The 144,179-nt window shown below is 41.1% G+C and overlaps 2 protein-coding genes and 1 long non-coding RNA gene across 4 annotated transcripts; 2 read left to right on the top strand and 1 right to left on the bottom strand.

The window, feature by feature from the left end:
• Positions 1-7,840: 7,840 nt before the first annotated feature.
• LOC139537243 (uncharacterized) lies at positions 7,841-8,734 on the top strand. The gene is made up of 3 exons (XR_011667492.1): positions 7,841-7,999; positions 8,158-8,258; positions 8,363-8,734. It is a non-coding gene; the product is annotated as an uncharacterized lncRNA (long non-coding RNA).
• An 8,476-nt stretch (positions 8,735-17,210) lies between these two features.
• On the bottom strand, positions 17,211-25,610 carry LOC139537242 (tumor necrosis factor receptor superfamily member 19-like). Its single transcript, XM_071338343.1, has 9 exons — positions 25,471-25,610; positions 24,790-24,886; positions 21,919-22,097; positions 21,637-21,725; positions 21,113-21,277; positions 20,807-20,908; positions 19,099-19,706; positions 18,672-18,720; positions 17,211-17,939 (listed from the first exon to the last, which is right to left on the bottom strand). Exons 2-9 carry the CDS (start codon positions 24,871-24,873, stop codon positions 17,629-17,631), a joined length of 1,587 nt encoding a protein of 528 aa, XP_071194444.1. The 5' UTR covers positions 24,874-24,886; positions 25,471-25,610; the 3' UTR covers positions 17,211-17,628.
• Positions 25,611-65,049: 39,439 nt separating this feature from the next.
• LOC139537241 (androgen receptor-like) lies at positions 65,050-127,941 on the top strand. Of its 2 annotated transcripts, none has more exons than XM_071338341.1 (8): positions 65,050-67,173; positions 77,737-77,888; positions 90,278-90,394; positions 116,230-116,508; positions 116,720-116,864; positions 121,966-122,096; positions 122,345-122,496; positions 123,762-127,941. In XM_071338341.1, exons 1-8 carry the CDS (start codon positions 65,747-65,749, stop codon positions 123,918-123,920), a joined length of 2,562 nt encoding a protein of 853 aa, XP_071194442.1. In that variant the 5' UTR covers positions 65,050-65,746; the 3' UTR covers positions 123,921-127,941. The 2 variants fall into 2 exon arrangements, with proteins under 2 accessions (XP_071194442.1, XP_071194443.1); XM_071338342.1 differs by having other exon boundaries at positions 65,094-65,373.
• The last annotated feature ends 16,238 nt before the right edge of the window (positions 127,942-144,179 follow it).

Below are 144,179 nucleotides of genomic sequence, written 5' to 3'. Positions count from 1 at the left end.
GTCATTGACAGTAGCTAACGTGGTCAATTTGTTCCATCCCACTTGATTATATTTTGAGTAGAGTAAAAGCCTACACAAGAAATGACTTGTAATATTGGTAGTAAATAACCATCTGGATGTCCCTGTGATAGTCTACTGCTCAACGGGGAGAGTTTGCTGACATATGGAATTGCTTTAAGATGGCCATACTATGGATCATTTAGCTGTCTGATTTTGAATTTTAGGACCCCTTTGGTATCATTTTTTGAGGAATAAAATTTGGCCTTTACTTGTAAAGCCCAGATTTTTTATTTTATTTTTTACCTTTATTTAACTGGGCAAGTCAGTTAAGAACAAATTCTTATTTACAATGACGACCTACACCGGCCAAACCCGGACGACGCTGGACCAATTGTGCGCCGCCCAATCACAGCCGGTAATGATACAGCCTGGAAATGAACCAGGTTGTCTGTAGTGACGCCTCAAGCACTGAGATGCAGTGCCTTAGACCGCTGCGCCACTCTGAGTATTTGAGTAACACATTCATAAATGGCAAAACAGACAGTTAAAAAATAAATCATAAGAAACACAGTTTTGAAGTGTCTGTCCTATATTTAGGAGATATAGGAAATATAGGAATATATATATATATATAGGAAATATATACAGCTCTGGAAAAAATAAAGAGACCACTGCAAAATGATCCGTTTCTCTGGTTTGACTATTTATAGGTATGCTGAGTGAAATGAAAATGTTGGTTTTATTCTATAAACTACTGACAACATTTCTTCCAAATTCCCAATAAAAATATTGTCATTTAGAGCATTTTTTTGCAGAAAATCACAACTTGTCACGTTCTGACCATAGTTCTTATGTGTTTTGCTTGTTTTAGTGTTGGTCAGGACGTGAGCTGGGTGGGCATTCTATGTTGTGTGTCTTGTTTGTCCGTTTCTATGTTTGGCCTAATATGGTTCTCAATCAGAGGCAGATGTTTTGTGTTGTCTCTGATTGGGAATTATATATAGGTGGCTTGTTTTGTGTTGGGGATTGTGGGTGGTTGTTTCCTGTCTCTGTGTTTTCTCTGCACCAGATAGGGCTGTATCGCTTTGCCACATTTGTTATTTTGAAATTGTTGTAAGTGTTCACAGTATTTGTTTGTAATTAAACATGTTGAGCACTGGCTACGCTGCGTGTTGGTCCGATCCCTGTTACACCCTCTCTTCTCGTGAAGAGAGGGAAGGCTGCTGTTACAGAACCACCCACCAATTTCGGACCAAGCAGCGTAGCAACGGGCAGCAGCGGCAGCAGCAGCAGCAGCGGGACCAGGAGAAATGGACTTGGGAGGACGTGTTGGACGGAAAGGGTTGCTACACATGGGAGGAGATCCTGGCTGGTAAGGATCGCCTTCCATGGGAACAGGTGGAGGCAGCTAGGAGAGCGAAAGCAGCTGAGAAGGGGAACCGGTGTTATGAGGGAACACGGCTGGCCAGGAGGCCCGAGAAGAAACCCCAAAAATGTCTTGGGGGGGGGGGGAGGCTAAAGGGTAGTGTGGCGAGGTCAGGTAAAAAACCTGCGCCCACTTCCCATGCTTACCGTGGAGAGCGGGAGTACGGGCAGACACCGTGTTATGCGGAAGAGCGCACGGTGTCTCCTGTACGTGTGCTTAGCCCGGTGCGGTACATTCCAGCTCCACGTATCGGCCGGGCTAGAGTGAGCATTGAGCCAGGTGCCATGAAGCCGGCTCAACGCATCTGGTCTCCAGTGCGTCTCCCCGGGCCGGCATACATGGCACCAGCCTTACGCATAGTGTCCCCGGTTCGCCAGCACAGCCCAGTGCGGGTTATTCCACCTCCCCGCACTGGTCGGGCTACGGGGAGCACTCAACCAGGTAAGGTTGGGCAGGCTCGGTGCTCAAAGGAGCCAGTACGCCTGCACGGTCCGGTATATCCGGCGCCACCTTCCCGCCCCAGCCCAGTACCACCAGTGCCTACACCACGCACCAGGCTTCCTGTGCGTCTCCAGAACTCTGTTCCTCCTCCACGCACTCTCCCTATGGTGCGTGTCTCCAGCCCAGTACCTCCAGTTCCGGCACCACGCACCAAGCCTATAGTGCGCCTCGAGAGTCCAGTGTGCCCTGTTCCTGCTCCCCGCACTAGCCTTGAGGTGCGTGTCTCCAGTCCGGTACTACCAGTTCCGGCACCACGCACCAAGCCTATAGTGCGCCTCGAGAGTCCAGTGTGCCCTGTTCCTGCTCCCCGCACTAGCCTTGAGGTGCGTGTCTCCAGTTCAGTACTACCAGTTCCGGTACCACGCACCAGGCCTATAGTGCGCCTCGAGAGTCCAGTGTGCCCTGTTCCTGCTCCCCGCACTAGCCTTGAGGTGCGTGTCTCCAGTCCGGTACCACCAGTTCCGGCACCACGCACCAGGCCTACTGTGCGCCTCAGCAGGTCAGAGTCGGCTGCCTGCCCAGCGCCGTCTGAGCTGCCTGCCTGCCCAGCGCCGTCTGAGCTACCTGCCTGCCCAGCGCCGTCTGAGCTGCCCGCCTGCCCAGCGCCGTCTGAGCTGCCCGCCTGCCCAGCGCCGTCTGAGCCGCCCGCCTGTCCCGAGCCGTCAGAGCCGCCCGCCAGTCCGGGGCCGCCAGAGCCGCCCGCCAGTCCGGAGCCGCCAGAGCCGCCCGCCATTCCGGAGCCGCCAGAGCCGCCCGCCAGTCCGGAGCCGCCAGAGCCGCCCGCCAGTCCGGAGCCGCCAGAGCCGCCCGCCAGTCCGGAGCCGCCAGAGCCGCCCGCCAGTCCGGAGCCGCCAGAGCCGCCCGCCAGTCCGGAGCCGCCAGAGCCGCCCGCCAGTCCGGAGCTGCCAGAGCCGCCCGCCAGTCCGGAGCCGCCAGAGGCAGCTCATGACTGGAGGGCAGCTCATGACTGGAGGGCAGCTCATGACTGGAGGGCAGCTCATGACTGGCGGGCAGCTCCTGACTGGCGGGCGGCTCTGGCGGCTCCTGACTGGCGGGCGGCTCCTGACTGGCGGGCGGCTCTGGCGGCTCCTGACTGGCGGGCGGCTCCTGACTGGCGGGCGGCTCTGGCGGCTCCTGACTGGCGGGCGGCTCTGGCGGCTCCGGACTGGCGGGCGGCTCCTGACTGGCCCGCCAGTCCGGAGCCGCCAGAGCCGCCCGCCAGTCCGGAGCCGCCAGAGCCGCCCGCCAGTCAGGAGCCGCCCGCCAGTCCGGAGCCGCCAGAGCCGCCCGCCAGTCAGGAGCCGCCAGAGCCGCCCGCCAGTCAGGAGCCGCCCGCCAGTCAGGAGCCGCCAGAGCCGCCCGCCAGTCAGGAGCTGCCCGCCAGTCATGAGCTGCCCTCCAGTCATGAGCTGCCCTCCAGTCATGAGCTGCCCTCCAGTCATGAGCTGCCTTCCAGTCATGAGCTGCCCTCCAGTCATGAGCTGCCCTCCAGTCATGAGCTGCCCTCTAGTCATGAGCTGCCCTCCAGTCATGAGCTGCCCTCCAGTCATGAGCTGCCCTCCAGTCATGAGCTGCCCTCCAGTCATGAGCTGCCACTCTGTCCGGAGCTGCCACTCTGTCCGGAGCTGCCCTTCAGTCCTGAGCTACCTCTCTGTCCTGAGCTACCTCTCTGTCCTGAGCTACCTCTCTGTCCTGAGCTACCTCTCTGTCCTGAGCTGTCTCCTCAATCTAGGGGGGACCTTTGTGAAGGTTCCTAGGCCAAGGTCGGGGGCGAGGGTCGCCACTCAAAGGACGCTAAGGAGGGGGACAAAGACAATGGTGGAGTGGTGGCCTCGTCCTGCGCCGGAGCTGCCACCGCAGACAGATGCCCACCCAGACCCTCCCCTTGAGTTTTAGGGGGTGCGTTCGGAGTCCGCACCTCAGGAGGGGGGTACTGTCACGTTCTGACCATAGTTCTTATGTGTTTTGCTTGTTTTAGTGTTGGTCAGGACGTGAGCTGGGTGGGCATTCTATGTTGTGTGTCTTGTTTGTCCGTTTCTATGTTTGGTCTAATATGGTTCTCAATCAGAGGCAGATGTTTTGTGTTGTCTCTGATTGGGAATCATATATAGGTGGCTTGTTTTGTGTTGGGGATTGTGGGTGGTTGTTTCCTGTTTTCTCTGCACCAGATAGGGCTGTATCGCTTTGCCACATTTGTTATTTTGAAATTGTTGTAAGTGTTCACAGTATTTGTTTGTAATTAAACATGTTGAGCACTGGCTACGCTGCGTGTTGGTCCGATCCCTGTTACACCCTCTCTTCTCGTGAAGAGAGGGAAGGCTGCCGTTACACAACTGGTCAAAATAACAAAAAAGATGCAGTGTTGTCAGACCTAGAATAATGCAAAGAAAATAAGTTCATTTTCGGAAGTGTGACATAGGCTGATGCGGTAGATTGAGACGCATCCAATGAGAAAAAGATATCTCTAGCTTAAACTGACTGGTGCGTCAATCGACTCTAGTGGGTTATTGTAGTGATTTTCACCGAAAATGTACAACTACGGCATTAACGTCTACCAGTTTTATATAAAAGAAAATACTAACCATTACTGAATGGTTCTGAAAAGTTTCGCTTTAGTTTCTAGCCACAAGCATAAACAAACTACCTGGGGAGGGCTCATGAGAACGACTGACTGAACTGAATCCGTTCATCCCAACTCAACTCGACATACAAAATACATTTTTTGCCACCATGCGTGTCCATATAGCCTCTCCCTTCTCGTTATCATGCTAGCTAGCCCGACTGCGACATTCAAAATAATAGTGCTTGCACTAATAACAGCCAAGTTTCATCTTAGCGACTGTATTAAACAGTCCAAATAACATCTAGGTCTGTTAGAAGAACACAACATTTATTATGAAATTTACAGGCCAGTCATTACGGAATTCTAGTCTCTCAGCCTGTTTAATTGCCTTTGGTGCTCATGTTAGCATTGCTAGCTAGCTAAGTAGCTAAACCTGCTGCATCTGAAATAAAGTGTTTTCAATGATACCAGACAAATACAGCCTCGGCGACTGTCCAAGCAACCATCCAACAACATTGAAGGCCTATTGTAACTAATAAAAAGCATGACATTTACAAGCATTTCAATATGAAAATATAGGCTATTTGGGAAAGGACACAATTGCTGCCGGAGCTGCAACTGGATGGAATCATGGTAGTTTGATCCGTGAACAACAGAAAAATATTGGAGCAAGCTGGCTATAAATATCATAGGTTTAAAAATATACACATGTTATTAGACAAAGACAACCAGAGAAACATATAGCAGGGAGTTGATCAGAAAACTACAGACGGGTTATATAGTTAGCTGTATAGATGGGTTATATAGTTAGCTGTAAATTACATTTCTTGTTAGTCATCTCAGGGATCCTACTTGAAAATGTCACAGAGAAGCAATTTCTGGTTTTGCTCATCACTAAGCAGTCAATAGACATGAAATCCTAAAATTACACTAAAATGGTGTAGGACATCACTGAATAATTTATAACAACCCAAATGGTAAAAGTGGAGGCGTTGTCCTTTAAGTATTTACTTCAACCAAACAGTCAGTGTTTTAAGAGAGGGAAGTGAATGTTCTGAGGAAGTGTTTTTTCTTTGAGTTGTTAACTGACTGTTCGCACTCACACACCCTGTGAAATGAAGCTGTGAGTTTATTTATGTATCTCTGACACATTAAAACCTACAAATGTTCAGTTGTCATGGACGAAGCTGCTTAAAACGTTGGCCATTCATTTTTGCCATTTCGTAGACACGCCTCAAATAAGGGAATTATATAAGTTAAAAAGCAGGCAACTGAAAGATACTACAGTGGAAGCTGCTAACCTGTGCCTGACTACACATTAATTTTGACAGTTGTATGATTGCGGAATCATTGATTTAAAAAATCACCAGGATAATAAGCAGGGTAATTCTGTAGCTATTGTGGCCTTCTATGGCTCAATATACAGTGCATTCGGAAAGTAATTTTCACATTTTGTTACGCTACAACTTTATTCTAAAATGGATTTAGAAAATACACACAATACCCCCTAATTACAAAGCAAAAACAGGTTTTTAGACTTTTTTGCAAATGTATTAAAAATAAAATCTGAAATATTACATTTACATAAGTATTCAGGGGGCTCCCGAGTGGCGCAGAGGTCTAAGGCACTGCATCGCAGTGCTAGAGGTGCCACTGCAGACACCCTGGTTTGAATCCAGGCTGTATCACAACCGGCTGTGATTGGGAGTCCCATAGGGCGGCGCACAATTGGCCCAAAATCGTACGGATTTGGCCAGTGTAGGCGGTCATTGTAAATGAGAATTTGTTCTTAACTGACTTGCCTAGTTAAATAAAGGTTAAATATAAAATTCAGACCCTTTAGTCAATGGTGGTCACACCAGTTACTGACTGGTTTTCTGAACCACGCCACTAAAGGTATCCGTGACCAACAAATGCATATCTGTATTCCCAGTCATGTGAAATCCATAGATTAGGGCCTATTGAATGTATTTCAATTGACTGACTTCCTTATACGAACTGTAACTCAATAAAATCTTTAAAAATGTTGCATGTTGTGCTTATATTTTTGTTCAGTGTATATTATATTATTTGCATGAATGTCATGGTGCGGCCAGTTCCTTATGTACACCACCCCATTCACTCCTACAGACAGCGAGTCACGTGGCCGTGGCTTGCTATACGGTATACTGAACACAAATAATATAAAACGCAACATGCAACATATGCGACGATTTCTTCCCATGACTGGGCAGGGGTGAAGCCATGGGTGAGCTTTGGAGGGCAGGCTCACCCACTTGGGAGCCAGGCCCAGGCCCAGCCGATCAGAATCTGTTTTTCCGTGTAAAAGGCCTTTATTACAGAGAAATACTCCTCAGTTTCATCAGCTGTCTGGGTGGCTTGTCTCAGATGATCCCACAGGTGAAGAAGCCAGATGTGGAGGTCCTGGGCTGCCGTGGTTACATGTGGTCTGCGGATGTGAGGCCGGTTGGACGTACTGCCAAATTCTCTAAAAACACGTTGGAGGCAGCTTATGGTAGAGAAATTAACATTACTGCAGTTAGCATGCCAATTGCACGCTCCCTCAAAACTTGAGACATCTGTGGCATTGTGTTGTGTGGCAAAACTCCACATTTTAGAGTGGCCTTTTATTGTCCCCAGCACAAGGTGCACCTGTGTAATGATCACACTGTTCAATCAACTTCTTGATATGCCACACCTGTCAGGTGGAGGAATTATCTTGGCAAAAGAGAAATGCTCACTAACGGGGATGTAAACAAATTTGTGCACACAATTTGAGAGAAATAAGCTTCTTGAACATATGGAGCATTTCTGGGATCTTTTATTTCAGCTCATGAAACATGGGACCAACACTTTACGTGTTGTGTTCATATTTGTGTTTAGTATAATTAAGTACCAAGAAAATGACTTGTGTTGTTGAATCTGACATGGCTGACATGTTCACACAAACACGACCCACACTCTATCACCAGGGTATTGAGTCCCTGTAATGTTATTGCATTGCATTGACAAATAGTACTTCAATGACTGCAAACGAATAAGCAATCTATTGTTTGTCACAATAGCTGTGGACTGAACAGTGAACACAGGAGAATGAAAAACATAAACAGTGTGCTTTTACTTTCATCAAGTGATAAAATTCGCTTTCCACGCTATATGCATGGATCTCTGAAACTGAATTGACAAAGTGACTGAAATAATGGAATACTTTGTCAAACTATGCAATTGGCCTTAACTAAATTTCAAACTGCCAACTGAAGCGTTTCACAACCATGACATGTTGTCACTTTGGTTTCAGATATTTCCTGCTAGCTAGCCTTGACGCTATCTTCCTCATTTTAGCTTCCTCTTTGTGTCAAGGCTTAGTTATTAACGATCAGACGTGTTGTCAGATGCGCAGTATCATCAGCGTCTCTGTCCCTGTTTGGTCAAAGGAGAGAACTCGACGAAGGAATCATTGGGGCATGCACTAAACATCCACCTTTTCAACTAGAGGTCCGGTCACAAAGGTATGACATGATATTGTTTCATGGTTTTATTGATAATTCAGTCAATTGACATAACAAATCTGTACAACTTTGGAATACATTATACAGTATAATGTATTGATATTTCCAAATGTAATGGCTCTTTGGTTATTGTTTCTATTGGATTTGTGGTTTCACAGAAAATATCAATGGAACTGTTATCTACCCTAAACAAACATTTGATAGTGGGAGGTCCTGGATACTCCACTGGTTACAGTAAAGTACACCAAAACAAAAAAAGGTAATCAGGACAAAACATCACCTGGAGCCAAGAGGTAAATGTTTGGTCAGGGAATATTTTAATGTTTAAACATTACACAAATGTCCATTATTTCCTTACTACAGGCTCATCGTCTGCAACTGTGAGAGAAGGCCCCCCACTTAGTGTATTTGACAAGCTGAGTTGGACACTCAGTATGACAGGGTGTCAGTTTGTCAAATACCCCAAGTGAGGGGTCACTTGTCTGCTGAGCATCTCCCATCAGACTGACTTCAAAGAAGATCACTTCATAAACCTTCAAGTGACTTTCACTCTTACCCCGTTAGACTTTCTCAGGCAAAACATTTGATTGTGTGAAAATGTACTGTGATAGTGTACATGATCCTGCACTGTCACTAATGTCTCATGTATTCGTGTAAGTTTGTATGATGACACTTGGTACACTGTGTAACAAATGTGTTTTCCCTGTATTAAATACTGCATAAGTACTGGGTAAACTTGAGGTCCCTAGCATATGTAAAGACGATGTGTATAGACAAATACATAGAAATGGAATAGAGATTGCATTTCTATAGGTAACTTTTCATCAGGTTTCTAAGCACTTTTTGTATGCCTAAATTAAGTACATAAGGGTGACTGACCCACTACCGATGTCAAGTAATCACTGGGTGACAGACTGGCACGGTGAGTGATGGCACATTGCTCTACAATGCTCAGCACAAATTGGTTATCATGGAAGAAATTAAAGGAGAGTTTCTTCTCATATGAAACAAAACGTTGCTTTCAATAAGGGAGATATAGAGCAGTTGGAGATATATCACTTATTTATAGGGCGGCAGGTATCCTAGCGATTAGAGCCTTAGACCTGAGCCAACGAGGTGAAAAATCTGTCGACGTGCCCTTGAGCAAGGCACTTAACCCTAAATGCTCCAGGGCTGCCTCTGATAATGGCTGTGACCACACTGTGACCACACTCTAAGGGTGTTTCAGGGAGAGATGGTATATGCACATTTACAATTCACACATGCATATTAACGTGTGAAATTAATGTGTGAAATAGGACAAATATAAGCACACACCAAATTAATATTTAATTTGCAATCTATGCTTTTACAATGCCTATTATTATTATGTTCAATAACCTGCCTTTGGATACTTCTGTAAAATACCACCCTTTATCTGTCAGACCCACATGCCTTCCTGTGCTCACAAAGCCACATGCGCTTGAGTAAGAGCGGATGTCTGTACTGTCTTGTGATTAGATAGCAGTGTTTGACTCACATACTGCATAGCAACGGCAGTCAATAAATATGGATCGATTGACTGAAAAATAACACATTAAAGCAAAATTAACTTGTTTCCAACGTGGTCCCAGATGGAATATACAAAATGCAGATAAAACACATAAAACAATAGTAATCCCTACAGTACATGGAGCTATCTATCACCCATCATTATCATTTGTCATCAACACTGAATATCATTGTAATCTACCGACATGGTACCAAAACAACCCAGTATCACTACACTGTACACTGAGTGTACAAAACATTATGAACACCTGCTCTTTCTATGACAGACTGACCAAGTGAATCCAGGTGAATGCTATGATCCCCTATTGATGTGAATTTTTACATCCACTTCAATCAGTGTAGATGAAGGGTAGGAGACAGCTTGACGAAGGATTTTTAAGCCTTGAGACAATTGAGACTTGGATTGTGTATGTGTGCCATTCATAGGGTGAATGGGCAAGAAAAATGTAAGTGCCTTTGAGCAGGGTATGGTAGTAGATTCCAGGCTCACCGGATTGTGTCAAGAACTGTAATGCTACTGGGTTTTTCACACCCAACAGTTTCCCATGTGTATCAAGAATGGCCCACCACCCAAAGGACATCAAGCCAACTTTTGGAACGCTTTCAACACCTTGTAAAGTCCATTCCACGACTAATTGAGGCTGTTCTGAGGACTCCTGTGTGAACTAGGGCTTTACTACTCCTGTATGAGAGGACAAGAAATGTAACAAAACCAAATATGGGACTGAGTCACAAAATTCAACAACCAAGACTTTACTCATTATAGCTTATTCAGTCATTATCATAATTTCACTTTAATGGGAATAGTGTTGCTTGCCTGTCAGGACCCGGTGCGAGAAACAGTCACTAAATCGGCAGAACCCAGAAGATGAGGCAGACACAGCAGTACTAGAGATGGTGGTTTAATAAAAAAATAGATAACTTCCAAAATACAAAGAAAATCCACAAAGTGGTAAAAACAGCAAGGGAAAAAACAAACCTAAAAGACTAATACAAAATACAAAAGAACAAAACCAGAGAACCTCTGGAAAATCCAACAAGAGAAAAATATATGTTCACAACAAGGCTTGGGCTGGGGCTGGGTGCTAACATACAAACACTGAGCAAGGAACTAAGGAACACACAGGGATTAAATACTAACAAGGGAACGACATACAGGTGCAAACAATAATAGAGCAAGGGAAAAACAAAAGGTACAAAAAAGGTGCAATGGGGACATCTAGTGACAAAAAAACAGAACAGTCCTGGCCAAAACCTGACATTGCCACATTGTGATAAAGAAGCAGATGCATTCTGTCACATGTTTGTTTATTATTAATTTGTCAGTTGCTGATTTAGTGATTACTCTACTCAACACTCCTTTTATTCTGGTAAATTACCTCAGCTAAATAGAACATGTCACAGATATGGGCTATACCTGTTTATGACTGTTAGTTGTTTTTAAGTGCATCATTTCTGTACAGTCTTTAAAGCCACAGTCTGTATTTTTCTGTAATTATAAATAATTAAATAGATTTAGATTTTGCAGAGTTGGCTTTGACCTATAAAGACCTTATTAAGATTAGTAACCTACAACTGTCTTACCCTACCAAAATACCAAGGACCTAGAACCTCAACTTGTTCATATTTTTGTTGTCACTGGAGAATTTCTTCACACATATAGCATCAAGAAGTCCCTGTTACAGCTCTCAATTTGAGTCCCTGTTACAGCTCTCACTCTCTACTGTTACACTGGTGGCAGAGTCGGGATTTGTCCCGTCTTTCTCAGGCATCAGGGAAGTGTTCTCTGGTTCAAAGGTTGGGTTTTGTGCTTGAGGACTCTTCTCCAGAGAGGGGGAATACTGTAACAGGTGTACAGTATTTGAATGTTGTACTGCCTCACAGAGGTTCAGGTTTTTGTGGTAGACTGCAGACTGTTAGGCACTCATCTCTGCACCATAGGGGATACAGTTCAGTCCCACTTACAGCTTTCACTCTCTCCTGTTAAACTCTATCACCACTTGTATCTTTCTCATAGAGGTGATGAATTAGTCTTTGATTAAATGCAAATCAACTGCATAATGATCAGCATGACATCTGTGCCCTGGGGGTGTACGGCTACTGTGGCCAGATTATCTAATTGACTTATTATTAAAATATGTCTGTGCACTGTTGATTATGCAAGTTTGAACAAGTTTTTCATCGGATGATCATCCAAATTGGCATAATTGTAAGTGTTGGCTACCCCTTGTTTTATATATTTATAAGGAAGTGTTTACTTTATGAAAACTCGGATTGTTTTGTATTACTGTAACATATGTTCTGTTTTTCAGGCCAGATTTGTGAAAAGCACATGGGTCTTTGGGAAGACCATATGTCATGTCAGCCGATTCATGCAGTACTGCTCTGTCCATTTGTCAATGCTGTCCCTAGTGTCATTTGCCCTAGACAGACATCAAGTAACTAACTTACTGTACATGCTTACTTTCTTCCTTTACAAAAGAGCCACATGATTTTCACATGGAAAATCACTACCATGTCGGTAGATTACAATGATATTCAGTGTTGATGACAAATGATAATGATGGGTAATAGCTCCATGTACTGTAGGGATTACAATGTGTTTTTGGAACACTTCACGTGATAATATTTCACATGTGGATTTTGTGATCACAACCTTTCCCGTGTTAATTCAAATTTTCACGTGAATATTTTTCACGACATTTCACAGGTGATGCCCTGCAAACAAAAATTAGACATTAGGATACACACAGTGTTTTTTCAACTTGCATATTTGATACACATTGTGTATGTTTATTTATACAGTAATTATTATTCAGCATGTCCTCACCTACCAAAATCAACTATTGTGTACTTTAGCAGGGCTTCCCTTCCTCCTGGGATTTGAACTCACAACGGCATTCCGATCTTCCTGCTTCGCCACCATGTCTTTTTCGATGACCGATTTCACCTGTATTCCTACACTATGTACTTCAAAGTAGATGTCAGCTTTGTTAAAAACACACTCAAAACAAATGATTATATCATACTGATTCAGAAGTACCATTAAACCAAAAGAATAGGCCCAACCAACATTAGGCAACTATACTGAAAACCCTAACATTTCTGAAATAACTAAATGAAATCCATGAGAGAAAAGTCATAACAACAAAAATAGCAGTGCAGATGGCACTCTTTCTGCTAAGTGCAGTGATGTATTATACGTTATAAATGTGTGGAGGAATGCTATAGACTATGTGGCGCAGCAGAAAGAGCAGTATACCATAAATCCAGAAGAGTTCAAAACCCAGGTGGGGCTGTTTTAAAATGTTGGTACTAAGTGATCATATTGATTAAAGATTTGTACACTATTTTAGCTGAAAAGCGTACAAATTACTTTAAAATCCCCATACCATTTCATTCCCTCACAAAAAACACTTTAAAATCGCATTTTCACAGGTGAAATTGATTTCAATGATATAATGAGTGATAATGAGTGGAATGAGTGGAAAACAGTATATAAACTCAGCAAAAAAAGAAACGTCCTCTCACTGTCAACTGCGTTTATTTTCAGGAAACTTAACATGTCTAAATATTTGTATGAACATAACAAGATTCAACAACTGAGACATAAACTGAACAAGTTCCACAGACATGTGACTAACAGAAAGGGAATAATGTGTCCCTGAACAAAGGGGGGGGGTCAAATTCAAAAGTAACAGTCCGTATCTGGTGTGGCCACCAGCTGCGTTAAGTACTGCAGTGCATCTCCTCCTCATGGACTGCACCAGATTTGCCAGTTCTTGCTTTGAGATGTTACCCCACTCTTCCACCAAGGCACCTGCAAGTTCCCAGACATTTCTGGGGGGAATGGTCCTAGCCCTCACCCTCCGATTCAACAGGTCCCAGACGTGCTCAAAGGTAATTGAGTTCCCGGATCTTCGCTGGCCATGGCAGAACACTGACATTCCTGTCTTGCAGGAAATCACGCACAGAACGAGCAGTATGGCTGGTGCCATTGTCATGCTGGAGGGTCATGTCAGGATGAGCCTGCAGAAAGGGTACCACATGAGGGAGGAGGATGTCTTCCCTGTAACGCACAGCGTTGCGATTGCCTGCAATGACAACAAGCTCAGTCCAATGATGCTGTGACACACCGCTCCAGACCATGACGGACCCTCCACCTCCAAATCTATCCTGCTCCAGAGTACAGGCCTCGGTGTAACGCTCATTCCTTCGACGATAAACGCGAATTTGACCATCACCCCTGGTCAGACAAAACCGCGACTCGTCAGTGAAAAGCACTTTTTGCCAGTCCTGTCTGGTCCAGCTATGGTGGGTTTGTGCCCATAGGCGACGTTGTTGCCGGTGATGTCTGGTGAGGACCTGCCTTACAACAGGCCTACAAGCCCTCAGTCCAGCCTCTCTCAGCCTATTGCGGACAGTCTGAGCACTGATGGAAGGATTGTGCATTCCTGGTGTAACTCGGGCAGTTGTTGTTGCCATCCTGTACCTGTCCCGCAGGTGTGATGTTCGGATGAACCGATCCTGTGCAGGTGTTGTTACACATGTTCTGCCATTGCGAGGACGATCAGCTGTTTGTCCTGTCTCCCTGTAGTGCTGTCTTAGGCGTCTCACAGTACGGACATTGCAATTTATTAGTCACTTCACCCCCACCTACATGTACAGATTACCTCAACTAGCCTGTACCCCTGCACACTGACTCGGTACCGGTGCCCCCTGTATATAGCCTCATTATTGTTATTCTTATTGTGTTACTTTTTATTATTGCTTTTTATTTTAGCCTACTTGGTAAATATTTTCTTCTTCTTGAACTGCACTGTTGGTTAAGGGCTTGTAAGTAAGCATTTCACGTTAAAGTCGACACTTGTTGTATTCGGCGCATGTGACAAAGAAAGTTTGATTTGATTCATGTAGTTTGAGAAGTTTGATTAAGTGATAGTTAACTGCATTGTTAAAAAATGACAATCATATCAAAGTGCAATGAATATTGCATTTTGAAAAGCAGCTACTTAGCTTGAATATGTATCCAAATTGAAAGTGTGATTTGGTGCAGTGAACAAGTGACTTTGTGAATTTGTTTGTTCACGCTTAGAAAAAAGGGTTCTTCGGCTGTCCCCATAGGAACACCCTTTTTGGGTTCCAGATGGAACTAAAAGGGTTCGACATGGAACCAGAAAGGGTTCTTCAAAGGGACATCCGAATAACCATTTTACCTCCGAATAACCCTAGATAGCACCTTTTTTTCTAAGAGTGTTGTACTCAATTGAAAATGTGCTTAGAGTTTTGAAACATGAGACATATTGATGACTTTTGTGCTTAGATTTGTGAAAAATGTACCACATACTTGCACCAAATGGCACAAAATGCACCAAATGGCACAAAATTGATTGAGAAAAAAAACTGTAATATCTTTTCACCTCACATGTCAATTGTAGATAATTGATAAATACTTTCTGTGCATTTATTTATTTTCTATGGTCTGTGGTTCATTCTTTTTAACATCATCACAAACCACATCATGTCTCGATGTACTCAATTACTACATTGTAGGCGTACATTGTTTTTCTGATTGGTGATGAAAGGTCTAGGCCTACATGCACAAACCTACCTGACCAGGCTATGTAGGCTACAATACAGTAATAGCGTATATTTTATGAAGTGGTTTGTAATGATGGTAAAAGGAATGAATCCTGCCAAAAAGTGCTTATTTCCCATGTTATTTGATCAATAACAATATTTTCTTTGATGTGGATAGTAATTACTATTTGGATTGTTATCAAGTGAATGGAAAGAATCAGATTTTATGGATTTTTGGGGGGCGTGTGAATGTGAATGTATTTGCAGTTTTGAGGGTATTATATAGTTTTGCTGAAAGTATTTGCTGTTTTGAAAAGGCAACTACATTTTGAAAATGGATTTACTGTTTGCATTACACTGTTTAAAACATATACATTGTTCCAATACATGTTTTCAAGCAGCTGAGAAAAACTAATCTTACTCATGCCACCTGGTGCATAATATTGTGAACTACCTCACATTTGAATTTATCATATTTTTACCATGGTAGGGACCTTAAATCCTACTCCAGTCTCCTTTCACCTCATGTATTTACTTAACAAAAGGCACATCTCAATAGATGGTGTAGGTATGACATGGCACAAGTGTGGGGGGTGGACCTTTGCTCTTTTGTCCTCTTTTGTTCCCGCAAATAAGGGCGAAGGCCCATTTATTTTTATTTAACTAGGCAAGCCAGTTAAGAACAAATTCTTATTTACAATGACAGCCTACCCCAACCAAACCCTAACCCGGACAATAATGGGCCAATTGTGAACCGCCCTATGGGACTCCCAATCACAGCCGGTTGTGATACAGCCTGGAATCAAATCAGGGTCTGCAGTGACACTTCTAGCACTGAGATGCAGTGCCTTAGACCACTGCGCCACTGGAGAGCCAATGACATTTGACCAACTCTTTTAATGGCACTATCCATGAGATGTGCAGTTGTCTAAAAAACACAATTTTGCTTCCAATGAATATTTTTTTTTACCCTTAAATGTGTGTACATTACTGTATTTATACTTGAGATATTGGTTTTCAACAGCAAAAGGTTCCAACTCCAAAAATAGCTGGAGTGCGTCTTTCGGACCTCTTGGCGTAACGGTTAAGGTGTTAGCTTGACAGTCAGTGGACCCAGTCAGTACACGCGAAGGACTTGGTATAGAAAAGCTTGGGGCACATTCTCCCAAAAGAAGAGTAGTGACCTTAACGCAACCTCATCAAGAGGTTCGGACCTCTTGGTGTAATGGTAAGGTGTTGTCTTGACAGTCGGGTTAGCCCCAAAATTTGCTACAATATTATGAGTTAAAGAGACAGAATCATTTGAATATTTTCATTGGAGCACCAACTAGAAATGTCATATCACAAATTAAGACAGCCTTATTTTTTATCATATAGCATGTTTCTCAATCTCAAATTAGATGGTCTTACTTGGAAGTCAGCTTTGTAGTAGTTTACAATTTGTACTGTAACAAAAAACACAAGATACTTTATATATATATTAGCATGGTAAACAAATAATTATTTTGGTTGCAAATACAAATTGGTTGTCTCATTGACGTGTCTGAAAACATGATATTTAATGTAATGCAAATAGACAACATCAGAGAGCTGCATCAGCTTGTTTAGGACCATAATATAGCTGTATTTGACCAGACAGGAAATGCATAGTAACTATGTCATAAACATAATTTCAATTTAAAATAAATCAATATCCTGTCTCCTTCAGATGTACAATTATTGTACTTTTTCTTATTTTTGACTGTGGATTGTGATGTCTTCCGATCAATTTCTTGTAAATTGTATGCTATACTTGTTTTGAAAGTAAATTAACATTGCTGGGAAAAAACAATGTTTCATAACAAAAATATTTGATAATGTTACACAATGTAGATACCTTGCTAAAATTAGGCTTAGTAGAAATGTCAGTAGTGCGGCATTAGTCCTGCTTTTCAATTTTGCCTTGCAGAAATACAGCAACTGGCCCTGGTTTTTGTTGAAATGTGTCTATGACCATATTCTTTATTATGTACAGTAAATGCGATTACTTACTGAAATCATCTGCTCCTGACAAACTACATCATAACAAAATAACCATGAATCTGAATGTAATTTTTTATTTTGTTTATAAAAGTCCAAGACATGTATAAAAAGTAACACTAATATAACTTGATTCATTCAGTAGACAAATTAAGACTGTTTGTACAGTACTTAAGCATTTAAAATGTATCTTCTGACAAACTTTTCAAATATGAATGCATCATTTTCCTGCATAGCATTTGCTGCATGACAAAATAATTGAAACGTACAGTGGCTTATATCACATTAACATTCACATACACTACATGTGAAACCAGGTAAAAAATTAAATATAATCCATTCAGAATTATAAACAAATATTTACACATCCCCACCCGAGAGTTTGAGCAATTTCGTTGTTCCAGGTAAGTTCTAGTTCAGTAGTACGCATACTGATTGTGTCAGCCCTCTGGGCTGTATTGGCAGAAGTGTTGTTAGTATTAACAGTAAAATGTGCATCCTGTGACCTGGCGCTGAGTCTGGCTCTGCATGGCATATTCACACAGCAGGAGCAGAGTGTCGAGCCGCTGCAGCAGGTAGAACGTGTGGAGCAAGTCAGGTACTGTTAGCAGAGTGCAGGAGGAAAGGTACCGAAAGACATGATCAAACCCGCACAGGCCTTTGAGCAACTCGTGAGGTACGCCCATCTTCAGCGCCACCTGCTGGTAGTTCTGTACTCCTGGGAATGTTGGGTCCAGCTTCAAAGCCAGAGAATCCACCAAGGCCTGTGGCAGCCTGCCTAGATGGACACCTGGACAGAAGATACACAGGCCAATGGGGAAATTATGGCATTAAAAAAGCAGAGCTATGACACAGTACAGATCCCACTGCCCACCTACAACTGTTTAACCTCCCACCAGGGGTGAACTATTCTGTTATGCCGTTTCTACATTCAACATTTGAGAATGTCTCGTGGACAGTGACAGTGTGCAAAATGTATTCTACTATTCTAACTTGCAACAGTAGTTGAGACTCCGACTGAGTTCCAAAATAATTCATACAAATGTATCTGAGAGCCTTCAAAAGGGGTCAGTTGCCCATCCCTGCTATAAAGGGAAAAATGTTCTCTTCTTGAAAATTTGCCAGTGGTGCCAAGTATGCAGCTAAGTCTCTTGGTACAATGATAGTCTATTTTTCCATGTGGCCTGTAGAACAGTAAGACAATGTATATTGGACTATACCTCTTGGCCAAGACAAAGGAAAGTTTTAAAACTAGCCAGACTTAATGAAAAACAACTTTTAAAAACTACTCCTGTTAGAAATGGCTACATTAACTTTAAAATCCGGAACCATCCAGAACAAAATTGTGGTTCTGTGAATATGTATCTCTACTGAATCCCTAGCCACAACAACAACAGAACTTCACCTAATACAAATATGTGTATTGTGGTCTTTTGACAATCCCCAATGTTTCATTTAGTTTCTGTTGGATGTGCTCCAGCATTAAAATAGGCTTTAGATAGTCAACTGAAGAATATCCCACCTTGCATGATTCGGATACAGTTCTTCAGCAGGCTCAGTGTTTCTTCCATCTACACATAGAAATATTATGAATACATTGTTGCTTTGTTCAGGGAAACATCCTCTACTAAATGAGTGAAGCTGTAAACTTAATTTGGCACATCTAGCTAATTATGTGTGAAATGACAAGTGTGAAAAATATATTTAAAGGCATCCAGTATCTTGCCTATACTAAGAGGATATCACAACTCATATTTTATGAGATCAGTGTGCGTGCCACACCTTAAATAGTAAAATTAAAGGTGACATTTGCTTATAATATTTGCTGTATGAGCATAAAAGACAGCTAAGTCTAGTGACTGGTTACTCCAACTCTCTACTGCTGAGTAAAAGGTCCTCTGTGTGAGAGGAACAGGTGACACAGCCCTGTCTTTCCTAAGGGTAATTACCGCATTACTGCTGTAGCAGGGTTGATGATGGCTGCTCCAACAGCTGTCAGTTTGTTCCTCTGGGCAGGCAGATGGACTCCCCAGTTGTCTTCCTCCTGACCCATCTCCGGAGGGGCCATCCTTAATCTCGGATATCACAGTAATCCCCAGGCTCACAGAGCTACAGTCTGGGTCTGTGGCACTGTGGAGGGCTGCAGTGCTGTGGAAGTCTAGCTCAGTGCACTCCACTGGTACATGCTGATGGGGAGGGCTATCCTGCAGCTCAGAAGCATCGTAACCCTTACTGCTCTGCAGGGGCAGGAAAAAGGACCCTGCCTCAGACTCCCCAATGTCTACTGGACCCACAGGGGTCTCCATTGTGAGTGAGACATCACTGCTGATTGAGGATGGCTCAGAGGATATCTCAGAGGATATCTGAGAGACCAACCCAGAGGAGCAGTTACTGCAGGTGGAGTTACGCACCAGTGGCTGGGTCTCCAGCAGGTTGATGTGGCCCTGAGTTTTAAGGTCAGGGTTTCGTAGAACGAACCCCAGAGGGACAGTCATGTCCACATTGGACTGCAGTCTGGCCAACGTGTCTGCAGTGGTGGTAGAGTTATCACATGCACCTGTAAGAAGACACGTCATCAGATGGTTACATTAGTACCCCAACAAACCCCTAATGAACCATGGATTCGCAAATTTACTATAATATGAGTCAATTAGGGAATGTTTATCCCATTGTGCTAGTGGAAATTGGCCTATATGGATGAAATAATATGCCATTTAGCAGACGGTTTTATCCAAAGTGACTTACAGTCATGCGTGTATACATTTTACATATGGGTGGTCCCCAGAATCAGTGGTGTAAAGTACTTAAGTAAAGATACTTTAAAGTACTACTTAAGTAGTTTTTTTTTTTGGTATTTGTGCTTTACTTCACTAATTGGGTACTTTTTCCACCACTGCCCGGAATCAAACCCACTACCTTGGCGTTACAAGCACCATGCTCTACCAACTGAGCTACAAGGGACCCATAGAGGCAAATTGAAATGATTTGAACAGAATAACCCACACAGCGCTGTGAAGCGGAGAACCTGAGCTCTGACGTCATGTATAGCATGTTACTGTACAGCCACTGCATTCCAATTTAGGCGCTTATCAATGACAAAATCTGCCATATTCAACACATATACGGGATGACAGGGGCTGTGAGTGGAAAGGGTTAAAGCTCTTATTCATCATGTGTTATGTCTGTTGTAGTAATATATATACTATATACACAAAACATTAAGAACATCTGCTCTTTCCATGACATACAGTAGACTGACCAGGTGAAAGCTATGATCCCTTATTGATGTCACTTGTTAAATCTACTTTAATCAATGTAGCTGAAGGGGAGGAGACAAGTTGAAGAAGGATTTTTAAGCCTTGAGACAATTGAAACATGGATTGTTTATGTGTGCCATTCATAGGGTGAAAATATTGAAGTGCCATTAAACGGGGTATGGTAATAGGTGCCAGGCGCACTGGTTTGGGTCAAGAACTGCAACGCTGCTGGGTTTTTCCTGTTCAACAGTTTCCCGTGTGTATCAAGAATGGTCCACTACCCAAAGGACATCCAGCCAACTTGACACAACTGAAGGTATTCCTAATGTTTGGTATACTCAGTGTAAATAATGTGCTCTTCAATACATCATGGTGGGTGCTGTTCTACTCTTATAGTTACCCGAGTCCTGGCTTTGCTGCTCCAGATTCAGCGTGACCACGTTCACTGGGGATGCTGCACACTCCATGTCACTCTGACTTGTGCTTTGAGGAGCCAGGCATCCTTTCAGAGAGAGAATATCATTCATGAGCTAGACGAGGCACAGTTTGAGGAGGATTACCTGTACCCTGCATGTTACTATAAAAGCGATTCTAACAAACACATTGACAGAACCCACATTATTGCAGTTTCATCAGTAGTTGTGTGAACATCTCATGCAACAAACACTTCATTAAATGAGATATTTGTGTGCAGATCATGAGATACCTTTAAATATTTTCTTTAGTAAGGTATGTCTGAAGTATATAAACAAGGCAGCGGAGAGGAAGATTGTCATGGTAACCAGGGCAAAAGAAATGGTGGTGATGACAGCAGCATTTTGGGCTGGGCCTTCTGGGCTCCAGACTTTTCCCACATCAACTCTTCTGCTTCCTGCAAAATAGAATGATTGAGGTTGGTGCTACACAAGGCTGAGCACATGCTTACACACACAGCATTTATTTTATGTTTTACATTACTGACTTTGATACATTGGCAAATAATGACAGTAACACTATTCTATGAATAGAATATTACAACAGTGTTGTAATTCTTGAATATCTCGTAACCCAAACAATGCATTCTCTACGGCAACAAATCTCAAAATAAAAACATGGGTAATTATGTTTCCAGTACATGGAGGAAATTTGCGAATATAACAGTAGGCTACACAACTGACTCATACAATAATGAGTGGTTCTGAAGTGGTTTTCCTTTCTCAGAGTCCTGGGCCAAGCTTTTCAGAGACTTACGGCTGCACTGCTGCTCAGTGGTGGAGGAGGGACCACACGGCATGCACTCCAATTCCTGCAAGCCATCCATCCGTGTCTTACTGTAGAATCTGCAATTAGATCAAATTAAAGCAGGAAAAAAAGTTGGAAATAGTTGTATTTCAAGTAAACAAGCTAATAAAACTCCAAGTCCACATGTTCTGGATGGAGAGCTTTTATGACTTAAAAGCACAGCTACGTCTTAAGTAAAGATCTGTAGATACTATACGTAAGAATGCAATTAGATAGTGTACAGGTACAAACCCTGGCAAGCACTCCCCACAGATAGCATTGCTCTTAGAGGTGCACAGTGACTTCTGGTGCCTGTTTATGCGTTTACACGACTGGCAGAATTTGCAGTTGTGGTAACCTCGGCCCTCTTTATAAGTCTTGACACTACAGGGGATGCAAGAAGCCGACCATCCACTTCCATAACCACAGTCCTGGCGGGAAATAAGAATCAAAATATACAGTGCACATTAGACCTGTTTACAGCTAAGGATTTCACTGAAGTAAATTTGTTAAGATAGTTGCAAAACAGAAATATAAATTAATATGATAATTAGATGTCTAGATTACAAAGTACATGACAGTTTTCCCTTCCAATGACCACATGGGGTTATTTTAGGTCATGGGTAAACCTCCATTGGCAAGCTCTTCCCAGCTAGCAAATTTGGTTCCTTGGAAGTTGTGGGAACGTATGTTTTCAGTTTCACATTGGTTGAGGTAAAGTTAAATGTTTTTAAACGCCCTGAGAACAGAAGTGAACATTTAGCCTGTTCTGGGAATGTTTATTTTGAAGTTTTGAGAGTGTTTTACTCTGGTTCCTTGAACGTTTTATTAACGCTCTGAGAACAGAAATTCTAGGTTATTTTGAGTTTCAAAAAAAAAGTCCTTAAAACTTTTACTGAATGTTTCAATAAAACTTTTAATAACACTGCTATCTTATTTTGGGTACACTTTTTTTAACTGTAAGCACAGATAGGACACATGCAAATTAATTTCTTTAGGCATTAATCATGCAAACACGTTTCTTTTTTATTATGACAAGGCATCAGTGAGATTCAAACCTATAATCTTCTGTTCTCTATCCATGGAATTAGTCTTAGGCACCACCAGGATGGAGATAGCAAGACATGTTTTTTTACCCTTACAAAGCTGTTCATTTTAGTCTATTCAAACAGACCCCATTTCTGAGGAAACAAGCACTCATTATGATCAGGTGTGGCCAATTTGTGGGCGCGGCCAACACACCTTTACAATCTTAAAATAGAGGATAGAGAGAGTGTTGTTGATAATGTAAATGTTTTTAAATAACATTCTTAGAATGTTCTCTGAACAGTCTGTAATACCTACATGTTTCAAGCAGACCACCATAGTCCCTGTGCCCAAGAACACCAAGGTAACCTGTCTAAATTACTATTGCCCTGTAGCACTCACATCTGTAGCCATGAAATGCTTTGAAAGGCTGGTCATGGCTCACATTAACACTATCATCCCAGACACAATAGACCCACTCCAATTCGCATACCGCCCCAACAGATCCACAAATGACATAACCTCTATTACACTCCACACTACCCTTTCCCACCTGGACAAAAGGAACACCTACGTGAGAATGCTGTTCATTGACTACAGCTCAGCGTTCAACACCATAGCGCCCACAAAGCTCATCAATAAACTAAGGACTAAACACCTTCCTCTGCAACTAGATCCTGGTCTTCCCCAGGTGGGGAGGGTAGGCAACAATACATCCGCCACGCTGACCCTCAACACAGGGGCCCCTCAGTGTTGTGTGCTTAGTCCCCTCCTGTACTCTCTGTTCACCCACGACTGCGTGACCGCGCATGACTCCAACACCATCATTAAGTTTGCAGACGACACAACGGTGGATGGCCTTATCACCTACGATGATCAGACAGCCTATAGGAAGGAGGTCAGACAAAAACTTCTCCCTCAACGTCACCAGGACAAAGGAGCTAATCGTGGACTACAGGAAACGGAGGGCTGTGCATTCACATCAACAGGGCTGAAGTGTAGCAGGTCGAGAGCTTCAAGTTCCTCAGTGTCTACATCACTAAGGATCTATCATGGTCCAAACACAACAACATAGTCGCGAAGAGGGCACGACAACGCCTCTTCCCCCTCAGGAGGCTGAAAAGATTACTCCTTGTATATAGCCTCATCATTGTTGTTTTATTGTGTTACTGTTTTTTGTATTATTATTTTTGCTAATCTTTTCTTTCTTTTTAACTCTGCATTATTGAGAAAGGGCTCGTAAGTAAGCATTTCACGGTAAAGTCTACACCTGTTGTATTCGGTGCATGTGACAAATAAAAAACGATTTGAACATTGCTAAACTTTTTCTTGTGGTTTTTATAGAAAGTTTTCTTAACGTTCTTGAAACAATCTGAGAACATGACTTTAAATGGAACCGTGAGGAAATCTGTAAGAAATGTTACGCTAAAGTACTGCAATTCCCACAGAAGAACATTGTTTCGTAACTTTCTCTGAACTATGAGAACATTCCCAATGTCAAACCTGTTGGAGAACGTTACTAGAACATTAGCAAAATTTAAATTAAATGTAACCATGTTTGAACTTTTAGGAAACGTTCTGTTAAAGTAATGAAATACCAAGTAAATCTAGTTTTGTTGTCAAATTTCTTAATGTGCTGAGAATGTTCCAAAGCCAAGCAACTATCCTACACCATTACCAGAAAGTTGTGGGAAGATTGTATGCAAAAAAAAAACATAGTAGAACCACTTTCTCACCAAGCTCTAAGAAAAATATGGTTCTCAGAACGTCATCTTGTAGCTGGGTTAGTAGGCCTGCCAAGTGGACTCGTAAACTTGGAACAAAGTTCTCTCTGCCAGTGGGATTCTTTTAGAGTGAGAGATTGCCACAGACAAACCAAACTCTTTGTGGTTTCATAGTAACGTTAATTACAAATCCCAGTTCTGCAGTAATTTCTGTTGTTGCTCAGATGAGCTGATAGGCTACTAGACATGGCTGCAGTGGAAAGGAGATGAATCAGTGTCTGTGTAGCCAGCACCAGGCCTATCTATATTTTGGCCTTCGTAAAAATCCAGTAATTTCTCTTTCAATATTCCTGTATAGTTTTATAATACCCACCTCTGACAGCTCTTGTCCTGGTCCACATTGCAGACAAGGGTGGCAGTCCCCACTCAAGTAGTACTGGGTTTCAGAACAATCCATGACAGCAATGTAACTAAAATAAAAAATATGTATAATAGTTTATAGCTCAGTAGTTAGCCCATTTTGAAATCTTTATAATGAACAGTGATTAAAATGGAAACAAAATGCATAGGGTGCTGTTTCTTAGCCACTGCATAGAATATTGAATCAAATATATTGCTTGTGCACATGTTGAACCAATATCCTATCACTTGATGTCACTAAAGAACACAAAAAATGTAGACAACAAAACACAACAAGAGGATATACTGTTACAGGCAAAGGATTTCTAAATCTTAAATCAGATAGAGGATGGATGGAGCCTATGTGTTGTATTGAGGGGTAAAAACCTAAATAATAATATTGAGAAAAAATACATGCAGAGGTTTTAGCATAACTTGTCCTCTACTTTAACTTACAACACTGCTACTAATATTGACGAAGAATTACTAAACTGTTTTATGAAATACCACAAAGCAAAAAAACACTACGGTTGGACAACTCAGACATTAGCAACTGGAAAGATGATTCATGACCAGCAGTGCGCACCGCATTACGAGCCAATAATAATTTCCCACCCTGAGTATCACATCAAATGATTCAAAGTAATCGTTTTACCTCAATCCATAAAGTTGGCGAAGATACTTTAGGGCACCTTTTTCTATCGTTTTCACGAGTCTATACTTGTGCACGCTATCGATAGTCTATGCAGTCTCACTTCATCCGATCTGGACATGCCCTGACATGCCTCACGGGCTGCGCGTCTGGTGGCCAAAACCAGCATCAGTGCGCACTAATTAGGTAACTTCTGAAATTGTGCTTGCAATTATCGGATAGGGAATATGGCCCTGTACTTTTGTTACAGGTCCTGGATATTGGCTAATTACAGAGAATAAACACATGGTAGTAGACTGACTGTCTGTCTGCCTACAGTAGCATATCTTTCTCTGTAGCCTGCATGTCTATGCCTGCCTGTTATGTCTGTCTGTGTAATAGCAATGTAATAAACTGCAATGTAATAGGCCTATACTAATATGTGTAATAGATATGGATTGTATAGGATAGTAGTTTAATAGGTTGTCTCTGTGTAATCACTTATTTTACACCTGCTACTTTAGTTTACTGTGTATTTAAATAATCAAAAATAATTCAATTAAATTGTTTTTGTGACAACAATTAATACATTTCCATTTTTTATCTCTATTAGAGAATTATGGCAATTTTTTTATTTATTTAGATCTTGTTGACACAGTATGAAAACTAAACCTACAATTTTTAAGATGTACTTTTCAGTAGGATCAAAACTGTTGTGACATAATACCCTTTCCTCATACATTTACAACAAAACACACCAGCATGTAGGCCAATTTGGGACAAAGTGTTTTACCTTCATCCAGAGTAGCCTAAACCTCTGTCAATGTTTGATACTTCTCTCAGTAGTGTACTTTCAATTTGTGCCATCTCCATTGTTTACTACTAAATTCTTCCATGCTGTGCCAGGCTGACCTGATTACTGCTTGTAACATATTATCTTTTTCCAAGCAAAGCACTGTTCAGTCTACATACTTATCATCACAAAGGACAGGGAGTAATCAAACATTAGAGTGTGGGTTGATTCATATTACATCAGCTTTCACACAGTTTTCATAAATCCCTCAAACTAACCTTTGGGGTACAGAGAATGCATCAATATCCTCCTATTGTAAGAGGAAATCAAAATGCTCAATCCTCTCATTTTACCTGTAGACTAAATCCTTTATTTTAAAGGTGCCAGACAATGTTGAAATGACTCATATCACATACTGTAGCCCAGTTGATGTTTATCAGTTGTGGAGGGCGATGTGGAGAGGAGCCGAGCAGGTCAGAGTGGTAATGGAGGTGAACTGTGTTGGTGTAATGAGTAATCTTTACTTTAGACCTGAAGACTCCCATCATCTCCTTAGAGCAGCAACTAGGCAGAGCAGTCGGCTAACACAACATTATGTAAGTCAAGTAGATAACCTTCTTTAAATATTGGGGTCTGATTGTTGAATATGCCTTGCATAATCTTTAGTTTTTAGACATATCTTCTCAAGAATGTTATGGGAAGCAAGGTTTTGTTTGTTGCCAATATGTATGTTTTAGCTGTTGGACAGGTGTTGTTATGTTTTGTGAGAACTAGAGAATTCCATTGGACGAGGAAACAGAGGTCATGCACAGACAGTCCACCTCAGACTTAGATGTCATCGTTACAGTTACATTTACATTTACATTTTAAGTCATTTAGCAGACGCTCTTATCCAGAGCGACTTACAAATTGGAAAGTTCATACATATTCATCCTGGTCCCCCCGTGGTTGGAGCAGCCTTCTCTATTCTAGTAGACAGCAAGATAGTGAATTCACTCACATTCATAATCTCAACAATGTGCAGTGAATGTTGTGATGTTGATATTACACTTTCGTGCTCATTGCAACATCATTTTCCTGACATAACATTTTGTCTTTTAAGAATGCAACACACAAATGATGATACATATTCCTCATATGCTGATTGCAATTTAAGTGTGTGAATGTATGCAACTAGTTTGATTATGTAAGTGATGTTACTTTCTACCACTGTATCCTACCATGGAAAGCAGCTCTTACCACTGTTTCAGAGTGTCTGCAATGTCTCCCTTTAACCCAGCCGGGTGACTGGCTCATTCACTGTGCTTCTCCTATTCTGAAGAAGCATTCAGACCAGCTAATAAATGGAGTGGCAGACTTTGTATAGTGTGTGGAATGTTATTTTGTAGCTAATTAGTTTATTTTGGTTTTCAAATATTGCTGTTGTTAATAATAATACGCATTTTTCTTCCCAACTTCAACAATGTTTTAAATAATTTTACTCAAGATTTTAGTGGGGAAAACATTTTCTCAACACACAATGTTCTTTTGGTGTCAGGAAATACTTTAAGACATTATTTCTACAACCCAGACTGTCACCCAGTGCTCACCAACAGGTTTATGTCTAGTCTACTGTCATGTGGTGTTAAGAATGGATTATTTTACTTTGTTTTCCGCCAAAGGACAGGCATTATTTTTGAATATATAAGTAAGTCGATTTCAAAGGATCATTCAAACATGTAGCCATATTTTGCTAAGTCGAGGCTTCTCTATCCAACCATAAACATAAGCAATCAATCAATTGTGGCCATTTTAACGATGCATCATAATGTTGTCTTAGCCACTTGGGAAGGAATCTCGAGTGCTGACAGAAAGCAGCCAGTGGTCTTTCACCTAGTGCTGTGTACTTTAAGAACTGTTTTTTGTTCCAGTGGGAGCTGGCCCTCCGAAGGCCATGAATGACTGCCAAACACAGACAGACAGACACAGAAATGTGTAAGATAAGAACCCTGACTGAAACATTTAACATCTGCAGCCAAAGGGAAAAAGCTATGTTTTTTAAAGCACATTTTGTTGCTTGCCCAAGTAACCTCACCAGCTCCCCAGGTGACAGACTATCACTGGTTTATTCTCAGCTCCTCATCACCACAGGAACATCAGCCAATCAGATGGTATATGGGACAGGAAATAGGAATTTTCCAGTGTCCTGATAGTATTTTAACCTGCTAACATGTTTTGTCTTAAGTGGTTTCAAGGGTGTAAACAGATCATTACAGTAATCATCCCATATATTCCGAAGCCTAAACAACTTTCAGAAAATTACCCACAAAATGATTGCAGTTTATACAAGTAAGATAGGATGTGCTATTGTCTGATATACAGTATCAGTCAAAAGTTTGGACACACCTACTCATTCAAGGGTTTTTCTTTATTTTACTATTTTCTACATAGTAGAATAATAGTGAAGACTTCAAAACTATGAAATAACACATATGGAATCATGTAGTAACCAAAAAAGTGTTAAACAAATCAAAATATATTTTATATTTTTCAAAGTAGCCAGTCAGTTATGAACAAATTCTTATTTACAATGACGGCGTACACAGGCCAAACCCGGGCGACGCTGGGCCAATTGTGTGCTGCACTATGGGACTCCCAATCACGGCCGGTTGTGATACAGCCTGGAATCGAACCAGGGTGTCTGTAGTGACACCTCAAGCACTGAGATGCAGTGCCTTAGACCGCTGTGGCACTCGGGGGCTTCATGAAGTAGTCACCTGGAATGCATTTCTGTGCCTTGTTAAAAGTTAATTTGTGGAATTTCTTTCCTGCTTAATGCCTTTGAGACAATCAGTTGTGTTGTGACAAGGTAAGGGTGGTATACAGAAGATAGCCCTATTTGATAAAAGACCAAGTCCATATTATGGCAAGAACAGCTCAAATAAGCAAAGAGAAATGACAGTCCATCATTACTTTAAGACATGAAGGTCAGTCAATGCAGAAAATTTCAAGAACTTTGAAAGTTTCTTCAGGTGCAGTCGTAAAATCCATCAAGCGCAATGATGAAACTGTCTCTCGTGAGGACCGCCACAAGAAAGGAAGACCCAGAGTTACCTCTGCTGCAGAGGATAAGTTCATTAGAGTTACCAGCCTCAGAAATTGCAGCCCAAATAAATGCTTCACAGAGTTCAAGTAATAGACACATCTCAACATCAACTGTTCGGAGGAGACTGCGTGAATCAGGCCTTCATGGTCGAATTGCTGCAAAGAAACCACAACTAAAGGACACCAATAATAAGAAGAGACTTGCTTGGGCCAAGAAACACAAGCAATGGACATTAGACCAGTGGAAATCGGTTCCAACGGCCGTGTCTTTGTGAGAGTAGGTGAACAGATGATCTCCGCATGTGTGGTTCCCCACCAGGAAGGATGGAGTAGGAGGTGTGATGGTTTTGGGGTGTTTTGCTGGTGAAACTGTTGTTGATTTATTTAGAATTCAAGGCACAGTTAACCAGTATGGCTACCACAGCATTCTGCAGCGATACGCCATCCCATCTGGTTTGCGCTTAGTGGGTCTATCATTTGTTTTTCAACAGGACAATGACCCAATACACCTCCAGGCTGTGTAAGGGCTATTTGATCAAGAAGGAAAGTGAAGGAGTGCTGCATCAGATGAACTGGCCTCCACAATCATCCGACCTCAACCCAATTGAGATGGTTTCGGGATGAGTTGGACCGCAGAGCGAAGGAAAAGCAGCCAACAAGTGCTCAGCATATGTGCGAACTCCTTCAAGACTGTTGCAAATGCATTCCAGGTGAAGCTGGTTGAGAGAATGCCAAGTGTGCAAAGCTGTCATCAAGGCAAATGGTGGCTACTTTGAAGAATCTAAAATATATTTTGATTTGTTTAACACTTTTTTTGGTTACTACATGATTCCATATGTTTTATTTCATAGTTTTGATGCCTTCACTATTATTCTACAATGTAAACTAAATAAACAAAAACCCTTGAATGAGTAGGTATGTCCAAACTTTTGACTAGTACTGTACTTGTCCATCCTTATTACTTTAACAAAGAAAAGATGCCTATGTTGTCTTCGTTTTGGTCAAATTAAGGGCCTTTTAGTGTCTGGACTGTCAGGAGACAGTGCATAATAAAGGGCACAAGTGTCTTTGAAATGTACTATAACAAGACATACTGTACGGGAATTTAACGTTACCCCTGGGTGGATTTATACTCCTTTGTTGCAGCATGCCTGTCACTGCAGAGTTAGTGGTTAATGTTGTACAAATCCATTAAAGATATTGTCTACTTCATTTCTGCTTTTACCACATCAAATCTCTGAGATACTGTATGTGACATACTGTAGATCATCCACTGGCACAGTGAACACTGACCAGAAGCTGTTGATAAATTCTAGTGTTCCATCTGACTGCATCTCCTTTATTCTCATAGGCCCATTGCAGACAATGATTGGCACAAGTGTATTTACACAAAAGGTCCACAGTTCTTACAAACCAGGCATGTTTGATGTGGCTTGGCGGGAATAGCCAAAAGTTCAGTAGAATATCAGACTTCTTCTCTTTTGAAAGGAGTGGATGGTGGATGGCTACCGTACCGATGATGTTAATATTTAATCTGTGGGTAGCCTCAGAGTATGGCACAACACAACCACAGATTGACACCAGAAAATGCAGGGGGCCCCACTTGGAAAAATTATATTCCCAAGTTAATGTTGTGTGTTCATATTCAGTCAATTTTAGGTCCTGCAGGCTGTCTTGACACATAATAATGTCATGAAAGCACATTCTAATAGTGTAAGAGGTCCTTAGTTGACACTAAAATGTTGTATTCAATACCCATTTGAAGATTAAAAAAGGTGTTAATTTGTTTGATACAATTACAGATTTTCTCAGGTGACCCCATTTCAATTTCAAGCGACCCCATGTTTGGAAACCACTGCTTACAGGAAGGGTGGCAGTAAGCCACTGGTTACTAATAGCTCAATGCACTGCCCTTTAACATTTCACAAACACAAGTTACCTCTGTTGCTGGCGCTGGTGACCTGCAATACCAGAACCAAACTGAAGAGTTCTCAGTAGCCTCCATCATGGGTTGGTGGAGTATATTTTGCCTAAAATAATGGAATTACACTGTACCTGCTTATAACAGGCTGAACTGAGCAAAATCGTTGACTTTCAGCAGAATCCTGCTTATCTTTTAAGAAGTTTATGAAGCCAAGCTTTTAATGATATCAGACAACAAATCCCTTATGGTTCAAGAGTCCTAAAACAAGACGTCCCTTTGCCAAAAGCTACCTGCCAGGTGTTATGCAACATACAATCACAATCCTTTATGAGAGCAGTCACCAGAAATGTGCATTTGTTTATGAAAAGAAACAACAGAAGTTGAGTAGGAAATGACATGTGAGTAATGGTAAGTAAAGTGAATAGTTATGGGGGAAAAAAGAGTAAGGTATCTCAATATCATCAGCTAATAAACTGTAAATACTTGGTAATCTCTTACTAAAAATAGATTGATTAAAATGTTTATCCATATTCAAACATACTAGTGGCTTGTTGACGTTTTGTAAATATGTACAAAGCAGCATCACAGACAGATGTTGGCTTGGAAATTCTACCAAACAGTTGGAAAATCCCAAACTAGGTGGAGCTTATTAAAAAGGAGTAGAGTATGGAAGCCTCGTAGTCTTATTATTCACAAACATTAGAATAGAAACAGGGGAAGAAAATACATTTAACGTGAGCTTTCTTCTGTCCTCTTTTTCAATGGTTATGTCTAAATAGCCTACAGGCATTTGGCCAACATCCTCTGTGGATCAGGTTGGATAATGTGGAATGCTGTACATGTATTACAGTATAACTCTGGTTAACTCCAGTTAACTCTGAATATCTAGCTGTCACTTACTGAAGCCTGTTTGTTTAATCTTTGATATTTCATAATACGTGAAGCCCTGATATTTTCCAGTAAACCTATTTCAGTGGTACGACTGTATGGAAAAACAATTTATTACTCTGTTCTCTGTTTGTAACCTTGAATTTTGAAAATAAAAAAAGAGCGTAATGCTTTAGCCTTGGCATTTCTCCTCTTGGAAACCTTGCCTTTTTCCTCTCTCCCGCTCCCACACATTCACTCCTTTCCCTTCACCCCGTTTCAGCTGGCCAGCCTTACAATGGAGAACAAAAATCACTGACTTACATGAGCAAATACATTACTCTTTTTCCTGTCAGATACATCATACTGAGCTAAATTGAGAGAAGTGAGATGAATCCATAAATACATTTAAAGGGTACAGAGAGATGGAATTCCCGTTGACACACTGTTTTTGATTAAATGTGTGAATAACAATGTCTTTATAGCCTATTACTGTAGGGATCCACAGAAATCTAGATACTTCGCTGGAGCTGACATTCTAACCAGTGCATAAGAATGCCAGCGGAGCAAGACAAAATGCAATTTAAATTCACTTTTTTACTACAGACAGTAACATATTTTGGATTGGGGAATAGAAAAGCGGTCAGTCTCAATGAGCATTTTTAGAAAGGAGGAAACCAGAGTGCTGTCACCTTATCTTCAATGTGTGAATTGTGCTCCATAGTTCCCATGTTCCACTTGGATAGTTTCAAATATAAAACAACCACTGAAGCGGTGAAGTTTCTAGAAATGTATTTTGCCAATGAGAAAATGGTCTCATGAGGTAAAAAGCACCAGTGATTTCTTTATGGAAATTACCACATTCAGGTCCCTAAATACTATGATGTCAGAATTACCACATTCAGGTCCCTAAATACTATGATGTCAGAATTACCACATTCAGGTCCCTAAATACTATGATGTCAGAATTACCACATTCAGGTCCCTAAATACTTTGATGTCAGAATTACCACATTCAGGTCCCTAAATACTATTGTCATGCCCTGGCCATAGAGAGGCTTTTATTCTCTATTTTGGTTAGGCCAGGGTGTGACTAGGGTGGGCATTCTAGTTTCTTTATTTTTATGTTTTCTTTTCTATGTTTTGGCCAGGTATGGTTCTCAATCAGGGACAGCTGTCTATCGTTGTCTCTGATTGGGAATCATACTTAGGCAGCCTTTTTTCCTTTGGTGTTTCTGGATAGTTGTCTGTGTTAGTGGCCTGTATAGCCCTAGTCAGCTTCACGTTCGTTTTTTGTTGTTTCTTGTTTTGTTGGCGACATTTAAAAATAAAGGAAAATGTACGCTTACTACGCTGCACCTTGGTCCGGTCATTTCCACCCTGACGACGATCGTGACAACTATGATGTCAGAATTACCACATTCAGGTCCCTAAATACTATGATGTCAGAATTACCACATTCAGGTCCCTAAATACTTTGATGTCAGAATTACCACATTCAGGTCCCTAAATACTATGATGTCAGAATTACCACATTCAGGTCCCTAAATACTATTGTCATGCCCTGGCCATAGAGAGGCTTTTATTCTCTATTTTGGTTAGGCCAGGGTGTGACTAGGGTGGGCATTCTAGTTTCTTTATTTCTATGTTTTCTTTTCTATGTTTTGGCCAGGTATGGTTCTCAATCAGGGACAGCTGTCTATCGTTGTCTCTGATTGGGAATCATACTTAGGCAGCCTTTTTTCCTTTGGTGTTTCTGGATAGTTGTCTGTGTTAGTGGCCTGTATAGCCCTAGTCAGCTTCACGTTCGTTTTTTGTTGTTTCTTGTTTTGTTGGCGACATTTAAAAATACAGGAAAATGTACGCTTACTACGCTGCACCTTGGTCCGGTCATTTCCACCCTGACGACGATCGTGACAACTATGATGTCAGAATTACCACATTCAGGTCCCTAAATACTATGATGTCAGAATTACCACATTCAGGTCCCCCCCCTCACACACACAAACACTTTCAAACTCACCACATACGGTGCTACTAACTATTATCTATCCTGTTAACTAGTCACTTTACCATTACCTATCCAGTATGTATTGTACATACTGTACAGTGCCTTTAGAAAGTATTCTTACCCTTTGACTTATTCCACATTTTGTTGTGTCACAGCCTGAATTCAAAATGTATTAAAATACAGCAATGTGTCATTTACGTACACTACCGTTCAAAAGTTTGGAGTCACATAGAAATGTTCTTGTTTTTGAAAGAAAAGCAAATTTTTTGTTCATTAAAATAACATCAAATTGATCAGAAATACTGTGTAGACATTGTTAATGTTGTAAATTACTATTGTAGCTGGAAAAGGCAGATTTTTAATGGAATATCTACATAGGCGTACATAGGCGTAATCCAAGTTTATCATTTTAAAAGGCTAATTGATCCTTAGAAAACCCTTTTGCAATTATGTTAGAAAGAGCGGGAGGCCCCGGTGCATAACTGAGCAAGAGGACAAGTACATTAGAGTGTCTAGTTTGAGAAACAGAGAGTTCCTCTGTTCAGTGTCTGTGTTCTTTAAAAAATATATTTTTTTTAATCTTTTCTTTTTATTGGCCAGTCTGAGATATGGCTTTTTCTTTGCAACTCTGCCTAGAAGGCCAGCATCCCGGAGTCGCCTCTTCACTGTTGACGTTGAGAGTGGTGTTTTGCGGGTACTATTTCATGAATCTGCCAGTTGAGGACTTGTGAGGCGTCTGTTTCTCAAGCTAGACACTCTAATGTACTTGTCCTTTTGCTCAGTTATGCACCGGGGCCTGCCACTCCTCTTTCTATTCTGGTTAGCGCCAGTTTGCACTGTTCTGTGAAGGAAGTAGTACACAGCATTGTACGAGATCTTCAGTTTCTTGGCAATTTCTCACATGGAATAACCTTCATTAGCCTTCAACAAGAATAGACTGACAAGTTTCAGAAGAAAGTTCTTTGTTTCTGGACATTTTGAGCCTGTAATCGAACACACAAATGCTGATACTCCAGATACTCAACTAGTCTAAAGAAGGCCAGTTTTATTGCTTCTTTAATCAGGATGACAGTTTTCAACTGTGCTAACATAATTGCAAAAGGGTTTTCTAAGGATCAATTAGCCTTTTAAAATTATTAACTTGGATTAGTGTCACGACTTCCGCCGAAGTTGGCTCCCCTGCCTGTTCGGGCGGTGCTCGGCGGTCGTCGTCACCGGCCTACTAGCCGCCACCGATCCCTTTTTCGTTGTCTGTTGGTTGTGTCTTATTAGTTTCACCTCTGTCCTGTTGTATGTGTTTGATGAGCGTCCTTATTTATAGTATGTGTCCCCGCCCTTGTTTTGTGCGGGATTGTTTTGTGTTACATGTGTTGTTAAGGTAGAGGTGTTTATGTTCTGGACCTACACCCTGTGTTTTGGGTGGTCCAATTTATTTAACCGCACCCTGTGTTTGGGCTTGTGGTTTTTTGTGTGCCGTATTAAAGTGCACCTTTTTTCCCTGTGGAACTCTCTGCGCCTGATTCCTTCCTCACCCGCCTAGTCCCGCGTGACAATTAGCCAACACAACGTGCCATTGGAACACAGGAGTGATGGTTGCTGATAATGGGCCTCTGTACACCTATGTAGATATTCCATAAAATATCAGCCGTTTCCAGCTACAATAGTAATTTACAACATTAACAATGTCTACACTGTATTTCTGATCAATTTGATGTTATTTTAATGGACAAAAAATGTGCTTTTCTTTCAATAACAAGGACATTTCTAAGTGACCCCAAACTTTTGAACGGTCGTGTAAGTATTCACACCCCTGAGTCAATCATTTGTAGAAGCACCTTTGGCAGCGTCTTTCTAGGTAATTGTCTAAGAGAGTTCCATACCTGGATTGTGCAACATTTGCCAATTATTATTTTCAAAATTCTTCAAACTCTGTCAAATTGGTTGTTGATCATTGCTAGACAACCATTTTCAGTTTTTGTCATAGATTTTCAAGTAGGCAGAGCACAACTGTAAGTCGGACACTCAGGAACATTCACTGTCCTCTTGGTAAACAACGCCAGTGTAGATTTGGCCTTGTGTTTTAGTTTATTGTCCTGCTGAAAGGTGAATTCATCTCCCAGTGTCTGGTGGAAAGCAGACTGAACAAGGTTTTCCTCTAGGATTTTTCCTGTGCTTAGCTCTATTCCATTTATTTTTTATCTTGAAAAACTCTACAGCCCTTAACGATTACAACATACCCATAACATGATGCAGACACCACTATTCTTGAAAATATGGAGAGTGGTACTTAGTAATGTGTTGTATTGGATTTGCCCCAAACACAACACTTTGTATTCAGGACAAAACATTAACTGCTTTGCCAAATCTTTTGCAGTATTACTTTAGTGCCATGTTGCAAACAGGATGCATGCTTTGGAATATTTGTATTCTGTCCAAGCTTCCTTCTTTTCACGCTGTCAATTAAGTTAGTATTGTGGCGTACCTACAATGTTGTTGAGCCATCCTCAGCTTTCTCATATCACAGCCATTATACTCTCTAACTGTTTTAAAGTCACCATTGGCTTTATGGGGAAATACCTGTATTGACTGGGTGTATTGATACACCATCCAAAATGTAATTGATAACTTCAACAATGCTCAAAGGGATATTCAATGTCTACCAATATGTGCCCTTCTTTGCAAGGCATTGGAAAACCTCCCTGGTCTTTGTGGTTGAATCTGTGTTTCAAATTCACTACTCGACTGAGGGACCTTACAGATATTTGTATGTGTGGGATGCATAGATGAGGAAGTCATAACAAAATCATGTTAAACACTATTATTGAGAGTGCATGCAACTTATTATGTGACTTGTTAAGCAAATGTTTACTCTTGAACTTTTTTAGGCTTACCATAACATAAGGGGTTGAATACTTATTGACACAAGACATTTCAGCTTTTCATTTTGAATTCATTGGTAAACATTTCGAAAAACATTATTCCACTTTGACATTATGGGATATTGTGTGTAGGCCAGTGACAAAACAGTCTAAATGTAATACATTTTAAATTCAGGCTGTAACATAACAAAATGTAGAAAAAGTCCAGTCACTGTAGCTTCCTCAATTAACCATGTTATCTTTACTCTTTATTGTTGTCCGTTATTCACTGCGTATTTATTCCTCGTGTAACTATTTCTAGTTTTTTAAAATCTTTATCTTTAACTCTGCATTGTTGGAAAATGACCATAAAGTAAGCATTTCATTGTTAGTCTACACCTGTTATTTATGAAGCATGTGACAAATAACATTTTATTTGATATTAACTTAACTTCAATGGTCTGTTTCATCTGGGTACTTAAGGGTGAGTATTTGTGGTAAAGTAGCCTATTATAAGTGAATCAAGAAATGGATGAACACCTTTGTCTCCAGTTAAGAGCAATAAATAACAGTTCCCTCCAGAAAAAGGCATCCATTTAGGTGTTAGAGTGACTGAATATTTAGGAAAATAAAAGGTGTTCATTAGTAAGTCAAAATGAAAAGTACAATTTAAGTGAATGTGGGTGTCAAAATAGTGTCAAGTAGGTAGCTAGTGGGCCATTCCACAAATATAATGCTTTATGTGTAATTTCGTTAAAAATAAATGTATATTTATTTCACTTAATTTTTACATTTTGTCATGAAGAGCACATTGAACTTCACAAAAAAATACCTTTTCCTATTTCAAAAGGTTAAATGGAAGCTTGTTGAGTATAACAGTGAGGGGCGATTGAATGCAAGCTTCACAAAATGTTTTAATTGCTAAAACATTTCTGACCTATCTATCTATTGGTAACAGGATTGACGTGTTATGCTTGACCCGTTTAGTTTTCCACCACAAAACACCAGACAATGGCCAAAAATATTAGAAGTAGCTCACCTGCTTTTACCCTATAATTTGACTATTAGATGTTGAATGTTCCTTTTGAAAAAATTATTTAAAAAGGAATAGTTTCACCATATTAAAACGAGACTTCAGTTCATGTAACAGGGTAGACAAATGTAAATGAATCACTAATCCTCAGAAATGACTTTGCGAAGCAACAAAGTAACTAGGGCTTTACAATGATGGTGAAAACTTGAGGAAGTTGTTGGGTTAATGTTTAAAATCTTCCTACAAGTCGGAAAACACTCCCTAACACTTTATCGAGTCTTAATTCATATTAACCATCAGATGTATTGACTTTTCCATGTGGTCTATATTAAAGGGTACTTCCTTTCAATATAATAGGCTTTTAAAATTTGATATTTAGTAACACAATTTCATCTTAACATTTTAAAGGGACACAAAATACACTCTATTCGTGGAACAGCCCTAGTGTAAATCTGGGCATTTTGTTCCCTATTCTAAATTGGTAAAAACGAATGTACTAATGGTCTAAGTGTGTACTAAGTATAAATAGAAATAGCTTGATTAGCAACAGAACTTGTGGCTCTGGTGCTGCAATGATAGAATTACAGATATGTCAAACCAATGTCTGGCCAGCTGCTTCTTGATTGTACATCTTAGCCATTCACTCTTCAGCTGTGTGGTACAACAGGAAGACGGTTGTTGCCTCCAGAGGGTTCCCCTTTAAAAACAGAATTAAAAGTAAACATAATATATTATCCAGCATGCTACTGGCAGCCTAATGAGCACAGACCTCAGTCACACATATTTGTTAGGAAACTGGACTGTCCCCATAGAGATGTGGTCAGAGAGTAAATGGGAGGGGGTGGGGGGTGGGGTCCAAAATAGGGGAGGGTTGTCAAACTACTACACAAAAACATTCAAAGCTGCGTACATTTTTTATATGAATTGACAAGAACAAATAGGAATTGCTGATAGGCATTAGAGAGGACAGGAGCATCATTGCTCTTATGTAAGAACAGTTGTTTAGAGACAATACAAGTATCCTACATAGACTAGTCTACAACACCACAATGCAATGAATAATTGCATTATTGTTTTCAAGTGAGTACAACATTCTACTCTAGGCTGCTGTGAAAACAGAGGCGAAAGCCCAGTGATTTGAATGTTTCATCGATTTGGATCAGTTGTGGGTCTACTCTCGACAGTTTATAAGACCTAGGAAGGCACAGTAGCCTCTGATACCAAGCCTCTGATACCAAATGCGCTGTCTGTTGCAGATCATCATTCTCCCAAGTCGTGGTATAATAATGTGGCCACATATGCTCCTGACAGGCCCAGTTATGCAGGAAAGATTAACACATGCTCTGCCTCCTCTCCAATCCTAACGGCTATTCCTTGGGCACCTAGAATCGAACGCTTCAATATAGCCTAAATATTTATAATTTATCTAATTAATTACTTTTTATATGTGGCATAAACACAGTCACAATGTTTTAATCTGATTAGGCTACTTCAGTGCTTTACCTGGACCGAAAATAGGTTTTGGTACTCATTTTGGGTGCCAGTACTGTTTATATTTAGGAACAGGAGCTCCACAATACCTTTGAGCTAATATTCTATAAGAGGAACAAGAGCTCAAGCAGTAGAAGATTTGAGGTGCAGGTACTCAGCTCCAGTGAGCTCCTGCCCAAGTCAAGCACTGGTCTACTTCAAAAGTCTCCTGTAGTAATGCTCAATATTCATCCAAAAATATAATTCCAGCATCCTCAAATTGTCTTGACATTAACCAGGTTTCCCCTCCAACGTTTTTATGCGAGTAAAGTAGCCGACATGTCTGATAAAAAATGTCACCACATCATGGGAAAGCATGCAGTTCATTCAGCTACAGATGAAATAAGTTGTGCACAGTGATGAGGTTGATGCTCCTTTCAAACAATATCATTCAGCTACAGATGAAATAAGTTGTGTACAGTGATGAGGTTGATGCTCCTTTCAAACAATATCATTCAGCTACAGATGAAATAAGTTGTGCACAGTGATGAGGTTGATGCTCCTTTCAAACAATATCATTCAGCTACAGATGAAATAAGTTGTGCACAGTGATGAGGTTGATGCTCCTTTCAAACAATATCATTCAGCTACAGATGAAATAAGTTGTGCACAGTGATGAGGTTGATGCTCCTTTCAAACAATATCATTCAGCTACAGATGAAATAAGTTGTGCACAGTGATGAGGTTGATGCTCCTTTCAAACAATATCATTCAGCTACAGATGAAATAAGTTGTGCACAGTGATGAGGTTGATGCTCCTTTCGAACAATATCATTCAGCTACAGATGAAATAAGTTGTGCACAGTGATGAGGTTGATGCTCCTTTCAAACAATATCATTCAGCTACAGATGAAATAAGTTGTGCACAGTGATGAGGTTGATGCTCCTTTCAAACAATATCATTCAGCTACAGATGAAATAAGTTGTGCACAGTGATGAGGTTGATGCTCCTTTCAAACAATATCGAGTGTCTAATTCTGGTGACATGATGATCGGTGCTGGGCTGCCTTTTGACAAATAAAAATACTCTTGCAGTTTTGTCCATAATAATCTTGTCATGTAGTATCTGCAAGATGTTGGCTAGAGAGCACGTGGCAATACCAGAGTGGGCATATTCGCTATACCTATGCAAAAACAAATGTGACAAAACCATCAGTAGGCCTAGAGTTGAAAATGTGATGGAAACCCATTTAATTTATTTATTTTATTCGTTACATGGGAATGACCTGAAGTTAGTACACATAAAACTATGTATTTACGCACAGACTTTTATCTGCTACAAGTCAATTTGATGTAAATGACTCTGATGGGAAAACGTGCCATTGTTTCCCCTAGCTGGTAATTGCCGGGTATTTGGCTGATAATTTTATTTAAGGCAGTGAAATTAAATTATAGAGGGCCAAATTGTCCAGGAAAGGCTGTCTATCATAGCCCACACCCCAAATCTTCACTTCAGAACCATTCTCTCAAGTCTTGCATACAGGTGTGCCTTGCATGCAAGTGTGCCTGCTTAAAAGAGCAACAGAGGAGCCTTGGCCAAGGTTACCGTTGATTGCGATGATGGAGGCATTTTTCATTAAAGAAAAACAAAAGTTCGAGAAAAAGAGTATGCCTATAGTGAAAAGCCTGCAAGGGGAATTTAATATAAGTTTTCATATTGTAGTGGACTAAAATGAGAAGAATGCAGGCTACCTTATTTAGTTTAAGATACTGTAGGTGACAAGTAGGTCTGTCGAAAAATAAACAACATTAGCCTATTTCTGTCATTTGTTGGGTATGGTAGGCACTTGCCTTTGCTGGTAATTGCTGCAATATAGCCTGTACAAAACTTTTGTGAAGGTTTAAACCAGTTCATAACTGCTTTGTTTCATTCTGTTGAGCCATTTTCTTTGGCCAAATTAAGTTCCTGTGAGGACAGACGCTGGGAGATGAGAAAGAAGTACAGGGAGTGAATATTTAATAAATAACCGACATGAAACAAAACAAGGACAGCGTCTGGACAGGGGGAACAAAACGACATTAAATGCTAACACCGAGATCAAACTGAGGAATGGACAGATAAAGAGGAGGGAATTAATTAAGTGATGGAGTCCAGGTGAGTCCAATGAAGCGCTGATGCGCGTAACGACGGTGACAAGTGTGTGTAATGATGGGCAGGATGGCACCCTCGAGCGCCAGAGAGGGGGAGCAGGAGCAGGCGTGACAGTTCCAACTGTAATACTGTGTTTGCCTCCTCATATTTTCCCTATAAACAATGGTTTGACATACTTTTGATATTACTATTGTAAAGTGGTTGTTCCACTGGACATCATAAGGTGAATGCACCAACTTGTAAGTCGCTCTGGATAAGAGCGTCTGCTAAATGACTTAAATGTAAATGTAAATGTAAATTACCCTAATAACGTTTAGAAGGTTTGGTGTGGCTATTGTTAAGCCTTAGCTACTGCAAGCCGATGATATGAAGGTAGTGTGCACAGGTGCTCCAAGTGACTTCGACAGTTGAACTTGAGGTGAGGAAGAATGTTTCAGGAATAACAGAGTTACTCCTAAAATCTAACAATATAAAGCTAATCTTGACACAAATATTCTGACCGAAAATGTACGAGTTGGCCTCCAGTACATCTATATTTGTGTAGCAGACGCAATAGCCATCTGACAAAGAAATGCATGTTGTGTCGTAGCATGCTGCCAGCATATCTCACTCTCTCTACCTCTCTGGGGCTAGGCCTAAGCTTCTCTCCTTTCGTATAAGCTATATCCTTTTTTAAATATTAAAATCATACAGTAGACACCTAAGCCTATAGGCCTATGCATGATTTTCCCTGATGCATTTAGTGCTCAAATCTCAGACAGCTGAACCGTAAGGTAGACAATTATTGTTTTAGGAAAGTAGCCTAAAAACCAATAAAATAAAAAGACTATAAAGTTTTGCATATGCTACACATCAAAACACAAAGAATAGTATTTTTGTAGTTTGTTATTGGCTGTTTTTAAGGACAAATAAATGTGGCTAATTTTGCCAATATTCCTGCTTTATTAAAATCTTCCCGGTCATGTTGTCCTGCACCAACATTTTTTCTAAAGGAAGCCTTGAAATGTGCATATTGTTTTATGCAGATTCAAGAATATTTGCTTGAAAATCGGACGCCAATTGGATGGAGACCTATAGACACCCTAAAGACTCTGGCAAGTGTGCTAGTTCAGTGTCACTTTGATTATCATGGTTTACCATGGTTCACTAGAAGCCCCAAACATCTAAAGAATAAGCTACAGACTAGGGTTAAATATTTTCTCGGTTTTTACAAATGTTCCATCCCGAGAATAATCACTTTTCTCCCGGGTAACCCAGTATTTCCCACCCAAACTGGAAGTGTCATTCTAAAGCATATAAAGCATTTTATAAACTGGGTGGTTTGAGCCCTGAATTCTGATTGGCTGAAAGCCATATATATCAGACCGTATACCACGGGTATGACAAAACATGTAGTTTTACTGCTCTAACTACCTTGGGAACTAGATTATAATAGCAATAAGGCTCCTCTGAGGTTTGTGAAATATGGCCAATATATCACGGCTAATGGCTGTATCCATGAACTCCGCTTTGCGTCGTGCATAAGTACAGACCTTAGCCGTGGTTTATTGGCCATATAACACACCTCCTCTGGCCTTATTGCTTAAATCATATGTCTGGATTTGATTAGAGCTTTGATCGGCATTAAAATTAAAGTCTGACGCTACCAGAGCCCATGCTCAAAAAAGCCCAAATTATTGCACAGTTATCCAATACATAGCCTATGATATAGGTTATTTCACATTACGCATGACAGAAAAACATAAAAACCCATAGATGTAGCTCTGTAAAAAAAAAAAAAATAGATGACCCCCAAAAGCCAGATGGAGATGTGTAAATTAGACATGCATTCAGTCCTTATATTAGTATCATATGCTGATTTTTTTAAATCACCAAAACACTACTTAATTTAATTTCTTCACCATGACCCTTATTTGCATCCTGTAGGTAGGGGTAATGAACTTGTAAAAAAAAAAAAAAAAATTATATATAAACTCAGCAAAAAAAGAAACTTCCTCTCACTGTCAACTGCATTCATATTCAGCAAACTTAACATGTAAATATTTGTATGAAGAAGATTCAACAACTGCGACATAAACTGAACAAGTTCCACAGACATGTGACTAACAGAAATTGAATAATGTGTCCCTGAACAAAGGGGGGGGGGGGGGGGGGGGGGTCAAAACCAAACATAGCAGTCAGTATCTGGTGTGGCCACCAGCAGCATTAAGTACTGCACTGCATCTCCTCCTCATGGACTGCACCAGATTTGCCAGTTCTCGCTGTGAGATGTTACCCCACTCTTCCACCAAGGCATCTGCAAGTTCCCGGACATTTCTGGGGGGAATGGCCCTAGCCCTCACCCTCCGATCCAACAGGTCCCAGACGTGCTGAGATCCGGTCTCTTCGCTGGCCATGGCAGAACACTGACATTCCTGTCTTGCAGGAAATCACGCACAGAACGAGCAGTATGGCTGGTGGCATTGTCATGCTGGAGGGTCATGTCAGGATGAGCCTGCAGGAAGGGTACCACATGAGGGAGGAGGATGTCTTTCCTGTAACGCACAGCGTTGAGATTGCCTGCAATGACAACACGCTCAGTCCAATGATGCTGTGACACACCGCCCCAGACCATGACGTACCCTCCACCTCTAAATCAATCCCACTCCAGAGTACAGGCCTCGGTGTAACGCTCATTCCTTCAATGATGAACACAAATCTGACCATCACCCCTGGTGAGACAAAACCGCGACTCGTCAGTGAAGAGCACTTTTTGCCAGTCCTGTCTGGTCCAGCGATGGTGGGTTTGTGCCCATAGGCGACGCTGTTGCCGGTAGTGTCAGACAGCTGATAAAACAGTGGGTTTGCTCAACTGAAGAATTTCTGCATAAACTGTCAGAAACCGTCTCAGGGAAGCGCATCTGCGTGCTTGTCATTCTCACCAGGGTCTTGACCTGACGGCAGATCGGCATCGCAACCGACTTCAGTGGGCAAATGTTCACCTTCGATGGCTACTTGCAAGCTGGAGAAGTGTGATTTTCACAGATTAATCGTGGTTTCAACTGTACTGGGCAGATGGCAGTTTGCTGATGTCAACATTGTGAACAGAGTGCCCCATGGTGGAGGTGGGTTATGGTATTGGTAGGCAGAAGGTAAGGTCAACAATTACAATTGAATTTTATCGATGGCAATTTCAATGACAGAGATACTGTGACGAGATCCAGAGGCCCTTTGTCATGCCATTCACCATCACCTCGTGTTTCAGCATGATAATGCACAGCCCCATGTCGCAAGGATCTGTACACAATTCCTGAAAATGTCCCAGTTCTTCCATGGCCTGGATACTCACCAGACATGTCATCCATTGAGCATGTTTGGGATGCTCTGAATCGACGTGTACGAAAGTGTTCCAGTTCCCGCCAATATCCAGCAACTTCCCACAGCCATTGAAGAGGAGTGGGACACATTTCCACAGGCCACAATCAACAGCCTGATTAACTTTATGCGAAGGGGATGTGTCTCTCTGCATGAGGCAAATGGTGGTCAAATGGTGGACTGGTTTTCGATCCACACCCCTACCTTTTTTTAAAAGGTATCGGTGACCAACAGATACATATCTGTATTCCCAGTCATGTGAAATCGATAGAAATTTATTTATTTTGATAGACTGATTTCCTTATATGAACTGTAACTCAGCAAAATCTTAGAAATTATTGCATGTTGTGTTGTGTTTCAGTGTACATGATGCCACCTTTACACTTACAGGGTAGGTACGGTATGATGGGTGTAAAATGAAGCTGTTTCTTTTACTAGGTAAATACCAAATACTTTCAAGTTTATTGCAGTGCAATATAATAAAGTAATCTACTTTTTTTTTAAAGTGGAAACATTTCACAATTAAGACAAGCAGACAACTCAGAGAGAAGTATATTGAATGAAAATCAACCAGAGGTAAGTAAAAACACATTTGTATTCATGCACACTCATAATCATACAAGCTAGCACAACTGCATTATTTTATTTGGAAACCCAATTTCCTCGCTAAACACCGTTCATTTGAATGGATGGCTAATCCAATCATAAATAACGATATTCTAATTCTAGTAAAAGTAAAAATGCTGACTAAATGACAACATGTAAATGTTCATATCATGATAATCAATGTGTACTCACAAATGACTCTATAAAGAGAATGATGTCTATGGATTGTGGTGAGCTTGTACATCTTCAGCGAGTGTGTAATCCGCCTCTACCATCATTCATATTAGCAAACGTGCAATCATTGGATAATAAAATGGAGGAGCTCTGATCAAGACTATCCTACCAACGGGACATTAAAAACTGTAATATCTTATGTTTCACGGAGTCGTGGTTGAACGACAACATGGATAACATACAACTGCCTCCGCTAAGACAAGGGGTGGCGGTCTGTGTCTATTTGTAAATAACAGCTGGTGGACGAAATCTAATATTAAGGACGTCTCAAGGTTTTGCTCACCTGAGGTAGAGTATCTCATGATAAGCTGTAGACCACACGAATTACCAAGAGAGTTTTCATCTATAATATTTGTAGCTGTCTACATTCCACCAGAAACCATTGCTGGCACTAAGACCGCACACACTCAATGAGTTGTATACCGCCATAAGCAAACAAGAAAATGCTCATCCAGAGGCAGTGCTCCTAGTGGCCAGGGACTTTAATGCAGGGAAACTCAAATCCGTTTTACCTCATTTCTACCAGCATGTTATATGTGCAACCAGAAGAAAAAAAACTCTAGACCACCTTTACTCCACAAACCCAGATGTGTACAAAGCTCTCCCTCGCCCTCCATTTGGCAAATCTGACCATAACTCTATCCTCCTGATTCCTGCTTACAAGCAAAAACTAAAGCAGGAAGTACCAGTCACTCACTCAATACGGAAGTGGTCAGATGACGCAGATGCTAAGCTACAGAACTGTTTTGCTAGCACAGACTGAAATACACAGACTGAAATTTTCCCGATGACATTGATAAGTACACCACAGTCACAGGCTTCATCAATAAGTGCATCGATGACGTCGTCCCCACAGTGACCGTATGTACATACCCCTATCAGAAGCCATGGATTACAGGCAACATCCACACTGAGCTAAAGAGTAGAGCTACCGCTTTCAAGGAGCGGGATTCTAACCAATTTATATGTTTTTTAAATCTAAATGTCATACTACAGACACTTTTTTGCAATTTCACTTGGTTTTGAGAAATTTACCCCACTCGTGATACACTTCGACATTGCTCGTTCTGCAGTATGGGGGCTACAGATGAAGGACAGCCACGAGCTGCCCAGTGACTCAAGCCTACCAGACGAGCTAAATTCATTCTATGCTCCCTTCGAGGCAAACAACACTAAAGCATGCATGAGAACATCATCTGTTCCTGGACGACTGTGAGGTCCCGCTCTCCGTAGCCGATGTGAGCAAGACCTTTAAACAGGTCAACATTCACAAGGCCGCAGTGCCAGACGGATGGACATGTACTCCGAGCATGCTTTGACCAACTGGCAAGTGTTTTTAATGACATTTTCAACCTGTCCCTGACCCGAGTCTGTAATACCAACATGTTTCAAGCTGACCACCATAGTCCCGGTGCCCAAGAACACTAAGGTAACCTGCCTAAATGACTACCGACCCGAAGCACTCACGTCTGTTGCCATGAAGTGCATTGAAAGGCTGGTCATGGCTCAAATCAACACCATTATCCCAGAAACCCTAGACCCACTCCTTTTGCATACTGCCCCAACAGATCCACAGATGATCAAATCTCTATTGCACTCCACACTGCCCTTTCCCACCTGGACAAAAGGAACACCTATGTGAGAATGCTATTCATTGACTATAGCTCAGCGTTCAGCACCATAGCACCCACAAAGCTCATCACTAAGCTAAGTACCCTGGGACTAAACACCTCTCTCTGCAACTGGATCCTGGACTTCCTGACGGGCCACCCCCAGGTGGTAAGGGTAGGCAACAACACATCTGCCGCGCTGATCCTCAACACGGGGGACCCTCAGGGGTGCGTGTTCAGTCCCCTCCTGTACTCCCTGTTCACCCATGACTGCATGGTTAGGCACGTCGCCAACACCATCCTTAAGTTTGCCGACAACACAACAGTGGTAGGCCTGATCACCGACAACGATGATACAGCCTATAGGGACGAGGTCAGAGACCTGGCAGTGTGGTGCCAGAATAGCAACCTCTCCCTCAACATGACCAAGACAAAGGAGATGATTGTGGACTCCAGGAAAAAGAGAACCGAGCACGACCCCATTCTGATCGACGGGCGATAGTGAAGCAGGTTGAGAGCTTCAAGTTCCTTGATGTCCACCTCACCAACAAACTATCATAGTCCAACTACACCAAGACAGTTGTGAAGAGGGCACGACAATGCCTATTCCCCCTCAGGAGACTGAAAATATTTGGCATAGGTCCTAAAATCCTCAAAAAGTTCTACAGCTGCACCATCGAGAGCATCCTGACGCACTACCATCATTTTGACCGCAAGACACTACAGAGGGTAGTATGTACGGCCCTGTACATCACTGGGCCAAGCTTCCTGCCATTCAGGAACTCAATACCAGGCGGTGTCAAAGGAAGGCCCTAAAAATTGCCAAAGTCTCCAGCCACTCTAGTCATAGACTGCAAGCGGTACCGGAGTCTAGGTTCAAAAGGGTTCTTAGCAGCTTCTACTCCCAAAACCAAAAGAGCAGTATTCACGCTAACCTGTTCCAACTGGACAGGATTTAGAAAAGCGGGTGCCAACTAGACCGCAGTTAGGCAGACACACACACAGAGAGTCAGAGAGAGAGCGAAAGAGAGAGAAAGCGAAAGAGAGAGAGAGCAAAAGAGAGAGAGAGCGATAGAGTGAAAGAGAGAGAGAGAGAGAGAGAGAGAGAGAGAGAGAGAGAGAGAGAGAGAGAGAGACTGAGCCAATAAACTAACTGGCTAGTGTCTCCCATCAAACTAGATAATCTTCCAAAAACACTCCAAAAAGGCAAGTAACCGGAAACAGAGAAGGTTTTGTTTTCATAGATTCCAGCCACTCTAGTCATAGACTGCAAGCGGTACCGGAGCGCCAAGTCTAGGTCCAAAAGGGTTCTTAACAGCTTCTACTCCCAAGCCATAAGACTCCTGAACAGCTAATCAAATGGCTACCTGGACTATTTGCACCCCCCACCCCCCCCATTTTTACGCTGCTGCTACTCTGTTATTATCTATGCATTGTCACTTTACCTCAACCTACATAAAACATATTACCTTGACTAACCTGTACATTGACTCTGTACCGGTACCCTCTGTATATCGCCTCGCGACTGTTATTTTATCGTTGCTCTTTAATAATTTGTCATTTTTTTCTGTTTACATTTTACATATATATAATTTTTTTTCAGTGTATTTTAGTAAGTACTTAACACTTATTTTTCTAAAAACGGCATTGTTGGTTAAGGGCTTGTAAGTAAGCATTTCACTGTAAGGTGAAATTGTGACAAATTCCATGTCCTTGTTGGATAACAACACCCCTATCACAACATGATCAACATAGATGCATCTCTACCCCAATATAAACATGGTGTTTATTGGCTGTCTACCATACAAGTCCAAACAGCCACTTCTTTTCTATTTTTCTTTATCATATAATTTAAAAATATATATTTTATAATTTAGAAAATAAAGTAGCCACCTAAAAATCTGAATTTTTGAAAACAGAGGGAAAATCTCTTACATCCCAATAGGGCAAAACATGCAGTCAAAACAAAATGTGCGCCAGGTCTACTCACTGGTGAAACACAGAACACAAATATCTTATTGACTGCCCACCCTTGAAAGACAGTCCACCAACAAGTTATCGTTACCATGAACGTGTCTGATTTCAAGGGGAAACTCCTGCAATATAAGACTCCAGTGAAGGAGTCACCTATTTGTGGAGCTCGTATTTTGCAGGAAAATGAGAGGGTTATGAGCAGTATAGACCACTAGATGGGTAGAGACCCAACACATACACCTCAAAGTGCTATAGAGCCCAGATTAAAGAAAGCCTTTCTTTCTCGATGGTGGAGTAGTGTTTATGATAGGAGGCCAACTTCTTTGAAAAGTACCCCACTGGATGTTCGAGCACCAGCTCCTCTTGATACCATTTGAAAGGAAACACTTTGAGGTTTGTGGAAATGTGAAATTAATGTAGGCGAATAGAAAACATTAGATCTGGTAAAAGATAATACAAACAAAAAAACATGCGTTTTCTCAAAACAGATGTTTGCATCATTTTTGAAATGCAAGAGAAAGGCCAGACATTGATGTAGGATTCTAGATGTAATTTAGATGTTGTCCACAAGATGGCGGCAGTGTGTGCAAAGTTTCAGACTGATCCAGTGAAGAATTACATCACTACACAATATTTTGGATAAAATCTGCCAGGAGTTTGGTCAAATGTGCCGAATTGGTCAATTTATACGTTTTCAAGTACAAAACTATAAAGAACATACAAAAATGCTATGGTAATAAAACATTCAAGTTTACACTCTCCCAGGAATGTCATACATGATAGATCATTAGCTTTCCTACAGAACATACACTAACCATACACACAGCTAGATGGCCAGATGGGTTGGGTGAAGAGCCAGAGACAGCAGTGGGGTCAAACTGTAGAACCCAGTTCCTACATTTGAATATAAAAATGTATTTTATCAAACAAAACTAAGCTACATTTTATCTCTGGGACCCTCAGGATGACAAATCAGAGCAAGATTACTGAATGTAAGTACATTATTTACCTTCAGATGTGAATATATCAAACCAGTTGCCGTGATACGTGTTTTGTTGTTGTGCACTATTCTCAAACAATAGCATGGTATTTTTTCGCTGTAATAGCTAATTACTAGTAATAGTAAATTGGACACTGCAGTTACAATAATTTAAGCTTTCTGCCCATATAAGACATGCCTATGTCCCGGAAAATTGGCAGTTGTTTACAACGTCATTCTAGTCACATTATTGCATATTGAGCAACAGCTGTCCTGGTCATCTGTCCAATGTCATCTGTGTACTGTACAAAGAGAACGGACGATGGAAATTGATGCACCGGTGCGGAGACTAAGAGTCTTTGTCTTCTGCCTCTTGAAAGTCAGGGCTCCAACAGAAATAATTTTGGGACTGGTCAAATATGTAAGCAGGGCAACAACCTGGGCAAAGTTTTTGCAAAATGCCTAGTAGGGTGAATTGCCTTTGGAGGCCATCCCAAAGAATCGGTGCAGCTCCTGACGAGAAGTTGGCTCAAAAAGGTTATTGATGGCCTCCACTTTTGCCAGGACCGGTCTGACTTTTCCTTGCCTCCACACTTTCCGGAGATGCTTCAATGTTGCTTGGCCGATTTTACTAATTGACAAACAGACTCCTAATGTTCTGAAGATGTCCTTGCCAGGTGGCGCTAAATACCACCACATCGTCCAAATACGCGTGTAGACCGTGTAGTATGATCTGGCATTTCGTAAACCGAACGGAAGACGAAGGTAGGAAAACAAACCGTCAGGACTGACAAAAGCAGACAGCTCTTTGGCGTGCTCAGAGGGACCTGCCAATATCTCTTCAGCAGATCGAACTCGCTAATGTACTTAGCAGCACCAACATGGCTCACACAATCGGCAACCCTGGGCAAAGGGTACAAGTTTGACTTAGTGACGGCATCAAGTGTGCGAAAATCAGAACAAAATGCAAATACGCATCTGGCTTAGGTACTAATATACAGGGCAAACTCCACGGACTGTTGCCTTGTTGTGCAATGCCATGCTCAAGCATGAACTCGCAGAGTTTGCTCGATAGGCATGCTGTTCCCATGCGAATTCAAGATGGCTTTCTGATTCTTTCACAATTTGCAGAACTGTTGTCTGTATCCCTCTGGGCCCAAACCCGAAGGATAGCAGCTTTAACAGTGTCATAATCAGAATTCTGATCTGCTTTTTCTCATGAATACACTTTCTGAGCTTTTCCCACAAGAACAATTTGGAGGAAAAGTGACCAGATATTTTGCGGCAATTTTAGGGACGTGGCAATCCACTCAAACAGAGCAAAATACATGTCCACCTCCTTTTCATTGAAAGGCAGTACAAGCCGGCTTTTCGACCAAGGTCGAACTCTGTTGAGGGTGCATCATGGCCGGAGTGCTTCCAGTTCTTGTGCTGCTTTGGTGGCCTCCAATTTTTTCTGTTTTAAATTAAAATAATGGCCAGATCAAGCTCTAATTTATGTTGCTCCAATCTGTCCCCACACTCTTTCCTTATGCTTGAGTTGCAATTTATGTTATCATTTTGCATTTCGTTTTACCTCCCGCAGTTGCAGGTCTACGGGACTCACCCCACTGCCCGTAGCAACCTTTTCATCAGCCTCACTCTTTGACAGGATTCCCTTCTCCACCAAAAACAGCCTCAAGCTACTCTATTGCTTTTGACTGGGAAGGTGCTATACTGATGTCAAAATGCTTAACAATGTGGATGCCTTGGTACATCGGTCTAGTACTTCCCAATTGGGTTTTCCCTTAAATGCTTTCACTTCAAAGTCCATGGCTTTATTTACTCTGCAACTTTCCACTGCTTCGAAGTGACTTGAGCGACAAGCAAATGAGCCACTGACAACCAAAACATAACAGCTGGGGTTTTAAAATGGGTTATTAAAGGCATCCATGGAGGGGTTCTACTGAGTGCTGGCCAAGCAACTCCAGTTGGGTCTTAAAAGATCCACACCATGGATACCCACTGAATTTGCCTGATATCAGACAACATAAAAAAGCACACCAATTTAGGATAGGGAGTGAAAACAAAAGTGGAGAAATCTCAAACAAGGGAAAACACAAACGTAAAGGCTCTGTTCAACAACCTAAAACGGAAAAGCTAAACAGACGTGTACCTCTTTCAACATCTCTTTTTCCAACAGAAGCACAAGGCCAGCAGCCCTTAAATATCAGCTGTGCCAGCACAGGTGAAATACCTTCTGACTAACGAGGACAACGGGTGCAACACCTCCTGATCAACAAGGGTAATTCCAATCAATATGCCACACCCAAAGAGAACCAACCTTGAAATCAAACATGAATAACTTTTTAATTCTATGAGCAATACATTTGACCCCTATTTGTGCATCACGACATTGAAGACTTTTTAAGAGATTGGGTCTTTTCCTCGGCTCCTGCTTCACATTCTTAAAATAAAGTGGAGGTCCTAACTGACCTAAGACAGGGAATTTTTACTAGGATTAATGTCAGGAATTGTGAAAAACTGAGTTTAAATGTGTTTGGCTAAGGTGTATGTAAACTTCCGACTTCAACTGTACATACATCACTACTTTATTTTAAGAATGTGAAATGTCAGAATAATAGTAGAGATAATTATTTATTTCAGCTTTTATTTCTTTCATCACATTCCCAGTGAGTAAGAAGTTTACATACACTTAATTAGTATTTGGTAGCGTTGCCTTTAAATTGTTTAACTTGGGTCAAACGTTTCGGGTAGTCTTCCACAAGCTTCCACAATTTTGGCCCATTCCTCCTGAGAGAGCTGGTGTAACTGAGTCAGGTTTTTAGGCCTCCTTGCTCGCACACGCTTTTTCAGTTCTGCCCACAAAATTGAGGTAAGGGCTTTGTGATGGCCACTCCAACACCTTGACTTTGTTGTCCTTAAGCCATTTTGCCACAACTTTGTAAGTATGCTTGGGGTCATTGTCCATATGGAAGACCCATTTGCAATCCTGACTGATGTCTTGAGATGTTGCTTCAATATATCCACATAATTTCCCTACCTCATGATGCCATCTATTTTGTGATGTGCACCAATCCCTCCTGCAGCAAAGCAACCCCACAACATGATGCTGCCACCCCTGTGCTTCACGGTTGGGACGGTGTTCTTCAGCTTGCAAGCCTCCCTCTTTTTCCTCCAAACATAACGATGGTCATTATGGCCAAACAGTTCTGTTTTTGTTTCATCAGACCAGAGGACATTTCTCCAAAAAGTACCATCTTTGTCCCCATGTGCAGTTGCAAACCGTAATCTGTCTTTTTTTATAGCGGTAATGGAGCAGTGGCTTCTTCCTTGCTGAGCGGTTATGTAGGTTATGTCGATATATGACTTGTTTTACTGTGGATATAGATACTTTTGTACCTGTTTCCTATGCTGTTGTTCTGGGATTGATTTGCACTTTTCGCACCAAAGTACGTTCATCTTTAGGAGACAGAACATGTCTCCTTTCTGAGCGGTATGATGGCTGAGTGATCCCATGGTGTTTATACTTGCGTACTATTGTTTGTACAGATGAACGTGATACCTTCAGGCATTTGGAAATTGCTCCCAAGGATGAACCAGACTTGTTGAGGTCTCCATTTTTTCTGAGGTCTTGTTTGTTGACAAGAAATTTGTGGAGTGGTTGAAAAACGAGTTTTAATGACTCCAACCTAAGTGTATGTAAATTTCTGACTTCAACTGTAACTGCGGTGCGGTGTCCCCCACACATTGACACATTGACTCTGTACCGGTAATCCCTGTATATAGTTCCGGTATTGTAATTTAATGCTGCTCTTTAATTATTTGTTATTCTTATCTCTTACTTTTTCAGGGGATTTTCTTAAAATTGCATTGTTGGTTAAGGGCTTGTAAGTAAGCATTTCACTGTAAGGTGTGTTAAATTCAGCGCATGTGACAAATACAATTTGATTTGATTTGTTTTTTGGATGAAAATGTAATTGAATGGCCTGTAAAGACACACTTAGAAGCATCCCATACGATAAGTGGATTCGCTGAACCTATATTTTGCAAGAAAAAATTATTTTGTTTTTGTTAAGAATATACTGTCAGTCAATATCCAATATCCCCGTCCTCGTGAAAAATCTGTCATAGTTACACTATACGCTGATTGTCCGATCACATTTGATCTTCCATCAATACTTTAAAATTTTCAGCACAATAGAAAAAGATACCAGAAAATAATCGATCTGACTAGCTTTTTCTTTTTAAAATAATTTTCTTACCCCCTTTTCTCCCCAATTTCATGGTATCCAATTGGTAGTAACAGTCTTGTTTCATCACTGCAACTTTCATCCAGACTCGGGAGAGGCAAAGGTCGAGAGCCATGCGTCCTCTGAAACATAACACAACCAAGCCAAGCCGCAATGCTTCTTGACACAATGTACACTTAAGCCGGAAGCCAGCCACACCAATGTGTCGGAGGAAACACCGTACACCTGGCGACCGTGTCAGCGTGCACTACGCCCAGCCCACCACAGGAGTCGCTAGTGTGCAATAGGACAAGGATATCCCTGCCGGCCAAACCCTCACCTAACCCGGACGACACTGGGCTAATTGTGCATCGCCCCATGGGTCTCCCGGTCACGGCCAGCTGTGACAGAGCCTGGACTCGAACCCAGAATCTCTAGTGGCACCGCTAGCACTGCCATGCAGTGCCTTAGACCACTGTGCCACTTGGGAGGCCCTTGAAGTATATCTTACAAGGTCCGGGTTTTTAAGCGTTCATATATCAACTAGTTCCAATGTGTTCATAATATTTGCGATCATTTTGAGCACCTGAGGGTGATAGTTGGTAGTATGATTACCTTTACAGTCTATAGATGTACTTAATACTGTGTTGTAGTCCCCTACCATTACAATATAATTATTTCTATCCTGGAGACTAACACAATTATTACAAATATTTTCAAAGAAGTTTGAGTCGTCATTATTCGGTCCATATATTCAAGTAGTATATTCAAGATGGATTATCTTCCTGTGAGGATATATTTTAATTGATTGCACCTCAAGATCTAAATGCATTTTGATTAGGATGATGACACCATTTTAATTTCTTAACATTTTAAATGTATTACCATCTCACTCTTTTTCCCTGGCCACTTCGTCCTAAGAGAATGATTGAGTTTCCTATAGACAATAAATATGGTAATATTTCTCCTTTAGCCTTTGCTCTTCTTTTCATATTATCAGCCGAACCGTTTGAACTTTAGCTAGCTATACTCTATTCACCAATTACCATGATGCGCTATATTTTGAGATACCCACCACTATCAAATACCATTTTTATATAATTATCCATATTTACCAATACTTACCAGAATCAATACCATAATCCATGTGTACTTACTGGGTTAAATTGACAAAGAACATCAACCGTGTATATAGCCTTTTAGAACATAATACATGGAATGATACAGGAGCTAGAACGTGTTCTCAATTTGCCTACCTGGTTAAATAAAGGTGAAATAAATAAATAAATATATAGTATACTGTGCGTGGGATGGTATTTTTCAATGACTTGTGTGAGAATACCACAGTTGATTTGAATTATTCACAGTATATGAAAAGGGGACTTTTGTGAAAAGAGGACTTTTAAATGGAAAATAATGTACATGTACCGGCACAAAATTCAGAACATCTCATTAAACAAATACTACATATTGTCACGGCTGTTGAAGGAACTGGACCAAGGTGCAGCGGGGTGAGCGTACATTTTCTTTAATAAATCAAAATGACGCCGAACAAAACAATAAACATTACAAAAACAAACCGTGAAGCTCAAAGGCTATGTGCCCTAAACAAAGTCAACTTCCCACAAACACAGGTGGAAAAAAGAGCTACCTAAGTATGGTTCCCAATCAGAGACAACGATAGACAGCTGTCCCTGATTGAGAACCATACCCGGACAAAACATAGAAAATCATAGAAACACAAAACATAGAATGCCCACCCCAACTCACGCTCTGACCAAACCAAAATAGAGACATAAAAAGGATCTCTAAGGTCAGAGCGTGACACACATGGTGTCGGGACAAAGCTGTGGACATCATACAGCAGACATGATGAAATATAGTTATTTGAAGTCAATCACATAATTAATTACAAATTATAGTGCATGCATTGTAGCTGGTTATATTTTGTATGTTTCAGGGGGGTCTGGATAGTCCATGGACTCAGCTGGAGAAACAAAATATGATTATTTTAATAGTTTTTCAATCATATAATTGTAATTCATAGATGAAAGCTCTTCTTTATTCACTGATTTAATCAGTACTCCCTGTTGGGTTATTGCCTGCATATTTTATATTTTGCACATAATAGAACTCCCTGTTCTTACCTCTCAGGCAAGAAATTGTGGAGGACTATACATATTTGAACAGTCAGTTTAGGTATAAACTGGAGCAATATTATCTAATGACAGTTTTTCTTTCAATCACTTTTGCAAAATGTTCAGATGTAAATGATATATTTTCTAAACTCTAAGTCCAAAACTCTAAACTGATAACACATGTAATGTCCATGTTCAGAATCTTTTGATTGTGCATTCAAACATCTTTCACCCCTGAGTCATTCAGGCAAAATCAACCTTTACCTTGAAACACCATAAGAACATTTAGTTTAGCTCCCAATATTCAGATAATGATAGGCTCATCATTTAGGCATTTTAACTTCCATTTAATCCAATAGCAAAAACTACAAGATACACATTTCAAAACTGTTATTTTTGAATTGCTGAATAGAAAGAATTGTAGATAATAAATATAATTGTCCATAGAGTATTTGTCTATAACTTGACATGCCATTTAAAAATATATATAATTTGTATCCAATGGCTGGTTGTGAGCATGTTGAGAAATATGTTAGTTTAAGGTTTCATTATCCTTATACAGTACATACATAGGACAAATAATCAGAAAGATCATTAGAGATTTTGACCTAGCCTAGAATAGATGGGTGCATAGCTGCGGTAAGTAGGGGTGCTGAGGGTGCTGCAACACCCCCTGAAAAATCTGAAAATAAATAACAAATATTAATTTAAAAAAAAAGATAATACTGGGCCTTTAATAGTCCTGTATTAGCGAACCGATATAGCCATCTGCAGCGAAGCATGGGAAAAAAGATTTGTCCAGCCCTCCCCCTCCCCCTACCCCAAAATTACTTCCCGTGTCTATGGATGGGTGGGGTTGTGATGTTGTATAGAAAGTTAATGGAGTTGATAAATATGATGATACATATTTTAGTACTTGTTTAAATATTCAGAATTTCGACAATGAACTCAGTTTGCTATTTAAAAATACCCTATGTAGTGCATTGACCAGAGGGCTAAATTTCACATACTTGTCCACTTTGGGGTGGCAAAGTCTAATGATGGTTTTCATTAAGGTCCATGTCTGTGGATTATATTCTGGAATGATAGCCATTCCAAAATGTAATGCCGGGGCGGCAGGTAGCCTAGTGGTTAGAGCGTTGGACTAGTAACCGAAAAGTTGCAAGATTGAATCCTCGAGCTGACAAGGTAAAGACATCTGTCGTTCTGCCCCTGAACAAGGCAGTTAACCCACTGTTCCTTGGCTGTCATTGAAAATAAGAATTTGTTCTTAACTGACTTACCTAAAATTAAAAAATATATTTATCGGAGGTAGATAAATGTGGCTATGACTGCATTATATGTTATGACCCTGATGCGGTTAGTAGGGTCAACAGGATCAGGGTATGAAATGTAATTTTGTATTATCAGGGAACACTTTTCTCAAGCTAAGGCTATTTGATAAGTTAAGAACTTCATAATGCAACACAATAAGGTATGAAACAACTGGAATGGTAATGACATCTATGGGCCCACCTTGGGGTGTCAAAGGTCATACATGCATGCATTTTGGGGTATATCGCGCCATTGTGGGCAGTATTGGGATGTGCTCTATTATCACATGGTACCCTGTTAAATACACCAAATTTTACAGAACAAGGAGACCCATTTGGGAGACCCAAGAACTTTTAACTATATAGAGTCGTCATAGATTTTGTCAATAATCAGTCCCAACAACCTATTTTCAAGCCACCATTAATTTCAATGGGAAGGAACTGCATTGATTTTGCATGTCCATAACTGAATAAATAATTGGTGTAATAAGACCAATAATGGCTTAAAATGTGTATTACAACAAGGAAACCCAACCCAAAATTATGGCCTAAGTATGTCAGTTATACAATTGAAGTTGGCCAAATTAGCCAAATGCATTTAAACTCAGTTTTTCACAATTCCTGACATTTAATCGTAGTAAATATTCCCTGTCTTAGGTCAGTTAAGATCACCACTTTATTTTAAGAATGTGAAATGTCAGAATAATAGTAGAGAGAATGATTTATTTCAGCTTTTATTTCTTTCATCACATTCCCAGTCGGTCAGAAGTTTGCATACACTCAATTAGTATTTGGTAGCATTGCCTTTAAATTGTTTAACTTGGGTCAAACGTTCCAGGTAGCCTTCCACAAGCTTCCCACAATAAGTTGGGTGAATTTTGGCCCATTCCTCCTGACAGAGCTGGTGTAACTGAGTCAGGTTTGTAGGCCTCCTTGCTCGCACACGCTTTTTCAGTTCGGCCCAAAAATGTTTTAGAGGATTGAGGTCAGGGCTTTGTGATGGCCACTTGAATACCTTGACTTTGTTGTCCTTACGCCATTTTGCACCCCACAACATGATGCTGCGACCCCCGTTCTTCACGGTTGGGATGGTGTTCTTCAGCTTGCAAGCGTCCCCCTTTTCCTCCAAACATATCGATGGTCGTTATGGCCAAACAGTTCTATTTTTGTTTCATCAGACCAGAGGACATTTCTCTAAAAAGTACGATCTTTGTCACAATATGCAGTTGCAAACCGTAGTCAGGCTTTTTTATGGCGGTTTTGAAGCAGTGGCTTCTTCCTTGCTGAGCAGCCTTTCAGGTTATGTCGATATAGGACAAGTTTTACTGTAGATATAGATACTTTTGTACCTTTTTCCTCCAGCATTTTCACAAGGTCCTTTGCTATTGTTCTGGGATTGATTTGCACTTTTCGCACCAAAGTACGTTCATCTTTAGGAGACAGAACGCGTCTCCTTCTTGAGCGGAATGACGGCTGCGTGGTACCATGGTGTTTATACTTGCGTACTAATTTTTCCAACAATTGTTTACAGACAGATTATTTCACTTAATCACAATTCCAGTGGGTCAGAAGTTCACATACACCAAGTTGACTGTGCCTTTAAACAGCTTAGAAAATACAAGAAAATGATGTCATGAAGCTTTAGAAGCTTCTGATAGGCTAATTAACATAATTTGAGTCAGTTGGAGGTGTACCTGTGGATGTATATCAATGCTTACCTTCAAACTCAGTACCTCTTCGCTTTACATCATGCAAAAATCTAAATAATTCAGCCAATTACCTGAATAGGCCGCTCAGCAAGGAAGAAACCACTGCTCCTAAACCGTCATAAATAAGCCAGATTACGGTTTGCAACTGCACATGGGGACAAAGATCGTACTTTTTGGAGAAATATTCGCTGGTCTGATGAAACAAAAACAGAACTGTTTGGCCATAATGACCATCGTTATGTTTGGAGGAAAAATAGGGATGCTTGCAAGCCGAAGAACCATCCCAAACGTGAAGCACGGGGGTGGCAGCATCATGTTGTGGGGGTGCTTTGCTGTAGGAGGGACTGGTGCACTTCACAAAATAGATGGCATCATGAGGGAGGAAAATTATGTGGATATACTGAAGCAACATCTCAAGACATCAGTCAGGAAGTTAAAGCTTGGTCGCAAATGGGTCTTCCATATGGACAATGACCCCAAGCATACTTCCAAAGTTGTGGCAAAATGGCTTAATTAAGGACAACAAAGTCAAGGTATTGGAGTGGCCATCACAAAGCACTGACCTTAATCCCATTGAAAATTTGAGGGAAGAACTGAAAAAGTGTGCGCGAGCAAGGAGGCCTAAAATCCATACTCAGCTACACCAGCTCTGTCAGGAGGAATGGGCCAAAATTCACCCAACTTATTGTGGGAAGCTTGTGGAAGGCTACCCAAAACGTTTGACCCAAGTAAACAATTTAAAGGCAATGCTACCAAATACAAAATGTTGTGTATGTAAACTTCTGACCCATTGGGAATGCGATGAAAGAAATCATTCTCTCTACTATTATTCTGACATTTCACATTCTTAAAATAAAGTGGTGATCCTAACTGACCTAAGACATGGAATTTTTACTAGGGTTAAATGTCAGTAATTGAAAAACTGAGTTTAAATGCATTTGGCTAAGGTGTATGTAAACTTCTGACTTCAACTGTATATCACGCCAGTGTAAATTGCTAAATTGTAATTACTTCGCCACTATTGGCCTATTTATTGCCTTACCTCCTTACATCATTTGCACACACTGTATACAGATTTTCTATTGTGTCAATGACTGTACGTTTGTTTATCCCATGTGTAACTGTGTTGTTGCTTTTGTCGCACTGCTTTTCTTTATCTTGGCCAGGTCGCAGTTGTGAATGAGAACTTGCTCTCAACTGGCCTACCTGGTTAAATAAAGGTGAAATAAAAATAAATAAAAATACAAGTGGCATCCATCATTCTTAAATGGAAGAAGTTTGGAACGAACAAGACTCTTCCTAGAGCTGGCCGCACAGCCAAACTGAGTAATCGGGGGAGAAGGGCCTTGGTCAGGGAGGTGACCAAGAACCCGATGGTCACTCTGACAGATCTCCAGAGTTCTTCTGAGGAGATGGAAGAACCTCTCCCAGGGACTGGGAGACTAGTCAGGATCGAGGGAAAGATGAACGGAGCAAAGTACAGAGAGATCCTTGATGAAAACCTGCTCCAGAGCGCTCAGGACCTCAGACTAGGGCGAAGGTTCACCTTCCAACAGGACAACAACCCTAAGCACACAGCCAAGACAACGCAGGAGTGGCTTTGGGACAAGTCTCAATGTCCTTAAGTGGCCCAGCCAGAGCCCGGACGTGAAACTGATCTAACATCTCTGGAGAGATGTGAAAATAGCTGTGCAGCGACGCTCCCCAGCCAACCTGACAGAGTTTGAGAGGATCTGCAGAGTACAGGTGTGCCAAGCTTGTAGTGTCATACCCAAGAAGGCTCGAGACTGTAATCATTGCCAAAGGTGTTCAACAAAGTACTGAGTAAAGGGTCTGAATACTTTTGTAAATGTAATATTTCTTTTTTTTTGTTGTCATTATGGGGTATTGTGTGTAGATTTATGAGAATAAAAAAAAATCAATTTTAGAATAAGGCTGTAACGTAACAAAATGTGTAAAAAGTCAAGGGGTCTGAATCCTTTACGAATGCACTGTAGGGCCTACTGTATACGGTGGCTTCAGAAAGTATTCACACCCCTTGAATGTTTCCACATTTTGTTGAGTTACAGCCTGAATTTAAAATTGATTAAAATTAGATTGTTTGTCACTGGTCTACACACAATACCCCAGAATGTCGAAGTGGATTTTTTTCTCTCTAAATGTTTACAAATGAATTAAAAACTGAAATGTCAATAAGTATTCAACCCCTTTGTTATGGCAAGCCTAAATAAGTTTAGAAGTAAACATGTGCTTAACAAGTCACATAATAAGTTGCATGGACTTACTGTGTGCAACAATAGTGTTTAACATGATTTTTGAATGATCGTACTTCATCTCTGTATCCCACACATACAATTATCTTTAAGGTCTCTCAGTCGAGCAGTGAATTTCAAACACAGATTCAACCACAAAGACCAGGGAGGTTTTCGAATGCCTCACAAAGAAGGGCACCTATTTGTAGATGGGTAAAATAAAAAAAAGCAGACATTGAATATCCCTTTGAGCATAGTGAAGTTATTAATTATACTTTGGATGGTCACCCAGTCACTACAAAGTCACCCAGTCACTACAAAGATACAGGCGTCCTTCCTAACGCAGTTGCCAGAGAGGAAGGAAACCGCTCAGAGATGTCACCATGAGGCCAATGGGGATTTTGAAACAGATACAGAGTTTAATGGCTGTGATAGGAGAAAACGGAGGATGGATCAACAACATTGTAGTTACTCCACAATACTACTAATTGACAGAGTGAAAAGAAGGATGCCTGTTCAGAATAAAAATATTCCAAAACCTGCATCCTGTTTACAATAAGACACTAAAGTAAATCTGCAAAAATCTGTCCTGAATATAAAGCATTCTGTTTGGGGCAAATCCAAAACAACAACACATCACTGCGTAACACTATTTGCAAGCGTGGTGGTGGCTGCATCATGTTATGGGTATGTTTGTCATCAGCAAGGACCAGGGATTTTTTTTATGATAAAAATAAACCAAATACAGCTAAGAACAGTGAAAATCCTAGAGGAAAACCTGGTTCAGTCTGCTTTCCAACAGACACTGTTAGACAAATTCACCTTTCAGCAAGACATTTACCTAAAATATAAGGCGAAATAGGAGTTGCTTACCAAGACGACATTGAATGTTCCTGTGTGGCCCAGTTACGATTTTGACTTAAATCATCTTGAACATCTATAGCAAGACTTGAAAATAGCTGTTTAGCAATGCTCAACAACCAACTTGACAGAGCTTGAAATATTTTTTAAATAATAATGTACAAATATTTTACAATTCAGGTTTGCAAAGCTCTTAGAGACGTACCCAGAAAGACTCACAGCTGTAATCGCTGCCAAAGGTGATTCTAACATGTATTCAATCAGGGGTCTGAATACTTACCTAATAAAGATATATTATTGTTTTATTAGATTATAAATATTTTTTTTTACATATGTTATAATTTTTCTTCCACTATGACATTAGAGCGTATTTTAGAGCGTATTTTTTTAATCCCACTTTGTAACACAAAAATATTTAGAAAAAGTAAAGGGTTGTGTATACTTTCTTAAGGAACTGCATGTATTGGTTAGTGGCGGCTGACGGTTGTCGAGGGCATAAGCAATGGTCCAATTGCTAAAAGGCAGGATTTTTTTCTAGCCACCAATTGCATCATTTTTATTACATTTGTCTACCAACCACTGAACTAATGGCTACAAGATATATTTAATCAAATAATCATTTTAAAATCATGATGGTCAGGGACGGAAGAGATTATAATCACCAATATTCCTTTTTGGAGGTAATTTGTGTTTACCTAAATCTTTGTGTTAAATTGCTGGGACAACTCAACAAATGACAGAGCACTTTCCTCTTAGCATGCTGAGTATTGCTACAGAACAGACTATTACAGGTGGAACCTATCAAACCAATATGCTACCAGATTTGTATTTTCTTTGACTTGTATTATTTCCCAGTATGACCAATTTCCGTAAAACACATATGCAGTTCTGCTATTTGTAACATTCTTGTTTCAATGATGAGTCAGTTCAGGTAAATAATTAGATCTGATGGCAAAAAATAACCAAATCCCATGGTTTTTAACATGAGGTCCACCCAATAGAATGTTTCATTGTTGTTTGATACAGTCATTTTCAATGAGCATGTGAACATTCCAACTTGTCTCAACATTCCTTTATCAGCCTGCGAACATTCTATTGCATAGACTCCCATACAACAAACAAAAAATGCTATTCTTTTGGAGTGGCTATCATATATCATATTTGATCAGGAGCTTGTGGGCAATAATTTAATACCATCAAACCTTTGTCATCACAAAGTGGCCAAATATTTCTGCTGGCCCATGAACTAATGTGGTATATCATTATTTGTGTTCTATGGGCTTAATAGAATTATTTACTCCCAAACCATCCTTGCCTGGAGGTGCTGAATTGTGTATCTATTAGGCCTACACTATCAATGAAATGAACCTGTGCAAGAATGTTATTTTAATATTTGTTGTGTGTGTGCTCATTTTCTCTTTACATGTGTTTTTTTTGACACATTAGATTAAATGTACATAGTTATTACATTACATAATCAAAGGGTGTTCATATAGGTAAGTCATTATGATGTTTGATAAGGAATTATTAAATGTTTTGTTATACAACAATCTATGTTTTGGGAAAGACATATATTGGCCCATGCACTCTGCATTTAGGAAAAACCTTTTGAGGGAGCATGTTGGACCAGTTATGTTCCAGTTGGATGGATTCTTATCCCAGGTGGCACTAATGCTGTTGCTCTTGTTGCTCTTGTGAGTGAAACTTCACCTGCTACTGCCTAAGGAGAGTGGTTGAAAGTTGTTTTGGATAACTGTGTCAGCGATGTAAGCCTGTGGTGGTGGCTGTTGTAAACGCCATGTATTTTTAGTAGCTACAAGCATTGCATGATGAGCAGTGATGTATCATCATGCATAATAGCAAAATTAGACCTGTGCTCTGCCACTGCATGTCCACTACACTGACTCAGCCAACTCCAACCTTTTTATTATAGGCTACGTGGGTTGGTCCCGATTTCAACCCTATCTAAGTAAGTAATTGCATGATTTTCATATTTAATATTCACATTGACTGTCTAGCCTACTCCTATCGATATATTTTGAATGACTTTATGTATGCCTACTGGCCTTAATCCAAGGAATGTATTATTTCGTCACTAGGGAATGTTGCCAAACTCACAGGCTGACGGCAAAAAGGAACTCAAGGACTTTGGAAGCGAACTTCGTCCATACACAAACTTGCAGCAAACCAAACATTCTTAAAACCAAGCATTCAACTGTTCTATCGGGGTGTTCAGTTGTTTGATGACTTTTGTTGGTGCTTCACTCGTTTGTAGGCTATAACCTTTAAATTAATATTAACGTTAGGATAGGCCAACTAGAGGAGTTTCATAGGTGAAACAGGCAGCGCTTCTCTCCGGCAACGCATTTGCCATATTGGACACAGACAATTTTTATCATTGCACACTCTCTCAAGAGGAAGAAAAAACACGATTATAGTCCATCGACAGAACTCCTTTTCGCCTTCATGAATGGTGAGCGCAAATCTGTCATGAAGGATATTTCTGCTGACTATATGTCAAAATGTATGGATCCGTGAGCAAAATGTTAATCAAATGTTTTATTTATGAAATAACGACATATTCGTTTTCATAAACGTTTTTATATAAACTGGGTATATAATGTGTGGTTTAGGCTACAAACTTCTGACAAAAGACTGTTAAATTACGCAATAGGGCAATCCTCCTATTTTTTAGGCTCAGTCCTATTATTGCCTCACTGTTTTGTTAACTGGAATAGGGCTATGACTTTAAATTCTTATTAATGTGGCCTATTTGATAAATTCCGTTTTCTTAAACATTTTTTCAACTCTGACGGCCTATCAGCGTAAACGCCGTTTTTTGGACTATGGAGATTCCAGTTGGATTAGGAGGAGTTTGTGACTCCCCAAACATAGTTTTTCGCGGACCTTTCCAAAACGTTTTCCACAACGTGAAAGCTACACTGCCTAGTAACACTACTGTCACCGAAACCTTGGACTTTTCTAGTTCGTACAGTTTCATGCAGAATAAACACCCCTGGGAGATGCGCCAAACTAACCGGCAATCACCCCGAAAAGAAATATCGTCAGGGACGGCTCGCAATTCTGACATTGAAGTGAGGGAAGATGACAGCATTAGTTTTTCCAGAACACTCGAATCGGATGCAAGTCGTATCCATTTTGCCAAAAGCTCAACAGGAAACAAAACCGGGTTTTCCTCTGTGAACGAATTAGACTATCCAAACCCGAATGGATACGGATCCTGTCGCTCTGGACCATTAGCCTGCAACACTAAACAACAGTGCTGTCAACCAGCTGTGCCCCATCACGGAGTGGAGTTAAGTCCTAACAGTTACGCCCGTGTGGCGAACAGTTGTTCCAATTCTGCCTGCACCACCATATCAGAAACGGCGAGGGAGCTCTGCAACGCTGTCTCTGTGTCGCTGGGATTGACCATGGACTTGAATGAGATGAATGACCTGGGACCAAATTACGCACCATCCAGTGCAAATGACCAAAGTCAAGGCAACTATTTGTTTCAGGTGCCTCTATTGAATTGTTCTGGAGCTGAAGAAAACGTCTCCATTACAGAATACAAATGCCCTAGTGAGCGCAATGCCAGGCCACTACAAAGTGATAAACGAGTTGAGATGTTTAAAAGTTCCCCAGCAAATGACCTTACAGAAGAAGTGGCGACCATGGAGCACCTTAGCTCCAGACATCCATCCACAGATGAACAGGACTTTAGACTGAATGAAAAGAGTGATGACCCGACTTCAAAAGAAACAGAGCATTCTTTGAATACAAGAGCACGCTCTGCATCTTGTCATTTTGACCCACTGTTGCCAGCACACTTGGCACACTTCAGTCAAACTGACCCAGACAGATTCTCGTCTCATGTCATCCCAGCACATGTCTGTGAAACTGGAGAAACAATGGAGGACAAATATGCTGACTACTTACAACAACAGTACAGTGTCAAGATAAAATATGAGGCCATTAGTAATGAACCTGCCGGAACGTCATGGGGCTATCAGTACAACAGGTATAATGACAATGACAACACACAATATGGACCGAGGCAGGGTATGAATCCATACAGTGCGGGACCAGACTCCGCGTTCATTTGTAACCCTTATGAATATGAGCGGGGTGGTGGTCTGGTGCGCAGAGAGCGGCCAACTTCTGAGCAGTGGTACCCGGGCGGGATGCTAGGGAGGATGCCCTATCCCAACTCCCCGTACTTAAAGAATGAGGTCGGGGACTGGCTGGATGTCTCTTACACAGATGCCAGGTAAGAAGGTTATTAAAACTCACAAATTCACAAACACTTTACATTACAGTGCCCTTATTAAGGGGTAAATAACCTACATGTTTAAATGTAGTGTAACAAAGCAATCTTTCACCTGTCACGTTTTACAGTGTTATGGGCTGCATAATTCTTCATTCCCTCTTCCAACAGACTATCACAATGTACTTACTCTATAGTAGACTACTGTTATATTTATGATGTATTTGATCAAAAACAAAATCAACAACCCCATTGTCAAATGGTTATATTGCAAATGATATAGTGCTGTATTGTATTATCTTCATGAATGTACTACATCTGGAGTAACAATGACTTCTGCATGAGTTAGACCACTATTGATTCTGAAAAGGATAGCTGTGAACAGTGTTGAAGGAACAGAAAAAACACCACATTTTACCAGTTCAGATTTTTTAAACATAGAGGATTTGCAAAGTTTCACCTCAATATCTTCATGATCACACTCCAGTCAGCTTTGGGGTTTCCCATTGATGCACATGTCTTTCTCCCAGGGACTTTGCAGACAAGGCAAACAAGGTGACTTGTTAGGCACTTGCTCATTGTCATTACAGCAAATAAAGATGTTATCAGCCTACTTTGTAGCCTACTTTGAGCATCTATAGTTATAAGCTCTGAATAGTGTATGCCCAGAGTGCTTGTCAGTTTAGCTTTTTTAAACAGGACGTTCTAGGCTTCATGTGTGTATATCTTTTTCCTCTGATTTAATTGGACACAAAGCCACAAGCCACATGATTTAAGTATTTGTTGTGTACAGCTCCATAGAACAATTCTCAACAGTAAAATAATTCATTTGTTAGGCTACTTTGAAAATGAACTGTTTCCAACATAAATTTGGTCAACCTGCATGTAGAATGTGCAACTAATATCATGCAAAATCTCTGCAAAGCAAGCATTGCATTTGTAGTGTCTATATTACACTGAGTACGGTCCTTGAGCACATGTTAGTTGTCTTAATGTTTTACTCACAGTGGTTTGGTGCTTGGTGTAGTTGTAGTAGGATGGATAAAATGACGTGCAAGAGAGCCCTTAATGGACCAAGCATAATCTGAAGTTCCGTGATCAGGATCATTGCGCAATACTAGAATCCCATTGTTTACTATTCAATATCTGGTTTTACATATTGTTTACGTTTGAGAAGCAGGAATCTCAAATTACCAGAAAACAGGAATTTTACTTCCTTTCTGAGCAAATTCTTTAGCAAATATCTGAGCAAATGTTCATGTTGCTCTCACCTGGAGGTTGACACACTCATTTAACGTCCTGCTCTTTATTTCTGAGGAAAGGTTGCTAAATGAGAGCTGTAACTGTATAGTGTAATGTATATGGTGTACATCATTTTCATTCAACAGTACTGTATGTGCTCAGAAATTTGCCCAGAGAGGTAGTAAAAACAATCTCAACTTTAAAGGGGAACTGTAATGTTTCAAGAACTTATCATGTAGCCTACAGAGTAAGAGGAAGACATTATATACAAACTAGATGCTCTGTGAAGATTGACTTCTAAGGTTCAGTAACAATTCAATGAACAGACTTTCTTCTCTTACACACAAGACATCACATACCCTAACACTGAATGGAGGGAGAATCTGTTATCGGTCCGGTCATAATGTTTTTTATTTCACTCCAAAAAAAGCTACCGATGTTCGTAACTCCCATATATTCAGAACAAGAAATGCTATAAAATCATGTTTACAGTATAAACTGTTTACTAACATGATCATATGAGACGTGGACCTCTATTCATTTAAATTCAGGAAATATCTAAAACAAATTTCTTCCTTCCTGCCCTGTGAGAAATCTTTCTCTAAATCAGACTGATTTGCAGTTCAAATGTGGTTACACAATATACAGTAATCACATAATAATACAGTTGGACACATCCATTCCTTCTGTAAAGCTTGTTAAAGTAAAATACTAATTGTATGTACCATTTTTAAGCATGAGAAATGATCATGAAGATATTAAGAAATCATTTTTAGATGTGGGTTGAGAGACATGTCTCTGTCTGCAACTTGAAACTCAGCAATACAGCAATTATGTTCAACCAGAAGACAAAGAAGCATCTCTATAATATCTGTTAAAGGGAGAATTATTTCTCAATTTCAGGATAATAGTGCATATTTGGTGGCCTTACGTGTTGATTAATTTTGCCCTGTAGTTTTCTAATTTGCTATTTGCATTTACAAGATGTTTCTAAGATATTGAAGTGTTATTGAAATTATAATCAAACAATTGCATGTATTGTAATGGGTAGCAATAGCATCAGATTTGCAGGTTTGCGTGTATTCCTCATTTCCACATTGTCAGAAATATGTACATTTAGGACTACTTTGATTAATGTCATGAGATAGAGATAGTTCTATATAAGGTAACTATGGTGACGTACTTTACTGTCCGTTTGACAGCAGCCCAACATTATTCATACACATGGCCTTATTTTAGAATCCCTTTGTCTTTCTTGGAGAGCTCATTTGTATACATTTTAACATGGTCGAATAGGCCCATTATAGCTCATCCCTAGCTTGAGTTCCCATGTGAATTTCATTGTTTATTGAATTACCCCCCATAGACAAAATAGTATTGTCTCTGTCAGAAAATGCTTCACAGTGTGGCATTGACACGTACATTGTTCTGGGCTGCAGTATAACAGCAGTAACTACAATTCAACCAAACATAGACCTAATACATCACATTGAGTGCTTTTAAGAGTGGTATTTTTGTCCATATAAACAGTAACCCCCAACAACAAAACAAGATGTAAAAATCTGCCATTCTGTCCATGAGCGAGGCAGTTAACCCCCAACAACAACTGCTGCCCGGGCGCCAATGATGTCGATTAAGGCAGCCCCCGCATCTTTCTGATTCAGAGGGGTTGGGTTAAATGCAGAAGACACATTTCGGTTGAATGCATTCAGTTGCGCAACTGACTTGGTATCCCCCTTTCCTCATTGTAATAGCTTCCTCGGTTGGATAATTTTATAAGAAATGTACTGTATGATCCAAGGGTATATATTCTTTTAATAGACTAGAACTACACTATATTTACAAAAGTATGTGGACACCCCTTCAAATTAGTGGATTCGGCTATTTCAGTCACACCCGTTGCTGACAGGTGTATAAAATCGAGCACATAGCCATGCAATCTCCATAGACAAACATTGGCAGTAGAATGGCCTTACTGAAGAGCTCAGTGACTTTCAACTTGTCATCGTCATAGGATGCCACCTTTCCAACAAGTCAGTTTGTCAAGTTTCTGCCCTGCTAGATCTGCCCCGGTCAAATGTAAAAGTTGTTATTGTGAAGTGGAAACGTCTAGGAGCAACAACGGCTCAGCCGCAAAGTGGTAGTCCACACAAACTCACAGAAAGGGACGGCCGAGTGCTGAATTGCACAGCGCGTTAAAAAACCTGTCTGTCCTCAGTTGCAATACTCACTAACGAGCTACAAACTGCCTCTGGAAGCACGGTCAGCACAAAAACTGTTCGTCGGGAGCTTCATTTAATGGGTTTCCATTGCCGAGCAGCCGCATACAAGCCTAAGATCACCATGCGCAATGCCAAGCATCGGCTAGAGTGGCGTAAAGCTCCCCGGAGCAGTGGAAACATGTTGTCTGGAGTGATGAATCACACTTCACCATCTGGCAGTCCGAATCTGTGTTTGGCGGATGCCAGGAGAACGCTACCTGCCCCAATGCGTAGTGTCAACTGTAAAGTTTGGTGGAGGAGGAATAATGGTCTGGGGCTGTTTTTCATGGTTCGGGCTAAACCCCTTAGTTCCAGTGAAGGGAAATCTTAATGCTACAGCATACAATGACATTCTAGACGATTCTGTGCTTCCAACTTTGTGGCAACAGTTTGGGGAAGGCCCTTTCCAGTTTCAGCATGACAATGCCCCTGTGCACAAAGCGAGGTCCATACAGAAATTATTTGTCGAGATCGGTGTGGAAGAACTTGACTGGCCTGCAAAGAGCCCTGACCTCAACTCCATTGAACACCTTTGGGATGAATTGGAATGTCGACTGTGGGCCAGGCCTAATCGCCAAACATCCGTGCCCCGACCTCAGTAATGCTCTTGTGGCTAAATGGAATCAAGTCCCCGCAGTAATGTTCCAACATCTAGTAGAAAGCCTTCCCAGAAGAGTCGGGGCTGTTATAGCTGCAAAGGTCCGAACAACTCCATATTAATGCCCATCATTTTGAAATGAGATGTTCCACGAGCAGGTGTCCACATACTTTTGGTCAAGTAGTGTTTCACCAACCATGTTACATAGATGTTACAGAGGGTAAAGGGTACAGTGCCTATAGAAAGTCTACACCCCTCTTGGATTTCTTCACATTTTGTTACAAAGTAGGATTAAAATTGATTTAATTGTCATTTTTTTGTCAACGTTCTACACAAAATAAACTAATGTCAAAGTGGAAGAAACGTACAAAAATGTGTTTAAGATTAATTAAAAACTAAACACTAATATACCTTGATTACAGCTTTGAGTCTTCATCAGTAAGTCTCATAGAGCTTTGCATACCCGTATTGTGCAATATTTGCCCATTATTCTTTTCCCAATTTTTCAAGCTCTGTCAGGGTTTTGGGGATAATGACTAGACTGCAATTTACAAGTCTTGCAATATATTTTCAAGCAGATTTTAGTCTAAACTGTAACTTGGCCACTCAAGAACATTCACTCTCTTCTTGGTAAGCAACTCCAGTGTCGATTTGGCTTTGTGTTGTAGGTTATTATCAAATCACATCAAATCAACCATCCAGTTGGCCATCCGGTTGGCCATTTTGATTAATTGTTCAGCAGTCTTATGGCTTGGGGGTCAGTCTATGACTTTGGTGACTGGAATCTTTGACAATTTTTGGGCCTTCCTCTGACACCGCCTAGTATATAGGTCCTGGATGTCAGGAAGCTTGGCCCTAGTGATGTACTGGGCCGTACGCATTACCCTCTATAGCGCCTTACGGTCAGATGCCGAGCAGTTGCCATACCAGGCAGTGATGCAACCGGTCAGGATGCTCTCGACGGTGCAGCTGTAGAACTTTTTGAGGATCTGGGGACTCATGCCAAGTCTTTTCAGTCTCCTGAGGGGGAAAAGGTGTTGTCGTGCCCTCTTCACAACTGTCTTGGTGTGTTTGGACCATGATAGTTTGTTGGTGATGTGGACACCAAGGAACTTAAAACTCTCGACCCGCTCCACTTCAGCCCCGTAGATGTTAATTGGGGCCTGTTCGGCCCTCCTTTCCCTATAGTCCACAATCAGCTCCTGCAGAAATTCCTATTTCATCCTGCTGAAAGAGGAAGTCCTCTCCCAGTGTCTGGTGTAAAGCAGACTGAATCAGGTTAGGATTCCTCTAGGATTTTGCCTGTACTTAGCTCCAGCCCGTTTCTTTTCATCCTGAAAAACTCCCCAGTCTTTGCAGATGTCAAGCATACCATTACCATGATGGAGCCACCACCATGCTGAAAATAAGGAGGCAGTTACTCAGTGATGTGTTGTGTTGGATTTGCCCCAAACATAAGGCTTTGCATTTAAGCCAAAAAGTGTATTTCTTTGCCGTGTTTTTTGTTTGTTGCAATATTAGTTTAGTGCCTTGTTGCATACATATGCATGTCTTGGAATTTTTTTATTCTGTATATTTGTGTTCTTCTTTTCACTCTGTCATTTTGGCCATTATTGTGGAGTCACGACAATGTTGTTGATCCACCCATCACAGCCATTGAACTCTGTCGCCGTTTTAAAATCACCAATGGCCTCATGGTGACATCCCTAAGCAGTTTCCTTCCTGTCCTTTAGCTCAGTTCTGAAGGAAGACTGCATCTCGGATGTGTCTGGGTGGTTTGATACATCGTCCATCCATATACATCCTCCACAGCATAATTCTTTACTTGACCATGCTTAAAGAGATATTCAATGTCTGATTTGTTATTTTTACCCATCTACCAATCACTGTCCGTCCTTCTTTATGAGGCTTTAAAAAGCTCCCTGGTCTTTAGTTGAATCTGTGCTTGAAATTCAATACTTGACTGAGGGACCTTACAGATATTTTATGTACAGTATGTGGAACAGAGGAAGGGGCAGTCATTCAATATAACTTGATATATAACAAAATATAATTTGTTAAGCCACATTTGACTTCTGAACTCTTTTAGGCTTGCCTCAACAAAGGGGATGAATAGTTATGCAGCGACTCTATGGTAGTTATTTAATTAGTATACATTTTTTTTCACTTTGACATTATGGAGTATTTTGTGTGGATCAATGACACAAAAATTACAATTAAATATATTTCAATCCCACTTTGTAACACAACAAAATATGAAAAAAGTTAAAGATATAGACTTTCTATAGGCACTGTAAATGTTACAATTGGCCAGCAATAATATATATCATGTATATTCTCAATTAAGAATATATACTGTAGTTTCAAAAAGGTCAGTACAGTGAGTAAATATGAACATGGAAGTGTTGAAAAACAAGATAGACCTCAAAAGGGCTTGTTAGGCAAAGGGTCAATTAAGTTGTCCATTTCTGTTGCAGCAATTATGCTCTGTTTGGTGTGAAAATTGATTTTTGCCTTACTCAGCAGTCACTGGCACCTAACACTTGTATTTTTGGGCTGCTACTTACCTGTGTCTGTCATCACCATGCCTATTTGCATATTTTTCACTATTAATGAAGATGCAGTTGTTCTACATTTTTCACATTATCGCAGCCAACCGCGTTTCCACCCAATATCACACAGGCGGTATAGTTCTTTACACTGTAAATTTCAGGTTTAAAATAACAATACAAATAGTTACCACCACATTACATTGACCATATTTACTTAACATTTCAGGGTGAGGGTTTGAGTTTGTAGTTACATTGAAAAATAACTACAACACCTGTTCTTTCCATGACATAGACTGACCAGGTGAGTCCAGGTGAAGCTATGATCCCTTATTTATGTCACTTGTTAAATCCACTTCAATCAATATAGATGAAGGGGAGGAGACAGGTTAAAAAATGATTTTAAAGCCTTGAGACAATTGAGACATGGATTGAGTAAGTGTGCCAGTCAAGACAAGAGATTTAAGCGCCTTTGAACGGGGTATGGTAGTAGGTGTCAGGCACACCGGTTTGTGTCAAGAACTGCAACGCTACTGGGTTTTTCATGCTCAACAGTTTGCCATGTGTATCAAGAATGGTCCACCACCCAAAGGACATCCAGCTAACTTGACACAACTGTGGGAATCATTGGAGTCAACAACGCTTTTGACACCTTGTAGAGTCCATGCCCTGACGAATTGAGGCTGTTCTGAGGGCAAAATGGGGGGTGCAACTCAATATTAGGAAGGTGTTCCTAATGTTTGGTATACTCAGTGTATATGCCACTGACTTAGAAGGGGCAAAATTAGACTTAACACAACTCAATATTAGGAAGGTGTTCTTAATGTTTTATTCACTCAATAATTCCTACATTCACTATTCAAAACTAAGAACAAAACTATTCAAAATCATTATGGCATTGTTTTTATACACTCCAATACAAGCGAGTGGCGGCATGTGCGCACTTGTGCTCTTTTTGAGAACAAAGGGCTGGATGCACTAATGGTCAGTAGGCCACTGCTGATGTTGATGACCTAACCATCTGATCCACTCATGGTGAATTTACCTGAGATTCTAAATTACTCTCCAAATTGCACCTTAAGCGTGCAAGTGCTGTGCTAATGACAATTCACATGTCAAAGTCACACACCACTCCCAGTGTATTATCTGGATTCCACAGTCTGAAATGTCTAAGTGTTATGATGCAAGATTTATATCAGATCTGGAACTTACAAACCATATGGCTATTACAGTAGCTCCAATTGGCTTATGGGCTACATTCTTCATATCAGCCCTCCTCTACTCCAGCCAATAAGCTTACATAAAATACAGAATATCTTATTTTGCTCATATTGAGTAGTCATTCACCTAGGCTACATTTCATCGGGGGAAATGTTAGATGTCTGGGTTAGATGGGGTGGGTACAAAGAACATCTGCAAAATGCTGTGGGTACATGGCAGGTCTGTGACAGAGTGAACGGTCATTTCTGAAGGAATACAATACAATATAAAAGTTGGACTTTTTGTTTGGTTTCTTGTTTGTTATCCTCAATGATTTTAACAATACAATTTATATGTGGAGATTTTTCTGTGTTGTCAAAATTGTCAGAACCAGTCTGGGTGAAAGGAATTCCACTTTTCTAACCTTTTCCGTTTCCCCCCTGCTTTGCCATGCCATGCCCCAGTTTACATTCATATTCTTACGCCATGTTGACATCCACAGGATATGCCATCAACATATTAATGTTCAGAAGTATTATCATCATCACATATCCTCATTTTGGATTTCCAATAATTCCAATAAATTCCTTAAAGGTTTATAGCTAAAGTGGATAAGAGCAGCATAGAGTAACATTTATATCCTTGCATTGATTACATTAATAATTTCATCACACATTTGAAGTACCTACATTTATTACTGATTTATGATTAACCAGATCAGTCACTCTCAATATCTATGGATTAATTAACCAGTATTTCCCCTTGTCATGCAATCCTATGCATTTTGCTGTGGCTAATTCTGTGTTGGTATGCTCAAATAGTATAACAAAACCATTCGGGACCCCAATCAGGGCCCCTGGGCATGTGCCCTGTGTTCCCCGTCAGTAATCCAGCCATGACAAAAATACTCTTAAATACATTATTTTTAGAATGTTCAATTCTCCCTCAGTGTCTTGCTTTTATTTGGGTGATTTCTAGTTCTCAAAGATTATATTATTTTAAAATATATAGTTTAATTATCTTTTCTACATACTTCCTGTCTGGCTTTAGGAACAATTTAGTGGTGCGCTGCTGCTTAGTGAATATATGGGAAACACTGAATTACTTCAATCTTCCAGTAACATCAGACCAGGTCATCAGAACAGAATTATACTCATCATATTAAGGCACTGAAACTGAGCTTTGTGCTTTATTCTCTAACAGCTGGCTTTTCTGGCTCTAGATTCTGACCAAGAGCCAGTGGGCATTTAGCCTACTGCTGATACTGTAGAGAGGACTGTTTTGCTGCTTGGTTATAAGCTTTGTCCTTGTGTTTTTTACATAGAGCCTTGACACCTAACGCTATACGTCATTGAGGTATAGTTATGTCTGTACACACTGTCCAATCTCTTCCTGTGCTGACAGCTGCAGTAGAGCACCCCTCTTGCCCCCCTTGGCCCTGGCACTGCTGTTCACACCTTTCCCACACTCTCAAGTCATCACACCCTCTGCCCAGCTCTAATTAGAGATCAGATAAATTCTTACCCAGTCTGGTTCACCCGATGAGGATCTCACTCAGAAACTGTGAATCTGAGGGAGAAAAGTGAAAATGCTTAAATAATCTGGAACTGTGAATCAAATGAACTTTTCACAAATTCTAAAGAACCACACAAATAAGGTATACACTTGATGGCAGTAGTATTGGACATAAGGCCTCAATGTGAGGAGTCGTATAGAATGCCAGCCAGAGGCAATCACGTTTAATTTTGATCAGGGACCATGGTCCAGATTGGGTGTCAGCTTTTGTGTGGGGTGTTAAGTGTCAGTGGCGTATACACTGAGATACCAAACATTAGGAACACCGTCCTAATATTGAGTTGCACCCCCCCCCCCCCCTTTGCCCTCAGAACAGCCTCAATTTGTTGGGGCATGGACTTTACAAGGTGTCAAAAGCGTTCCATAGGGATGCTGGCCCATGTTGATTCCAATGCTTCCCACAGTTGTGTCAAGTTTGCTGGATGTCCTTTGGGTGGTGGACCATTCTTGATACACATGAGAAACTGTTGAGTGTGAATCAATCAAACCTGTGCGCTTGGCACCTACTACCATACCCAGTTCAAAGACGCTTCAATATTTTGTTTTGCCCATTCACCCTCTGAATGGCACACACATATACAATCCATGTCTCAATTGTCTCAAGGCTTAAAATCCTTCTTTAACCTGTCTCCTCCCCTTCATCTACACTGATTGAAGTGGATTTAACAAGTGACATAAATAAGGGATCATAGCTTTCACCTGTATTCACCTAGTCAATCTATGTCATTGAATGTATGTGTTTTGTATAGTCAGTGTATATCACCATGTTTATTTTTTAGCAAAATAACAACTTGCTTAAGCGACGTGCCTTTCATAATGTTAGCAATTGTTCTGTGCTTGTAAATTTGTCATATAATGACAATCAAGCTCTGCTGTTACACTATTGTAGTTTTGATTAATTTGAATATTCCATTAGTCCATTCTCAATGGTTTCACCCCTGAAGGAAAAATTGCAGGCCTCAAGCATTAGGTTATGGTCACTTCTGTTAAAATGTCAGGAAACAACTTATCAGAGTGGCAAAAGAGAAAGGCAGAGGGTAATAGGAACACATGTGCTCATTGAATGATGCTGTTGAGTAATTCTGTACTGTTTGTGTGTTTGTTTGTGATATTTCTAAAAGCCTTTAATATGTTCCTAAAGGTTTGAGGGTGGCAGAGACCACATGTTCCCCATGGAGTTCTTCTTCCCGCCCCAGAGGACCTGTCTGATCTGTGCAGATGAAGCATCTGGCTGCCACTATGGAGCGCTAACCTGTGGCAGCTGCAAAGTGTTCTTCAAGAGAGCTGCAGAAGGTAAGACTTGATAAAGTAATATGCCATTGCACCTCTCCACACAGAAGAAAGAGCAGAGCATCAATGGTGGAAATGGGATCCATAAACCAGATCCACCTCTCATGCTTTTTGGAAATAATGTATTAGATATAATGATGCCATAAGAAAAATTGTTGTTAATCTCTATGTATTTCAGAGGAAAATACCCAAGGTCCATAGTATTGACATGGTTTATTTGGAATATGTCAAAACCAATCTATGTAAATTTTTTACAAAATTGCCAGAAGTTACATTCATCCTAGTCTAACCATCTGGGAAATCCTCATATGGAAAGTCATTACATTTTTTCAGTGAATCAACCTGTGAGTCATATGACATATGAAATCCTGTTTCTGAGAAAAAGCTCATGATTATGAGCAGGGATGGGCACAGCTAATCGAATATCCAGATATCTGCCCTGACATCGGTATGCTACTTTTCCAACTTCAAATAGCAATTACAGTCACGAACCTAACAGAGTTTCTACAAGATCTGACACAAATCAATAAAAAACTATCACCAGAAACTCCCAGCGCATAAACAGGTTAGTTGTTTAGCAACAAATCCGACATTTGCGCAACTATGGGGCAAAACAGACAGTGTTGGCTTAGATTGTTGACAACATGTAAACTACACTGAACAAAAATATGAACGCAAAGTGTAAATGTAAAGTGTTGGTCCCATGTTCCATGAGCTGAAATAAAAGATCCCAGAAATGTTCAATACGCACAAAAAGCTTATTTCTCTCAAATTTTGTGCACAAATTTGTTTACATCCCTTTTAGTGAGCATTTCTCCATTGCCAAAATAATCCATCCACCTGACAGGTGTGGCATATCAAGAAGCTGATTAAATAGCATGATCATTACTAGGGTTGCACATTTTGGGGAATATTCAGAGGTGGAAACTTTCAGTGGGAATATATGGGAATTAATGGAAATATATGTACATTTATATGAATACCATTTAAATGTAGATGTTTTATGCATTGGATATATTTACCATATCACATGGAGACAGAAACATAAACCTTTTACCTTATCATAAGTAGACATAATTGCAAATTATTAAATCCTTCCAATAGAAATCAAAAAATCTATTTAGTTACGAATTGAACTTTAATTAAATGAGTTGATTCTTCACATGGGATGATTTCACTGAACAACAAAAGAAAGGGAATATTGAATGATCTCCAATGATCTATCGCATCTCCCAAAAACGTTCAACATACGTAAACTGATAGTCTAGAAACTGAAGCTTTGGTTGTCTTTCTCTCAGGCTTCCATGTCTTCTCCCTGGACCTCCTTAATGTCCACTTCTTGAACATTAGACTCTGAGGCCTCATCTTCACTGTCACTTTCCAACCTTGTTGAGGATGGGTCGTTGTCAGGCTCAAAAAGCGATCCACAAAGTCCCTTCCACCAGGTGGCTGATGAGATACAGTGGGGAGAACAAGTATTTGATACACTGACAATTTTGCAGGTTTTCCTACTTACAAAGCATGTAGAGGTCTGTAATTTGTATCATAGGTACACTTCAACTGTGAGAGACGGAATCTAAAACAAAAATCCAGAAAATCACATTGTATGATTTTTAAGTAATTAATTTGCATTTTATTGCATGACATAAGTATTTGATACATCAGAAAAGCAGAACTGAATATTTGGTACAGAAACCTTAGTTTGCAATTACAGAGATCATACGTTTCCTGTAGTTCTTGACCAGGTTTGCACACACTGCAGCAGGGATTTTGGCCCACTCCTCCATACAGACCTTCTCCAGATCCTTCAGGTTTCGGGGCTGTCGCTGGGCAATACGGACTTTCGGCTCCCTCCAAAGATTTTCTATTGGGTTCAGGTCTGGAGACTGGCTAGGCCACTCCAGGACCTTGAGATGCTTCTTACGGAGCCACTCCTTAGTTGCCCTGGCTGTGTGTTTCGGGTCGTTGTCATGCTGGAAGACCCAGCCACGACCCATCTTCAATGCTCTTACTGAGGGAAGGAGGTTGCTGGTCAAGATCTCGCGATACATGGCCCCATCCATCCTCCCCTCAATACGGTGCAGTCGTCCTGTCCCCTTTGCAGAAAAGCATCCCCAAAGAATGATGTTTCCACCTCCATGCTTCACGGTTGGGATGGTGTTCTTGGGGTTGTACTCATCCTTCTATTCCTCCAAACACGGCGAGTGGAGTTTAGAGCAAAAAGCTCTATTTTTGTCTCATCAGACCACATGACCTTCTCCCATTCCTCCTCTGGATCATCCAGATGGTCATTGGCAAACTTCAGACGGGCCTGGACATGCGCTGGCTTGAGCAGGGGGACCTTGCGTGCGCTGCAGGATTTTAATCCATGACGGCGTAGTGTGTTACTAATGGTTTTCTTTGAGACTGTGGTCCCAGCTCTCTTCAGGTCATTGACCAGGTCCTGCCGTGTAGTTCTGGGCTGATCCCTCACATTCCTCATGATCATTGATGCCCCACGAGGTGAGATCTTGCATGGAGCCCCAGACCGAGGATGATTGACCGTCATCTTGAACTTCTTCCATTTTCTAATAATTGTGCCAACAGTTGTTGCCTTCTCACCAAGCTGCTTGGCTATTGTCCTGTAGCCCATCCCAGCCTTGTACAGGTCTACAATTTATCCCTGATGTCCTTACACAGCTCTCTGGTCTTGGCCATTGTGGAGAGGTTGGAGTCTGTTTGATTGAGTGTGTGGACAGGTGTCTTTTATACAGGTAACGAGTTCAAACAGTTGCAGTTAATACAGGTAATGAGTGGAGAACAGGAGGGCTTCTTAAAGAAAAACTAACAGGTCTGTGAGAGCCGGAATTCTTACTGGTTGGTAGGTGATCAAATACTTATGTCATGCAATAAAATGCAAATTAATTACTTAAAAATCATACAATGTGATTTTCAGGATTTTTGTTTTAGATTCCGTCTCTCACAGTTGAAGTGTACCTATGATAAAAATTACAGACCTCTACATGCTTTGTAAGTAGGAAAACCTGCAAAATCGGCAGTGTATCAAATACTTGTTCTCCCCACTGTATGTTGGCACGACTGCCATATTGCATCTCCATCCCAAAGCCCTTGCTTGGAAGTGTACTTCACCAGACTGCCAAGAACCTTGCCCTCATCCAGGCCAAGGTGACGAGACACAGTAGTGATGACACCATAGGCCTTGTTGACCTCTGCACCAGACAGGATGCTCTTGCCAGCAAACTTGGGGTCCAACATGTACGCTGTGGCGTGTATGGGCTTCAGGCAGAAGTCTTCATGCTTTTTAAAGTATTTCAGAACTGCAGTTTCCTCTGCTTGGCGCAACAGTGAAGTGGACAGGGCAGTACGGATTTCTTCTCATACATCTGCAAGCAGAGTCTGAACACCAGACAGGATGGCATTGTATCCCTCAATCCGTGCAATAGCTACTGCTATAGGTTTCAGGAGTTTCAGGCTGCTTACCACTCTCTCCCAAAATACATCATCCAGGAGGATCCTCATGATGGGGCTGTCTATATCGGCAGACTGTGATATGGCCATTTCTTGGAGAGACTCCTTCCCCTCCAGGAGACTGTCAAACATGATGACAACACCACCCCAACCGGTGTTGCTGGGCAGCTTCAGTGTGGTGCTCTTATTCTTCTCACTTTGCTTGGTGAGGTAGAGTTCTGCTATAACTTGATGACCCTTCACATACCTAACCATTTCCTTGGCTCTCTTGTAGAGTATATCCATTGTTTTCAGTGCCATGATGTCATTGAGGAGCAGATTCATTGCATGAGCAGCACAGCCAATGGGTGTGATGTGAGGGTAGGACTCCTCCACTTTAGACCAAGCAGCCTTCATGTTCGCAGCATTGTCTGTCATCAGTGCAAATACCGTCTGTGGTCCAAGGTCATTGATGACTGCCTTCAGCTTATCTGCAATGTAGAGACCGATGTGTCTGTTGTCCCTTGTGTCTGTGCTCTTGTAGAATACTGGTTGAGGGGTTGAGATGTAGTTAATTATTCCTTGCCCACGAACATTCGACCACCCATCAGAGATGATTGCAATACAGTCTGCTTTCTCTATGATTTGCTTGACCTTCACTTGAACTCTGTTGAACTCTGCATCCAGCAAATTAGTAGATTAAGCATGTCTGGTTGGAGGGGTGTATGCTGGGTGAAGAACATTCAGAAATGTCTTCCAATACATATTGCCTGTGAGCATCAGAGGTGAACCAGTTGCATACAGAGCTCAAGCAAGACATTCATCAGCATTTCTCTGACTACGTTCCTCCATTGAGTAAAACAACTTCTGATTCCAGGAGGAACATGAGCTGTTACTATCGATAAGGTGTCTGATTCATAATTCTCACCTCGAATAGAAGTAGAGGGACTTTTGTCAGAGGTTGCTTGTTGTGAGCTCGGAGGGAACTTTGTGCACTTGGCCAGATGATTCTACATCTTTGTTGCATTCTTCACATATGATTTGGCACAGTATTTGCAAATGTACACAGCTTTTCCTTCTACATTAGCTGCAGGGAAATGTCTCCACACATCAGATAGTGCCCGTGGCATTTTCCTGTAAAGATTAGGAAAAAATTAGTAAAAATAAATACAATTCCATGTACAGATAAATAGTTAAGCAGTTAGATTAAACAACTCCTTTGTAAGGTAAATGTTATAAAAGGAAACATGCATGGAAACAGGTGAATTAACACTCTTCAGTTAGCAGGCTCAAGCAAGCTAAAACCCACATGGTAACAAAAACTAACTAGCAGAATTTGTTAACAAGTTAGAAATGATTTAAACACACTTTGCTGTAGGCTACTATTTACTAGTTAACAAAAAATAATGTATGTCAGATAAAATATATTCACCCCACCCAGTATTTTAATCAAAACTTACCAGAAAGCATGTAGTCCTTGGCTCAGACAGTGTGGGCTCAATAGCATCTCATTAGTGTGCAAGATCTTGAGAATCAGCTGTACTGTACATGTGATGGAAGAGTGCACTTCACATGTGATGGAAGAATGCACTGAGCATGCAGAGGGTTGCAATTCCATTGAATTGGGGATAGTTTAAACAAAATATGCACATCGTGCACCGCTCCCGAGTATACTACTCGCCAATGTCCAGTCTCTTGACAACAAGGTAGACGAAATCAGAGCAAGGGTTGCCTTCCAGAGAGACATCAGAGATTGTAACGTTCTTTGTGTCACGGATACATGGCTCACTCGGGATACGTCATCAGAGTCGGTACAGCCACCTGGCTTCTTCACGCATCGCGCAGACAGAAACAAACACCTCTCTGGTAAGAAGAAGGGTGGGGGTGTATGCCTTATGATTAACGAGACGTGGTGTGATCATAACAACATACAGGAACTCAAGTCCTTTTGTTCACCTGACCTAGAATTCCTTACAATCAAATGCCGACCACATTATCTACCAAGAGAATTCTCTTCGATCATAATCACAGTAGTGTATATCCCGTCCCAAGCAGACACATCGATGGCCCTGAAATAACTTAATTTGACTCTATGTAAACTGGAAACCACATATCCTGAGGCTGCATTTATTGTACCTGGGGATTTTAACAAGGCTAATCTGAAAACAAGGCTCCCTAAATTTTATCAGCATATCGAATGCGCGACCCGGGCTGGAAAAACCCTGGATCATTATTATTCTAACTTCCGCGACGCATATAAAGCCCTCCCCCACCCCCCTTTCGGGAAAGCTGACCACGACTCCATTTTGTTGCTCCCAGCCTATAGACAGAAACTAAAACAGGAAGCGCCTGTGCTCAGATCTGTTCAATGCTGGTCCGACCAATCGGATTCCACGCTTCAAGATTGCTTCGATCATGTGGACTGGGATATGTTCCGCATAGCGTCGGACAATAACATTGATGAATACGTTGATTCGGTGAGTGAGTTTATTAGCAAGTGCATCAGTGATGTTGTACCCACAGCGTCTATTAAAACATTCCCCAACCAGAAACCGTGGATTGATTGCAGCATTTGCGCAAAACTGAAAGCGAGAACCACTGCTTTTAATCAGGGCAAGGTGACCGGAAACATGACCGAAAAAAAACAGTGTAGCTATTCCCTCCGCAAGGCAATCAAACAAGCTAAGCATCAGTGTAGAGACAAAGTAGAGTCACAATTCAATTGTTCAGACACGAGAGGTATGTGGCAGGGTCTACAGTCAATCACGGACTACAAAAGGAAAACCAGCCCCGTCGCGGACCATGATGTCTTGCTCCCAGACAAACTAAACAACTTCCTTGCTCGCTTTGAGGACAACACAGTGCCACTGACATGGCCCGCTACCAAAACCTGCGGGCTCTCCTTCACTGCAGCCAACGTGAGTAAAACATAAACGTGTTAACCCTCGCAAGGCTGCCGGCCCAGACGGCATCCCCGGCCGTGTCCTCAGAGCATGCGCAGACCAGCTGGCTGGTGTGTTTACGAACATATTCAATCAATCCTTATCCCAGTCTGCTGTTCCCACATGCTTCAAGAGGGCCACCATTGTTCCTGTTCCCAAGAAAGCGAAGGTAACTGAGCTAAATGACTATCGCCCCGTATCACTCAGTTCCGTCATCGTGAAGTGCTTTGAGAGACTAGTCAAGGACCATATCACCTCCACCCTACCTGACACCCTAGACCCACTCCAATTTGCTAACCGCCCCAATAGGTCCACAACGACACAATCACAATCGCAGTCACACTGCACACTGCCGTAACCCATCTGGACAAGAGGAATACCTATGTAAGAATGCTGTTCATCGACTACAGCTCAGCATTTAAAACCATAGCACCCTCCAAACTCGTCATTAAGCTCGAGACCCTGGGTCTTCACCCCGCCCTGTGCAACTCGGTCCTGGACTTCCTTACGGGCCGCCCCCAGGTGGTGAGGGTAGGTAACAACATCTCCATCCCGCTGATCCTCAACACTGGGGCCCCACAAGGGTGTGTTCTCAGCCCTCTCCTGTACTCCCTGTTCACCCATGACTGCGTGGCCATGCACACCTCCAACTCAATCATCAACTATGCAGACGACACTACAGTGGTAGGCTTGATTACCAACAATGACGAGACGGCCTACAGGGAGGAGGTAAGGGCCCTCAGAGTGTGGTGTCAGGAAAATAACCTCACACTCAATATCAACAAAACAAAGGAGATGATCGTGGACTTCAGGAAACAGCAGAGGGAGCAGCCCCCTATCCACATCGACGGGACAGTAGTGGAGAAGGTGGAAAGTTTTTAAGTTTCTTGGCGTACACATCAAGGACAAACTGAAATGGTCCACCCACACAGACAGCGTGGTGAAGAAGGCGCAGCAGCGCCTCTTCAACCTCAAGAGGCTGAAGAAATTTGGCTTCTTACCAAAAACACTCACAAACTTTTACAGATGCACAATCGAGAGCATCCTGTCGGGCTGTATGACCGCCTGGTACAGCAACTGCTCCGCCCACAACCGTAAGGCTCTCCAGAGGGTAGTGAGGTCTGCACAACACATCACCGGGGGAAAACTACCTGCCCTCCAGGACACCTACACCACCCGGTGTCACAGGAAGGCCAAAAAGATCATCAAGGACAACAACCACCCGAGCCACTGCCTGTTCACCCCGCTATCATCCAGAAGGCGAGGTCAGTACAGGTGCATCAAAGCGGGGACAGAGAAGCTGTTTTTCAGTCTCTATCTCAAGGCCATCAGACTGTTAAACAGCCATCACTAACATTGAGTGGCTGCTGCCAACATACTGACTCATCTCTACATACCCTACATTACTCATCTCATATGTATATACTGTACTCTATACCATCTGCTGCATCTTGCCTATGCCGTTTGGCCATCGCTCATTCATATATTTTTATGTACATATTCTTATTCATTCCTTTACACTTGTGTGTATAAGGTAGTTGTTGTGAAATTGTTAGGTTAGATTACTTGTTAGATATTACTGCATGGTCGGAACTAGAAGCACAAGCATTTCGCTACACTCGCATTAACATCTGCTAACCATGTGTATGTGACAAATAAAATTCGATTTGATTTAAAGACCTAGAATTGCCTTATGTGTATCCCACAAAAAAGGTTCACTGTTATAAGCTAACTTTTTTGATGAATTCAATCAAAATGCCCCCAAATTTTCCCATGAAAATTTCAGAAAAATACAAAAAAGCTCCCGACCCTTTGCAACCCTAATCATTACACAGGGACACCTTGTTCTGGGGACAATAAAAGGCCACTCTAAAATGTTTGGTCACACAACACAACACAATGCCACAGTGTGCAGTTGGCATGCTGACTGCAGGAATGTCCACCAGAGCTGTTGCCAGATAATTAAATGTTAATTTCTCTACTGTAAGCCTCCTCCAATGTTATTTTAGAAATGGCAGTACGTCCAACCGGCCTCACAACCGCAGACCACGTGTTTGGCGTCGTGTGTGTATGGCATCGCAGACCACGACGATGGCAAATTGTCGATGGCAATTTGAAATCGCAGAGATACTGTGACAAGATCCTGAGGCCCATTGTCATGCCATTCATCCGCCACCATCACCTCATGTTTCAGCATGATAATGCACGGCCGCATGTCACAATGATCTATACACAATTCCTGGAAGCTGAAAATGTCCCAGCTCACCAGACATGTCACACATTGAGCATGTTTGGGATGCTCTGGATTGATGTGTACAACAGCGTGTTCCAATTCCCGCCAATATCCAGTAACTTCGCACAGCCATTGAGGAGGAGTGGTACATGATTACACAGGCCATAATCAACAGCCTTATCATTTGCGAAGGTGATTAACTCAGCTCACTGGTCACCATAGCAACACCCACCCGTAGCACGCGCTACAGCCGGTATATTTCACTGGTCATCCCCAAAGCCAACACTTCCTTTGGCCGCCCTTCCTTCCAATTGCAAAAATCACTGAAGCTAGAGTCTTATATCTATCTACATTTTTTTAAGGTATCTGTGACCAACAGATGCATATCTGTATTCCAAGTCATGTGAAATCCATAGATGAGGGCCTAATTAATATATTTCTATTGACTGATTTTCTTATATGAACCTTAACTATTTGAAATTGTTGCATGTTGCATTCATATTTTTGTTCAGTATATAGTTTCCAAATGATTATTGAAAACATCTGTAGCGGTCCTATGTGTAGCTGGTGTAGGGAGTCAGGCGCAGGACAGCAGATATGAGTAATAAAGTACTTTACTCAAAAAATACAAATATACAAGGCAACAATGATAGCCCACAAACACGGACCGAATTACAATAAACAATCACTCACGAACACAACATGGGGAACAGAGGGTTAAATAATAAACAAGTAATTGGTTGAGTGAAGCCAGTTGTGATAAGACAAAGACAGAACAAATGGAAAATGAAAAGTGGATCGGCGGTGGCTAGAAGGCCGGTGACATCGAACGCCGCCCGAACAAGGAGAGGGACCGACTTCGGCGGAAGTCGTGACAACATCAATACATTTGCACAATGAGCACTGGTTTTCTCTCAAATACATCGTTAAAGTTATTGGTTAAATAGCTAGTGAATTTTTGCCATATTAGCATTGACATGAAATCGGTCAAAACACCTCAAAACAAGACATGGTATCAAGAACAAGATAAAACTATCTGAAACGAGCCACCTATGATTCCTCACATGGCAGCTTCTTGTTGCTAGCTATCTGACCGTTCAGAATCTGGCCACAAAGTACGGCTTCCGACGTTGTCAGCCAACCCGTCTAATAGCATTGGCTTAATCGGCTTAATCACCAATCAATCATCTCCAACAACATCTCCCCCCTAACCCTTCCCGTACGTGTCTTGTGTACCTCTGTTTACGGAGCCACACCGCGCAGTTGTGTGATTCGCTAAAATTAAAGATGACGAATATAGAATTCTATGGTCACTCCCACTAAGGCCAACTTTTAATTGTTGATAACCAAGACTTATATGTGCGGTGCGCAATAGCCTGAAGACGAGGTTAACACACACATTACGAGCTACCAAGGCAAGCTAATCAGGCCTTTACTGACAATTAGATCTCATTAAAACCTCTTAAACTGATGCCCTCTGCTGGCATTTTCTAAACGATGCATAATATTGAATACTACATTTTGGTTTCGAAAAACTATAACTCCTACGAACACATGCTTAGTACTGTTAGAAAGGTAAGAACTGTGACCGAGATACAACAGGCCAAAAAACCCTGAAATATGTTTTTTTAGTTTTTGTCCCCCAGTGGGGACAATTGGGACATAACACATTTGAATATCCAGGTTTTAAATAAAATATGTCACCAATTACAGTTAAATGGATAAAATGATTTTTTTTAAATGACACATTTTTTCCCCAGATCTTTTACCTAATGGTGGCGCTCTAAACATGTGCAAATTCCCATAGGAACACAGCCATTTTAAAAGCGCACGGCTTGTGCTACTTGTCATGCCTTCATTTTTCATCTTACAGGAATTATGTAAAGTACATATGAGGAGAAAGCAGAAGTCTCTTACTATCCATTAATGTAAATATATTTCCTGTCTGATTTCGAGTTTGTCCACTACATAGTATTAGGACGTATTTTGACCACTTAAAACAAGTTACGTCTGGTTTGGGTAGTGAGTCACTGTGCCAAAATGGCTAAATGCCCTAAGAAATCAGAGCTTTCAAGTTATGTTTTGTATTTTTTTGTAAGACAGACTGGGTGGAGTGGGGGGGAAGTACCGGGTCCAAAACAACCACTCAGTAATTAACCAACAGGTTAATTACTATTTCAAAATGATTTTGATGTCACACTGATTCAGATGCAATATATTTTCTCTTTAATTGACCATAATCTGTAATGAAAATAACAGAAAACACCATCTATAAATTCTGCCTTCCAACTCCTACTCTAGGTATTAATTTGTTTGGTTCAGTATTTTCCTTTCACTATTGAAATGTGAGCGGAAGCCCCATAAATGCCATCAAACCATGCCCTGTAAAATTACAGATTTGATTTATTCAATGTGCTACTCAAAGAGCATATCAATTGACTCTTCAACGAAATAGCTTTTATAGTCCAAGCTCCTGCTTTTTATGATCACCACACTGGACATGACAAAACATATGACTGTTCCGGTCAGGGGTTGGAACCATAATTATTTTCCAATCGTTTCGTTCTGAACAGAATTTTTTCCCCCACTGTTCCGACCAGCAAAATAAAGTTCTGAACCGATTCGAACCCCAAAAAAGTACCAATATTATTATTGATTTCCATTCCTTTTCATGCCTCTGAAATATATATATTTTTAAACATTTAGCTCTACATTAAATTACTTCACAAATCAGTGTGGATAGAGGAGCTTGCTGTTGAGTGGGTAAGCGATTTAATCTGTATAGGAAAGTAATTAAGAGAAAATTGTATTTAGCCGTAACAGCATGGATGAATCATAATGAAAGAAACACACACACCTTGCTGCCAGTCACAGTGTAGGGCACAAGATGCAACTGAAATGTTGAGGGCGAGGAGAGAGCGAGAGAGGATGGAGGAAGCTTGCCTTGAAGTGCTGGGCATCTTGTTATGACATCCATTATCTGAATTAGGCCCACAGAATTGGAGGACCTTTGAATGTCTTTGAACTTCCGAGTTGGTTTAGCATTGGACCAGAGAAAACATTACCTAGCTAGCTAGTTAAAAAGCTTCTGTATGCAGAGCTGCACTAGAATTAAAAGTACGTCTTACCTTTTTGTTAGTATCATTACCTAGCATTGAAAAAGTCAATCCAGTCTTCTCTAATTAAACATCTAATTTCGGGAATTACGCTTGTAACGTTGTCAGTAGGCTACAGTAACCTATGCTTCATAGGGGGAGGGGCAGGTAGCACGCACGCCCGCACGCACGCACGCACACACACACACACACACACACACACACACACACACACACACACACACACACACACACACACACACACACACACACACACACACACACACACACACACTGTAAAAGATTTCCAGGTGGCAGGCAGATGCTGGAATAACTTCCTGAGCGACAGAGTGAGGGCTTTGCATAGGCGCTTTGTTGTGGGACTGGAAAAAAATGCCCGGAACGTAAAAGAACGTTATTAACCGGTTCCCATGCTTTTAAAATAACAGTTCCGGAACAGTATAGATCACTTTCGTTTTTGGTTCGGGTTCTGATCCTCAATTTTTTTTGTTATTTTCCGGTTTTCGGTTCTGTTTCCTGAACCGGTTCCAACCATTGGTTTCTGTGGTAATCATTTATGACTTACAACCATGTTACAACCATGATGTAACTTTCCTCCTCATTCAAAATAGAATTTCGTATTCTCTTATTCTTATCTCTGTTTGTCTTTGTTAGGTAAACAGAAATACCTGTGTGCCAGCAGAAACGACTGCACCATCGATAAGCTGAGACGGAAGAACTGCCCATCATGTCGACTGAGGAAGTGTTTTGAAGCTGGGATGACCCTCGGAGGTAAATACAACTATCATGTCAATTATTAAGTCAATGAGAAATATAAAGTACTTAGCGATCCATCCGCCCACCCACTGATCGATTATCATGGACAAAGGTTTGTGTATGTGAAAAACATTAAGAATACCTTCCTAATATTGAGTTGCAACTAGGGCTGTTCCGGTGACTGTACTACCGCCACACCGGCAGTCACGAGTAATAACCGCAGTCAAATTCCATCTGACCGTTTAGTAACGGTAACTAGGCTTCTCCAAGCTCTGATGCTGCTGATGGTCATTAGTAGCCTACCAAACTTGCTAACTGCCTGGTAGTCAGGACTTTGTCCCTCTAATCACTCTGACATCAATGCAAATGTAATCAAAAATCAAATCAAACACTTCATGAGAGCCCATGAGCTCATGTTGCACAACATTTCTATAGGCTATGCAATTGTGTGAGAAAACAGAGTTTTGATGACCTCTTTTAAAAAGAGGAGGATCCAATCAGCTTTCTATAGGCTAGGCCTACTATATTTATTTCTCAACTTTCCTAATATTAAGCACATTGCTTCGCTTTACAACAGGAGTAAAGCCTACCTGGCTGGCATGAAAATGAACCATGGGAAAAGTGTCCTCCATTCGCTATAAAAGTGCATAAAAAGTACATAATTTTTTTCCCCTGCCCACGTTCTGAGACAGGTGCATGATAATGGTCCATTCTAAATCAAAACTAATTTCACACATATATTATTTAGTATATGTAAATACAATATTAAATCAAGAATAGTCTGATGGGTAACAATATTAGCCTATCACCTGTGAATGATATTTCACTTGAATGATGCCCAGCTTGTGTGCAATAGAGCAAGAAACAGTGCATGCTTAATTTCTGCAACTTTTTTCAAATCATAGTCCCACACCTCATGTAGCCTAGCCCATAGGCCTATATGTTTTGATAAGGTTTGTATCACAACTAAAGTGTCCAAATAACTTCTTAAAATTAAGCACATTAATCTGCTTTACAACCGGTGTAGAGCCTAACTGGCGTGTGAGTTTCAAGTATGGGGAAGATAATTTTCACCATAAAAATGCACTTTTATAATAAAGCATTACATGAATAATTGCATTTGTGGTCACTTTTGAGAATGGTGTTTTCCCGCTAATTGATTGCATTTTGGAACATTCATGCTTATAGCCTATGGCCGTGTGTATATTGCTGTGCTTACAATGTGAAGAAATAGCCTAATAGTTTATCAACATTTTAAGATAAACGTTCTGATCTGTTGCATCAGCCTCATTGCTTAAAAGAAAGTAAACATTTTTTTTGCAAAAATAAAGAATTCCACTTTTTCTCTGGATACCATCTTGTCTCATCGCTGCAACTCCTCAACGGGCTCGGGAGAGGCGAAGGTCGAGTCATGCGTCCTCCAAAACATGACCTGCCAAGCCGCACTTCTTAACACCCGCTCGCTTAATCCGGAAGCCAGCTGTACCAATGTGTTGGAGGAAACACCATTCCACTGATGACCGTTGTCAGCCTGCAGATGCCCGGCCCGCCACAAGGAGTCGCTAGAGCGCGATGAGCCAAGTAAACCCCCCCCGACCAAACCCGGACAGCGCTGGGCCAATTGTGTGCCGCCATATTAGACTCCCGGTCACGGCTGGTTGTGACACAGATTGGAATCAAACCCCAGGCTGTAGTGATGCCACAACACTGCAATGCAGTGGTTTAGACCGCTGCGCCACTCGGGAGGCCCAGCCTCATTACTTTTTAAAGGTTATTTGATGCGAGTGGTTGTATTAATTTAGGATCTATCACATCCCACAACTTATTTATCGCACAGAAGGACAAGGTGACCAATAGAATAGGTCAACTTTTGTACTATGGGGGATAGTAGATTGACATAGGCTAGTGCTTCTTCTGTTCGTTAAGCCTACTCATCTTGTTGGCTGACAAAAAGTAAATGTGGACAGTTCTTATAACATCTTAAATATGCGCCTCGGATTTCGATAAGAAGGACGTGCGCAGTTGAGTCCCCGATGTATCTGTCTTTACTTGTAGCCTTCTTCAGAGCTGAGATAGATGCCTCTGAGAAGAACCCAATCACATGACGGGCATTGGCTAATAAGAATTGCGATATCTGAGAGAGGCATGTGAGTGAGAGGTGCTTCGGAACACACAGCTGGGAGAAGGGAATTATAATTATTGTAATCAGCCCAAGGGCACAATGGCCACTGGCTGCAAAAGGCATGGATTCTAGGGGGATGCCGCCGGGAAATTCGAGGCTTTTATCAAGTGGTGGTCAAATTGTGAATGAGAGACTGATGAAGTGTGTGCAGCCTGTGCAAGAAACAAAGCAGAGCTCATGCCTTTCGTGCAACTTTTTTCAAATCATCATTAGTCGCATCATACAGCATCATGTTTGTATCACAACTAAAGTTGCATAAATAACTCTAAATTAAGCATATAGCAAGGCCTGTTTCTTTGTTAACCACTCAACACAGAATAGCCGCATGTGCGCACTCCCTCAGAAATTGTTTGGAGAAAACATCCTTTCTATTTCATTCAGCTATGTTAAATTTAATAGTTCATATTATAAAATAATATAAAATAATGCCACAGAATTCTAAGCAAATCTTGTCTGCTAAATTAACTAGTATAGCCCATATCCATATGGCATAGCCAGATCAGGGCCTAACAAAAGGACAGCTCAGAGTATGCTATTCTGTTCTTCTGAAATATACTACATTTTCTTCATATCATGTTTCTTTAGACTTGTCTAAAAGAAATAATGGACTTATTGTGATGGTGTAGGCTATATTAAATGGATTTATTAGACTTAAAAATGTAGATGTTCCAAAGGTCTGCATCAGTGGCTTGTAGACTATGCGTGGAAGCCAGGAGATGCTAAATGTGTTTATGTTAATTAATGGTCAATTACCGTGAGACCGGCAGTTATTTGCTTGACCATCATGGGCTGACAAAATTTCATGACTGCCACAGCCCTAGTACCCTCAGAACTGCCTCAATTTGTTGGGGCATAGACTCTACAAGGTGTCAAAAGCGTTCCACAGGGATGCTGGCCCATGTTGACTCCAATGTGTCCCACAGTTGTGTCAAGTTGGCTGGATGTCCTTTGGGTGGTGGACCATTCTTGATACACATGGGAAACTGTTGAGCGTGAAAAACACAGCAGCAGTGCAATTCTTGACACACTCAAACTGGTGTGCCTGGCACCTTCTACCATACCCCGTTAAAATGTACTTAAATATGTTGTCTTGCCCATTCACCCTCTGAATGGCACACATTCACAATCCATGTCTCAATTGTCTCAAGGCTTAAAAATGAGTCTTTAACCTGTCTCCTCCCCTTCATCTACACTGATTGAAGTGGATTTACCAAGTGACATTAATAAGGGATCATAGCTTTCACCTGAATTCACCTGTTCAGTCTATGTCATGGAAAGAGCAGGTGTCCTTAATGTGTTGTACACTCGGTGTATATACAGCATGAGCACATTTCTCATTTTAGGGCATACAACTGAACTACAGGGTTAAACTCAGCATGGATGATTTTTCTGCAATGCTCCCTTTCAGTCTAAGTACCTGATTTCTTGTGAATGTTGCAACCAGTACTACACATCTTAGCCAGCTCTCTTGAATCGCTGCATCACAAAGGGAAATACTACTGCTAATCAAGCCTCTGACTGTGCCACCAGGCAATTTAGACCTATTTCATTCACTTTCCCTTACAGTCACCCAGAGCTGTTTGTCGTATTAGGTCTCAAAGATGGACATGTGCTGGACAAATTTCCGTTCTTGTGTTCAATTTTCACTCCCTTCCATTTTCTCATTCTGTTAACGGTGAAAATTGCACAGAGAAGCACAAAGCTGACATGAGACATGTGAATTAAAGGAGCAGAAATGCTGGTAATTTAGCCACCAGACGCTGACAAGCCCATGGGGGAAAATGCGATGTGATGCTGTGATTGTCAGGGAAAGGCACCTCTATTCCAGTTGCAGTTAGAAAGTGCCTTCCTTCCCCTCAAGCGCTCCTCTCATAGATTTTTTATGTGCACAGGTAAGTTTGTGACAGTAATTTGAAAGCTCAGACGAAGGCTTCAAATGTGAAAGATTCTTCTCTGATTACGGACTAACGCATTGGTTGAATTTGTTTTACTGCAAAATGGAAGAGACTAGTTAAGTATCATTGCATGGAGGTTTTCTTTTGGAATGCAGAATTCCATATTACGTAATTACTCTCAAAACTGTAATTACTTCTCCAAATAGAACATTGATATGGCAGTTAATTTTACAGATCCACTGAAGCTATTTAATTTAGCAGAGGTATATTGAAAGAGATAAAGCATTGAAAATATAATCTGGGTGTCATTTTCCTGCTCCTAACCTTCCCATTTGCAGCTAAAAAAATATGTATATGGTTACAGGATAGACTTTCTATGTCGGCTGAGGCCTAGTAATCAACCCTGGGATTAAATGTGTTGTGTCTAGTAGGGTACAGTAACAGTTGAAGGCAATTACACCAACTCCTGGAATATTAGAGGTGCTTCCTGTTTCCCGATTCCCACCCTCCATTCTCTTGCTAAAAAAAAGAATGATGATTTGAGACTTGAACCTTTTCCCAAATTCCATTTGAGCTTTAAACGTCCTCTCTGCATTTGCCTTTGTGCAGTGCAAATCCCATGATTAATTACATGTTTTTGAGGAGTTCGTTCAGTGCATTCGGAAAGTATTCAGACCCTTTAACTTTTTCAACATTTTGTTATGTTACAGCCTTATTCTAAAATTGATTACATTTTTTAAAGTATCATCAATCTACACACAATACCCCATAATGACAAAGCGAAAAAGTTCTTTAGAATTTTTTTAAAAGAAAATATTTATTTACATAAGTATTCAGACCCTTTGCTATGAGACTCTAAATTGAGCTCAGGTGCATCCTGTTTCCATTGACCCTCCATGAGATGTTTCTACAACTTGATTGGACACCTGTGGTAAATTCAATTGATTTGACCTTATTTGGAAAGGCACACACCTGTCTATATAAGGTCCCACAGTTGACGGTGCATGTCAGAGGAGCCATGAGCTCGTAGGAATTGTCCATAGAGCTCAGAGACAGGATTGTGTTGGGGCACAGATCTGGGGAATGGTACCAAAAAATGTCTGCAGCGTTGAAGGTCCCCAAGAACACAGTGGCCTCCGTCATTCTTAAATGGAAGAAGTTTGGAACCACCAAGACTCTTCCTAGAGTTAGCCGGTCACTCTGACAGAACTCTAGAGTTCCTCTGTGGAGATGGGAGAACCTTTCAGAAGGACAACCATCTCTGCAGCACTCCACCAATCAGGCGTTTATGGTATGGCCAGGCAGAAGCCACTCCTCTGTGAAAGGCACATGACAGCCCGCTTGGAGTTTGCTAAAAGGCACCTAAAGGACTCTTAGACCATGAGAAACAAGATTCTCTGGTCTGATGAAACCAAGATTTAATTATTTGGCCTGAATGCCAAGCGTCACGTCTGGAGAGACCTGAAAATAGCTGTGCAGCAACGCTCCCCATCCAACCTGACAGAGCTTGAAAGGATCTGCAGAGAAGAATGGGAGAAAGTCCCCAAATACAGGTGTGCCAAGCTTGTAGCAACATACCCAAGAAGACTCGAGGTTGTAATTGCTTCCAAAGGTTCTTCAAACAAGTACTGATAAAGCGTCTGAATACTTATGTAAATGTGATATTTCAGTTTTTATTTTTAATACCTTTTCACACATTTCTAAAAAACTGTTTTAGCTTTGTCATTATGGGGTATTATGTGTAGATTGATTAAGGAAAAAATCAATTTAATACATTTTAGAATACGCCTGTAAAGTAACAAAATGTGGGAAAAGTCAAGGGGTTTGAATACTTTCTGAATGCACCGTATACCCACTCTCTGACAAAACTTTGTGCAGGAAAGTAACAAGCAAGTGCAAAAGATTTTAACTATCTGCTAGCATATAATAGTTCCCCATTATCTTCATGAAAATGTGTAAAGATATAAAATGTACTGTTAGACAATTCAGATCATTGTCACGTTCTGACCCTAGTTCTTTTGTATTTTCTTTGTTTTAGTTGGTCATGGCGTGAGTTGGGTGGGTTCTATGTGTTGTGTTTCTATGTGGGGTTTTCGTTTGGCCTGATATGGTTCTCAATCAGAGGCAGGTGTTTGTCATTGTCTCCGATTGGGAGCCATATTTAGGTAGCCTGTTTTGTAGTGTGTTTTGGTGGGTGATTGTTCCTGTTATGTTGTTCATGTTCGTGTGTTCACTATTTCGGGACTGTAGCGTCTTCGTTTATTTCGTTTGTTTATTGTTTTGTTCTTTCTTAAAAGTATTCTAAATAAATATGAATACTCACCACGCTGCATCTTGGTCTGACATTTCCTACTCCTCAGATGAGGAGGACCAAGACTACCATTACAATCATAGTAATGTTAAGACATGAAACCCGAACAATAACTACTTGCTAGCATGCCTAAACATAAGCCATTCCAGTTGTTAGTTACTCAAGTTTGTTTATGATATATTTAGTTTTATCGGGATCAATTCCATCTAAATTATCTTATTTTATGCATAATGTAGTAATATTTTGTGTTATGTAACATTGTTATATTTAATTCACGTACACTTGTTGGCCAAGCACAAGTTGTACTCTGTGGAAACAGATGAATATACTGCAACCACCATAGAATAAATGATTCAAACCTCATTCAAACCAGGAAGAGCTCAATTTGACTATTTTTTGCTATACCTACAAATCAGAAATAATTCCAAATACCATGTGTACATATCTTAATTAATAGATATCCTCTGCTCGTCTGAGTCATTCCGTAAAGATTTCGGAAATCAGTATACTGTATATTTTTATCTTTCCTCTAAATTAGGACTAAGTTATTTGCAGAGAAAATTAACTAATGTCATGTCTTGTATGGATGCCTCTGTTTGTATTGGCATCAGTTTGAAGGGGGCGTGGATCTTAAGGGCAGCTCAACCTGACCTACTTACTATTGTATGTGTTATCCAAAGATCAGTGCCAAGATACCACAATTTTTAATATATTTGGGAATGTTTTAATTATTTATCTTTATCTAAATTACAGGAAGGTTTACTTATTACATCTGAAATAGAATGTCATGATTTACCATCGTATTAAGATTCAGCTACTGAGGCACTGTTCATTACTCAGATTGAGAAATAAATTAACAATAATACTGGGATCCAAGGGTGAACTGATTGTTCACTCTACATTTCCTTGAGCTAATTCTATTTAGGAAATAGTATTATTGAATGTCCACCACCAAATGTATTGCCACTTTAATTTGTAGTCCCCTCTGCACGATGCATTGTTGTCACGTAGCACTATGAAAAGCACTTTGAAAGCATGCATAGTGCATGGGACCATAATTAATTTGTGGTCATGATAAGCTAGCTATAAAGATGAAGTCACTGGGCCACTCTGCACTGACAGGTATTCTATTTTGGTCAAAGTTCTGCAGTCCTGTCCATAATAAGGTACATCTGTGCACCTGTTCTAGAAGAGATCATTGGTGACCCCATAATTCAGGTGATCCATTCTGCACCATCAGGACTTTACTTCCAGGTTACCTGGATGTTAATTGCATACACCTGTATGGTTTCCATTTAGATAATAATGACTGTATCTCTGTAAAGCCAGATGGAACTTTTCAACATAATGATCTTACCAAAAGGAAAGTTAAAAAAAGAAAAAAAAATATATACACTACCGGTAAAAAGTTTTTGAACACTTACTGATTCAAGGGTATTTCTTTCTTTTACTATTTTCTACATTGCAGAATAATAGTGAAGACATCAAAACGATGAAATAACACATATGGAATCATGTGGTAACCAAAAAAGTGTTAAACAAATCAACATACAGTAAAATTTATATCTGAGATTCTTCAAATAGCCAACCTTTGCCTTGATGACAGCTTTGCACCCTCTTGGCATTCTCTCAACCAGCTTCACCTGGAATGCTTTTCCAGCAGTCTTGAAGGAGTTCCCACATATGCCGAGCACTTGTTGGCTGCTTTTCCTTCACTCTGTGATCCGACTCATCCCAAACCATCTCAATTTGATTGAGGTCAGGGGATTGTGGAGGCCAAGTCATCTGATGCAGCACTCCATCATTGTCCTTCTTGATAAAATAGCCCTTACACAGCCTGGAGGTGTGTTGGGTCATTGTCCTGTTGAAAAAACAATGATAGTCCCACTAAGCCCAAACCAGATGGGATGGTGTATCGCTGCAGAATGCTGTGGTAGCCTTGCTGGTTAAGTGTGCCTTGAATTCTAAATGAATCACAGACAGTGTCACGAGAAAAGCACCCCCACACCATCACACCTCCTCCTCCATGCTTTTACGGTGGGAAATACACATGCGGAGATCATCCGTTTACCAACACCGCGTCTCAGAAAGACACGGAGGTTGGAACCATAAATCTACAATTTGGACTCCAGACCAAATGACAAATTCCCACTGGTCTAATGTCCATTGCTTGTGTTTCTTGGCCCAAACAAGTATTTTCTTCTTAATTGGTGTCCTTTAGTAATGGCAGATGTGTCTGTTACTTGAACTCTGTGAAGGATTTATTTGGGCTGCAATTTCTGAGGCTGGTAACTGTAATGAACTTATCCTTTGCAGCAGAGGTAACTCTGGGTCTTCCTTTCCTGTAGCGGTCCTCATGAGAGCCAGTTTCATCATAGCACTTGATGATTTTTGCGACTGCACTTGAAGAAACTTTCAAAGTTCTTGAAATTTTCCGGATTGACGGACCTTCTTAAAGTAATGATAGGCTGTATTTTCTCTTTGCTTATTTGAGCTGTTCTTGCCATAATATGGACTTGGTCTTTTACCAAATAGGGATATCTTCTGTATACCACCCCTACCTTGTCACAACACAACTGATTGGCTCAAATACATTAAGAAGGAAAGAAATTCCACAAAATAATTTTTAGGAAGGCACACCTGTTAATTGAAATGCATTCCAGGTGACTACCTCATGAAGCTGTCATCAAGGAAAAGGGTAGCTATTTGAATTTGGAATTTCAAATATAAAATATATATATTGATTTGTTTAACACGTTTTTGGTTATTACATGATCCCATATGTGTTATTTCATAGTTTTGATGTCTTCACTATTATTCTGCAATGTAGAAAATAGTAAAGAAAGAAATACCCTTGAATGAGTAGGTGTTCTAAAACTTTTGACTGGTAGTGTATATGGTTTTTTGTCACATACAGGAGTTGCAGTGTGCAGGAAATGCTTCCACTCACCATTTAGAATTTTAAATGTTGATTTTCCTCTTTGCGCTATACCCCCGGTAAACGACTTTTCCAAAAACAGCATAACACATTACAAAGTAAACTATAGCAATCCTCACGCTAAAACATTGAAATCATTTTTTGCTGTGTTGAAGTACATCCATACTAATACTGTAACAATACAGTAAATGATTGCTACATTTGTAAGCTGCTAATATTGTCATCAAGGTGTATCCCTGTGACATGGTGTGTCCACTGTCTCTGCCTGACCTTCCCAAATGGCCTGCTCTGCCCACTGTTGCCATGGTCATTGATTCGCTAGCCAAGGTTCCAGCCTCCCTCTCACATTGCTCACCTAGTTACAGTTGAAGTTTGCATACACCTTAGCCAAATACATTTAAACTCATTGCCTTTTAAATTGTTTAACTTGGGTCAAAAGTTTCGGGTAGCCTTTCTCACAAGCTTCCCACAATAAGTTGGGTGAATTTTGGCCCATTCCTCCCGACAGAGCTGGTGTAACTGAGTCAGGTTTGTAGGCCTCCTTGCTCGCACACGCTTTTTCAGTTCTGCCCACAAATTTTCTATAGGATTGAGGTCAGGGCTTTGTGATGGCCACTCCAATACCTTGACTTTGTTGTCCTTAAGCCATTTTGCAACAACTTTGTAAGTATGCTTGGGGTCATTGTCCATTTGGAAGACCCATTGGCGACCAAGCTTTAACTTCCTGACTGATGTCTTGAGATGTTGCTTCAATATATCCACATAATTTTCAATTTTCCTCCCTCATGATGCCATCTATTTTGTGAAGTGCACCAGTCCCTCTTGCTGCAAAGCACCCCCACAACATGATGCTGCCACCTCCGTGCTTCACGGTTGGGATGGTATTCTTCGGCTTGCAAGCATCCCCCTTTTTCCCCCAAACATAACGATGGTCATTATGGCCAAACAGTTCTATTTTTGTTTCATCAGGCCAGAGGACATTTCTCCATGTGCAGTTGCAAACCGTTTTGGAGCAGTGGCTTCTTCCTTGCTGAGTGGCTTTTCAGGTTATGTCAATATAGGACTTGTTTTACTGTGGATATAGATACTTTTATACCTGTTTCCTTCAGCATCTTCACAAGGTTCTTTGCTGTTGTTCTGGGATTGATTTGCACTTTTCGCACCAAAGTACGTTCAGCTCTAGGAGACAGAACGCTTCTCCTTGAGCGGTATGACGGCTGCGTGGTCCCATGGTGTTTATACTTGCGTACTATTGTTTGTACAGATGAACGTGGTACCTTCAGGCATTTGGAAATTGCTCCCAAGGATGAACCAGACTTGTGGAGGTCTACAATTTTGTTTCTGAGGTCTTGGCTGATTTCTTTTGATTTTCCCATGATGTCAAGTAAAGAGACACTGAGTTTGAAGGTAGGCCTTGAAATACATCCACAGGTACACGTCCAATTGACTCAAATGATGTCAATTAGCCTATCAGAAGCTTCTAAAGCCATGACATCATTTTCTGTAATTTTCCAAGCTGTTTAAAGGCACAGTCAACTTAGTGTATGTAAACTTCTGACCCACTGGAAATGTGATACAGTGAATTATAAGTGAACTAATCTGTCTGTAAACAATTGTTGGAAAAATGACTTGTGTCATGCACAAAGTAGATGTCCTAACCGACTTGCCAAAACTATAGTTTGTTAACAAGACATTTGTGGAGTGGTTGAAAAACGAGTTTTAATGACTCCAACTTAAGTGTATCTAAACTTCCAACTTCAACTGTATCTTCCACAACTGGTATGTTTTTTTTATTGGTGGAACATTTGGCTCTAATTGCATCCATGTGTCATCTTTTAAGCATTTGGAACAATTATTGTAATATTCAAGATACATTTCTTCCTGTCCTGTGGCTGGGTTTCTATGCATGGCTTGGCTAAATTATGATTAAACATTGCTCAAGTATTGGCAGTACATGATATGTTTTGGGGATCAATATGCCATGATTTCTCCACCATGCTTCCAATAATGTATTTAACGCGAATAAGCTCTGAGAAGGTTTTAAACAGGTGTTCACATGTATATCATTACTGGATGGGTCTATTCTGGGCCTGGGCTCATAAAAGCGATATGCCAAGCTAGAACTGAAATTGTTCTCAGAGCCTTGACCCAGTGGTGATAATGATGGCTAAGCCCGTTGAGGCACACACTAAGCAATATTATAATTGTTGCTAATTTATTCTAATTCATGACACATGTGTCTAATACTGTTATTATTATTACTGTGCACGTTTTAAGCATAACGCCCTTCGTTAATGCCACAAATACAAAGCCTGAGAAGATGAAGCCTCAAGTTCTCATGATTGTATCCAGGTTAGAGCTACTATGCATGCGCCACATGTTGAGGGACATCAATAGTCCTTCCTTCAGGGGCTTCTTAAGCCTGGGATCTGTGGAGAAGCAGAGTGAAGATCCCATTTATAAGCAAATCCCTTATCCTGAACTAAACTTCTGACCTGAGAAGTAACTATGCACAGGAAAACTATTCTCACCTTAGACTTCAACAAAACTTTGTAAAAGCAGCGAGAATGTATCCTACCATTCAGTTAGAGTATTTGAAATGCCTATAGGTTATTGATCAGATAGTTAGGAAGCAACTATTTGCATTTCTCTGTCACTCACACTCCTACACAGGTGCCAAGCATATAGAGGCAGCTGAAATAACAGTGTGAACCTAGAGCTCAGCAACTTCAGAGTGTTGGTGTTATCTGGCAGAAATAATTAGATTGAGTGAATGGTGGGTTATATACTTGTCTAGTCTGTGACTATAGTTATACAATTGTTGGTTAGGGCACAGATTGTTTGTGATAATTATTTCACTCGGATTGACTGAGTTAGGGCAGGAGATGTATCACGTCAGTAGGCTACAATTCAAAGGCATGGATAAGACTTGTTCAGTTTCTCAGTGGAGGGTGTCAACAGTCAAACATCTGCCAGAAGCTGAAAGGAAAGCCTCCCATCTCCATCCTCCCTGGGATATAAAGTTGTAGTTGTATTGTTAGTTAAGAAATAATATTTAGAGACGTTGCCTAACCCATCTGTATCTTTAGCAGTTCACTTCGGATTGTATCCAAATGACTCACAGTTTAGGTGCTTGTTGTTGATTGTGGGTACACTACTGTACCGTATGCTTACACAAATTATTGCGCCAATTAAAGCAGAGTTCTGTACATCAGAGAGAGGTCTTCTTTTTATTCAACATGATTTAGGGCAAGAACATAACATGATTAGATTTTGATGAGTAAGAGATACACTGGCCTTTCATTTATCCCATGCTTCTCTACCAGATGAGGCCCATCTGGTCAAATGTATTTTTAATGGGATTTTATTTTGGCAGTACCTATTAGAAGACCACGCTGTTCTAGCCTGTTAGTCTCTTACTCTATTCCTGTTGTATTGCACAAAATGATTGCAAAACTGGAATTGTTGTTTACATGGAAACATTCTCCACTTCCATAGTAACCTGAAATGAGATTAGATAATGGCAGACGTTTAAGATCAGAATGTGGAACGTAAACAACTAATAATCCAGACTTTAATTTTCACATTTCAGAAAAGAATGCTGTTTTGCCACAGAACCTTCCTGATACTAGCTTTGTTGGATCAAGGCCCTGAATTGAAATGGACCATAACCCCATCGCAGCTGCAGTACCATAGTACCATACGATAACGTCACTCACATTTAAGGAATTCTAAGCTCTCTTATATCATAATTAAACTAAAAAGTAGGCTTTTCACTATAGCTTACAGTGTAACATATCTTATTACAGTCTCCCCTGTCAAGAGTATGCTCTCCCTTGGTACGTCGTACTTAATTATGTTTAAACTTGAATTATTCTCATGTTTTCCCTTCCTCTACCACAGGTGATTCTTGAACCTGAATGTCTTTAAAGTTCAAATCCGCATTAGGGGACACAGGGCCTCTGTTCGCCTCCAGCGTCTTTGGTATTGTTTTGTTTTGTTGATGAAACGGAGAGGAGCCTCCAGCAGTGTGGTAAAATACGTTCTATACGGAAGAGTATTAGGGCTAAGCAGAAAATAAATAAATGCTGATGCACTTAGATTATTCTTTTTTTGTATGGATACTATAATACTTGAAAATATCAACATTTCAAGAATCAAGTCGAAATTGTGAGAATAAAATTGCAGTAATATTTCAAGATTAAAGTAGGAGATTTGGTTTATTGCATGCTTCCCTGGCTCCCTGTTGCTGTGTGCCACCATTGAGTTAGATGACCTGGTGAAACTATATTTTAGAATTGGCTTTAGTAACAAGGAAATCCTTGCTCTTTTAACACACAATTACCATATTCTTATAAGTATTAGGATCTTGAAGATGTTGTGCTGCACATTGGGTCTGTTCAGAAGCAGGAACCACACGGATTTGGATGAGGTATTGGCCAAAGTGAAATCAACAGAATTGAACAGATACATATTAGGAATTGCATCATTCCTCCTCCTCAGACCTGACCCCTCACCTAGTCAAGTTTTAACCCTGCAATAGTCAAGTGTCACCCCTGCTCCTCTTCAACCCTCACCCCTCCCCTAGTCAAATATCAATCCTGCACTAGTCAAGTGTCACCCCTCGACCTCAACTCTCACCCCTCCATTCAGGGCCAGCTCTAGCCTTTTCGGGCCCCTAGGTGAGATTTGGTTGGAACCCAAAACGAATTGTTTTAAAGTTAATTTCCTGCAATTCTACACATTTTGTCATGGGGCGGAGAGAACATTTAGCAGTTTTAAAGCACATTTCCTGCAATTCTACACATTTTGCCATGGGGTGGAGAGAAATTGTTGAAGTTTTAAAGCTAGCGGCCGCTTATGTCGCTTATGCCTGGAGCTGGCCCTACCTCCCCTAGTCAAGTATCAATCCTGCACCCTCTTCCTCAACCCTCACCCCTGCATTTGTCAGGTATCACCCCTCTGCGTCATCTCTCTCATCTGTGCATCAGTCCGTTCTCACCCTTGCATTACACCACATTCTTTATTTCTTTTTAAGTTATACTGAACAAAAATATAAATGCAACATGTAATGTGTTGGTCCCATGTTTCATGAGCTGAAAAAAAAGATCCAGAGATGTTTCATACGGACAAAAAGCTTATTTCTCTAAAATGTTGTGCATAACATGATCATTACACAGGTGCACCGTGTGCAGGGGACAATAAAAGGCCACTCTAAAATGTGCAGTTTTGTCATACAACGCAATGCCACAGATGTCTCAAGTTTTGAAAGAGCGTGCAATTGGCATGCTGACTGCAGGAATGTCCACCAGAGCTGTTGCCAGAGAATTTCATGTTAATTTCTCTACCATAACCCTCCTACAACGTCGTTTTAGAGAATTTGGCAGTATGTCCAACCGGCCTCACAACCTTAGACCACTTGTAACCACGCCAGCCCAGGACCTCCACGTCCGGCTTCTTCAACTACGGGATCGTCTGAGACCAGCCACCCAGACAGCTGATGAAACTAAGGAGTACTTCTGTCTGTAATAAAGCCCCTTTGTGGGAAAAAAAATAATTCTGATTGGCTGGGGCTGGCTCCCCAGTGGGTGGGCCTATGCACTCCCAGGCCCACCCATGACTGCACCCCTGCCCAGTCATGTGCAATCTATAGATAAGGGCCTACTGAATTTATTTTCAATTGACTGACTCCCTTATAAGGGAAAGGGAAAGGGGGTATCTAGTCAGTTGTACAACTGAATGCATTCAACTGAAGTGTGTCTTCCGCATTTAACCCAAACCCTCTGAATCATAGAGGTGCCTTAATTGACATTTATATGAACTGTAACTCAGTAAAATCGTTGACATTGTTACATGTTGTGTTTATATTTTTGTTCAGTGTACAATGAGCATGTCTATTTGCCAAAATACATGTCAAGTCAAGCAATTACAAATCAAATCAAATGTTATTGGTCACATAAACATATTTAGCAGATTTTATTGCGGGTGTAGCGACAATATCTTAGGAAAATTATATATTTACATATAAAAACTAGAGGACCTCACTTGCTAGCTAGCTATGTTATTTTATTTACAGGCTAGCTAGCACGTAAATTAGATGGGGTAGGTCTAGTTACAAAGCAGGATCAATGAGTTATAGCCAATTAATTTGCTTACATTTAGGAAATATGTTTGAAATGGTCATGGATACCTTTAAATTATTAAACCAACCAATGTTATTTAGTGATATTAAGCTATGGTGGTGTACCACAATTCTAAGATTGTAATAGGTTGGCCCAGATCCAGAAAGGGGAGTTGTTGTGTTTACATGCAGCCACTCAAGAACATTTACTGGCTTCTTGGTAAGCAACTCCAGTGTAGATTTGGCCTGCTGAAGTGTAGGTTATTGGCCTGCTGAAAGGTGAATTGCTCTCCCAGTGTCTATTATAAAGCAGACTGAAGCAGGTTTTTCTCTAGGATTTTGCGTGTGCTTAGCTCCATCTGGTTTCTTTTTATCCTGAAAAAACTCCCCAGTATTTGTCGATGTCAAGCATACCCATACCATGATGCAGCCACCACCATGCTTGAAAATAAGGAGGCGTTACTCAGTGATGTGTTGGATTTGCCCCAAACAATAGGCCAAACATTTTATTCCTTTGCCATGTTTTTTTTGCAGTATTACTTTAGTGCCTTGTTGCATACAAGATGCATGGTTTTTATTTTGTATATTTGTATTTTTCTTTTCACTGTCATTTAAGTCATTTTTGTGTAGTCAATACAATGTTGTTGATCCATCCTCAGTTTTCTCCCATCACTGCATTTGAACTCTGTAACTATTTTACAGGTAAGATCCCTGAGCAGTTTCATTCCTGTCCTGCAGCTCAGTTCAGAAGGACAACTGTATCTTTGACGCATCTGGGTGGTTTACAACATAATCCAAAGCATACTTTTTAGAGATATTTAATGTCTGATCACTGCCCTTCTTTATGAGGCTTTCGAAAAGCTCGCTGGTCTTTGTAGTTTAATTTGTGCTTGAAATGCAATACTGACTGAGGGACCTTAAAGATGTTGTACATGACACAGACAGCTCAATAGGTATGCTTAGATATGCAGAAAAATAGTTGGTTTAAATGTCATCTGTCACTTTATGATAATATCATGATATTTGTGTATTAATTATGATGGCATTATACAGTATGTGCCTGTATTGATAGTGTGTGTTATGATCCCATGTACTGTGCTGTAATTTGAATGTCATATCCTAGGCATGTTAGCTTGTTGATTTAAAACAGTCAGAATGACACCCTCTGGAATGTGTAGAATAGAATTAAGCATAATGATTATGGCTCTAGCAGTGTATATATTTTTATTTATTTCATCTTTACAATAATTGTAATACTTTTCTGATTTAATCTCTTCAGTTTGTGTTGGAAAGAGAAGGGTTAATACTGAATAGAAAAAAGTATCCAATCAGAATTGTCTTAGGTGGTCTCTGGGTAGAAAAATCTAGCTAGCTCAGCCAGCCATTGGCTAGGCCTTCAGCGCCATGGAGTGCACAGGTATTACGGTTGCTGTCCTTTCAGCACCATGAGCCTGTCACCTTGGATGTGACAATGTTGTTGAAGCTATTGGTGATAGTGTGATAGTGGTGTTGGTTACCATACATTGTGTAAGCAGTGCATGCTGTGTGTCATGTTGTGTCAATGCCGGTTCTGTCTCTGTGTGTGCAGGAGCCCAAAGCGCGGCCAGGACTATTTGATTCATTCATAATGTCATCAAAAATCATTGCTCCTCCTTCACTACAACTAGAACGGTCTGACTACAAAATATATAATGTCGGTCGCATTAAGAGATGCTATGTTTTCTGTTATTTTTTTGATTTTTGATTTTGATACAACGTATTGGAAGATTTTTGGTCCCTCTGATGGCCTAGGTCCTATAGTCACGGTTTGCCACTGGGGGAAAAGCTGTTTCAGGGGTTTACAAAATGTTAAATGCTCCAACCTATGTACAGGAGACACAGCCACACTCCCGGACCATCCCCTCAATCCTCACATACTTTGTGCCCACTCTAAAAGGATGGGTGCATGACGCCTCTCTACCTCAAATTGATTCATATATACACTAGATGACTACCAGGGGGCAATATTTTGAAACCACCGTCACTCCATTTTGGCACCATTGTAGAAAATATTTTGGAAGCTATAGAAATGCATTTATTAATGTCTACATTTGTTTTACCACATTTATTATATTACAGACACTTTAATGCATACTTTGAAATTATATTATGTGAGGTAAACATAAAAATAAAAATTGAAAACATATAATTTTTTCCCCCATAAAGTAAAGTTTTTTGAAAGTACTAGTGTTACTGTTCCTACTACAACAACAAAAATACTTAAATACATGTAATTTTGTCCTTTAAAATGTTAATTGAAATACTGTAGAATTCCATTCAGTTGTAAAGAGGACTCCTTCTTTTGGGGAGTGCCAATATGGCCGACCGATGGCTTCAAAGCCTCTCATTGGCCAATGCATAGCATCAGCAATCCAGGGTTTATATATAAACTCAGCAAAAAAAGAAATGTCCCTTTTTCAGGACCCTGTCTTTCAAAGATAATTCGTAAAAATCCAAATAACTTCACAGATCTTCACTGTAAAGGGTTTAAACACTGTTTCCCATGCTTGTTCAATGAACCATAAACAATTAATGAACATGCACCTGTGGAACGGTCGTTAAGATACTAACAGCTTACAGACGGTAGGCAATTAAGATCACAGTTATGAAAACTTAGGACACTAAAGAGGCCTTTCTACTGACTCTGAAAAACACCAAAAGAAAGATGCCCAGGTTCCCTGCTCATCTGAGTGAACGTGCCTTAGGCATGCTGCAAGGAGACATGAAGACTGCAGATGTGGCCAGGGCAATAAATTGCAATGTCCGTACTGTGAGACGCCTAAGACAGCGCTACAGGGAGACAGGACAGACAGCTGATCATCCTCGCAGTGGTTGACCACGTAACAACACCTGCACAGGATCGGTACATCCGAACATCACACCTGCGGGACAGGTACAGGATGGCAACAACAACTGCCCGAGTTACACCAGGAACGCACAATCCTTCCATCAGTGCTCAGACTGTCTGCAATAGGCTGAGAGAGGCTGGACTGAGGGCTTGTAGGCTTGTTGTAAGGCAGGTCCTCATCAGACATCACCGGCATCAACGTCGCCTATAGGCACAAACCCACCGTCGATGGACCAGACAGGACTGCAAAAAGTGCTCTTCACTGCTGAGTTGCGGTTTTGTCTCACCAGGGTGATGGTCGGAGTCGCGTTTATCGTCGAAGGAATGAGCGTTACACCGAGGCCTGTACTCTGGAGCGGGATCGATTTGGTGTTGGAAGGTCCGTTATGGTCTGGGGCGGTGTGTCACAGCATCATCGGACTGAGCTTGTTGTCATTGCAGGCAATCTCAACGCTGTGCGTTACAGGGAAGACACCCTCCTCCCTCATGTGGTACCCTTCCTGCAGGCTCATCCTGACATGACCCTCCAGCATGACAATGCCACCAGTCATACTGCTCGTTCTGTGTGTGATTTCCTGCAAGACAGGAATGTCAGTGTTCTGCCATGGCCAGCGAAGAGCCCGGATCTCAATCCCATTGATCACGTCTGGGACCTGTTGGATTGGAGGGTGAGGGCTAGGGCCATTCCCCCCAGAAATGTCCGGGAACTTGCAGGTGCCTTGGTGGAAGAGTGGGGTAACATCTCAAAGCAAGAACTGGCAATTTGGGGCAGTCCATGAGGAGGAGATGTACTGCAGTACTTAATGCAGCTGGTGGCCACACCAGATACTGACTGTTACTTTTGATATTGATCCCCCCTTTGTTCAGGGACACATTATTCCATTTCTGTTAGTCACATGTCTGTGGAACTTGTTCAGTTTATGTCTCAGTTGTTGAATCTTGTTATGTTCATACAAATATTTACATATGTTAAGTTTGCTGAAAATAAACGCAGTTGACAGTGAGAGGACATTTCTTTTTTTGCTGAGTTTAGATCATTTGTACCTCCTCATGTTCTTGTTTTTAGCGCTGAGCATGTACAGTGTCCATGGGAAAGAAACTGTGTTCGTTTTTTGCAGTATGTAACGGCTGTCGCTCTCCTCATCCTCGGACGAGGTGAGGAGAGAAGGATCTTCAGACCAAAATGCAGCTTGAGGGAAATAAGCCATCTTTATTAAAAATACGACGATGGCAACACGAAAACACAAACACTTTCAAATTTACAAAAACAAGAAAACGACGTATACGAAACCTGAACATAAACTTACATAACTAATACGTAACACTTACGGACAGGAAACATACTACATCGAAACGAAACGAACAACCGAAACAATCCCGTATGGTGTAAGACATAACACAGACACAGGAGACAATCACCCACAAACAAACACTGTGAACAGCCTACCTAAATATGACTCTCAATTAGAGGAACGCCAAACACCTGCCTCCAATTGAGAGCCATACCAGGCAACCCTAAACCAACATAGAAACAGATAACATAGAATGCCCACCCAAACTCACGTCCTGACCAACTAACACACAAAACTAAACAGAAAACAGGTCAGGAACGTGACATAACCCCCCCCTCAAGATGCGTACTCCGAACGCATCACCAAAAAGTCCAGGGGAGGGTCTGGGTGGGCATCTGACCACGGTGGTGGCTTAGGCTCCGGGCGTGGTTCCCACCCCACCATAATCAATCCCCGCTTCCCTATCCTCCCCACAATGACCACCCTCCAAATAACCCCACCTAAATTTAGGGGCAACACCAGAATCAAGGACAGCTCTGGGACAACGTAGCTCAGGACATAGGGATAGCTCAGGACAGAGGGATAGCTTAGGAGAGAGAGGTAGCTCAGGATAAAGAGGTAGCTCAGGATAGAGGGGCAACTCCGGACTGAAGGGCAGCTCCGGACAGAGAGACAGCTCTGGACTGAGGGGCAGTTCTGAATTACTAGCCGCTTCTGGCTGAGGGACAGCTCATGGCTGACTGACGGCTCTGGACGCTCATGGCAGGCTGACGGCTCTGGACGCTCATGGCAGGCTGACGGCTCTGGACGCTCATGGCAGGCTGACGGCTCTGGACGCTCATGGCAGGCTGACGGCTCTGGACGCTCATGGCTGGCTGACGGCTCTGGACGCTCATGGCTGGCTGACGGCTCTGGCTGCTCATGGCTCTCTGACGGCTCTGGCTGCTCATGGCTCTCTGACGGCTCTGGACGCTCATGGCAGGCTGACGGCTCTGGACGCTCATGGCAGGCTGACGGCTCTGGACGCTCATGGCAGGCTGACGGCTCTGGACGCTCATGGCAGGCTGACGGCTCTGGACGCTCCTGGCAGGCTGACGGCTCTCGACGCTCATGGCAGGCTGACGGCTCTCGACGCTCATGGCAGGCTGACGGCTCTCGACGCTCATGGCTCTCTGACGGCTCTGGCTGCTCATGGCTCTCTGACGGCTCTGGCTGCTCATGGCTCTCTGACGGCTCTGGCAGATCCTGTCTGGTTGGCGGCTCTGGCAGATCCTGTCTGGTTGGCGGCTCTGGCAGATCCTGTCTGGTTGGCGGCTCTGGCAGATCCTGTCTGACGGGCGGCTCTGGCAGATCCTGTCTGGTTGGCGGCTCTGGCAGATCCTGTCTGGTTGGCGGCTCTGGCAGATCCTGTCTGGTTGGCGGCTCTGGCAGATCCTGTCTGGCGGGCGGCTCTAGCGGCTCCTGTCTGGCTGACGGCTCTAGCGGCTCCTGTCTGGCGGATGGCTCTGTAGGCTCATGGCAGACGGGCGGCTTTGCAGGCTCATGGCAGACGGGCGGCTTTGCAGGCTCCTGGCAGACGGATGGCTCAGATGGCGCTGGGGAGACGGATGGCTCAGATGGCGCTGGGGAGACGGATGGCTCAGATGGCGCTGGGGAGACGGATGGCTCAGATGGCGCTGGGGAGACGGATGGCTCAGATGGCGCTGGTGAGACGGATGGCTCTGGCCGGATACGGCGCACTGTAGACCTGGTGCGTGGTGCCGGAACTGGAGGCACCGTGCTAATGATAAGCACCTTCCTACTAGTGCGGGGAGCAGGGACAGGGCACACTGTATTCTCAAAGCCTACTCTACCCCTGATGCGTGGTACCGGCACTGGTGACGCCGGGCTGAGGACAAGCACATCAGGATTAGTAGGGGGAGAATATACAGTGTGTACAGGGCTCTGGAGACGCACTGGTAGCTTAGTGCGTGGGGCCGGAACTGGAGGCACCGGGCTAGATACACGCACTACAGGGAGAGTGCGTGGAGGAGGAACAGGGCTCAGGATACGCACTGGTAGCCTAGTGCGTAGTGTAGACACTGTAGGTACTAGGCTGGGGCAGGGAGGTGGTGCCGGAAATACCGGACCGTGGAGGCGTACTGGCACTCTTGAGCATTGAGCTTGCCCAACCTTACCTGGTTGAATACTCCCGGTTGCCCGACCAGTGCGGGGAGGTGGAATAACCCGCACCGGGCTATGTAGGCGAACCGGGGAAACCATGCGTAAGGCAGGTGCCATGTATGCCGGCCCGAGGAGACGCACTGGAGACCAGACGCGTTGAGCCGGCCTCATGACACCTGGCTCAATACTCAATCTAGCCCTACCAGTGCGGGGAGGTGGAATAACCCGCACTGGGCTATGCACTCGTACAGGAGACACCGTGCGCTCTACTGCGTAACACGGCGCCTGCCCGTACTCCCGCTCTCCACGGTAAGCCTGGGAAGTGGGCGCAGGTCTCCTACCTGCCCTTGGCCCACTATCTCCTAGCCCCCCCCCAAGAAATTTTTGGGAATTACTCACGGGCTTTTTTGGCTTCCGTGCCAGACGCGTTCCCTCATAGCTCCGGTTCCTCTCCCCGGTAGCCTCTGCTCTCCTCCGTGCCTCCAGCTCAGCTTTGGGACGGCGATTTTCTCCTGCCTTAGCCCAGGGACCTTCTCCATTCATTATTTGCTCCCATGTCCAGAAATCCTTTCTCTCCTGTCCCTTACTCTGTTTAGTTTCCCTTTGCCGCTTGGTCTGTTCGTGGTGGGTGATTCTGTAACGGCTGTCGCTCTCCTCATCCTCGGACGAGGTGAGGAGAGAAGGATCTTCAGACCAAAATGCAGCTTGAGGGAAATAAGCCATCTTTATTAAAAATACGACGATGGCAACACGAAAACACAAACACTTTCAAATTTACAAAAACAAGAAAACGACGTATACGAAACCTGAACATAAACTTACATAACTAATACGTAACACTTACGGACAGGAAACATACTACATCGAAACGAAACGAACAACCGAAACAATCCCGTATGGTGTAAGACATAACACAGACACAGGAGACAATCACCCACAAACAAACACTGTGAACAGCCTACCTAAATATGACTCTCAATTAGAGGAACGCCAAACACCTGCCTCCAATTGAGAGCCATACCAGGCAACCCTAAACCAACATAGAAACAGATAACATAGAATGCCCACCCAAACTCACGTCCTGACCAACTAACACACAAAACTAAACAGAAAACAGGTCAGGAACGTGACACAGTAATTTCTTTTTTGTTGTAATATCTCAAACAGATGTGGCAGTTTCACCAATTAAGGATTCTTCATTGGTGAAACTGCTTTAAAAATAAACTGTATAAAAATAAAAAATAAGAAAAGGTGCTTTTTGGTATTTTGCGAATGCCTTGGTGTGCACTTATTATGGCCAGATGTACTACTTGGGTCAGATTGTAAAGATAAGATACTTGGTAATATTAGTAAAGATAAAACTTAAAACTCAGTATCATGGTTAATCTTCAAAAATAGTAGTTGCAAACTTTGCCCTTGTCCTTAGCCTCCACATCGTATCCACCCACGGCACTAGCTACATCTATAACAACTTGATGCATATTTTTCCAACATAGTTTCAAGGAACCTGCTTCTGTTGATCAATTTCAAAATGTTGCTACTGTAGCTTCATGTTAAGCTGATTTGATGAAAGATGGCTGACATCTAGTTCATCATGCCAGCTCACCTTACTGCTCCAGCATTACAGAATAGAGCCCATTTCTTGTGGCTGTGTTGAGGAAGCTCTAGCTGTTTACCGTTGGAGAAAGAGCACACTAACAGTGTTGTGCTCAAGCTGAAGTAACGTGACCTTGTTTTTCACCAACTTTTACTGAACTGATTTAATCTGAGAAAGCAGGAAACCTATGAACTCAACATGCAATATTATGAGTCTTAATTTGTCCCCCATATAAAGTGCAAGGAAATGTTTTGCATTGTGAAACTGTTTTGTGTTGAAGCAGACTGGTTATATTGCATCTTGATAAGGAGATAACGTTTTAGTCAGGCTCCTACTCAAATTACTTTTTTAAATGTCCGCCATTTTTGCTCTGGAAACAGGCTGTTGAAAACATGCTGAACTTTTGGTCTTTTTGACCCTTCCAAAGTGGAAGTTTGTGTTTTGGCATGTTAGCAGGTGTCTCTCTGTCTCATGTTTTTACTGACAACACAGTGACTAATCTTGGCACCTTGGAACAGTATTGCCATTATTTTGGTGAATTAGAAATGTAATTTTTATTAAAATTACATAATTTAAATTGTGACTGTATTTGGTAGTATGTGTGGATGGGGGGAGCATGCTTTTATATACGTGTTCTTGTGTGTTTCTGAGCCGCATGTATTCAGCTGTATATGAGAATATACAGTTGAAGTCAGAAGTTTACATACACTTAGGTTGGAGTCATTAAAACCCGTTTTTCAACCACTCCACAAATTTCTTGTTAACAAACTATAGTTTTGGCAAGTTGGTTATGACATCTACTTTGTGCATGACACAAGTTATTTTTCCAACAATTGTTTACAGAGATTATTTCACTTATAATTCACTATATCACAATTCCAGTGGGTCAGAAGTTTACATACACTAAGTTGACTGTGCCTTTAAACAGCTTGGAAAATTCCAGAAAATTATGTCATGGCTTTAGAAGCTTCTGATAGGCTAATTTACATAATTTGAGTCAATTGGACGTGTACCTGTGGATGTATTTCAAGGCCTACCTTCAAACTCAGTGCCTCTTTGCTTGACATCATGGGAAAGTCAAAAGAAATCAGCCAAGACCTCAGAAAAAAATTGTAGACCTCCACAAGTCTGGTTCATCCTTGGGAGCAATTTCCAAACACCTGAACGTACCACGTTCATCTGTACAAACAATAGTACACAAGTATAAACACCATGGGACCACGCAGCCGTCATACCGCTCAGGAAGGAGACGCATTCTGTCTCCTAGAGCTGAATGTACTTTGGTGCGAAAAGTGCAAATCAATCCCAGAACAACAGCAAAGGGCCTTGTGAAGATGCTGGAGGAAACAGGTACAAAAGTATCTATATCCACAGTAAAACGAGTCCTATTTCGACATAACCTGAAAGGCCGCTCAGCAATGAAGAAGGCACTGCTCCAAAACCGCCATTAAAAAGCCAGACTACGGTTTGCAACTGCACATGGGGACAAAGATGGTACTTTTTGGAGAAATGTTCTCTGGTCTGATGAAACAAAAACAGAACTGTTTGGCCATAATGACCATCGTTATGTTTGGAGGAAAAAGGGGGAGGCTTGCAAGCCGAAGAACACCATCCCAACCGTGAAGCACGGGGGTGGCAGCATCATGTTGTGGGGGTGCTTTGCTGCAGGAGGGACTGGTGCACTTCACAAAATATATGGCGTCATGAGGAAGGAAAATGATGTGGATATATTGAAGCAACATCTCAAGACATCAGTCAGGAAGTTAAAGCTTGGTCGCAAATGGGTCTTCCAAATGGACAATGACCCCAAACATACTTCCAAAGTTGTGGCAAAATTGCTTAAGGACACAAAACAAAGTCAAGGTATTGGAGTGGCCATCACAAAGCCTTGACCTCAATCTCATAGAAAATATGTGGGCAGAACTGAAAAAGAGTGTGCGAGCAAGGAGGCCTACAAACCTGACTCAGTTACACCAGCTCTGTCAGGAGGAATGGGACAATAGCCACACAATTTATTGTGGGAAGCTTGTGGAAGGCTACCCGAAACGTTTGACCCAAGTTAAACAATTTAAAGGCAATGCTACCAAATATTAATTGAGTGTATGTCAACTTCTGACCCACTGGGAATGTGATGAAATAAATAAAAGCTGAAATAAATAATTCTCTCAACTATTCTTCTGACATTTCACTTCTTAAAATAAAGTGTTGATCCTAAATGACCTAAGACAGAGAATTGTTACTCTGATTAAATGTCAGGAATTGTGAAAAACTGAGTTTAAATGTATTTGGCTAAGGTGTATGTAAACTTCCGACTTCAACTGTATATTGCTAATTTCCCTCACAATCTGAACTGTCATTTATGTACAGTTGTATCATGCATTTGGCAATTGTTAACAGCTACACCAGATATTACACTATTCTTCTACCATTACTCATCCATGTTCCATTTCTTGACCATATGTAGCACGTAAACTGAAGAAGATTGGACAGCTGAAGAGCCCGGAGGAGGATCTGCCCACCCAAGGCCCCACTGATGCCATCCAGTGTGTCTCTCCCCAGTCCGGCCTGACCTTCCATTCCCAGCTGGTGTTCCTCAACATCTTGGAGTCCATCGAGCCAGAGGTGGTTAATGCGGGACATGACCATTGCCAACCAGACTCAGCTGCTCTGCTGCTCACCAGCCTCAACGAACTTGGGGAGCGCCAACTGGTCAAAGTGGTCAAGTGGGCCAAAGGCATGCCAGGTACAGTACTGGAATAGAAGAATCATACAAAACATATTTCCATGTGGTCCTTGAAGATGTCCATGTGATCCTTAGAAGATATCATAATTTGATTTATAACAACTTTGCAATGGCATTGCAGCACTTTGCAGGTAGTGAAGGCATTAAGAATTCATCAGAGACATGTTTTGATAATAATCCATTTCCATGTGGTTTTTCATTTTCTTCTCAGGTTTTCGGAATCTGCATGTGGATGACCAGATGACAGTAATCCAGCATTCATGGATGGGGGTGATGGTGTTCGGCTTGGGATGGAGGTCCTACAAAAATGTCAATGCCAGAATGCTCTACTTCGCCCCAGACCTTGTTTTCAATGAGTATGTGCAGCTATGTGATACTGAATTCAATTATTTCTGTGAAATTATCTTATTACCCCCAGGGCCACAACTCAGTGTTGTCCCATTATGTTGGTGGAGATTTCCTACAGTGGCTTCTGTCTGTCATAAGTACGGCAGATGCCAATTTTGTTCCCTCTATGTCTGTCTTGCTCCTTGTCCCTGTCGCTCTCATTTTCTCTCGCTCTTTCTCTCTCTCTACTTGCCTCTCGCTCTCTCTGTCTCGCTCTCACCGATATGTCTAGAATTCCATGTGCACACGGGCTTACAAGCCTGGCTTTCAGTAACATTTATATTTAATTTCCTTATTTGGTGTTCTTTAGTCACATGATAAGCCCTGAGGAAGATTCGATTTTTTCAGCATTACATCACCTATGGTGCAGGTTTTAAGAGAAGTAGTGATATTTAGTTCAAATCTGAATATTACGGGGTACGCAAGTATCGTAAGTGACTAAGGTAGTTCAATGGTATTTAAAGTGTCATTACTAGGGTTGCATAATTCTGGGAACTTTCAATAAATTCTCTAGTTTTCCCAAAATCAAGGTTGTAGGGTTCCCAGAATTAGGAGGGGATAAGCAGGAAATCTGGAACCCAACAACCAGGATTTCTGGAAAACCAGGGCATTTATTGAAAGTTCCCGGGATTTTGCCACAATAGCCATTACTGAGGAATATGTACAGATACAACAGTGGAGATATTATTACCCTGCCATGAGGTAAATTAAATATGTTATTATTGGTAATATACTGTAAATGTTACAACTAAAGCACCCTTATTATCATTAGCTAGGTTTCCATCCTATTGGTGACAGATTTTCATTCAAATATTCTAAAATCCGCATAAAAACAATATACGCATTTTCCCACCAGAGATGTGTTTCCATCAGATTGACTTGTTGCAGATAAAAGTCTGTGCGTGATGACATAGTGCACATAGAAATACATTTTGCGGTTAAATCCCATGTACCAAATAAAAAATACCAACACATTTTCAACTCAATTCATGGTTTTCTCACAAAAATGTTTGTATTATATAGCGTGTGCCCATTATGTTATTGGCACGTGCACTCTAATCAATATCTTACATGAGATTATTATGGACAAGATAGTGAGATTATTTTTATTTGTCAAACGGCAGCCAAGCGTTGATGGTCATGACTCCCAAGTTTACTTCGATATGATGTTATTATATCAATATTTGCGCATAAAAGCGTTTCCACCGACATTTATCGTATAATTAATTTTACCGACACAAAAAGATCCCACCTTGTCTAGGGTATTGAGTTTTGTTGACATTTGGAAAGTTAACCGAAAAATTCTCTGTTTCCATCAGGCCTGTCATGACATTTTTTATCCAATATGTACTTTACTCACATAAAAAGGTTGGATAGAAACCTGGTTAGTGATCCATGTAGCTAAGTAAGTATATTAACATCTATTACTGTGAACTATGTCTGTAAATTATTTATACATTAGATGTACAATGTCATCATAGAAAATCATGTAATCAGGTCACATTTTCAGTTTGTTTGAAAATAATCCTGGGCAGTATTCAGTACCAATCACTGTGATTCTGTATTATCAGACCACACTCAACCCAGCAGGCAAAACTAGTTGAAATGACATCATTACAAACAGATTTCATCCAGCTTTGCCCGCTGGGCAGTAGGTCAAAGGTCACATATGAGCATATAACTATGGTCATAAAGAGGGAGGATTACAATTGTAATCATTGCAACAGTTTCACATAAGGGTCTCACTCTCTTACCCTCTCACCTATTTGCCCCCTCTATCTTTATCTCTCACAACAACACGCTCACAGATTATCCCTCTCTTAATATATTCCCGATAAACTCCCCAACCCCGCTCTGATTTTTCATTGGCTCATTCTCTTTATACTGTATCTCACCCTGACCCTCACTGCCCCACTCCCTCCTCTCTTCCAATAATGGCACCGGATGGGATGGCTGCCATTTTACGGGCTCCTAACTAACTGTGCTATTTTTATTTTTATTTTTCGCATTGTTTATAACTCATTTTGTACATAATGTTGCTGCTACCGTCTCTTATGACCGAAAAGAGCTTCTGGACATCAGCTCAGTGATTACTCACCTCGAACTGGACAAAGATTTTTTCTTTAATGAGTCCGAACGCAAAGGATATACTGCTTTGCCGTGCCTTGTAAGAATTTGCAGACGAGTAGTTAAACCACCACTACCCTACGTATTATTTGCCAACGTGCAATCATTGGAAAAGAAACTGGATTATCTATGATTAAGGCTATCCTACCAACGGGATATTAAAAACTGTAATATCGTATGTTTCACCGAGACGCGGCTGAACGATGACACGGATAATATAGAGCTGGCTGGCTTCTCCTTGCATCGTCAGGACAGAGCAGCTACGTCTGGTAAGACGAGGGGCGGGGGTGTGCGTCTATTTGTCAATAACTGCTGGTGCGTGGTGTCTAATATTAAAGAAGTCTTGAGGTATTGCTCGCCTGAGATAGAATACCTCATGATAAGCTGTAGACCACACTATCTACCAAGATAGTTCTTATCTATGTTATTCGTAGCTGTCTATTTACCTCCACAAACCGATGCTGGCACTAAGACCGCACTCAATGAGCTGTATTAAGACCATAAGCAAACCAGAAAATGCTCATCCAGAAACAGCGGTCCTAGTGGCCGGGGACTTTAATGCAGGCAAACATAAATCTGTTTTACATCATTTCTGCCAGCATGTCACATGTGCAACCAGAAGAAGAAAAAAAACTCTAGACCACCTTTACTCCACACACAGAGATGCATACAAAGCTCTCCCCCGCCCTCCATTTGGCACATCTGACCATAAGTCTATCCTCCTGATTCCTGCTTACAAGCAAAAACTAAAGCAGGAAGTACCAGTGACTCGCTCAATACCGAAGTGGTTAGATGACACGGATGCTACACTACAGAACTGTTTTGCTAGAACAGACTGGAATATGTTCCGGGATTCATCCATTGGCATTGAGGAGTATACCACCTCAGTCACCAGCTTCATCAATAAGTGCATTGACGACGTCGTCACCATAGTGACCGTAAGTACATATCCCAACCAGAAGGCATGGATTACAGGCTAAATCCGCACCGAGCTAAAGGCTATAGCTGTCCTTTCAAGGAGCGGGACACTAATCCGGATGCTTATAAGGCATACAGCTATGCCCTCAGACGAACCATCAAACAGGCAAAGCGTCAACACAGGACTAATATTAAATCCTACTACACCTGCTCTGATGCTCATCGGATGTGGCAGGGCTTAAAAAACAATTACAGACTACAAAGGGAAACCCAGCTGCGAGTTGCCCAGTGACGCAAGCCTACCAGATGAGCTAAATGCCTTTTATGCTCGCTTCGAGGCAAGCAACACTGAAGCATGCATGAGAGCACCCGCTGTTCCGGACGACTGTGTGATCATGCTCTCAGTAGCCGATGTGAGCAAGACCTTAAAACAGGTCAACACTCACAAAGCAGCAGTGCCAGACGGATTACCAGGATGTGTACTCAAAGCAGGCGCGGACCAACTGGCAAGTGTCTTCACTGACATTTCCCTGACCGAATCTATAATACCTACATGTTTCAAACAGACCAACATAGTCCCTGTGCCCAAGAAAGCGAAGGTAACTTGCTTAAATGATTACCGCCCCGTAGCACTCACGTTGGTAGCCATGAAGTGCTTTGAAAGGCTGGTCAAGGCTCACATCAACACCATCATGCCCTTTCCCACCAGGACAAAAGGAACACCTATGTGAGAATGCTGTTCATTGACTACAGCTCGGCGTTCAACACCATAGTGCCCACAAAGCTCATCACTAAGCTAAGGACCCTGGGACAAAACACCTCCCTCTGCAACTGGATCCTGGACTTCCTGACGGGCCGCCCCCAGGTGGTAAGGGTAGGCAACAACACATTTTCCACGCTGATCCTCAACACTGGGGCCCCTCAGGGGTGCATGCTTAGTCTCCTCCTGTACACCCTGTTCACCCACGACTGCGTGGCCAAGCATGACTCCAACACCATCATTAAGTTTGCTGACGACACAACAGTGTTAGGCCTGATCACTGACAACGATGAGACAGCCTATAGGGAGGAGGTCAGAGACCTGGCAGTGTGGTGCCAGAACAACAACCTCTCCCTCAATGTGAGCAAGACAAAGGATCTGATCGTGGACTATCGGAAAAGGAGGGCCACACACGCCCCCATTAACATCAAAGGGGCTGAAGTGGAGCGGGTTGAGAGTTTCAAGTTCCTTAGTGTCCACATCACCAACAAACTATCATGGTCCAAACACACCAAGACAGTTGTGAACAGGGAACGACAACACCTTTCCCCCCTCAGGAGACTGAAAAGATTTGGCATGGGTCCCCAGATCCTCAAAAGGTTCTACAGCTGCACCATCGAGAGCATCCTGACCGGTTGCAACGACGCCTGGTATGGCAACTGCTCGGTATCTGACCGTGAGGCCCTACAGAGGGTAGTGCGTATGGTCCAGTACATCACTTGGGCCAAGCTTCCTGACATCCAGGACCTATATACTAGGCGGTGTCAGAGGAAAGCCCAACAAATTGTCAAAGACTCCAGTCACCCAAGTCATAGACTGTTCTCTCTGCTAACGCATGGTAAGCAGTACCAGAGCGCCAAGTCTAGGACCAAAAGGCTCCTTAACAGCTTCTATCCCCAAGCCATAAGACTGCTGAACAATTAATCAAATGGCCAGCCGGACTATTAACATTGACTCCCCCCCCGTTTATTATCTTTGCAAAGTCACTTTACAAATGACCTCGACTAACCTGTACACCCGCACATACCGGTACCCTCTGTATATAGCCTCGTTATTGTTATGTAATTTTCTTGTGTTACTTTTAGATTTTTTTTTTTTTTACTTTAGTTTATTTAGTAAATATTTTCATAACTCTATTTCTTGAACTGCATTGTTGGTTAAGGGCTTGTAAGTAAGCCTTTCACGGCAAGGTCTACTTACACCTGTTGTAGTCGGCGCATGTGACAAATACAATTTGATTTGATATGATTCTCTCTCGTCCCCAGCCATCGGATGCACATCTCCAGCATGTTCGAGCACTGCATACGGATGAGACACCTCTCCCAGCAGTTTGTCCTGCTGCAAGTCACTCAGGAAGAGTTCCTCTGCATGAAGGCCCTGCTCCTCTTCAGCATCAGTGAGTGTTGCTGCCCAGCCCAATTAAAATAATGTAGAGAGCCTCACATTGTGTATTTCTTTTTTTCATTAAATTGATTTGCAAGCAATGTCCTAGTCTAAGCCATTTTCATAATACTGTCGAAATGATCCAGTACAATCAGAGATAGCTTTGATTTATAAAACCAAACAGTGTATTATCAATAGTTGAGCAACAGAAATGCAATATTGTGGACAAAACAACAATAACGTTGCTTGTCTCCTTCGCAGTTCCAGTCGATGGTCTTAAGAGTCAGAAGTACTTTGATGAATTGCGGCTGACCTACATCAATGAACTTGATCGCGTCATTAACTATGGAAGGAAGTCCAACTGCTCTCAAAGGTTCTATCAGCTCACCCGCCTCCTGGATTCCCTCCAACCGGTAAGAGACAATGTGCATCCTCAATAACTGTATTTTATTTATTCTGTTATCATAGAATGTATCGAGCCTTAATGACAATCTTAAATTACAGTACCAAGATTTAATGACATATTTTATCTAAGTGATAAAAGTCTAACTTTGTCATGTTTAACTAAACAAAAACAGATAATGCGACAGAATTGTAATGGAGTGGGTAACAGGTGTGCTATCTCACCTTATTCACTGAGTGCTCTGCCATATATGACAATGACTTCAAATGAACCAAGTTCAAGAACATTGGGAAACGATGGCATTCCTCTTTTTTGAGACGTCACCTCATTTCACGTTTTCGGCAGTTATGCCTTCATCAGAGCATCAAGAGATGTGCCAAAGCCATCGTTCTTTACGCAAGTGCCTAGGTGATAATTACAATTGCCCATACCGGTGTGAGGGCAGTGCATAGTGGTATTCAAAACATTAGCCAACAAACAATTGTTACAATATATATATATAGAAATACATATACAAATATACAGCACAAATACACAGATCAGCACAATAAATTCAACAAATAGCATTTAGGTATTCATGATGATGTAGGAAATTTTAGATATTTTCTTACAGTTAATAACTTCCTAGTGCACAATAAAGACTACAAAAGTAGATGCTTTGGGGTATAAAAAATGTACGTCTGGATAGAAATATTGCGACTGAATGTGGGAAAATATACATGAGCATACAAATGACAGCGCGGCCAAATAGTCTACAAGAATAATCTGAATGAGAACTCATTGTTTAGACCAGGGTTTCCCAAACTTGTTCAATCACAATCTTTCTATGCAGATGTTTATTTTCCATACCCCAATGCATCTACTTTTGTAAGCTTTATTGTGCATTAGTTAGTAACTAATTGCGCCAACATATCTCAAATTTCCTACATCATGAATACCTAAATGCTATTTGTCGAGTTTATTGTGCTGATCTGTGTATTTGAATATGTATTTGTATATATAGTAACAATTGCTTGAATACCACTATGTACCACCCTCACACAGGCAATTGTAATTAACACTTATGCATTTGCATAAAAACGATGGCTTTGGCACATTTCTTGATGCTCTGATGAAGGCATAACTGCCGAAACACGTTAGCCTGCCCGGACAAAAATATAAAGGTGAAATGAGGTGACGTCTTAAACATTTTGGAGTGGCGCCGTTTCCAAATGTTAATTTGAAGTGACAGAATTGTAACTTTGTATTGTCTCTGTCCATCTCTCCAACAACCAGATCGTGAGGAAACTCCAGCAGTTTACATTTGATCTGTTTATCCAGGCCCAGTCTCTGCCCACCAAGGTCAGCTTTCCAGAGATGATTGCCGAGATAATCTCAGTGCATGTGCCAAAGATCCTGGCAGGCTTGGCCAAACCAATCCTTTTCCACAAGTAGCAAGTAGCAGGATTTGCCATCCTCCCGAGAAAATCTGATCCGATCCAAGCTGACTCTATAACCCTACAGAGCCAAGGCTCTTGTTTTCCCTGCCATTGTTTTCTCTCTCTCAGCTCCTTTACTTTTTTATCGAATAGCTCAACATACCATTTTTAAATCATTACATCATCACGGTAGTTTAGCTGCTTATCAGACATAATTGAGATCATTTTCTCAAATAGGCAGCAAGGTTTTAGCATTTATATCAAGAGTTGCAAGGTGTCACCGTGTTGACGGCCATATCTGTCCTGTATTTCAAGAACAAATATCACACAAGACCAGTGGGGTTATGTCAAATGTAAGAAACAGAAGAATACCATTCGTTGACTGAATGAAAATAAAACTAATAAAACTAAATAATAAAACTAACAAATGCAGAAATTGTTAAAAATATCTATGCATATCTTTACTTTTGGAACTTTCATGAGATTGTGCTATGTTCATTTAAAAAACAACTACCAAAAGGAATGTGGAATTAGTCGTTTACAGCATACTCACATACATACACAATAGTCTATCTGTATTTACTAGCTAAATTGCATATATATATACAACGTATACATCACTACATTTATTGTACAGTACTTACAACTTTCTTGCTAGTTATTTAGTCAGTGAACAAACAATACATTCTAATGGTACGTCATAATTTCATCTGATTATGGGAAATGTTGTAATAATTCACCCAAATGTGACTTACTAATTATAGACACACAGAGTGAGACAATTGCAAATAATACATTTTCAGATATATTTAGTGGCAGTGGATCTTTAAAAGTATACTATAAAGATATAGTATGAAACCTGCTACAACTTGGCTGCACATTTTGTCTCTTCGTGTAGTATCAGGAGGCCAAATGATTTGGTCAAACGGAGCATACCCATAATCTCTCAATGCTGAAAATGCTCTTATAAGGTTTAACATGGCCGGAATATTTGCATTATTTAGTTCATGCTCCATGTGTTTGTAGATGTTAGAATGCTTCGATCTTTATTGAAAACAATGCATGCCAGGTGTACATTTTGCAAGTTCAGTGCAGCTATGATAGTTATTGTGTTCAGAGTAATCTCCAATCTGCCATTCTACCTGTAAAAGCATGTTGACATTTCATTAGTTTAGATTGAGTCAAGTCAAATATTACCGCTTTTTTCACATGATTTCTTATTAAGACATCGTCTTTTCTTGATGATTCATTCTGGTTTTGCAGTTAAGTGCCAAACAGGGACATTTTATTCTCTGCACTAGCAAAACATTCTGACATTACACCATTATTATACCAAAACAAGTCTTTTTATACAATAATCTGTACTTTTGCTTGTTTCAAAAAGTAGTGAAAAACAACAAAAACAATCAAGAAAAGCTCTGTTATAAGATCCATAACATGCAAACTATGTTTAAACTAAGTGAGTGTGGTCTTTTTGTTCAGATACCTCAACAAAAATGTCAACAGGTGCTAAACTATGGGATTCAATGATAGCACGGGATAGTCCCTGACTTTGCTTTTATATGCCAACTGTATCTTAAATTGCTACATCAAATCAAACCGTTTCATATTTTAGACTAGGTGAAATGCATTATCATAAAATGCTGAAATCTTCATGCAAATATCTGGAAAACAGCAAAACTCCAGAAAGATCACATGTTCATGGCCTCGACATCTGATTGAACAAATGGTGGTTCAACATTGGCTGAACCAGTAATGTGAAATGGAGTTTGCTGGGAAGCATCTTGACGCTCTAAATACTATAGGCTGTGGAAAGAATGGGTTGTCAGAATACACTTTACGTTTGACAGCCACAAGCACTATGCAATTACTTGCAGGTGTTTACCCATTTATAACAACACCATAGCTGCTTAATTAGAATATATGACTCCAGACTGAAACCTAGGCCAAGTTGAAAGTGCTTTATAGAAAAAAAGTGACTGTTAATATTTGTCCCTAAATAGACCACATCAAACCTACAACAGGTAGCACTTACTGTAATCAATTAGTGTTACAATACACATGCTTCTCAGATTTTAAGCAGTGATTGCTTGCACCTTTCTTTGCCTGACACCATAAAAATGTCCAGGGATGAATCAAAAGATAATTTGACAGCAGTAGTTTTTGTTGTTGTTCTATCACCATAAATGGCAATAACATGCATCCTTCACAACAATTGCACTCATTCTCAGACACATGCATGTGACGCATGCAAGAATGGACGCGTTAGAACTCCAGTCTACTCTGGGCATGCAGAAAACCAGTCAATTATAGTGCTGTTATATATTTCTTCAATAGCTTGTGCATAAAAATCCAAATCAACTGTATACATTGTGACTTAAATCCTTTAACGCATATTACCATTAGTCAATTGAGACCATAATCAAATGCATTTGTACAAATGTAAGTTCAAGTTGTTGTTGTTCTTGTGTTGTGAGGAACTTTACTTGTTGACCACCATAATTCTTATAAATGTACTGCAATAATATGGATCTCAATTCAATGAAACCACATTGCAATATTCAAGCAGTAGCACAAATCTAAACATACCTTTTCCGTTATAAACAAAATGGCAAAATGGTTTTGGTAGAAACAGCAGGTAGTGCTTTCAGTTTTCAGACACGTGTGCATGACAGCAGTTGTGTAAACAAGGATACTGCATAAATATTGCTATGGCAGATTTAATTGAATTCGGCCCTAGGTTACAATTGCCCATCTGAAAACATCTGATCTTTTCTCGTCATAGAGACATTGGCTATGCCTACATAAAAGCAATAAAACAATTAATTTGAATATTGATAAGAAAATGTTTTAATACATCAGATGACAATTTGTAAAAGTCATGGGCACATACTTTACATTGGTATTGTCGTATTCCTTTGTTAATCATCTTGATAATAAAATATACTCGTTACAGGGTTTTCCTCAAAAGAACATCCCAAATCAGACACCTTAAATCAGAAAAAAATATTTCTATGAGTAGTAATTCAATATTAAAGCCATAGATTTGCCTTAAAAAGCATAGAGATTTTGTACCGTATATTATTTTAGATTAATATATGGTACAATTGTTATGATTCAATTGTCTGTAAAGTAAAATGATCAGCAGTTGTGTCCACCATACTGAGGCCACATTACTTAACTTGAATTCTGAGGTAAATGACGAGGTAAATTAGTTGGTAAAATCGTTTCTGATTTAAGGAAATTATCACAAAGATAAAGCTATTTCTCTTCATACACCCAGTAGTCATGCTATGACTGCTTTGTTTATCATATAAAACATTTTCAACATGCCTTTTAGATTGACTTGGAGAACAGGATTGCACTGCCAAGCAATAAACAATTTGCCATAATAAACTTTACTTTAAATGTACCATGGTAGACCAACATTGAATCATAATGACAAAATCTATTTAAAGAAAATCCAGTTCCTAGAATTGATGTTTTCATACTGTTGTTATTAGTGGTAATGCTGGTATGTAAAATGTTATATATAAGTAAATTACATCACAAGTATATTAAAATGTCAAAATGGACACAGCTGTATGTATTTATAAACCATATTAGCCTGGTTTTGTGTAAATGGTACAATGACTTTGTGCACATGTAACTGATTAAAACAATTTATTGGGAAATCAATTGTTAATGCTTTTTAACTACCTTCTGTAGTATTGACGATGTACTCTATGTGTTTTGTGAGATTTTTTTTTAAACTGCAAACTTGCATAACTTTTTAAAGATATTTGAGGCAATTCTGACCATCAAAATGGTGTTACCTAATATTTGAAAGTTTGTAGTATTTCTACAATTTATCATGTGAAGTGACTACTAGTGAATGTGTCATTATTTAAAAATGCCCCCCCCCCTCCACCCATAATCTGTAAATTGATTGTTCATTTTCAGCTATTGATATGAATTGTGTCAGATAAGTCTTAGTGTAAATCGGGTTTTGTTTGTTTGTGTTCCTTTGCATATTATTAAAAACGATCAAAAATGTAGTGTGTGTGAACTTTATTTACATACTGAAGTTATTTTATGTTAACTTTCCTAATATTTTTCTAAAATCTCTGAAGCCATCTTGTGTGCACCAGCTAGCGATCTACTCAGTTTATTTTGGGGGATGAAGTAAAAATATGAGCTAATGGAAACAGCTGATTCAGACCATCCCCACTACAGAACCACTATGAAAATTCTGGTTAAAATCCCACCTCCACTTCAAGCACTAACTTGATTCATCAAAATAATTAGTGATGCTGCTCTTCACCAGAAGATTTTTGTTCCCCTATCTCAGATTAAGCAAATATCGCCAACAGATGTCAACATTTATGTTTATGTTCTGTCATGAGAAATTTGCTATTGACCAGCACCCGCCTGCATTATTTTTTTTTTTACCCAACCTCACCAATAAACACTTCATGTGCAGTAATTAGCCTAAACATTTCTCAGAAAGACATTTTGGTCATTCTTGCATTTTTTATTTAAATGCATTTGGGTACATCTTCCCATACTAAATCAACTAATATGGCAGCTTAATGATTTCAATGTTTAACCATTATGATAACATTGTGCCACCAGTAGGAGTAGTAACATCAATGATGGTAACATCAATTACACATTTTTGGTAATTGAGGACTTTCTTAAATTGAGTAACACCAATAGCTAGGTTTCCATCCAATTGGTAACAGATTTTCATGTGAAAATTCTAAAATACTCATTAAGAAAATAGGCACATTTTCCCACCAAATGGACTTGTTGCAGATAAAAAGCATTGGAAATGGAAATGAGCATCAAGCTCATCACCGTGCACTTTCCCCACCTTGTGAAGTTCATCATAATGTATTTAATCTGTAGTCTAATAAACTGCATTGTTTCCCGAGTTGTAGTGGGAGGACCACACGACATACCATTGCGTGACTCCAAGTTGATTTCCCAAGTTATTATATCAATATTTGCTCATAAAGGCGTTTCCGCCGCCATTTCTCACATAATTCATTTTACCGATCTCACCATATAGAATGAACAAATTATCTGTCTGCATTTATACAATTGTACCGAAACCTGTTGTTTCCATCACAGCTGTTATTATTATTTTTTTTTGTATATATGTTATGACTTTAGATGGTATGAAATACTAAAAAAGTGGTTAGCTAATAACTTTCTTTAATATACACTGAGTATACAAAACACTAAGAACAACTGCTCTTTCCATGACAGACTGACCAGGTGAATCCTGGTGAAAGCTTTGATCCCTTATTGATGTCACTTGTTAAATACACTTCAATCAGTGTAGATGAAGGGGAGGAGACAGGTTGAAAAAGTTTTTTAAGCCTTGAGACAATTGAGACATGGATTTTGTATGTGTGCCATTCAGAAGGTGAATGGGCAAGACAAAAAAGTGCCTTTTAACAGGGTATGGTAGTACGTGCCAGGCACACCGGTTTGTTTTTCATGCTCAACAGTTTTTTGTGTGTATCAAGAATGGCCAACCACAGAAAAGGACATCCAGCCAACTTGAAACAACTGTGGGAAGCATTGGAGTCAACATGGGCCAGCATCCCTGTGGTGGGGTGGAGGGGGTATATTCAGTGTATGCCAAACACCAGATAGCAGTTTAGCACTGGAGGGAATGCTCAAGGTCAGTGTATACAGTGGGGAGAACAAGTATTTGATACACTGACAATTTTGCAGGTTTTCCTACTTACAAAGCATGTAGAGGTCTGTAATTTTTATCATAGGTACACTTCAACTGTGAGAGACGGAATCTAAAACAAAAATCCAGAAAATCACATTGTATGATTTTTAAGTAATTAATTTGCATTTTATTGCATGACATAAGTATTTGATACATCAGAAAAGCAGAACTGAATATTTGGTACAGAAACCTTAGTTTGCAATTACAGAGATCATACGTTTCCTGTAGTTCTTGACCAGGTTTGCACACACTGCAGCAGGGATTTTGGCCCACTCCTCCATACAGACCTTCTCCAGATCCTTCAGGTTTCGGGGCTGTCGCTGGGCAATACGGACTTTCGGCTCCCTCCAAAGATTTTCTATTGGGTTCAGGTCTGGAGACTGGCTAGGCCACTCCAGGACCTTGAGATGCTTCTTACGGAGCCACTCCTTAGTTGCCCTGGCTGTGTGTTTCGGGTCGTTGTCATGCTGGAAGACCCAGCCACGACCCATCTTCAATGCTCTTACTGAGGGAAGGAGGTTGTTGGTCAAGATCTCGCGATACATGGCCCCATCCATCCTCCCTTCAATACGGTGCAGTCGTCCTGTCCCCTTTGCAGAAAAGCATCCCCAAAGAATGATGTTTCCACCTCCATGCTTCACAGTTGGGATGGTGTTCTTGGGGTTGTACTCATCCTTCTATTCCTCCAAACACGGCGAGTGGAGTTTAGAGCAAAAAGCTCTATTTTTGTCTCATCAGACCACATGACCTTCTCCCATTCCTCCTCTGGATCATCCAGATGGTCATTGGCAAACTTCAGACGGGCCTGGACATGCGCTGGCTTGAGCAGGGGGACCTTGCGTGCGCTGCAGGATTTTAATCCATGACGGCGTAGTGTGTTACTAATGGTTTTCTTTGAGACTGTGGTCCCAGCTCTCTTCAGGTCATTGACCAGGTCCTGCCGTGTAGTTCTGGGCTGATCCCTCACATTCCTCATGATCATTGATGCCCCACGAGGTGAGATCTTGCATGGAGCCCCAGACCGAGGGTGATTGACCGTCATCTTGAACTTCTTCCATTTTCTAATAATTGTGCCAACAGTTGTTGCCTTCTCACCAAGCTGCTTGGCTATTGTCCTGTAGCCCATCCCAGCCTTGTACAGGTCTACAATTTATCCCTGATGTCCTTACACAGCTCTCTGGTCTTGGCCATTGTGGAGAGGTTGGAGTCTGTTTGATTGAGTGTGTGGACAGGTGTCTTTTATACAGGTAACGAGTTCAAACAGGTGCAGTTAATACAGGTAATGAGTGGAGAACAGGAGGGCTTCTTAAAGAAAAACTAACAGGTCTGTGAGAGCCGGAATTCTTACTGGTTGGTAGGTGATCAAATACTTATGTCATGCAATAAAATGCAAATTAATTACTTAAAAATCATACAATGTGATTTTCTGGATTTTTGTTTTAGATTCCGTCTCTCACAGTTGAAGTGTACCTATGATAAAAATGACAGACCTCTACATGCTTTGTAAGTAGGAAAACCTGCAAAATCGGCAGTGTATCAAATACTTGTTCTCCCCACTGTATCTTTGTAATAAGTGATTGATTTTCAAGGCAGTAACACCAATGACATCAAACTTGTGTACAAATATTATATTTGTAAATATGTATACAGTACCAGTCAAAAGTTTGGACACACCTACTTGTTATAGGGTTTTAATTTACTTTTACTATTTTCTATGTTGTAGAATAATAGCAAAGACATCAAAACTATGAAATAACACACATGGAATCAAGTAGTAACCCACTTTTTTTTTTACAATTCTTTACAATTCTTCTTCAAAGTTGCCACCCTTTGCCTTGATGACAGCTTTGTACACTCTTGGCATTCTCTCAACCAGCTTCATGAATAATTATTTACCAACAGTTTTGAAGGAGTTCCCACATATGCTGAGCACTTGTTGGCTGCTTTTCCTTCACTCTGCAGTCCAACTCATCTCAAACCATCTCAATTGGGTTGAGGTTGGGTGATTGCAGAGGCCAGGTCATCTGATGCAGCACTCTCCTTGGTCCCTTACACAGCCTGGAGGTGTTTTTGGGGTCATTGTCCTGTTGAAAAACAAATGATAGTCTCACTAAGCGCAAACCAGATTGGATGGTGTATTACTCCAAATGCTGTGGTAGCCATGCTGGTTAAGTGTGCCTTGAATTCTAAATATATCACTGAGTGTCACCAGCTAAACACCCCCACACCATCACACCTTCTCCTCCATGCTTCATGTGGGAATCACACATGCAGAATGCTTTTGCAACAGTCCAGTTTAATGTCTAATGTCCACCGGTCTAATGTCCATTCCTTGTGTTTCAAGTCTCTTCTTCTTATTGGTGTCCTTTAGTAGTGGTTTCTTTGCAGCAATTCGACGATGGAGGCCTGATTCATGCAGTATCCTCTGAACAGTTGATGTTGAGATATGTCTGTTACTTGAACTCTGTGAAGCATTTATTTGGGCTGCAATCTGAGGTGCAGTTAACTCTAATGAACTTATCCTCTGCAGCAGAGGTAACTCTGGGTCTTCCTTCCTGTGGATGTCGTCATGAGAGCCAGTTTCATCATAGCGCTTGATGGTTTTTGCGACTGCACTTGAAAAAACTTTCAAAGTTCTTGAAATGTCCCGGATAGACTGACCTGCATGTCTTAAAGTAATGATTGATTGTTGTTTCTCTTTGCTTATTTGAGCTGTTCTTGCCATAATATGGACTTGGTATTTTACCAAATAGGGCTATCTTCTGTATACCACCCCCACCTTGTCAAAATACAACTGATTGGCTCAAACGCATTAAGAAGGAAAGAAATTTCACAAAAAAACTTTTAACAAGGCACAACTGTTAATTGAAATGCATTCCAGGTGTCCACTACATGAAGCTGGTTGAGAGAATGCCAAGAGTGTGCAAAGCTGTCATCAAGGCAAAAGGTGGCTACTTTGAAAAATCTAAAAAATATAATATATTTTGATTTGTTTAACACTTTTTTGGTTACTACATGATTCCATTTTTGTTATTTCATTGTGTTGATGTCTTCACTATTATTCTACAATGGTGAAAGAAATCCTGGAATGAGTAGGTGTGTCTAAACTTTGACTGGTACTGTATATACAGTGCATTTGGGAACGTGTTCAGACCCCTTGACTTTTTTCACATTTTGTTAGGTTACAGCTTTATTCAAAAGTTTTGTTCTTTCAAACTACATACAATATTTTTCCCACTTTTGCTTCATTAAATAGTACCCACAAAACACCAGTCTCAACGTCAACAGTGAAGAGGCGACTCCGGGATGCTGGCCTTCTAGGTAGTTGCAAAAAAAAGCCATATCTCAGACTGGCCAATAAAAAGAAAAGATTAAGATGGGCAAAAGAACACAGACACTGGACAGAGGAACTCTACCTAGAAGGCCAGCATCCCGGAGTCGCCTCTTCACTGTTGACGTTGAGACTGGTGTTTTGCGGGTACTATTTAATGAAGCTGCCAGTTGAGGACCTGTGAGGTGTCTGTTTCTCAAACTAGACACTCTAATGTACTTGTCCTCTTGCTCAGTTGTGCACCGGGGCCTCCCACTCTTCTTTCTATTCTGATTAGAGCAAATTTGCGCTGTTCTGTGAAGGGAGTAGTACACAGCGTTGTACCAGATCTTCAGTTTCTTGGCAATTTCTCGCATGGAATAAATAGCCTTCATTTCTCAGAACAAGAATAGAGTGACGAGTTTCAGAAGAAAGTTTTTTGTTTCTGGCTATTTTGAGCCTGTAGTCACTCTGAGGAAGGCACAGTGATTCCGAAACGTTGGTAAATACCCATGAAATGGCTGTAAGATTATACATGGAGTGTGTGACTTTTTTTATTTTGATAGTTTATAGTTTATTCGCCGTTAGTCAGCACTTCCACACAAACTATTATTCTGGGTGTGCGCTAGCTCATGTTTTTTTATGAGCCTGTAATTAACCCCACAAATGCTGATGCTCCAGATACTCAACAAGTCTAAAGAAGGCCAATGTTATTTCTTCTTAATTCAGAACAACAGTTTTCAGCTGTGCTAACATAATTGCAAAAGGGTTTTCTAATGATCAATTAGCCTTTTAAAATTATAAACTTGGACTAGCTAACTCAATCTCACACAAATTACAAATGAACCTACCAGGTACAACCCCAAATCCGTAAACACGGAATAGATATAGCCCTTGGTTCACTCCAGACCTGTCTGCCCTTGCTTGACCAGCAGAAAAATATCCTGTGGCGTTCTGCATTAGTATCGAATAGCCCCCGTGATATGCAACTTTTCAGGGAAGTTAGGAAAGCTAAGGCTAGCTTTTTCAAACAGAAATTTGCATCCTGTAGTACAAACTCAAAAAAGTTCTGGGACACCGTAAAGTCCATGGAGAATAAGAGCACCTCCTCCCAACTGCCCACTGCACTGAGGCTAGGAAACACTGTCACTACCGATAAATCCACAATAATTGAGAATTTCAATAAGCATTTTTCTACGGCTGGCCATGCATTCCACCTGGCTACCCCTACCCCGGTCAACAGCCCTGCGCTCCCCTCAGCAACTCGCCCAAACCTCCCCCACTTCTCCTTCACCTAAATCCAGATAGCTGATGTTCTGAAGGAGCTGCAAAATCTGGACCCCTACAAATCAGCCGGGCTAGACAATCAGATTACCGACCATTTCGAATCTCACCATACCTTCTCCACTATGCAATCTGGTTTCAGAGCTGGTCATGGGTGCACCTCAGCCACGCTCAAGGTCCTAAACGATATCATAACCGCCATCGATAAGAGACATTACTGTGCAGCCGTATTCATCGACCTGGCTAAAGCTTTCGACTCTGTCAATCACAACATTCTTATTGGAAGACTCAACAGCCTTGGTTTCTCAAATGATTGCCTCGCTTGGTTCACCAACTACTTCTCCAATAGAGTTCAGAATGTCAAATCGGAGGGACTGTTGTCCGGACCTCTGGCAGTCTCTATGGGGGTGCCACAGGGTTCAATCCTCGGGCCGATTCTCTTCTCTGTATATATCAATGATGTCGCTCTCGCTGCTGGTGATTCTTTAATCCACCTCTACGCAGACGACACCATTCTGTATACCTCTGGCCCTTCTTTGGACACTGTATTAACTAACCTCCAGAAGAGATTCAATGCCATACAACTCTCCTTCCGTGGCCTCCAACTGCTCTTAAATGCAAGTAAAACTAAATGCATGCTCTTCAACCATTCGCTGCCGGCACCAGCCCGCCCGTCCAGCATCACTACTCTGGACGGTTCTGACTTAGAATTTGTGGACCACTACAAATACCTAGGTGTCTGGTTAGACTGTAAACTCTCCTTCCAGACTCACATTAAACATCTCCAATCCAAAATTAAATCTAGAATCGGTTTCCTATTTCACAACAAGGCATCCTTCACTCATGCTGCCAAATATACCCTCGTAAAACTGACCATCCTACCGATCCTCGACTTCGGTGATGTCATTTACAAAATAGCCTCCAACACTCTACTCAACAAATTGGATGCAGTTATATCACAGTGCCATTCATTTTGTCACCAAAGCCCCATATATTACCCACCACTGCGACCTGTATGCTCTCGTTGGCTGGCCCTCGCTTCATACTCGTCACCAAACCCACTGGCTCCAGGTCATCTACAAGTCTCTGCTAGGTAAAGCCCCGCCTTTTCTCAGCTCACTGGTCACCATAGCAGCACCCGTAGCACGCGTTCCAGCAGGTATATCTCACTGGTCACCCCCAAAGCCAATTCTTCCTTTGGCCACCTCTCCTTCCAGTTTTCTGCTGCCAATGACTGGAACGAACTGCAAAAATCTCTATAGCTGGAGACCTCCCTCACTAGCTTTAAGCACCAGCTGTCAGAGCAGCTCACAGATCACTGCACCTGTACATAGCTCATCTGTAAATAGCCTGTCCAATCTACCTCATCCCCAAATTTGATTTGATTTATTTATTCATCTTGCTCCTTTGCACCCCAGTATCTCTACTTGAACATTCATCTTCTGCACACCCTACCATTCCAGTGTTTAGTTGCTATATTGTAATTACTTAGCCACCATGGCCTATTTATTGCCTTACCTCTCTTATCCTACCTCATTTGCACTTGCTGTATATAGATTTGTCTACTGTATTATTGATTGTATGTTTGTTTATTCCATGTGTAACTCCGTGTTGTTGTATGTGTTGAACTGCTTTGCTTTATCTTGGCCAGGTCGCAATTGCAAATAAGAACTTGTTCTCAACTAGCCTACCTGGTTAAATTAAGGTGAAATAAAAAATAAAAAAATAAAACACAACGTGCCATTGGAAAATAGGAGTGAGGGTTGCTAATAATGGGCCTCTGTACGCCTATGTAGATATTCCATAAAAAATCAGCCGTTTCCAGCTACAATAGTCATTTACAACATTAACAATGTCTACACTGTATTTCTGATCAATTTTATGTTATTTTAATGGACAAAAAAAGTAGCTTTTCTTTCAAAAACAAGGGCATTTCTAAGTGACCGCAAACTTTTGAACGGTAGTGTGTATATACACAGTGGGGAGAACAAGTATTTGATACACTGCCGATTTTGCAGGTTTTCCTACTTACAAAGCATGTAGAGGTCTGTAATTTTTATCATAGGTACACTTCAACTGTGAGAGACGGAATCTAAAACAAAAATCCAGAAAATCACATTGTATGATTTTTAAATAATTAATTTGCATTTTATTGCATGACATAAGTATTTGATCACCTACCAACCAGTAAGAATTCCGGCTCTCACAGACCTGTTAGTTTTTCTTTAAGAAGCCCTCCTGTTCTCCACTCATTACCTGTATTAACTGCACCTGTTTGAACTCGTTACCTGTATAAAAGACACCTGTCCACACACAATCAAACAGATTCCAACCTCTCCACAATGGCCAAGACCAGAGAGCTGTGTAAGGACATCAGGGATAAAATTGTAGACCTGCACAAGGCTGGGATGGGCTACAGGACAATAGGCAAGCAGCTTGGTGAGAAGGAAACAACTGTTGGCGCAATTATTAGAAAATGGAAGAAGTTCAAGATGACGGTCAATCACCCTCGGTCTGGGGCTCCATGCAAGATTTCACCTCGTGGGGCATCAATGATCATGAGGAAGGTGAGGGATCAGCCCAGAACTACACGGCAGGACCTGGTCAATGACCTGAAGAGAGCTGGGACCACAGTCTCAAAGAAAACCATTAGTAACACACTACGCCGTCATGGATTAAAATCCTGCAGCGCACGCAAGGTTCCCCTGCTCAAGCCAGCGCATGTCCAGGCCCGTCTGAAGTTTGCCAATGACCATCTGGATGATCCAGAGGAGGAATGGGAGAAGGTCATGTGGTCTGATGAGACAAAAATAGAGCTTTTTGGTCTAAACTCCACTCGCCGTGTTTGGAGGAAGAAGAAGGATGAGTACAACCCCAAGAACACCATCCCAACCGTGAAGCATGGAGGTGGAAACATCATTCTTTGGGGATGCTTTTCTGCAAAGGGGACAGGACGACTGCACCGTATTGAGGGGAGGATGGATGGGGCCATGTATCGCGAGATCTTGGCCAACAACCTCCTTCCCTCAGTAAGAGCATTGAAGATGGGTCGTGGCTGGGTCTTCCAGCATGACAACGACCCGAAACACACAGCCAGGGCAACTAAGGAGTGGCTCCGTAAGAAGCATCTCAAGGTCCTGGAGTGGCCTAGCCAGTCTCCAGACCTGAACCCAATAGAAAATCTTTGGAGGGAGCTGAAAGTCTGTATTGCCCAGCGACAGCCCCGAAACCTGAAGGATCTGGAGAAGGTCTGTATGGAGGAGTGGGCCAAAATCCCTGCTGCAGTGTGTGCGAACCTAGTCAAGAACTACAGGAAACGTATGATCTCTGTAATTGCAAACAAAGGTTTCTGTACCAAATATTAAGTTCTGCTTTTCTGATGTATCAAATACTTATGTCATGCAATAAAATGCAAATTAATTACTTAAAAATCATACAATGTGATTTTCTGGATTTTTGTTTTAGATTCCGTCTCTCACAGTTGAAGTGTACCTATGATAAAAATTACAGACCTCTACATGCTTTGTAAGTAGGAAAACCTGCAAAATCGGCAGTGTATCAAATACTTGTTCTCCCCACTGTATATATATTTTTTTTTAATAGCCTTTGTTTTTATTTAACTATACAATATATTAAATACTTTTGTTTACTCTCCAGCATTCAAAATAATAGATATCTCTTAACCCCAAAAACATGTATTAGTAGCTAATAATATAATAACCGGCAATAATGCAATAGCTGCACATAATGTAATAACTTTTGCATTTATAATGTAATAAAAGGTGCTAATGTAATACATTGCCAATAATGTAATAAATATGCTGAACGTAATAACGTTTTTGTGCATAATGTAATAATTATTTTTATGCGTTGATCATTACATTATGAAGTGGGTAAAAAACAAACATAAATTGTGTCATAACTTTAACCAATATTGTAATAACAACCAATTAAACATGTAAAACTAAATGGACTATTTATTTTCATGCATATCAAGTGTAATGCTTCAGTAATAGCTGACTATACACCAAACCACATTCCTTAATCCTAGCTCTGAAGCTTACTTTCGCAGTAATATCAAGACTTTCAATTGACACAATTGACTCCCCAATACACACCCAACAGCCCCTAACCCCCCCCCCCCCCCCAATATAATCAAATGCAAAAACTACTAAGATGCTGTTTACTGTTAAAACAATGTTGAAACAATCCAAGACACTTCCAACAATAGTTTTTATGAAAAATATTTTATTTAATCAAACATTGTTCAACACTTAACAATCACAGTTTTAATTCAACAAATGTGCCACTATTTTAACTTGTGCTCAAATCTTTAATGAACCAAAATCTTTAATTAACCAACATATTAATCTTATAAAACACTTAACCAAACTTTTCTCCACAATTATAACAATTAACTAAAAGGTTATCCATGGGGATTTGGAAAAAGAAAAATGAACAAAAAGGTTAGCCATCTGGGGATACTCCTCTCTGACGGTCATAGGGGTGGTGTTGGTAGTGTTGGTGGGGACACTTAAGGCGGTGTGGGTGGGGCTACGCGCTGCCTCATAACTATTTTTCTACTGTATGGAGACAGTAGCCTGGTCAATCCTGGGATAAGGAGGAGTGAGAATTTGGAATATCACTGCGAGGTGTGTCTTTTTTTCTTGACGACACTGGATGTTTGCAATGTCAAACAAGTCTGCTTTGGCAATTAATGCAAATACAAAGTGTTCCTCAAGTGTGAGATACTGCATTCCATTAAAGAAAGAGTGTGATTTTAGGTTGTTATTACATTATTTGTTTACGTTATTACACTATAGATTTTTTTAATCTACTTTACCATGTAATAATCAACATTATTACATTATTACATCAATGTTAAAACGTTATTACATTATGCGTTCAGCATATTTAGCACATTATTTATGACAATAGCAGCATTTATAACATTATACATGCACAAGTTATTACATTTTTAGCAGCTATTACATTATTGCCAGTTATTACATTATCAGTTGCTACACGTCACTACAACTCTACTCAACTCTACTCGTCGGATGGGGCCACAGTGTCTCCCGACTCCTCCTGTCTCAGCCTCCAGTATTTATGCTGCAGTAGTTTATGTGTCGGGGGGCTAGGGTCAGTTTGTTATATCTGGAGTATTTCTCCTGTCTTATCCGGTGTCCTGTGTGAATTTAAGTATGCTCTCTCTAATTCTCTCTCTCTTTCTTTCCTTCTCTCTCTCGGAGGACCTGAGACCTAGGACCATGCCTCAGGACTACCTGGTCTGATGGCTCCTTGCTGTCCCCAGTCCACCTGGCCGTGATGCTGCTCCAGTTCCAACTGTTCTGCCTGCGGCTATGGAACCCTGACCTGTTCACCGGACGCTACCTATCCCAGACCTGCTGTTTTCAACTCTCTAGAGACAGCAGGAGCGGTAGAGATACTCTGAATGATCGGCTATGAAAAGCCAACTGACATTTACTCCTGAGGTGCTGACCTGTTACACCCTCGACAACCACTGTGATTATTATTATTTGACCCTGCTGGTCATCTATGAACATTTGAACATCTTGGCCATGTTCTGTTATAATCTCCACCCGGCACAGCCAGAAGAGGACTGGCGACCCCTCAAAGCCTGGTTCCTCTCTAGGTTTCTTCCTAGGTTCTGGCCTTTCTAGGGAGTTTTTCCTAGCCACCGTGCTTCTACACCTGCATTGCTTGCTGTTTGGGGTTTTAGGCTGGGTTTCTGTACAGCACTGAGATATCAGCTGATGTAAGAAGGGTTTTATAAATACATTTGATTTGATTACTACTGGGACAAGCCAATTTGATTCTCCTAAGTACTTGAAAGAATGCACAAGGTTTTGCAATATAAACCACTTGCATTGTTTTATCGTTGATAAACAGTTCAATATAAACAAAAACATGTATGATGTGTAACTAGTTGTAATTTTAAAGTGTTTTTTACGATTGCAAAGCTAAGGGACACAAATGCCACCATAATTCAATAATGACCCATATCAAATTCAATTCAATACAAATCAAATTAAATTGTAATTGTCACAAGCACCGAATACAACAATGCTTACTTACAAGCCCTTAACCAACAATGCAGTTAAAGAAATAGAGTTAAGAAAATATGTACTAAATAAACGAAAGTAAAAAAATTCAAATCAAATAATGAGGCTATATACAGGCGGTACTGGTACCGAGTCATTGTGTTAGTCGAGGTAATTTGTCCCCTTTGGGCAATTACTAAATAAGGGTATCTTCTAATTGGCAAAAACATAATAGAATCCAATCTATCTTCTTAATTCTTTCTTGATAAGACCAAAGAGCATTTAACAGGTTATTATGAGTATACTTTATAGGCCCAGTGCAGTCAAACACATGATTTTCCTGTGTAATATATATTTCCACACTATAAAGATTGGAATATGTCAGGGAACAATTACATACTTACCTGATTTGTTTGATATTAATAGTAAATGTTTATATATTTAACTAAGAGTAAGACTGGCCTGCTAATGCTGAGTTTTTATGGTGTCCACTCTAGCTTCCTGCAGTTAGCCTGGGCTTGTTTTTTTTTTTTAACAGTATTTTTATTGGAATTTCACAATTTTCACCCATATTAAAGAGATACAACAACAGAGACAAGGCAAAAAAAAAAAAAAAAAAAAAACGGCACCCGCCTACACATACCTGCGCATACATACAGTGGGGAGAACAAGTATTTGATACACTGCCGATTTTGCAGGTTTTCCTACTTACAAAGCATGTAGAGGTCTGTAATTTTTATCATAGGTACACTTCAACTGTGAGAGACGGAATCTAAAACAAAAATCCAGAAAATCACATTGTATGATTTTTAAATAATTAATTTGCATTTTATTGCATGACATAAGTATTTGATCACCTACCAACCAGTAAGAATTCCAGCTCTCACAGACCTGTTAGTTTTCGTTTAAGAAGCCCTCCTGTTCTCCACTCATTACCTGTATTAACTGCACCTGTTTGAACTCGTTACCTGTATAAAATACACCTGTCCACACACTCAATCAAACAGATTCCAACCTCTCCACAATGGCCAAGACCAGAGAGCTGTGTAAGGACATCAGGGATAAAATTGTAGACCTGCACAAGGCTGGGATGGGCTACAGGACAATAGGCAAGCAGCTTGGTGAGAAGGAAACAACTGTTGGCGCAATTATTAGAAAATGGAAGAAGTTCAAGATGACGGTCAATCACCCTCGGTCTGGGGCTCCATGCAAGATTTCACCTCGTGGGGCATCAATGATCATGAGGAAGGTGAGGGATCAGCCCAGAACTACACGGCAGGACCTGGTCAATGACCTGAAGAGAGCTGGGACCACAGTCTCAAAGAAAACCATTAGTAACACACTACGCCGTCATGGATTAAAATCCTGCAGCGCACGCAAGGTCCCCCTGCTTAAGCCAGTGCATGTCCAGGCCTGTCTGAAGTTTGCCAATGACCATCTGGATGATCCAGAGGAGGAATGGGAGAAGGTCATGTGGTCTGATTAGACAAAAATAGAGCTTTTTGGTCTAACTCCACTCGCCGTGTTTGGAGGAAGAAGAAGTATGAGTACAACCCCAAGAACACCATCCCAACCGTGAAGCATGGAGGTGGAAACATCATTCTTTGGGGATGCTTTTCTGCAAAGGGGACAGGACGACTGCACCGTATTGAGGGGAGGATGGATGGGGCCATGTATCGCGAGATCTTGGCCAACAACCTCCTTCCCTCAGTAAGAGCATTGAAGATGGGTCGTGGCTGGGTCTTCCAGCATGACAACGACACGAAGCACACAGCCATGGCAACTAAGGAGTGGCTCCGTAAGAAGCATCTCAAGGTCCTGGAGTGGCCTAGCCAGTCTCCAGACCTGAACCCAATAGAAAATCTTTGGAGGGAGCTGAAACTCCGTATTGCCCAGCGACAGCCCCGAAACCTGAAGGATCTGGAGAAGATCTGTAGGGAGGAGTGGGCCAAAATCCCTGCTGCAGTGTGTGCAAACCTAGTCAAGAACTACAGGAAACGTATGATCTCTGTAATTGCAAACAAAGGTTTCTGTACCAAATATTAAGTTCTGCTTTTCTGATGTATCAAATACTTATGTCATGCAATACAATGCAAATTAATTACTTAAAAATCATACAATGTGATTTTCTGGATTTTTGTTTTAGATTCCGTCTCTCATAGTTGAAGTGTACCTATGATAAAAATTACAGACCTCTACATGCTTTGTAAGTAGGAAAACCTGCAAAATCGGCAGTGTATCAAATACTTGTTCTCCCCACTGTATATACACATATACATATACATACACATATACACACATACATACACACATACCATTTTCCTATCCCCGCTTCTCTCACCCTATCCCCATCATTGCGTCTCTCAATACATACATTTTAAACAAACTTACAAACAGAAATTAAACAAAAAAGCTCGGTTTAAACTAAGAAGTTAGGTTCCACACATGGAACATACAGTGTAATTGTGAATACATAGATCACCACCATTCTAAGAGAATCCTTGCAGCATAATAGCTGATACCTCAGGTTCTAGGTAATTTAGATAGGGTTCCCACACTTTGTAGAACTGATCTGTTTTAGAATGCAATGTACATGTCAGATATTCCAGAGGCACCCATTCAAAAAGTATCTTATGCCAATCTTTAATAGAAGGAACCTTATCACTAATCCACCGTAAAAGGATGTTTTTCCTTGCAGCAAAGGTAAGGATGTTGTAAAGCCTCCTCTTACTCACAGAAGTAACATCTGGGCTTCTGGTTAAGGAAATGGGTTTTGCTAGGGATAGCTTGAGCAGACAATGACTTGGTGATAAAAATCTAAAAGCTATAGACAAGATGTGGTGTGTGTGACCCGAGATAGAGATAGCCTGGAAGAGTTTAGATAAATGTCTCATTGTCTCATCTTCCTAGCATCTGGGAAACTAAGCCAGGTTGGAAGTAAAACATCCCTTGCAGATAACCAGGAGATGGACCAAGGTGGCTTATGGGAACGGTAGAAATGACTGACTGAGCATTTAGGGCCTATATAAGATCTGTTTTTTCATTATCAGTTAAGCTCTCTGCAACACAACCTAGAGAGTGCGGTCGACGGTTTCATTATTGCAATAATTAATCGATGTTGAATAAAGATGATTGAATAATTGTCCAAGTCTCTCTCAGTACTGAAATTTCCACTACAAATAATACTGTGAAATTGTGATAATGCCCTGCCTGGTGACATCAGAAGGTGGTAAATCAGTTATCAGACCAATAAGAAAGAGAGATCCAAACCTATCTTCCAATAACAGCTAGTTTTCAGTTTTCCCTTCCCCACTCAGACCACTCCCAGACGGTCCCAGCAAAGTTTTTTCTTGAGAAATGTAACTTCGCTAAGAAGATATTTTTGTTTCTTTTTCACCTTTTTAATTGAAAACAAACACAGTAAGGTTTATTTAATTTAACTAGGCAAGTCAGTTAAGAACAAAATATTATTTACAATGACGGCCTACCCCGGCCAAACCCTAACCTGGGCAACGCTGGGTCAATTGTGTGCCTCCCCATGGGACTTCCAATCACAGCCGGTTGTGATACACCCTGGTATCGAACCAGAGTCTGTAGTGACACCTCTAGCACTGAGATGCAGAGCCTTAGACGGCTGCACCACTCAGGAGAACATAATTGTTACCCAGAAATTATTTGATATTGAGATAATTACAGTTGCATTGGACCTTCAAAAACAGAAGCTGGCTCCCCTGGATTCCTAAGGAACTGATTCCCCGACATTCTGAAAACTCTGAGAGGAATCTTGGTTGATACAATCCTTCCCTTTAAATAATTACTTTTCTTTCAACACTTTTTAAGGTGAACACGACTTATCAGTATTGACAACCGACTCAACCTGTTTTT

This window comes from Salvelinus alpinus, chromosome 13 (assembly GCF_045679555.1).
Source record: "Salvelinus alpinus chromosome 13, SLU_Salpinus.1, whole genome shotgun sequence".
Classification (NCBI taxonomy): Eukaryota; Metazoa; Chordata; class Actinopteri; order Salmoniformes; family Salmonidae; genus Salvelinus; species Salvelinus alpinus.
Note: the sequence above shows the minus strand (reverse complement) of the source record. Positions and strands in the feature narration are given on the sequence as shown.

Coding starts and splice junctions, on each gene's coding strand:
- LOC139537241 (XM_071338341.1), top strand. CDS start 65,747: ATGGAGATTCCAGTTGGATTAGGAGGAGTTTGTGACTCCCCAAACATA. Junction 77,889..90,277: donor CTTCAAGAGAGCTGCAGAAG/GTAAGACTTGAT, acceptor TGTCTTTGTTAG/GTAAACAGAAATACCTGTGT. Junction 122,097..122,344: donor CCTGCTCCTCTTCAGCATCA/GTGAGTGTTGCT, acceptor TCTCCTTCGCAG/TTCCAGTCGATGGTCTTAAG.
- LOC139537242 (XM_071338343.1), bottom strand. CDS start 24,873: ATGGATTGTTCTGAAACCCAGTACTACTTGAGTGGGGACTGCCACCCT. Junction 19,707..20,806: donor GCAGCAAAGCCAGGACTCGG/GTAACTATAAGA, acceptor GTCTTCTTACAG/GTGCATGTGATAACTCTACC. Junction 17,940..18,671: donor CTGTATCCGAATCATGCAAG/GTGGGATATTCT, acceptor TCTTCTGTCCAG/GTGTCCATCTAGGCAGGCTG.